Here is a 144,179-nt window from a genome sequence, read left to right as displayed (position 1 = left end):
GCGTGGTCACGGTATAAAGAAGACTAGACGCGTCACTAAGAAACGCCCAGTCGCAAAAAGCAGAGGAAGAAGCCGGACGAAACGTGTAAAAAGATCTACAACTTTGAAAAGACGAAGCAACACTATCTTCTAAATCATGTCGCTGATTCATGCAATGTCAGACGAATGTATCAAATCCGAACTGGATATTTTTACACTTCCTTTAACGCAAACAGCTATTGAGAAAAACACTTATGTGGAAATCCCACCCATGTCAGCGATTAATGATGCTTCCCCGATTGAATTTTTCATCGCAGGGACTGGTGAAGATTACACAGATCTGAATAACACATTGTTATATACCCGTGTGAAAATAACTCTGCCAAACGGAGATGACGTACCACAAGGAGCTCCGGTGTCTTTGATTAACTATCCTGGAGCCTGCATTTTCTCGCAGGTGGACGTGTCCCTAGGAGATCGACTAGTGTCGCAGTCATCCAGCACGTATCCGTACAGGTGCATTCTGGAAATGCTTATTAATTATGGAAAAGATACCCTAGAGAATAACTTTTCAGCCGGACTGTTTTACAAAGATACAGCTGGTCATATGGATTCTACAGACCCAGCTGGCGCTAATGCAGGTTTAACAAAAAGAGCTGCGTTTACAGACGGGAGTAACGTTGTGGAGCTATTGGCTCCAATACACAGCGACATATTCTTTCAGCCGAAATTACTATTGAACGGCGTAGATATTCGTATTCGTTTAACTAGAGCAAAAGACGAATTCTGTCTTATGTGCGGGGACGCGATCGATTACAAAGTAAAAATAATCTCCGCTTCTCTCTTTATCAAGAGGGTGTCAGTTTCACCCTCCCTCCGCTTGGGGCACGCTCAAGCTTTACTGTCGGCCACAGCCAAGTATCCTTTTGACAGGGTATGTGTGAAAAACTTTTCTATACCAGCAGGAGCACGCGTCTCAAACCATGAAAATCTGTTCCTTGGGACTTTACCAAAATCCATCATTATAGCAATGACGGATAATGATGCTTTTACTGGCACATACGATAAAAACCCATTCGCGTTTAAACATTTTAATCTTGAATATTTAAATCTCACCTCAGACGGTGGACATGTCCCAAATCGTCCTTTTCAGCCACAATTTAATTTAGGAAATGCAGTACGAGAATATTATCAACTGGTTACCGCCACGGGGAGACATCTGAAGAACCAGTCTTTGGCCATAGACAGGGAAGATTTTCTCAACGGCTACACACTGTTTGCCTATAACCTTACTCCGGATGAAGAGTGTTCGCAGCATGTTTCGCTAATTACAGGGGTGCAAACAGCGCGCTTTTCGGCGCCTCCCGCTTTTTTCACGTCAGTTTGGGTGACTTGTGTGAATCGTGCAGATCCGAAGAGTTTTTTTTTAAGGAGGGGGGGGGGGGGGGGTTGAGAGGGTCTGATTATAATTTAACCAACAGTAATTCTGGATTGCGTCCACCAACAAGTAAATAGGAAATAAGCGAATCAGAACACTGCTCGCCAAACCAGCAGTATGTGCGCAAGCGTGAACCACTAGTGTTTCTGTCTCACTCTGGAAGTCTGGATCTGCCACTACATCACATTTCTCTCTGCGTGGCGTGGAGTGTCCGTTTTTATGTCGGCTCTCATGTTAACTGGTTAGAGCTTGTGTTAGAGCACAATGCCTGCGTGACACACACACTTCTCGAGCCGCGCCGAAACCGCGTGCTAGAAATAGAACCGCAACCGACGCCTATTTTTCACGCGACACGCAAGAGTGTTGGAAGTTTTCAGACAAAATAGAAGGCGCAAATACATATTAATAAATTACATTTTGATGCTTGAAAGTCTCTCGGTTTTTGACAAATGCATATATAATTGTAATTTAAAAAATAGGCCTAATTATCGATTTTCAAATATTGCCCCTGTCAATAGGCCTACAGAACGAAATATTCTGTAGCATATTTTGCCGTCAATACTGCCGACGTTGTCTTTGCTGTATCAGGCTATACATATTATGTTTAACATCCAAATGTAGATGGTCTGTCGGCGCACAGAGCCACGCAGTCGCAGACAGCACGTGAAGTTCGTGAACACCGAATTCCCTTTTCTTTCTTATCTATTTGTGTTTGAACAGACATGTGCACGAAAAAATAAGCCAGTGTCCGTCTCAACGAGTTTCCCCGTAAACGCAGTCAAAATAAAACGGATGCGTGTCATTACCGGTATTAGATACGTGCATTCGTCTTAAAGGGACAGCACCCAATATACCTGCAGCTGTTTGTGTCACCAAAGTTAATCAAACAACAAAAGAGAAAGAGAAAAATCACGTTTTGTCAAAAGATAAACTGTATTAATACTTAATACAGTTAATTTACCTGAAAAACATAAAGCACTGCTTTATTTCTCTTGTATTTGTGTTTTATTGTATTTATATTTGTATTTTGTTTAATAGTATCTATGCAAATGCACTAGGCCTACCCTACACAATTACCCTGTAAGTGAAAAATTCATTGTTCCTGTGTTTTGTTCATTTGAACTTATTGATTTCATTTAACTGTGTATTGACCATGTGCTCCTGTGGGGGTTTTTCTTTTCTAACAGCTGAAAAAGGGACAGGAAGACTGGATAATAAAATATCTTGCACCTGGACACGAGAAAGGGTCCAGGCAGGAGAATACAGGGGTCATTTAGCAATAAACGTGGGGTCCCCTGCCCTCCCCTTAGGGGAAGCAGGAGGTAATCTAGCAGGAGGCAATTTAGGTCATAAATGAAGGCCTTTTGAACTATCAAGAATCAAAGAACAGTATAGTCTGCTCAGGGGGGGAAATAAGAAACTAGTCCAAACCAGTTGAAAATAGAAGGTGTCTTTTCTGTAAAATTCCACTAAACAGAAAGGTGTGGTCAAGATGCAGGGGACCTGTATAAAATGTCTCAGTTTTATGATGTCTTCAGGATTGTCTGTTTTTCATGGCTGGGTGGCTGCAGTCTGTGAAAAGAATCCTCAGAGAATAAAGCCTTTTTCTTCTTTATTACAATTTTGCCTTTTGAGTGTTGTCTTACACCTGTGATGCTGTTTTTCCCAGTGAGATAAAAATTGCTATTACAGCTGGTGTCAGAAGTGGGATCCTGTGCGGACGCTTCTTCTCCTGGTCCTGAGAACGGATTTGACGGGAAAGTGCACGACCTCGGCAGCAACAGGCGGCCGTCTCATACCTCGACGGTTTGAGATAGAAACTCAACAGATTACGAGAGAGAGAGGCAAAACCCCGCACTCAGGACCATTGGAGGAAGCTCCCACCAGGACTATAAAGAATCCGCGGATTGCGGGAGAAACAGAAAAAGCATCTCTGGGTAAGACACGGCAAATTGTTTTATTGAAGTTAAGTGTAATTTGATAATTGTGGGTGAACATGAACCATGTTGGCTGAGTTCTGCTTTTGGTACGAGCGAGGTGATTGGTGATTCAGTTAATCACAAATTGATTTTGAGGGAGAAATCGATCTGACAGATTCAGACCGGTTTCTGCCACGCTTGGCTCGTTAGTGGACGGGGATCCACCGTGATTCAGATAATCACAAATTGCTGAGTGATTGTGTTCTGCTCAAAATTTATGTAAACCTTAGATAAAATTTTACCAGAGAATTAATCAATTAAGTGGACGGAAGGGCCACATCAAATCCATATTGAAATTAATCGAATAAAACAGAGTTAATTAAGCGCAAAGCGCACGTGAGAAAACTTTGAGTAGAACGTAATTACCAATTGAAACCCGACCGATCTTGGGGTGACGAAAAGATCGGGTCTGTCGAAGACGTTTGACAGATACTGTAAGACACGTGTCGAACTGTGAAATCCAAAAGGGAAACTCAGCCAAAATGGGATCATCAAGCAGTAAAACAGATAATTTTTATACACCAATTTTCTGTCAGATGAGAAATAATTATGGTGGTAAATGTATGACTGACATACAGAAACTGATCAAATATCATGATTTCCCTGAAGCGGGAACATTGAGTAAAATAAGACTTAATGTCGTGAAAGAGTCAGTGGAAAAGAACGCAGGAAAACAGAGAAGCTGTTGTATGCGTGTCAAGCATATTTGTGTGGATTGCGAAACGACTATATTGTGTTGGGTAGAAGAAGCTGATAGACGGGAACGAAAACAAATACAAAAAGAATTAGCATTTAGTGCTGAGAATGTTGTGTGTGTAAAAACAGTTCCATTGGAACAGAATGCTACTAATGAACCGAATGTATGTGCTTTTCCACATGTGTCCGAGGTGGCAACAGCTCCGCCACCAGCGTACAACACAAATCACTATCCCGTGGCAGAGATTTCGGCCCTAAAGGTCGATCTTGATCTGGACCGCTCTCCATTACCCCAGAGAACCGCAGAACAACTGGCACAGGACAGAGCGCGAATCGAACTGGAGGAAGCCAACCGAAGAGCAGCGCAAGCAGAGGCAGCGCGAGCAGAGGCAGAGGCAAGAGCAGCGCAAGCAGAGGCGGAGACCGCAGAGCGAGTTGCACAAATGGTAACAGCAAGGCTTCAGGGACAGCTACCAACACCGCCAGTACAGCAGGGGGAGGCAGACTCCTCACCACAGGCCGCGGCAAGCAGCGAAGACGACGGAGAGGGGGAAGTTTCCGGGAAGACAGTTCCGGACACCCCGAAAGACGATAGACCGGGGACAAGCGGTCTGCCAAGGCTCACAAGATCACAAATGAAGCAAGAAAAGGTCAGTTTCACAGCGGCAAAGGTTAAAGTGTCGAATGTGACTGCTCCGATGGTTGAAGTTGCGGGCACGGACGGCCCAATGCTAGTTTTCAGAGCATGGACTATGTCAGACATGAAGGATGCAATGGCACATCTGCCAGATCCGCGAGACGCGGGCGAGAACTTTGCCAGCGAACTGCTCGCAGTGTGTAGGGAATTCAGCCCCACCACACAAGAACTGAAACGATTGCTAACGATAAGAATGGGCGCTGCGAACTGGGGCAAAGTGGCTGGCAAGCTGACAAAAACAGACGTTAGAAGAGTGCACGCCGACTGGGACCATGTCAGCAACGAACCGTACAGGAACGAAGTGGAAAACTTCTCAAAGCACATCATAGAAGCTTTCCCTGCGCGTGTGGACACCGAAAAAATCACGTGCTGCGTCCAGGAAAAGAACGAGACGGTGAGAAGCTATTATTTCAGACTTTTTGAGACATTTGCAAAGTACAGTGGCATAACTGAACCAGGCGACAGGGGAACAAAGGCAAGCACGTGGGAGAAACATCTGATGGGCTATTTCCTACAAGGTCTGAAACCCGAGATCAGGAGGGGAGCGAAAACCAGCTACGTAGGCTGGGAAGACGGTCGTCTGAACAGAATGCTGCAACACGCCATTCACGCCGAAAGAGACATCGAAGAAAGGAGCGGGAGGAAAAATCCCGTCACAATGGTAGTTGTGCAGCAACAACAATCACAACAACCCAATAAGCCTGAAAGTTCCGGTTCAAACCACGCTAATCGAAAAGGACAGAGAAGAAGAGCTGCTGGGGGAAGATGGAGCTGTTACATTTGTGCAACGAATGACCACATGATCAGAGACTGTACAAAATGTAGATTCTGCAAGAAGGAAGGGCATTGGAGCACCGCGTGTCCGGTCATGAATGCTGATTGAAACGAGGGGGCTGGAGAGCGGGACGGAGAGAGTTCGATTCTTGGTGGCGGATCTCTGGCTACAGCAAAGGGAAGTGAAAATATTCTTACTAACACATGCACACACGACGCAAACACAAACACATACACTGATTCTTTTTCTGCTTCTTGCAATGAAGAAACTGCTTGCAAACCACTTTGTGTGTCTGATGAAACTGTGAACAAAGCTGTGAATGATGAGTGTATGAGATTGTACAAAAGCGCAGGGTTTTCTGAAATGCCTATTTATCCATTACGGGTCAAAGGGGTAGTTATTGAGTTCTTAGTCGATTCTGGAGCGAGCCTGTCAACATTACGACCATGTGATTTACCATGCATTCCGAATTTAACCGGAAAAGTGTTTGAGAGCACTTCAGCCTCAGGCCATTTGATTTCTGACCGGTTAACCGAGCCGTTAGAGTGCGAAACGGAGGGTGGACGCTTTTTCAAACACGAGTTTGTTTGGTCACCCGGCTGTCCCGCACCTCTGATGGCTCGTGATCTAATGTGTAAATTAAATTTGTCTCTCTGTGCTGATCAGTATGGAATTAGCATCGAGGAGACACCACAAATTACTTGCACTAAATTTGAGCCGAAGTGGGCTTATGTCTGGCAGGTTACAGATATTGATGGGGCAGAAAAGATTTTGAAATTGGCAAAGAATCGTACAAACCCAGTCAATACAGAGTTTATGACAAATGAGAAAATGCATTGTACTTCACATGTGGTGGCAGAGCGTGATTCAAATTTTGAGAAAATGTGGTTTAATGCTGTGCAGAATGAGAGTGTGAAATTTGACAGGATTTTCTGGACGGAGAATGTGTGTGCGTTGTCTGCAGTGTTGTCTGACAGTCAGAAGGCTTGCTATCTGATGACAGAGAACACTGCATGCCACTTATCTGTCTCGAAGGCCATAAGCCAGCAATGGAGAGATATAGGGCTGTTTGTGAAAGAGTGTTTATCTGCCACAGACTGGGTGAAAGTTGACACACACACAGCAGAGAGCAAGAGTGTGGGGGCATTTAAGTCAAACTGTGATTTTAAACTTGAGGTCAAAAGAGACATGATTGCTATTGGGAAAAATGTGACAGCACAGGGGGGTATTTCTGCTTCAGAAATCGATATTTCTTTGGCACAAATACCACCAAACCTGTGGGCAAAAACCAAATATGACGTAGGCCTCATTAAGGGATGTGAACCAGCAGTGCCGGCCCGTGGGGTTGTGGGGCCCTAGGCAAGATCATGAAAATTGGCCCCACTGGAGTAAAAAACTCTCATAACAATTTTATGAAGGAAGAGAAAGCACATGATACGACAATTTCAATATTTAAGTTTGTAAATGTGTATTAAGTGTAGCATTCAAAAATGAAAAAAATATTTACATGAAACTCAAATAAATGAAATAAAATGTATAAATTGTACATAAATTATAATATATATATATATATATATATATATATATATATATATATATTAAAAAAAATTAGGCTATAGATTGCTCAATATATAAGTTTATAAAAGTGTAACATTCAACGTACATATGAAAAAACACTAAGAAACTAAGAGATTTTTAGCATAGCCCTAGCCTAGTACATAAAAGACAGAAAGCACACATAAAAAATAAAGCATAAAATAAAGCATAAATTAAAGGTATTTTTGTAAATGCAGTAGTAATTATGCATGACTAGAAATGCAGTAGGCTACTACATTTGTACTTTTTACTGATGATCACAATAATAAAAATGTTTTGTATTATTTTTAAATGTTTAAATATTAATTTGGAAAGAGGGAGAAACCTGTTTTTAGCGGGAAGGGAGAATGGATGGGGTGGGTTAGGACTGCATGATAATAATGGAACTGATAATCACAATTATTTTGCTCAAAATTATAATAGTGATTATTAATGACCATTATTCTCAGTTGAGAAATTGCAGAAAAAGAGACAGTTAATATAAATTAATTGCATAAATAGTATATTAAAAGGGGTAAAACGGCCATTTTGAGGTCTGAGATGGTCCACCTTAATTTAAAAAAACTACGATAACTTCATCAGAGAATTAAAATCTATACAAAATGCATGGGTAGATAATTCTTAACACGCTGAATGTGGCCCAATTTTTCCATGTCTGTCTGTCTGCGACTGCGATCATGGGCATTGTTACATTTATTAGTAAAACTAATAATACAGCAATAAATAACGCACTATTTATAGAAGTCAGAAGAACACACCTTTACTTTGAGCTTGTCTTTATTCCTCAACCACTTTCCTCTTCCTTTTTTCAGCTCCAGAAAGATGGCGTTTGGATGCCATTTCTACCACAGTTTAACATATTATTATTTATTCAATTAACTAAAAATAGCATTGCTGTATGACTACGACTCTGACGAGACTTCGTGACGTTATGACAGACAAGAGGCAATCCAAATGTGAAGTCGATATTACCATAGAGATTATAATATTTGGTATTTTATTTTTGACAGCACATTTTCTGTCATGCAAAATGCCTCATATAGGCCTAAGAAATTAAGCATTACTAAAGGGTAAGAGCACCACAAAAAAAAAATGTCTCTTGTTTCTAAAACGTGAGCATTTTGGAGAGAAGTGTGGTGGAATCCGTGGGTGTGAATACTGTGATAATTACGGTACTCGAGGTCTCCCACTATGTCTCGGGCGGTATTATGCAAATTAGCATGTGACGAGCTACTGTGTATATTTCTTATGTTTTTGTATTTTATTCGTTCTATTGTTATGTATTTATTATCTTTTTCGGAAATTTGTCATGTTTGAACTACACAGAGCTATCCTTTTTATATATGTTGTAGGTCTGGGTAATTTATTAGATACTCACCGTCTCTGTGAACTGTATCATGATTAGTCAGGTCCATGCAATGCGTCCGGCTTTTCTGACTGCGAAAGTCGAGATGCACGCACCTGAGTGAATTCTCAATATTATGCTCAATTAACGATTTATAAAATATAGTATTTGTTAGATATAGGGGCCCCCTCTGGCAAGGCGGGGCCCTAGGCGACCGCCTATGTCGCCTAATGGACGGGCCGGCTCTGGAACCAGTTGTGATAACACCAAAATCTGATTTCAGACCATGTAAAGCGCAATATCCCTTGAAACGTGAGGCAATAGAGGGCATAAAACCAGTGTTTGATGCTCTGCTGAAGGAGGGAGTAATTAGACCTTGCAATGATTCACCTGTCAGAACCCCCATTTTTCCTGTAAAGAAAACACAGAACCCAGGTGAACCATTGCAATGGAGATTTGTTCAGGACCTCCAGGCGGTGAATTCAGCAATCATCGCTCGCGCCCCCCGGGTACCCAATCCTTATACCATTCTAACTCAGATTCCAGAAAATGCAACATACTTTACTGTGGTAGATTTGGCTAATGCTTTCTTTAGCGTTCCAGTTGATGAGAAAAGCCAGTTTTGGTTTGCATTTGATTTCAATGGCAGGGGGTACACATTTACGAGATTATGTCAGGGTTTTTGTGAGGCCCCAACTTTATACAATGAAGCGCTCAGAAGAAGTATTGAGAATTTGACTTTGTCAGAAGGAACAGCACTGTTGTCATATGTTGATGACCTTTTGATTTGTTCAGTGAATGAAGCTGTGTGCAGGGCTGACAGTGTGTCTCTCCTCAAGCATCTCGAGAGGGAGGGCCACAAGGCCAGCCTTTCCAAGCTGCAGTTTGTAAAACAGGAAGTGACCTTCTTGGGGCATGTTATCAGACCGAATAGCAAAGCATTGTCACAGAAAAGGGTGCAGGGCATAAAAGAAGCCCCAAAACCTGTAACAAAAAAACAGATGTTGTCATTTTTGGGGATGTGTGCTTACTGCCGAACATTTATCCCCAATTATGCCATTTTAGAACAGCCCCTACGAGCCCTTACAACAGGGAAGGGGTTGAGGTCATGTGACAGACTTGTTTGGACAAGTGAAGCTGAGATAGCATTTGATAACATGAAAAGACAGTTGTGTATGGCTCCTTCGTTAGGCCTTCCGGTCGTTGACCGTCCGTTCACGCAAATGGTCGATGAGAGAAATGGCTTTATGGCTTCTGTGCTCCTGCAAAAACACGGTGATCGTTCCAGACCTGTAGCCTATTTTTCCAGCAAACTAGACCCTGTAGCGGCAGGGCTGCCACACTGCCTCCGGGCAGTGGCGGCAGCTGAGCTGGCCGTGATGGCTTCAAGAGAGTTTGTGGGCTATGCTGATTTGACCTTAGAGGTCCCGCATGCGGTGTCTTTGATTTTGCAGGAGCAGAGAACATCACACTTGTTTACAGCCCGATGGCTGAGGTATCATACGATTTTGCTTGATATGCCAAATATCACTGTCAAAAGATGTACAAGATTGAATCCGGCGACTCTTTTGCCCACACAACAGGACGGCGAAGAGCATCATTGTTTGTCGGCCCTCGAGCAGGTGTGCACACCACGTCCAGATTTGTTAGACATTCCGCTTGAAAATTGTGACAATGTCCTCTTTGTGGATGGATCTGCGTCGAAAAATCCACAAACAGGACAGAATAACGTAGGTTATGCGGTAACGACTGAATTTGAAACTGTAAAATCTGGCAGACTGCCATCTCATTACTCCGCACAGGCAGCTGAGTTAGTTGCCCTGACTGAAGCATGCAGACTAATGACTGGTAAATGCGTGACGATTTACACAGACTCGCGTTATGCTTTTGGGGTCACACACGACTTTGGCGCTTTGTGGAAACACAGAGAATTTTTGAAGTCAGACGGCCGACCCATACTGAATGCTACTTTGGTGTCTGACCTTTTGGAGGCTATTCTGCTTCCAGACAAGATTGCCGTTTGCAAATGCGCAGCGCACACTAACGATAAGACTTCTATCTCAACAGGCAACGCCAGAGCAGATATGGCGGCAAAAACAGCGGCAACGACCCAGACTGAAGTAGAGACCAGCGCCGCCACCTGCGTATCAATTGACATTAACCTTCATAACAACATTTCTCCTTGTTTACAGAGCATGCAGTCTTTTTCCACAGGAGCTGAGAAAAACAAATGGAAGGCGGCAGGCTGCCGCCTTGTGGATGATGTATGGACATCTGTTGGGGGGAAGCCGTGCCTGCCAAGCCACTTTTTCCAGCATTATTCTAGATTGACACATGGGAAAGATCATGTGTCAAAGGCGGGGATGATTATGCAAATAAGAGAATTGTGGTTTACCAAAGGGTTCACAATATATGCTGAAAATTTTTGCAAAAAATGTGTGATTTGTACCGCATACAACATTGCACGGGGCATCAAAACACCGCTGGCAAGCCAGCCAGCCCCAGACGGGCCATTTGAATATTTGATGGTCGATTTCATTGAACTGACCCCTTGTGGAAAACAGAAATATTGTCTGGTTTTTGTTGATATGTTTTCAAAGTGGGTGGAAATTTTTCCCACCTCAAAACAGGATGCTGCGGCAGTGGCGAAAGCGCTGCTAACCGAGATCCTGCCCCGATGGGGCGTGCCAAAGAAGATAAGCTCAGATAACGGGCGTCATTTCGTCAATGAGACGATCAAACAGGTGGGTCAGTTCTTGGGAATCGATCTGAGAACACACTGTGCATATCACGCTGCCAGCGGAGGTGCGGTTGAACGTGAGAACCAGACGGTGAAGACCAAACTGGCAAAATGTTGCGAAGAAACGGGATTGTCATGGGTGAAGGCACTACCCATTGTACTGATGTACATGAGAATGAGAAAGAGAGTAAAAACGAATTTGAGCCCATTTGAAATTCTATTTGGTAGACCACCATTCATGGGTATAGTGGGGGAAAAAAGGCGGCTTCCATCAACAGATGTGTGTGAGAATGAAATGTTGAATTACTGCAAAGAAATGTCGTGTCTGCTATCTGCTGTTTCTGTGCAGGTAAAGGCAGCTCAGAGCAAGGTGGCAGAGACGTTCCTGCACAACGTCAGACCAGGTGATTACGTGGTGATCCGCGACCTCAGGAGGAATGGACCTCATATCACCGTATGCCAAAAAAGAACTGGTCAGGGTGTTGCTATCCAGCTTTAATGAATGTGGGTACTTCTGTGTACTTGCCAAACAAAGTGGGTAAAAGAGAAAAAAGAGATATTAACATTTTGCCTGATGCTTTGCCAAATAGTTATGCAGGATATACATTGGCAGACCCGTGGACAACACCAGGGGCAAACATAGGTTGGTCAATTTTCCTGGGGGTGGGAACAACTGTAGCAATCAACAAGATCAATGGGTTAGCATGGACGGTACTAGCAATAGCCAATAGCACAGAAAATGCCTTTACCCTAATAAACGATGAGATGAAATTAGTTCGCGAAGCCGTCATTCAAAATAGATTGGTTTTGGACACTCTCACGGCAGAGAGGGGTGGAGTTTGTAAAATGTTGGGAGTATCGTGTTGTTTTAACATTCCTGATTACAGTGACAACTTAACCAATATCATCGAGCACATGAGAGAAGCTGTAAAGGAGCCGCCTCAGGCTGCTGGTAGTGAGTGGATGGAGTGGCTGATGTCCGCATGGTCTGGGTGGGTTTTCAGAATAATTCAAACTGTCGTGCCAATTGTGGGTATGGGATTATTAATTCTGTTTTGTTTACCATGCATTATGAAGTGTGTTTCCAGCTCAGTGCAGAGATTAATCAAGGCGGGGACAGCAGCGCCAGTTCAAGCAGTGAAACTGACTCTGTATCCAATAACTGATGGGGAGCAGTGTGATGATTATGACAGTGATGAAGTGTATGCCGACATGGTTTAAATGTGTTTTCCTTTTGCCTTTCTGGGATCATGAAAGGGGATTTTCTAAACCTTGATTGTTTAGGGTTTGATATCATTGATTGACAGTTCTATTTACTGTGTTTTCTTTTATTATTATTACTGTTTCTTGTTTTATTTTTTATTTTTTTTTTTATTTTTTTTTCATTGTAAGAGTGATGATGTGTTCAGAAGGTTTAAAGCAGCGGCCACCCGTGTTACGAGGGGGCGTACAAGTGTAAGGGTTTGAAATGAGGGATTTCCTTTAATGTATTTTGTTTTTAAACCTTTTTTCTCTATTTTAAAACTGTGAAATCAGATACAGGGTAGATGAAGTTTTTCCATAATATTATTTTTTCCTTCATATAGGGTGACCGAGGGTCCGACCTGGTGTTGGGGTTGCGATAACAGTGTTTATCCAACTAGCCCGGCCTCATATGAATCTTTACTTGCTTGCTAAACAATTGAGGGCCTATCCCTTACAAAAAAAAAAAAAAAAGCCTAAACTTTTCCATCTCAGATTTTTCTACAAGCTTCAAGTAAAATGATCAGGTATATGAAAGTCAGTAATGAGGAGTATAACTGTGATGTAAAGAGAAACTTGAAGTTGTTGTATTCTTGGGAATTCAATAGTAAAATGGATTTGATTAATTTTAGAAAGTAGAAATGAATTTTTATTATTTTGTTGGTTATCAGAGAATGATAAACAGGGGGGAATTGTAAGTGAAAAATTCATTGTTCCTGTGTTTTGTTCATTTGAACTTATTGATTTCATTTAACTGTGTATTGACCATGTGCTTCTGTGGGGGTTTTTCTTTTCTAACAGCTGAAAAAGGGACAGGAAGACTGGATAATAAAATATCTTGCACCTGGACACGAGAAAGGGTCCAGGCAGGAGAATACAGGGGTCATTTAGCAATAAACGTGGGGTCCCCTGCCCTCCCCTTAGGGGAAGCAGGAGGTAATCTAGCAGGAGGCAATTTAGGTCATAAATGAAGGCCTTTTGAACTATCAAGAATCAAAGAACAGTATAGTCTGCTCAGGGGGGGAAATAAGAAACTAGTCCAAACCAGTTGAAAATAGAAGGTGTCTTTTCTGTAAAATTCCACTAAACAGAAAGGTGTGGTCAAGATGCAGGGGACCTGTATAAAATGTCTCAGTTTTATGATGTCTTCAGGATTGTCTGTTTTTCATGGCTGGGTGGCTGCAGTCTGTGAAAAGAATCCTCAGAGAATAAAGCCTTTTTCTTCTTTATTACAATTTTGCCTTTTGAGTGTTGTCTTACACCTGTGATGCTGTTTTTCCCAGTGAGATAAAAATTGCTATTACAACCCCAATCATCCTAGAATTATTAATTCTTTACAAAAAGAGCTATTCAAATCATCAGGTGAAATTGTTTTCAGGAAGTAGCAGTAAAGCAAGAAGAAGAAGTGCAAGATAGTTTTTCTAAATTTCATTTGACTCTATGTGCCTATAGGGGTGGGTTGGGGATGGTGGCAATGTAGTATCTGGATATTTGCCGCGGGACGAGGGCTTCGATTACCTCTCTCTTTTTTGACCATACATGTGTTTGCACCCCTGTAATTAGGTCTGGAAATATTAGGTTAGAAGCCCGTTTTAGAGAGCCTCTACAAAACACAGTAAACATTTTAATTTATGCAATCTACGATTCTCTACTTGAAATATCAAATCGAAGACAGGTGTTGGCAGAACACTACTGAAGGGTTTGAAATGAACACTGTGGAGTTAACGGAAATTATGGATAACATCGCGTGTAATATAAATTTTTTAGGAGTACTCGCTAGCGATCATTTTCCAAAAGAACCGCTGACAGATCTCCCGGCTCTATTAATTTGTAATACGGATCGATCGGACGAACCGGGACGCCACTGGTTAGCTATGTATATGGATCGAAACGGGGTCGGATGCTTTTTTGACAGCTTTGGGAATCCTCCGGATTCAGATTTTTTTCCTCCATCCATTCTCGACTTTCTAAAAAACAATTCTACACGAGTTCATCATTCTACCAGACAAGTCCAAGATTTTACATCAGTCACCTGTGGACAACATTGTGTATTTTTTCTGTATCATATTTCACGGGGTGTTGAGTATGAGGATATAATGAATTTTTACCATAACGATAATCTATTAAGAAATGATACTATGGTGTCTCTTTTCGTGAAAAAATTGAAACCCCGGGTCTGTGGTAGTAAAAGATTTAAATGTATCCAGTGTGTACAGTCTGGTAAAATGTTCCAGTCTTATTAATTCCTGTGTAACTAATAAACGACTCGTAAACAGATGAATAAATTTGTTTTCTTTTATTTGACATCAAAAACAATAACACATAAATGTTATAAACAACATGCTGTACAATAACATACAAATTCTCACACATGATAATATTCTGTAAAAAAACAACAACCAACAACAACAAAAAAAAAACATAGGTATCCCATTACATATAATTGTTAAAAATCCATCCATTCTTTTTCATCTACACTGGCTGGGTTAAATACTTTTTCATCAGAATCGTGTGCGTGTGTGTGTGTGTGTCGTTTTTTCAAAGACTTAGTAGGTACAGTACCAAAGTCATCCGCGTGTGTTTTTCTTTTAAACGATTCAATCATCCGTCTTACATTATGATTGGTTACAGTCGAATGAGGAATCTTTAATGCCACAAATGCATCCAGAAAGTCATACCACCCTACAGGGCGACGATTGTCATGTATCGTCTGTGGTGAAGTTAGACTTTTTACCAGATCAAATATATGGGACCCTGGAATGATTCTCCCTTTATAAACAAATTCTCCATCAACTGTCCATGAAGACACGTGTTTGTCTTTCGACATTTTATCCATAATATATTTTACATTTTTTAACCTTTTCTGAGGAATATTGGTTAAAACTTCTGAGAGGATTGGGTCATCACCGACGTCATCATTCCTAACATCGGGGGTGTGGGAGGGGGGAGGTGTCTCGTGTTCCGGTAATGTAAGAGTTAGAGTGTTACTTTCCATATCACCGTGTTTTACCACACTTAAGAATCGTTGTAAAACATTAGTGTAGAGCTTGGATTTTTCGTAAGTGTTCAAATCATGCCTCTGCAGTATATCTCTAATAGATGAATCCAAGTCATTCTCCACAGCCGTATGAATATTTTCACGAAGCGGTGCAGTCCTTAGTCTATCCAGCTGATGTTTTGGCACGAGATACAATTTCTCGGCATGTTGCATTTTTCTCTTCAGATTCAGTTTCTAGTTATGAGACTGGTTATGAAAGGAAGCGCTACACTGAGAAGGGGAAGCAGAAAACCCCCTTTTTGATTAATCATACGTCTCTTCCTGCTGATATTAATCTTTTTATTAGCAACGTACTTTATCTCCTTTTTCCTTCTTTTTAAAGACCCGTGCTGTTTCACAGTTAGGGGGATCTTGCCATGAAGAATATTGAGAGCCACTTCACATAGAGCCAATATTAACTCATCGGGTGAAGATTGCAGAATAACATGTCGCTGCTTGGGTGAGCTCTTGTATAATAACTTTAAGAGGTAGAGATTTCTGGAAAGCCTCGTGCTCATTGTTACTTCTGGACGTACACCACCGGATAGTCTGACAGTAAATCCGTTCTGAGCCGAAATTTTTCAGGGGTATGTGGTTTATAATCTATTAACAAGTAGCTGTAAGGACGTTCAGTTGCATCCTGGTACGCTTCAATAAAAAACTTTGTATTCCCTGGGTACATCTGCCGTCCCAAAATACCAATCTGCTGCTTATTGCGAGGGTTTTTAAATATTATTAAATAATTTGTATTAAGACCTATTGTTCTGGTAGATTTACCCTGGAAAAACAGATTCTGTATTAATAGCAAACAGCTAATCTTATTGTGATGTATGTATTGTGTAAAAATCTTCTCGACTTCTCCGTTAGAAGCAGCTTGACTCATAACATCGTCCAAGATAAGGAGCGATCTTTTACCAGGAGGGAATAATGAGTCATCATCCAATTTCTGTGGTATGCCTTCAATGAATTTAATATCAAAAGCATGTAACATTTGATCATACATTGGCTGCCAGGATGTATACACATACACAAAATTGTCAAATTTAACAGAACACATTTTGTCTGAATTATACATTAGAGTCTTCACAAAAAAAGTCTTCCCACAATTACTTGGACCGGCAACGACAGCCGAGAATGGGTGCTGCATTCTGCAGTCAAAAACATCTGTTTCACACATTTTCAAAATATTGTTAAAACCCGTAAGGTAAGGTAGTATAATCTGGTTGGAGTACTCGCTTATTGTACACAAGTCTGAAACTTTTCACGATTGATCTATTGTGCAATGTGAATCCCCTCTTATTACGTGTAATGGTCTCTGTGCGGGGAAACAGCTGCATCGTGTCACGTGATTCCACATAGGCACGCACTAGCCCTATCAGACTATGCAATGTGACTATTTGGGCATTCTCTGCATTGAGTGTAATACCCTTCGCTTTGAGACACGTATAGCCTTTTGCTGTCTGATACCCATAAGATTTTGGTCCTGACGAGGCATACTCTGTTATGAAATCATCTGGAACTAATTCGCTCGTGAGCTGTCCGAGATAAGAACCTGTTTCAGGCATCCATTCGCCGTTTTTTGATACAAAGATCACGCTGTCTGTATCGGCATAAATCACACGTTCGTCTAATTTGTCCAAAAGATTATACAGCTCGAGTCGTGCGTAAGCAGTGGTGAAAGCACCAATAAAAACGTTAACGTCCCGTGTGGGGCACGGGTCACGTTCTGCATATGACCACTGAATCAAAGCCACTGAATCAGATACAAACGAAAAGTGTTTTATAATCCGTCCAGCACCACCAAAAAGACATTGTGTGAATTCTTCGGGCTCTGTCAAAAGCTCTGTGGTAGGTAAATGGGTACGCAAAGAGAAACGGCCCCATAAGGTATTCAAGATGAGCTTAGCAATGGATCTTTTTGCCGAATTATGCATTATTTTAGTGATGTCTAGCTGAACGCCCTGCTTATCGAGATAATCGTCAACGTACGTTTGTTTGTCATCCTCTGTCACTACATGCGAGGGGAAGCCAGATGCCTCCTGTTTGAATTTTAGGAATGTTTTGACATAATCGGTAAACAGACTGTCAGAGCTTTGTGGAAAATGCCACACCTCGTGAATTTTAACCACCTGATAACCGTGCTGAATAGCTCGATGTAATTCAACGCTGACCCATGTAGCTGTAATACATCTCTCAACCTCTGTGTGGCAGCATTGAGGGTCCTGAATCTGATTCTCTGCACAAGTCCTGCACAAAGGGAACATTAATTTACCTGAGCATCTGTAAGGTAGAACAGGGTGAAATAGCTTACGTGGTGGTAGCACTGTCACTTTGACGAGACCAAAATAATTCTCTATCCCTTCAAAGTCCTTGAAGATAATTTTAGGATGGCCGATAGGATACGTTTTACTCGACTGAACGAATGGGTATAGCGATGTGAAATCATAATAATCCACTCGTTCATCATCAGCTGTTTTGTGGTACAATTTATACGCGTTTGTGCGTCCACCAAATAATGCATCCCGAGGTCTCAGCCTCTCAGGTGCCTCGTAAGATGACATGAACTGAATGACATCAGGATCTGTTTGTTTTGCTAGATCCCATTCACATTCCCAGATAGTAATCACTCGTAAGGAGTACACTTTACGAAGTGTTTCTATCTTTCATCCAACTGCCTTCTGAGAGTACCAAAAGACACTTTTGATAAAGGCTGAATTTCTTCTGCCTTAAATCGACAATTGTGTCCATGGTAAAAACAACCTAGGAATTCCAAGGCTGTCTTCGTCCCATCACCAGACTCATAATACCCATCAACGTGATAAGGTCCGAAGGATTGCTCTCCGTGATTTAAGGCATGCTGTACATCAATGTTTTGGGTATTTTTAATATATTCGAGCCATTGAATGGATGCGTTTGAAAACGTCTTGTGTTGATTAACATACGCGTGACTGTGTGTAAGTGCCACTGTATCTCGACTCAAAAAAATTGTTTTGAATACTTTCATGCATGTTCCTGCCAATGTCACAGATTTAAACGGATCAATGTTTGTACATTCGAGGAATTCTTCACGATATTTTATACACGCCTGTCGTAAGATAACCACGTCATTCCTACAGTAAAAAGCTAGCTCCTTTTTAAAGTCAAAGACACTGCCTGACACACCTGCGTACCATGTGTCAAATCTGACACGCTCGGTTTCACTCATTGTCTCATAACCGTAAAACTCTTTTGCCGGATAGGGACCCACATAATTTGCATTCTCCAATCTGTTGAAATGATGCGGGAAAAATCCCTTTTCGCTCACGCTTAAGTTTAACGCTGCCGGTACCTTGCCTAGCGAAAAAGGGATAAATTGAAAACTGTCTATAAATCGCTGTCTAAACGCTGTGTCATACATATGCAATATTCTACATCCCTGCATAATAATCTTTGGACTTATTCCTTCGTTGCTAAGATACTCTAACAGGATGTAGGAATCAAATCCCGATGCGTTGTGAGCTACAAATGTGTCATCACTGTATTTCGGCCGCCTGAAGTGTTTAATCAGACGTGCCACACAATCTGTTCCTCCAGCTTCAAACGTCTCACCTGTCTGTGTCATTGCGCATACAAAATTAGCCACATGTTTATCATTCTGATACATTGTCTCAAAGTCATAATAAATGTATTTTTCATCATTTTTTTCAGACTTTAGAGGTTGGATGTAGCATTCGTGACTACCTTCACTTGTCAAAATCTCGTTGCAATGTACGCAGCACTCTGGAGAGCACTTGTGCGGTTTGATTTTATCAGCAGATCTTGCAACCCTATACAATCGTTGGCATTTAGTGCAGTATTTTAAAGTGTCACACTGCGATTTCTCAGTAGATGTACGCTCTTGTTTATGTGTTTCGTAGCAGAAGGTGTTTCTGCAGTATCTGAGGCAGTCTGGACATTGTCTATAGGATGTCGTACGTGTACGGCATTCGGAGGTGTTACAGATATTACAAACATATTTGCATTTATGGAGTCTCTTGTCGTTATGACCCTTGAGACAAAATTCACACACATAACTTGTGCCTAAGAAACCTTTCAAATTTTTTATCAAATAATAATGTTCTTCATGAATATATAAATTTACGGTCTTTGGATGTATTCCATCCATGTTTTTGTAGACATTGTTCTACAATTTTTACATTTAAATTTCTTTCGAAAATGTTCAGATCATGAAATCCTATTTTATCATACGGCATAAAACCACAGGCTGTGTGTATGTCTTTTGCTGTTTTTTGCAACTGCTGATCTGTGAATTCAGGGTTAAAAAAATATGCCAGACAATAACTAAGACACATATTATCGTTCAGATTCGTTGGACAAAATAAATGCATTTTATTTCGTTTTATAACTTCACTGATGGCAATGTCTGTGATTCTCCTACGTGCACCTGCTTGTCTGTCCATAGCTACCGAAACTCTTAGAGATAAAGAGTTGTCTGTTGACACGTCTCTGTTGCTTTGTGCAGCGCGTTCAATTTGATCAATGAATAATGATGCGTCGTGGTTGCTCTCAGGCGTTAATACTGTATTTATAGATGTGGGTAAGCTAGAACCATTTAGTGCTATATTTATATACCCCGTATCACCAGCCGTCAGTTGAGAAAAATGCACAATCTCATCTAAAATATTGTGTAGATGAATATTAAAATCTGCCAAGTCGTTTGTATCTATTTCACGGAGATTCAGTGTCCTATGGATTTCTAGTCCGTTGAAACGTGGTCGAGGAGTTATTACAAAGTTGCCTACACGTCCTCCTTCAGTCGTCAACGTATGAATTTCGTCCTGACTAAGACCCATATTAGGGAGTTGGTGATTATAATTCGTAAACCCATTACCGGACTGTACGTTTTCATCATCATCACCTTCAGACGTTTCTAACCACGTTCGTTGTTCGGCTATAATATTTTGTAATCTTTCGGATGTGGATAGTTCACTTGTGTTTAGCATCCCTAGTTGTTCACGTATTAAAAGACGCAATTGCTCATTAGTACTGTGACGCCTTGATCTTACATGTTCTACGTCTTCATCTGAGTCTGACTGCATATCAGTGTAACATCTTTTAGATGACATTTTGGGGGTTATATTATTTTTTATTTAAAAATGTGTTACTAGTAGACTACAAACGAATACTCCAACACCACTACCATTCATAAACAATATTATTGATGGCTAATGACTACGGATAACAACAACAACCTGTAGCAGTAATACAAAATAACAATGACGGTCAAATGAATAAAAAATTATAACAATCATATGAATTAAAAAAAATAATCAATTACCAAATATGAAAACTAGAGATTGTAAGCTTTCAAATGATATATAGTTTGTCAAGATTAGTTTAGGTTTAGTATAGGGTATTAGGCTATACTGTTTTAAATGTGTAACAGATTTGGGCCCGCCGGCGGGCCGGTAACACTTAAGGGGTTCGCTAATGACTACGGATAACAACTGTAGGAATAATACAAATAACAACAACAAAACGTAACAGAAATAAAAAATAGTGTATTCTACATTAAAAACTACACATATTCATAACACATATTCATAACTTTCAAGTGAAAACGCTAAAATAACAGTCAAATTAATAAAAAATAGTGTATCCTACATTAAAAACCACATATTCATAACGTTAAAGTGAAAACGCTAAAATAATAATCAAATGAATAAAAAGAAATCAGTAATTATGAGATGTAACATAACTTCTCATGAATGCTTCATGTCTTTCCATTAATAATCTGGATAACATTCAGACGTTCATTTAAAAAAGAGTTAATGCATTGTTACCGTTATTAACTGTTGTCCAGGACGCATTTCTCCATTCTCCTCTCGTGTTTAAAAGATCGTTACAAAGTTCTCCGTTTACATCCTGACAAATCCCCAAAACGTTTGATTCACCCGGTGAAATATTCCTCTCGCTGTGTTTGATACTCCACAAAGAAACGTGTTCACCCAATAATATTCCTCACAAAGAATAATGGTCTGATACTCCTTAAAAGATCCCGTGAAACATTGGTTAATCCAGTAAATATTCCTCACGTGAGTTTCCTTAAAAGATCCAATGAAACAGGGTTAATCCAAATAAAATGTTCCTCTAGCTGTGTTTGATACTCCTTAAAAGATGCAACGAAACCTGTGATTCACCCAATATCCCTCGCGAAGAATAATGATCTGATACTCCTTAAAAGATCCAGTGAAACGTATGGTTTATCCAATAAATGCTCCTCACGAAGAATCTGATACTCCTTAAAAGATCCAGTGAAACGTAAAGTTTATCCAGTAAATATTCCTCGCGAGTTTGATAATCCTTAAAAGATCCAGTGAAACGTGGTTAATCCAGTATTCCACTCGCTGAGTTTGACACTCCACAAAGACCCAATGTGTTGTGATTAATCCAATATTCCGTTCACTGATGCGCGTCGTTCCTCTGCACTTAAACAGGAGCTGAAGTCCGAGCCACGATCCACAGTAAGTTTAGTAAATTTTAGATACGAGAGTTTAAACAGACCGCGTTATCCTGTCAACCTTGGCATACGGGGATCCCCGGTGATGTCATCGTCAGCGTCACCAAATGCATCCAATGAAATCCTGTGTGTATGCGTGTGTGTTGGTGAGGAGGCGGGGCCTCCGCGCCTCTCAACACAGATGGAATTTGACCATTCCAAGACAGAATGGACAGCCGTCGGTCGATCGTCTTTTCTTGAAGCTGCGCGAGGAAATAATTTTGTTCACTTTTTTCTTTTTTTGAGTGTATAGATGTTTTACGTGTCGCTCCACACCTGATGGGTCTTGGTAATCTGGTGGATAGAGTACAATCCTCTGTATATTTTTGTGTATTTTTACAATTTATTTGAAATATTCGACGGATAAATAGTTAGGTAAATGTTTATCATAACTCACCGTAACCTCTCCTCTTGTGTTTAAAAGAACGTTACGAAGTCCTCTGTTTACATCCTGACAAATTCTCAAAAACGTATGGTTCACCCAATAAATATTCCTCTCGCTGAGTTTGATACTCCACAAAGATGCAACGAAAAGTGGTTAATCCTCTCGATAGTTTGATACTCCACAAAGATCCAATGTGTTGTAAGATCGTGGCAGTTTGTTTGGCTCCGTGGTGAGTTTACATTCAGAAAGTTCCGCTGTTTGTGAGGAGAGACTTGAGTGGCTGTTTTGGGTAACACCAGGAGTGATGTCATCGTGAGCGTCACCCGAGGCCTCCAATGAGACATAAGTAAATCAGTGTGTGTGTGTGTGTGTGTGTTAGAGATGTGTTGAAAGTCTTTGGGCTGAAAGTTAAAATAACTTCTCCTGTGAGGCTATGCATTGCATGGGTTTATTTATATAGTAGCCTACATTTCGTACACTATGACAATTCAAACTGATTTAGATAGAAAGGAATTAAAAAGAGATAAATGATAGTTATCTATACATATACATAGTATAAACTTCTCATTTGACAAAAACACCGGATAAACTTATTTTGCATAGATATACAACCTTAATTTAAACCATCACCTCACAACCTCTCAGCTTTGAGGGGTGTGTTTAGTGGGAGAGGCCATGAGGAGACAGGGGCGGAGTCTACGTCTGGGTCCTGTGCAGTGGTAGATTTTGTCAGTCTTGACTCCTTTCTCCCGTGTTCGGACGTGTTTCATTGAGCTCCCAGGATATTACTTTACACAAAGTTGGATAACCTTTGTTCTTCTTTCAACAAACGGAATTGTAAAAACGTAAGTCAGTTTTTAAATGTACGTATGTGTTTATGCGTTTGATATGTTTTAATATTTGTTTAATGTCTTAATACTAATACATTTTGATAGCTTTAAGATAATGCAATTTAAACTTTTTCATTAATGTTTTAACATTTTACAAATGTATGAACGCTAAAGACGTGTTTTATACACCTTTAAACACTATGTACTTGTGAAAGTACAACTTTTCTTCAAATGTATTAGAAAATAGAACTATTTGCATGATATAATTTTAATACATGTTGTTTTAACGTTTTAATGTGGATCGTGGGAAAATTTTCCCACGGTCACATGACCTGTCCGGAGGTGGGAGGGAGGGGGTAGAAAGGGGCGTGGCAAGCGTGGGAATATTCCCACGGTCAAAAAGGGGGTGGGGCAAGCGTGGGAATATTCCCACGGTCAAAAAGGGGGCGGGGCAAGCGTGGGAATATTCCCACGGTCAAAAAAGGGGCGGGGCTTAAGGGCAATAAATCACTCAAAGTGACATATAGTGCCCTTAAGCCCTATAAGGAAAAAAATACACTATGGAAGTCAATGGGACCCAGAAACTGTCTGGTTACTGACATTCTTCTAAATATCTTCCTTTCTGTTCAGCAGAAGAAAGAAGAAACACCTTCAAACTGTACCTCTCTTTAACTCCTGCAACTGCTTCTACTACTACTAAAAGTAGTATTTTACTACTATATATATATTTTATATTATCTATGTTTGTTCGTTGGTATTTATGTTGGCTCGTTGAATGTATATAGGCCTATTGTTATATTGGAATAATTCTGTAGTGCTAGGGACCTGTCAACTTGTGTAAAAGTTGAATGAGAACAAAGATGAACAAAAATCGTATGGGTTTGGAATGACATGCGGGTGAGCAATTAATGACAATTTTGGGTGAACTATCCTGCTGAAATTCTGCATCAACAGGTTGTTTTCTTACCACGACTAATTAAACGTCCCACTGGCTCATAAAAAATCCATCCGTCACCTGGCTGGAGGTAATTTTTTACTGCAGCATGAATTTTGGATCTCTCTTTAGTGGAGAATGGTGGCCATGATAATTTGTCACCATGAAGCCAGTTTTGGGGGACTATTTCAGTGCCACCATTTTTAAATTGAACAATGCACCATTGCTGCTTGTTTTCCATTTTGATACCTTGAGAAAAGAAAGCAAAGATGGCAAATGAAAAGATAGAAGATAAAATCCAAGAATGTACTGCACTCAATGTAGCCTACTCTAACTGTCCAACTCATCCACACCATAAACCATATTTTCCATAAGTGTTGTAAAATATTTATCATAAATGTTTTTTACTCAGTACATGAACAACAATTCTGGAAAATATGATTTATTAAAATAAAAATGCCAACGATTGTAAATTTACCATATTAACAACATAAAAGACCAATAATCACAAATGACAAAATAACAGGGTATTACCAACAGCAAAGCAACAATAAACCTCTACCTCACTTCATATGAAGCATAGGCATTGCAATGAAGCCATTTTTATCAGGATAGAGGACACATTTATTTTGGATGTATGCCAGTCTGCTTACACCAAGATTGTCATGCATCTGCCAGACCTTGTAACACCCTATAAATGAAGACATGCAGGGATATGAAAAGTATGACTCCTGATGTTTGAAATTTTGATGCAGTACAAATATCTGTTCTTCCACCTTAACTATATTTTTAACAAGAGCAATTGCATCTCCGACCTGTATGCAGTTATCTCCTTCCTGTGTGGATAATGTAAATTTATATGTAGTGACTTTTTTGTATTGTTCAGCTAAGCTAAACTGAGGAGGCAATGGGCCATCAAAATGGGGGCTATGTAAAGTGCACTCTTTGAATGGGACTGGGATGTGCACACATGGGATTTCAGATATTCTTTTTACTACCTGCTGCAATGGTAAATGTGGCTTACGTAACATATGCTTGATCTGTCCTAGATAATTCTCAAAAGGAAAACCAGACACATTATCCAGAGGCCCAAAACGCCTGTACTCATCTGCAAGGTGTATTACTTGGTGTATGGTGAACACAATTTCATTCCTGCCATAAAGCTCTCCAAAATGGTTCACAAAGGAGACAAGCATTTTATGAGACAAGTCAACCATGGCATCAGAGGTGCCAGGAGAGAGAAGAAAACACATCCCAACGGAAAACAACATGAAATTATCATACAGCTCACTTGGAATGCTGTTTCTGAGTACAATGGGCCCTGTATACAACATGAATGTGCGAAGCTCAGTGGCTTTCCATCGATCAATCTCTGTCAGTGACCTGGGCTTACGGTTAAATTCAACAGGTGTGTAGGGACGGAGCATCATAAGTTTTGTTGAAATTTCATTTATGGTTTGAGTGGATAATCGTGTGGCCAGTGAACGTCCTCTTGTCCATATATACAGTAGCTTCCTAGTGACACCTAAACAGCAAAGGTGCATGTAGTCTAATGGAAACATTGAGACCATTTTTACAATGCCACTTAAAGGAGAAAGCTTCTGTCTTAAGTGATGTTCATCATCAAGCATTGCATCAAAGTCTTCATCAGTTCGTGGTTTTGAATTTGTTTCAGGGTATGTCATCTTGTTTTTCCACTCCCCTACTTGGCAGCATTTGTCACACCCAGCATAACCATTGTGAGCCTTTGTATTCTTAACAAATGCACGAGCAGGTGCATCACACACAAATGAAGAGACAATGACTTGAAACTTTCTACCGTTGTAAATTATGCCATTAGTCAGCAAGTGTGTCAAATCTTTAACAAAAATGCTTAAGTATTCAAACACACTTTTTGGCTTGCTAATTCCACAAAACAGACCAACAATAAACGGGGACATACTGTAATCACAATTGATTAAAGCTAGAATTGGCCAAAACTGAACCTTGGAGCTTCTAAAAAGAGGAAGCCCGTCAATATTGAATTGAAGCTTTAGTGAATGCAAATTTGCTGGCAAGGTCAAACATTTCAAACGGGACAGCAGTCCCTTTGCCAAGCCAAAGTGGTAGTATTCTCCTCCCTCCATTTTGGTAGTAGGCACATCAACTTGACTCCTAAGGACTGTCCTTGCATCTTTTGGGAGTTGGGGGTGAAAAACCCTCAGAATACTCAGAAGTGCTGTTAACGAAACAAGTGACACAGAGAAAGTTGTGGCCCAATATCTCAAACTCCGTAAGAGAAAATCATCTGTTGGAGTATCATTGCCTTCACTTTCACAATCATCATCTGACTCACTAGCTACTGAATTGTGAGGACTGTCAACTAGAAATGAATCTAAACCCGTGCAATTAATGATCTGGGATCCTGGCATTTCAGCAAACTCATCAGAAACGGGACCAGCAAACTCTGAGTTATCACATACATAACCAGACTCCTCGACAACCAAAACAGAATGCTCGCTCACAATAGGATCTTCAATAACATCTTGTTTCTGTCTGACAGTCTCCTGAAACTCCCGCAAAATGTCAGACTCTGCTGACTGTACTATTCTTCTCAAGTGTCGCCTCTTAGACCAACGAGAGGACATTCTGCAAATGGTGCGTTGTCTAGTAAAAAAATGGCAGGCTTACTACAAAGAGACTTTTTGTCTGGAAGAGAAATCAGCTTTGGAACACTGTAAAAGAAGAAAAAAAAGATCATTAAAAAAATACATACGAGTGGTGTTTCGAACACTTTGAAACAGTGAATCATTTTGCGAAGCAAATAGTTAAATTGCTTCGAAGCTTTGTTTCTCATCAGGCTTGTTGGACTTGAAGCGTCTCTGCACAGACCGATCGGTGTATGACATCAAAGTACAGCAAGAGTGATTAGAGAGCAGAGGGGTGTACTGTACTTTCTGTACTTTGATGTCATACACTGATATCATTGATGACGTGTAGTGAAAACCCTCTATTACATTGTACAAACGTAACTTACATCGTCTCCTTTTACAAGATAAAAATACTGGTAGCCCTTTTAAAGGGGTAGTTCACCCAAAAATGAAAATTCTGTCATCATTTACTCTCCCTCAAGTTGTTCCAAACCTGTATGACTTTCTTTCTTCTGCTGAACACAAAAGAAGATATTTTGAAGTAAGTCGGTAACCAAACGACTGATGGACCCCATTGACTTCCATAGTAGGAAAAAAAAAATACTATGGATGTCAATGGGGACCAGCAACTGTTTAATTACCAACCTTCTTTAAAATATCTTCTTTTGTGTTCATCAGAAGAAAGAAAGTCATACAGGTTTGGAACAACTTGAGGGAGAGTAAATGATGACAGAATTTTCATTTTTGGGTGAACTAGCCCTTTAATGGATTAGTTAGTAATTTACTCAGCCTGATGTTATCCAAGATATCCATGTCTTTCTTTCTTCAGTCAAAAAGAAATTAAGGTTAATTAATAAAACATCATTATATGGAAAAAAATCCTGGAATATTTTCCTCAAAAACCTTAATTTCTTTTCGACTGAAGAAAGGATGTGGGTGAGTAAATTATCAGGAAATTTTTATTTGAAAGTGAACTAATCCTTTTATTTAGCACTGCTAACACTTATTTGAAAATTTCATACAAACAAATATTTTTACCTTGGTATTTTATTTGTTTATTTAAAGATGTATCTAACACGTTAATGGCAAAATCAAAGTAATGAATGACAATTTTACACTTTGGAACATTATTTCTCCAATATTGTGACATTTTATTTTCACAAATGTATTTGAAATATTAAAGTAACGTTAGACAGTTTAACGTTACTTGCATTTATCATGTTCTGTGTCCTACAAAACAATGCAATTGTTTTGACCAACTAAACAATTAAATTACTCTTCAAATATATTTTTTCCAAATGTGGTTTCTGTAATTTTACTGTCGTTTTCTTTCACGCGGATGTAAGTTCAAGTGTCTGTTTTTTTTAAATACGCTTGTTTTTAGTTAGTTACGTGATCCACAACTTTCCCGAACTCTGACCTTTCCCATGATCGCTATGGCAACGTAGAACAACGCGTCCTCGCGTTCACGCGCACGCACATTAAAACATGGGAGCGGAGATTTTATTTTATTTTATTTTATTTATCCTTTATTTTACCAGGATAGTCCCATTGAGATATAAAATCTCTTCTTCCAGGGAGTCCTGGCCAAAATGGCAGCACAGAAAGTTTCACATAAACAACATACAAACATAAAACTCAGAATCTTTCATAAAATTTTGTCCAGCACTCAAAATAACAACACAAGCTACTTAACCAAACATACACACGTTTCCCTTAAATTGGTCAATAAGAGATTTTTAAAAACTTTTAAAGAGGGGAGTGCTTCTATCATTATTATACTCTGCAGCTCATTCCATAACCAGGGAGCATAGGAAGAGAAGGCAGTTTTACCAAGCTCTGAACGTACTCTAGGAACCTTTAAAAGCAATTTAGCACTAGCTCTAGTGCTATAAGTACAGGTATAATACGATAAAAGACGACAGATATAAATTGGTAGTTTTCCTAACAATGCCTTAGCAATAAACATCAACATGTGTATTTTTCTCCTTTGAAACAAAGATGAGTTGCAATGGAAACGGCGCAGCACCGCACTACTGCAACTGTCAGCAAAACGTACTCGGTTACTAACGTAACCTCGGTTCTCTCTAGAAGAGGGAACGAGTACTGCGTTGAAAACGCTACGGGAAAAGTCTCTTTTCACGAAACACTGAAGCAAAAATTATCCTTTAATTTTTCATATATGTAAAACGCGTTGCGGCAGCAGCAGACAGCTGAAGCAAGACGGCTTGTCTGCTCATTGGCTGCTCTGCGGCAACTGCATAAGCCTATCGAGCGCAGGCTGATGCAACATCAGACCAATGAGGGCGCTTTGCGCCCTCCTCGCCACTTCCCGCCGAGACGGGCGTGGCTTACCTCTATAAAAGGAGCTCGAGAAGGCTGATTCACTTGATTTTGATCGCCGAAGCGAACCAGAGTGAACCAAACGCACGGCAAGGGAACGCAGTACTCGTTCCCTCTTCTAGAGAGAACCGAGGTTACGTTAGTAACCGAGTACGTTCTCTTACGAGAGTTCTCTCGTACTGCGTTGAAAACGCTACGGGAACCCCTTGCAAAACGCCGTGCGTGCTGGGATAAGAACACTGATCACCGGAAGCTATTTCAGGCATACAGTGCATAATCACCAGATAGACTCACACAGAGTCAGGGAATAAAAGGGGGGAGCCTTAATTCCCTATATTGTAGCGTCCGCAGGCTTAACATGACCTCACAGGGAGAGTCTAAAGACAGGAGGGGTTTCCTCCGTCCTTACATAGACATGTCCACAGACGCGAATATGACATCACATAGCCAGGGTAGGGAGCCTGCACTAATGTGGGAAAACGTGGGTCTTACACAGTTCTGCCCAGTATAGTCGGTAGCGCATTGCGCCTGTAATTAGATTACACCGACAAAGCTTAGCCTGTAAGGCGGGAACCTCTAGGTTATAAAACCTGATAAATGTAGACGGAGAGGCCCAGCCTGCCGCCGTACATATATCCTGTAAGGAAATCCCGCTGGACCAAGCCGACGAGGAGGCAACGCCTCTCGTAGAGTGCGCTCTAACTCCCAACGGGCATTGAATGCCCTTGGCAGTATAAGCCAGCGCTATGGCGTCAACTATCCATCTGGATAGACTTTGTTTCGAAACAGCCGTTCCTTTGGAACGTCCGCTGAACGAGACAAAGAGCTGCTCTGTCTGTCTAAAGGCAGCAGAGCGGGACATATAAGTTCTTAAAGCCCTAACAGGGCAAAGAAAACTCGAGTCCCCTTCCTCACTCGACGCCGGCAGGGCAGCCAGGGAAATGACCTGAGCCCGAAAAGGCGTGTTGAGGGATTTCGGCACATAGCCGTGCTCAGGTTTGAGTATGACTTTAGAGTCATTAGGACCAAACTCCAAGCACGTCGGGCTCACGGAGAGCGCGTGCAGATCGCCTATGCGCTTCACTGAAGCGAGAGTCATCAAAAACACTGTTTTGAAAGACAAATGTTTGAGGCTGATTGACTGGATAGGCTCGAAAGGGGCACCTTTCATGGCCGCCAGGACCGTAGAAAGGTCCCACATAGGGACTGACGGAGGTCTGGGTGGATTCAGTCTCCTAGCTCCCCTGAGGAAGCGGATGACTAAATCATTCCTTCCTAGTGACTGACCCAGCGTTGAACCGAAGAACGCTGAAATAGCCGCCACATACACTTTGAGCGTGGAAGGGGATCTGCCCTTATCCAACAGCTCTTGTAGGAAGGAGAGAACCTCCGTTACCTCACATTCGAGGGGTGAAAGGCTCCGAGCTGTACACCAGCCGGAGAAAACCGACCACTTTGAAGCGTAGAGTCGCCTGGTCGACGGCGCTCTAGCCTCCGTGATGGTATTCATGACTCCCTCTGCGAGACCAACGGGTATCCGTTGAGCGCCCACACATGAAGGGACCACAGTTCCGGGTGTGGGTGCCAGATCGAGCCCCTGGCCTGCGAGAGGAGATCTCTCCTCAACGGCACTGGCCATGGAGCGATGTCTGCTAACTGCATCAGAACTGGGAACCATGCCTGGTTCTTCCAGAACGGTGCTACAAGCAGCACTGGGCATTTCGTTTTCCTGACCCGTTCCAACACCTGAGGCAGGAGGGAGACGGGGGGAAAAGCATATAGCGGGCAGCGCGGCCACTTTTGGGACAGCGCGCTGTCGGTCTTTGAAAAGAATGCGGGGCAGTGAGCGTTTTCGCGGGACGCGAATAGGTCCACCTCCGCTATGCCGAATCTCTCCCACAACAGCCAGACTGTTTGTGGGTGTAGAGACCATTCGCCCGTAGGAACGTTGTTCCTGGACAGTCTGTCCGGGCCCACATTCAGCAGCCCGGGCACATGTACTGCTCTCAGCGAGCGTAGGTTGTGCTGAGCCCATAGCAGGAGGCGTTTCGCCAGCCTGTACAGGGGTATGGAATTCAGACCGCCCTGGCGATTTATGTAGGACACCACTGCCATGTTGTCCGAACGGACTATGACGTGTTGGTCCTTGATGTGGGGACAAAAACGCGTCAGCGCGTTGTGCACTGCCAGCATTTCTAGGCAGTTTATGTGTTGGAGCTTTTCCCGTTCCGACCATAGGCCGAAGGACGGTCTGCCCTCGAGCAGCGCTCCCCATCCCGAGGTGGATGCGTCCGTAGACACCATCCTCACCCTCGAGGAAGTCCCCAGGCTTACACCTGATTGGTACCAGTCGTTCGCCATCCAAGGCACCAGGGCTGTGACACAGTCCTGATCGACCTTGAGGCGTAATGACCGGACACCCACGCTCTGCGCGGAACCCGCGCTTTCAACCAGAACTGCAGCGGGCGTATGCGGAGCAAGCCCAGCCGGAGAACTGACGATGCTGAGGCCATGAGACCCAGCATCCTTTGAAATTTTCTGAGCGGGGTGAAAGCGCCGCGGCGGAAAGACATCGCCGCGCGTTGAATGTTCAGCACGCGCTGTTGCGACAGCCGCGCTGTCATAGACTGTGAGTCCAGAACTATACCCAGAAACGGAATCGTTTGGCTGGGGTTCAGTGAACTCTTCGCCCAATTGACCGTGATACCAAGATTCTCGAGGTGATCGAGTAAAATGGCTCTGTGCTCTATGAGCTGAGATCGTGATTGGGCTATGATCAACCAGTCGTCCAAATAGTTCAGCACTCGCATGCCTCTGAGTCTGAGAGGAGCGAGCGCTGCGTCCATGCATTTCGTAAATGTACGAGGTGCCAGGGACAAGCCGAAAGGCAGGACTGTATACTGGTATGTCTGACCCTCGAAGGCGAATCTCAAGAATCGCCTGTGATGTGACGCTATCTGTATTTGAAAATACGCGTCCTTCAGATCTATCGACATGAACCAGTCTTCTCGGCGAACATGCGCGAGAATTTTGCTGGTTGTGAGCATTTTGAAACGGCGTTTCACTAATACTCTATTCAGTCGTCTTAGATCCAGAATGGGTCTGATACCGCCGTCCTTTTTGGGGACTAGAAAGTATCTGCTGTATATCCCCTGTTCGCTTTGAACTCGGGGAACAGCTCTATCGCCCCTTTGCTTATCAGTTTTGATATTTCGGCGCGAAGTAGGTGTGCTACATTCAGCGGAACCGAAGTTTCGACGCGCGCTGTGAAGCGCGGAGAGCGTTGACAAAACTGTAGCGAGAAGCCTCTCTTTATAATGCCTAAAGACCCAATCCGAAACCCCTGGAAGCGCTGCCCATGCATCTGCATGGTTGGCTAAGGGCCGGATACAGAGCGCGCTCTGTTCGCCGTGCGACAGAGGTGCTATGGGGCTCACAAACATAGGCGTTATGCCTGCGGCATTTGAGGCGGGGGGCGCGCTTAATACAGCGGGCGGAGCGCTCGCCCTCGACCTTACAACAGTGTTTGGCTGAGTGAGGGGGGGCTGCGCGAGTCCCGTGGGACTCATGTGTGCGAGTAGATGTGGGCTGTGAGCGGGCACATTTACTGCTTGGGGCGCGCTGCTTGTGTAAGCAGCGCGCGCGCACACAGGTCTCGTTTTTACAGAGAGCCTGTGATCTGTTAGACATAGTGTTCGTGGGCACTGAGTAGTGGGCACTTTTACTATGTGGGGAGCGCAATCGACCTGAGTCGATTTTATTTGCGCGAGCCCTAAGTGCAGGGCTGTGCTTATGTGTAGGGATGTGCACTGAGAAGTGGGCATCGACACTACATTTATAGCACCATCGGCCGTGGCTGGGACACCAGAAATACCGTGAGTAAGTGTGGGCGCGGGAGAGCGGGCACAGTTACTGCAATGAGTGCACTGTCTGTCTGAGCAGAGTGAATGCACACAGGTTTCGTCTTCACAGAAACCACAAGGCATGCAGAACATAGTGTTTGTGGGCACTAGGCAGTGGGCACGTTCACTATGTTGCGTGCGTGATCGACCCGAGTCGAATATATGAGCGCGGGCCCTGTGTGAAGGGCTGTGCTAGTGTGTAGGAATGGGCACTAGCAGTGGGCATCTTCTCTACACATATAGCATCATTGGCCGTGCTCGTGGGCAGCAAAAAACACGTCTGCAGTTGCCTCTCGGGGAACAAACAGAGTGATTTGCATTCGGCGGCATAAATATTTTCAGCCGGCCGGCCTGGGGTTTGAGCCTCCGATCCCCCGCGCGCAAGTCTAAGAATCTACCACTGGACCACAGTGAAGATACATTGACCAAGTCAGCGCGAGTATTATCCACACTGGCGTTTGCTTGTCAGGCATGCACCACGTGCTTGTGGGCAGCAAAAAACACGTCTGCAGTTGCCTCTCGGGGAACAAACAGAGTGATTTGCATTCGGCGGCATAAATATTTTCTGCCGGCCGGCCTGAGGTTCGAACCTCCGATCGCCCGCGTGCAAGTCTAAGAATCTACCACTGGACCACAGTGAAGATACATAGACAAAGGCAGCGCGAGTATTATCCATACTGGCGTTTGCTTGCAGGCCTGTGCCACGTGCTTGTGGGCAGCAAAAAACACGTCTGCAGTTGCCTCTCGGGGAACAGACAGAGTGATTTGCATTTTCAGACGCCTGCAAAATGCCAGAATGTGAGAAGAGTGGAAATCGCTCAGTTTCAGCGGGGCTGAAAACACTCCATTCTCCTTTCGCCAGTGACGCGCGGGAACCGTAGAAACGGTGTTCGGTTGCAGGCAAGCGGGTACTACGCGCTCGCAGGCTGCAAAATGCATCTCTGCAGTCGCCTTCAGGGGACTTACAGAGCAAAGCATTGGCGGCATAAATATATATGCTGCTAGACCGGGATTCGAACCCCGGTCTCCCGCGTGAAGAATCTATAATTCCACCACAGAGCCACAGGGGGATACAGGCTTTGAAAGCGGCGTCAAGATGTATTCTTCGGCGTTTGCTGGCAGGCAAGCGTGTAACAGACTCACTTGCTGCAATAATATTTCCAGTCGCCGAACAGGGAACTGAGAAATGTGAGAGAAAAGAGTTCAGACCGACCAACGGTGGGACTAAGAACACTCTTTTCTCCTTCGCCGGTGAATGACGCGTGCAGAGGCAGGGTAGCTTTTCTTGTAACGCAAAGAAAAACTAATCCCGCCCTCCGCTTCCAGGAAGGGCAGCCTCGGAAGGATGCCCGGTGAGTCCTCAGAGTCACCGTAGGCAATTGGCTCGGAGTGAAGGCGTTCGCCGTCAGCGAGCGCGAGCGCTGCATGAGAAGGCATCTTGAAAAAGACGCAGCTCTTTTAGGGGTGTGTGTTGCAAAGCAAACACAAACACACAAACACAAGAACAAGAATGTAAAGGATATGGCGTCGGAAAGCGCAGCAGGTACGGCGGTAGAAGGCGGCGTTGGCCAGCGGCTTCAAGGGCTCGTCCCGCTGAAGTGCTTGCATCAGACGACGCGTGCTTCCTCGTGATCCAGCGATGCGTGCGCTTCGCTGAAGAGATTAAAATCAAGTGAATCAGCCTTCTCGAGCTCCTTTTATAGAGGTAAGCCACGCCCGTCTCGGCGGGAAGTGGCGAGGAGGGCGCGAAGCGCCCTCATTGGTCTGATGTTGCATCAGCCTGCGCTCGATAGGCTTATGCAGCTGCCGCAGAGCAGCCAATGAGCAGACAAGCCGTCTTGCTTCAGCTGTCTGCTGCTGCCGCAACGCGTTTTACATATATGAAAAATTAAAGGATAATTTTTGCTTCAGTGTTTCGTGAAAAGAGACTTTTCCCGTAGCGTTTTCAACGCAGTACGAGAGAACTCTCGTAAGAGAACTCCATCTCTCGCTGTTTTCACTGCTTTCAGGTGAGTTTAGCCACTAAAATCACACAAATAATACACAATTGTTCTTGACACTTCTCTTACTTGTAATTGACACGCTTCTGTTGAATATTTACTTTATAGAAATAATTTAGTGTCTTCAAAAAAGTCCGTTAGCATCTCAACCATTTTCAGAAGAGGTAACTTAACGTTAGCTGCTAACTTAGTTAGGCTAACTCCATAGCTTGAGCTATTGTTTATGAAAGTTTGGGCCTTTAATCACATCTTATGTATAGATGAGAGGTTTTGATAGTTTTGTAAAGATTTTGCTTGGAAGTGAGCTAATTTATTTAACATAAATGTACTGTTAATTGGTGACGTCTCATACATGGAGTGCTAAAATTAGCTGAAACAGCTTAATGGTTAACACAAATATTGATACAAATTGTTCTGTGATTTCAGCAGCAACAAAATAATTCTTCTACAACAGAGGGAAGCTCCACGACTTCAGCATTTCTGAAAAAAGCTGCAGCCAGAGATGTGGGAAACAGGTGAGGAAGCTCATTAAATAACTATCCATTTTCATATCCGGAGAAGATTGTTGTCACCTTGTTACTACACTTCTGGTGTTACGGTCAAAAATGACTGGCCTACAAAAAATAGCTTATAAATCACTTGTTATGCTATATTATCACCCAATTTTGGATTCAATATTTTTGTCAACTTGTTCTCTTTCACCAAGGACTGGTTTCATATCTCTATTTGCATCTGATTAATCGTAGGCCTCATTTAACTGAGAGTAGGCATTTATGAATAATTTTGGAAATATTAAATAAAATATGAAAAAAATCTGCACTGTTGATCAAACTAGTCTACTTTAATGTTTCACAAGGAAGTTTGTGTGTATCAATGTCAGATGGATGAATGAATTTTAGATGCAGTTCAGGGTAGGATCAAGCTTCGCTCTGTGAAAAAGAATGTGTGTAATACTCAGTTTGTGTGTTTTAACGTGTGTGTGTTTGGGTAGCGCATGTATGCATTTGGGTAGTGTTTGTATGCATGTATCGACACATGCACAGGTCCAAGGGCTCGATGTTTGCAAGCACACATGCATATGTGTACATGAACATAATGAACATGTTCATATTTTACTTATTATTTCCAAAGTTATTCATAAATGCCTACTCTCAGATAAATGAGGCCTACGATTAATCAGATGCAAATAGAAATATAAAACCAGTCCTAATTGAAAGAAAACAAGTTGACAAAAAGATTGAATCCAATATTGGGTGATAATATAGTTTTTAGTAAACCTAAAAACAAAAATTCTGTTAGCCTTATTAAGAAATCATTGTCTGTTCTTTCTCTTTTCTGCATTTCACCTCTGCTGTAGCTTCTGTCCTTTTAATAAACCTGTCATTGTATAATAATATTGTTGGCTCTGTGACAAATGGTTTGTTGTGTTCCTAGATCCTTCCATGCAGATGCCCTGCACCGTAGCAGAGTTGAGCTGATCATCATCTCTAAGGCGCTATCACCCATAAGACTAGTGAGTAAAACCAAGCCAAAGACAAATTTCCACTTGTGGACAATAAAGGAACTAAACTAAAACTTCAAACATACACTAATGTTGTTGGTAAAAAAAAAAAAAAGATGTGTTTTGAAAGAAGTCTCTTATGCTCACCAAGACTGCATTTATTTAATTAAAAATACAGTAAAAACAATAATATTGTGAAATAATATTAAAACATTTAAATAACTGTTTTCTATGGAGAAGCATCACATCATCCTTCAGAAATCATTCTAATATGATGATTTGATGAAACATTTATGATTTATTATCGATGTTGAAATCAGTTGTGCTGCTTCATATTTTTCATTTTCAGGATTATTTGATGAATAGAAAGGAAAAAAAGCATTTGTTTGAAACAACAATCTTTACTCTCTCTGGTCAATTTAATGCATCCTTGCTGAATAAAAATATGACTTTCTTTAAAAAAAAAAAATTCTATTGCACCCAAACTTTTCAATAGTAGTGTAAACTACCATTTATATATGTTGGGTCTATTTAACAATTAATCCTTGAGAGAGAAAAAAGAAAATGGATTAAACTGTTACACTGGTTTACACAGAAAGATTAATCAGCACTGTTTTCAACATTGATAATACTCAGAAATGTTTAGGACGTTTGCATTGTGAGAATGTATAGTATTCAAATATAAAAATGCTGACTCGTTAGGTCATGTTTTCTCATTAAAATCAGACAATTTCCTATTAATTCAATAGAATGTAAGGGAATAACTCTAGAATAACCTTCCTGATAATGTTTGGGGCCCAGAAACATGATCCTAATTTAAATCTAGATTAAAGACACATCTCTGTAGCCAAGCATTCAATTTACACATCTCATAATCTTGCACTACAGTTAATATGTGATGAAATAGTAAAAAGTGCACATGATCATCTTTTGTCTGAGATAATATGAACAGCAGCTATGCTCTTCCTCCTGTTGCTTCCCTGTTTCTATCTCAGGATGCTCAGCAAGTTCACTAGAGATTAAAGCAGCTCCAGTGTGGATCCAGCCTCACTTGTGAAGTCTTCTAATGACACCAACACTCACCAAGACTTCAGATGGTGGCAACTATAGATGGACACAAAACTGCAAGATATTATCCTTATATTGCATTGGCCCGGTTTCACACATAGGGCTTAGATTAAGCCAGGATTAGGCCTTAGTTAAATTAGGATATTTAAGTAGCTTTTTAAAAATGTACTTTAGGGAAAAAAAAATAAGAAAAAAAAAATTACTGGTGTGCATCTTGAGACAAAACAATGGCACTGAAATATTTTAAGATATGTCAGTGCAAGTTGCTTCCAGTTAAAGGAGAACTCCGGTCAATTTTAACATTGAGCTCATTTTTTTGTAAATTTGGAGTGCTGTCAATACAGAGAACAACGACAAAAATCGGTGTTGCCTACACCATGTTATCCTCTTTTTAAGATGTGCACCCTGTTGACTTCACTGGGGCAATATTTAAACCTGCTTTTAGCCTCTTAACATCCTTGATGTGTCACATGACCTGTGCACTTGTAATGACACATCAAGGATGTTAAGAGGCTAAAAGCAGGTTTAAATATTGCCCCATTGAAGTCAACAGGGTGCAAATTTTAAAAAGAGGATAACACGGTGTAGGCAACACCGATTTTTGTCGTTGTTCTCTGTATTGACAGCACTCCAAATTTACAAAAAAATTACAAAATTAAAATTAATCGGAGTACTCCTTTAAGACAGTTCAAACATGCATTTTAGTCTGGGACTATCTTAAGCCTTTTCTGTGTAACCGAGATAGGTAAGGGAAGGTTTGCATGACAGTTTTGCTGACAAATAAACAGGAATATCTCAGTACACGTAACTCAGAAAAAGAGTAAACATTGTTCTAACATATTACCAACATTGTAAGAATAGTGGGTTGAAAATCTGCAAACTTACCCTTTAAAAATGTTGAAGGATCGCAATTAGGACTTTAAACTCATGACTTGTATTATCTTATGGACATTACTTTGTTGCCAGAAGATGCTCTCCCAGTGAGTAGCTGTCGCCTTTGGCTGATTAATGGATATTTTGCGATTGTATAACCTGCTATGAAACGATTTGTATTGTGAAAAGCACTATATGGTTTTACTATGGTACAACTGTACCAACCATGTTATTATTTTTTCAAACCATGGTTCAACTAGTAATATTGCTGTAAAATGATGGTAATCATGACTATAACCATGTTTTTAAACCTTGGTTGTTGTGAAACCATGGTTAATTTTGTTAGCAACTATGGTTTTACTGCAAATGTTGTGGTAAAACCATGGTTAATTTTCATAAGGGTGCAAATTATCCTATAATGTACTTGACTAATAGTCACATTGGATAAAATAATCTGATAAATGTAATGCAAATGTATCCATTTCATCTGTTCACTGAAAGTGTGTTTAATAAAAAATAAATTTGCAACTGCTATTGAGACTGGTGTACATTGCTTATTTTTTATTTAGGCAATTGGTCGATGGAAAAATTTATTAAAATTAAGATACAATTTATACAAAACGAAATTCACTTTTTAAAAAAGGCTTTCTACAAAACAAACTTAATGAAGAAAATTAAGTTTAATCATGTCTGACTCACTCTCTGTCTCCCGATGCATCCTATTATGGTGTTCACTTTTCATAATCAACATAGATGGAAAAATAACATAATATTTGAACATATATGAAACTAAATGCTCTTATTTAATGGCTACAACAAATAGGCCTACATACTCTCTATTTGTAAAATTTTTACAAGTTTGTACAAAGTTAATTTTCGAATTAATTTTCAAATGATTGAAAACAAACATACCACTTAAAAAAATATAGTACTGCGGTTTTTCCTAAACAAGAAGCACTTTATCTGCGTAGTAGAGGGTCCGTTTGGAAACAGCTCCCATTCATAAAATCCTTCAGTTTTCGCGTGTTGTTTGTGCACCTGACAACGGTACACGTTGAGCCACAAGGAGCCATTGCTTAATCTGTCAGCATTACTACTTGTCAGTAATCAGTTTCACCCGTTTGTACCGCGACGCGAGCATCCCTTGTGTGCTAGCTTCTAGGGCTGTAGTCAAGACCACCTTTGTCGAGTCCAAGACAAGTCCAAGACCAGGACTAGTCGAGTCCAAGTCAAGACCGAGTCCAAAGAGGTTCGAGTCCGAGTCAAGACCGAGTCCAAAAAGGTTCGAGTCCGAGTCAAGACCGAGTCCAGGACAGGGAAAAAAAAGTCTGCTAAAAAATATAGGCTAGCCTATAGAAATTAAATAATTATGTAATAATGAATAATTTTAATTTTATTTAAAATAATTGACTAATTCAAAGAACAACAACAAAATTATAATTATACAGGCCTAAAGGAGCACTACACATTCGTTTCGACTGTCTGATCAGCCTTACATTCTGTTCCTGTCAATCATACACGCGATGTCAACCAATTAAACTGCATGAGGGAGGACCGACCGAGACAACTCACAGACACACACACACACACACACACACACACACACACACAAGAGATGCGGATAAACCGCGGATCGGGCGGATGACGTGACGAAAAATAATATTTTAATTAAATTCGGGCGGGTGGCGGCTGAAGCAATCAAATGAAAAAAGTTAGCCAATAAGCAAACCTGCAAGTTATGAGCTGGGTTATTTTGTTTCGATATTAGCTATATTTTAAAACAGCCAGTCATTGCGCCAACCACTCGTGGAGGCAAAGACAGAAAGGTAAGAAAAAAAGTCGGAAAACTTTGCCCATTAATTAGATGTGCAAGGCAAGCAGGCTAGTTTTCGGGGTGTTATGAACAATTAAAAATATGAATATTCACGTTGCACTAGCGGTGGACTTTCAGCGAGTTTATTTAAACATTTATTTTTTAAAGAGCCGTTTGTGAGTCAAAAGAGCCGGCTCTTTCAGTGAGCTGAGTGAAACGAGCCGGCTCACGAAAAAGAGCCGAAATGCCCATAGTTATTAGGTGGCCAGTGTTTCACTTTCCCTCCAATAATACAATTATTTTAATATCGCGGCGACGTATGTGTGATTACTGGGAACATCATAAAGAAACCTGGACTCGGTCGAGACCAAAAGCCATATTTGGCAAGACCAGTGGCCGAGACCGAGACAAGTCCGAGTCCGAATACCAGCGAGTCCGAGACAAGTCCGAGACCATAGAAAAGCGGTCTCGAGTCCGGACTCGAGTCCAAGACCGGACTCGAGTACTACAGCCCTGCTAGCTTCATTAAGCGTTAGGCTAAACCGGAACTGAGATACCGTCAACAGGAAGTATTGAGTGTCATGGCGACGCCCAATAAGACTCGCGGAATTGTGACTTTTTTTTTTTTTTTTGCCGCCTTTTTTGACTTAAAGGTTAGTTCGCCCTAGAATGAAAATTAACAGTTTACCCACTGTTGGTTTTACCCATGACGTTTGGCAAAAGAAAAATTTAAATTCAGTAACGTCATGATTGACACCTGTGATTGACAGGTTCTCTGAGCGAAATAGTCACTGAAGCACCAACGGACTTTTTTTCGGGATCTTTGGATGACTGAGCTGATTGTATTTACTTTATTTTAACAAGCCTCTTGGCATACTGCAATCAACAGACATCAAAATTGGAGCAGAACGGAGAAACGGAGCAGATATAGGCCACTTAAAAAAAGTGCAGGGAGAGAAGACGGGAGTGAGGGCGGGAGGGATTGATTTCGCGGCTTTAATTCCTGCTCACTACTGGGCAGACTCAAGTCACAAGTCAACGCTGGCAGCTTGGCGCCGTCCATCTTATTTACAATTACTTTTGTAAATTATATTTGACCAAAATAAATGGGACGTCTCGTCTTTGACCCTATTACAGCTGTCATTCCTTTATATTTTTACCCCTTTTAGGAAGTCGTGGAAACGCTATATCATCATGGATAATAAATAAATAAAAAATAGCTAGCTATTTGGAATACAAAAATTATATTAGCCGTCGTGCCCGTCGTCTCCCATTTGCGTGACATGAGCTCCCGCTTCTTTGCGCCTTTTTTGACTTAAAGGTTAGTTCGCCCTAGAATGAAAATTAACAATTTACCCAGTGTTGGTTTTACCCACGATGACGTTTGGTAAAAGACAGATTGAAATTCAATAAGTTATATTATTAGGGAAAATCCCGGCCGTTGGTTTGTGTTCATGTTACTAAATTTAACATAGCAGTTCATTCCGACTCACCCAGGAAAAGCAAACAAGTTGTAAGAAATACAGATAAATAAAAATGAGAATGAAAGATTAGAGATTTAAGATTAACTTACCTCTAAAAATCACTCTCTCGTTGCCCGAATGCTTCGTCCGTCTGTCTGTTTCGCGGTTGAAATCTGTTAATATGCCGCCCTTGAAATCTGTTATGCCGCGCGCTTTGATCTGATTGGCGGTTTGGCAACCAATGATAGGATTGTCTAGGCAACCAGTGGAGAGATTTAAGATGACCAAAAATCAACATTGATTCAATGTTTGTCTTTTCAACACTGAAAAACATTGAATTATCAACATTGATTCAATATTATTTTAACATTGAATTTTCAACATTGTTCCAATATTATTTTAGCATTGATTTTTCAACATTGATCCAATATTATTTAGCATCGAAATTTCAACCTCAACCAAAATGATGATTCTGATGTAATTTCAACATTTAATCAATGTCACCTTGCTATCTGGGTGGTGAGTTACACTTTTATTTCATCTGGGTGAAATGTTCATGAAATTCTCATTATGTGCTCATATAAGTGAAATATAAATGAGAAATCTGTTTGAGATATTTTATTAATGTATTTTTCTTTATGACCACATGTGGTGATCGAATGCTAGCATGTATGTAAAACGTGATCGCCATTTTGATACTGTTACAAACAATGGTATGTGATGTGTATGTTATGGAGAAAACTAACAAGTATTTTTTTTGTGACCTTGTATTCAAGGTCAGGTTTTTTCTTTTCCTTGTTTTCTTTTTGTTATCTTTCCTGATTATTTCATCATCCTGAGTGCTGGCTGTGAATCGATGCTTTCTGGATTGGAGTTCCTGGATTCCTGGTTTTCGTTCTAACTCTCGTGTTCACGGAGGGAGTCAGGACTGGCGAGCCGCACGGGCCTAACAACGAGTCGTGATTGCGTGAAACTGAGTATCGTTGCCGATTTGGATGGTAGGAAATTGAACTAACAGCTCTTAGTCTTTTCACCGTTCATTCGCAAGGATTTCAGTCAAAAGGAGAGACTGAGTAACCCGTTTAACGTTTTCAGCCGTATTCACAAGGTTGTGAATATAACTTGACACTGTGAAACCGAACTTGTTTTGAAACCAGAGGTTAAATCCCTGTGAAGGGAATTTAATGTGAATTTTTTGGGTTTATTTGTTTTTTCTCTCTTTTTGGTATTAACTGTGTTGCTTGATCGAATGTGATTGCTTTTATTTATTTTATTTTACTTTTCTATATTTTGTTTTGTAAATTAGAAGCAAGGTATCAAACGAGGAATTTAACTCTAATTGATTATATTCTAACTTAAGATTTTCAGCCATAAGGTGAATTCAGCATTATTGGTGGTGACTAAATTTGAATTTATTTTTTTTTTATTTTATTTTTTTTATTCATAGAAACAATCAAATTCGAGTGAAACCTAAAAGGGAACAAACAAAAGGTTAATGTATTAATTTACATAAACAGTGTTTAAAAGACATGTGATTATACTTACCTTTTGAGTCATTTAGGGTATAGGGTAAAAAGAGGTGCTATTAGAATTTATTTATTTATTTTTTGTTTGAAGAAGTGCAAATTGTATTTATTTTTTTCTCTCTTTCCTGTGTTTTCTTATTTTTTTATATTTATTTTTTCTCTTATACATTCCAGTTGAGTTGTTTTTTTTTCAACACAAACATAATACAATCAGTTAAATATTCTACCTTGTGTGAGTGACTCATTATTGTTGTGACATCCTTATTCTCTGCAGGCGAATTTAGTCTTCTGATCTGACTGGTCCATACTCAGACATGGTGTCTGTACCAAATTGAGTGAAGGGTTACAAAAGACTGCATGTATCGGATTTGTGCGAAGTGCTGTTACAATGAGATAGAGGTGGCAGTACCTCAGGAGGAAGTACCTGTTACATGGCAGCAGTGGTCACGAGAGACAAAATCGGATGGACAGAAGACATTTATACATTTTTCTAAGGCAACTCAAAGTGGAACATGGTCTAACCTATTCGAGCTGTTCAGCCAGAAACTTGATTCTCTGGCAAAGCATCACTTCAGTTGGTTGCACCAAGCCAAAGAGTTCAGAGCATTAAAAGAAACCCTGACAGAGGATGAAGTTTGCCTTCATGTAGACTTCTCAGAAAATTTTTCATGCTAGCTGAACAGCGAAGTCCAAGCTTTTCATTTCGGAGGAAGCAGGAAACAGGCCACAGTTCACACATGTGTGGCCTATACAGCACGTGGATGTCAGTCATATGCCACCATCTCTTCATCCCTTCGGCATGATGAACGTGCTATATGGGCCCACTTAGAACCGGTGCTGAAGGATGTGAGAGAGAGGTGCAATCCTCCACCAACAACTTTACATATCATGAGTGATGGGCCTGTCTCTCAGTACAGGAATAAAAAAAAACTTTTATCTCCTTAGTACAGTACCATTTCTCTCTGGCATCAAGCGCGTGACATGGAACTTTGCCGAAAAGTCCCATGGCAAAGGGGCTCCTGATGGAGTTGGTGGGGCTGTGAAACGCGTTGCAGTCTCCACTGTTCAAGGAGGAGCAGATGTGCAGACCCCAGAGCATCTGTACAAGCTGTTAAAGGAAAAGGAGTCAAGCATCAAGCACTACTGGATCTCTGATGAAGACATTGAGAGATATGACGAGGCTCTTCCAGACAGTGTTCTAGCTGCGAAAGGAACACTAAAAATCCATCAGGTGACCACTGCTCAACCTGGCAAAATCCAGCACAGGGAGATCTCCTGTTTCTGTAGCAGACCAGACATCTGCCAGTGTCACAATCCCTCAGAAGTGGACTTCCAGAATACTACTAAGGTCCCTCCCACAAGTCCCCAAGCCAAAGAAAACCCCAAAGATCTGAATGGGAAATTTGTACTTGTGAAGTATGATGGCCAACCTTTTGTGGGGCAAGTCCTCAAGGTGGTGTTCAATGAGATTGAGGTGAGCTGCATGCAGAAGTCAGGAGGGAAGAATGTGTTCATTTGGCCTCACCCTCTTGACATTGTATTTTATTACATCACAGATGTGCTGGAAGTGATTTCTAAGCCAGAGCGCCTCAGTACACGCCATTCAAAGCTGAAAAGTACAGATTGGGACAGTTTGTGCTTTCTGAAAGCATGATTTTGAATTATATTTGAAAAGAGTTGTTTTTTATCTTGACTTACTGTTACTACTGAATCTATTGAACAGTAGATTGAATTCTGCCCTTAATGGTTCTGGGCCCAAAATTTGCACTAATTTATTGATTCATGATATGACATTTTATAAAAGATGTTCTCTTTTTTTAAATGTGTTCCCGGAGATGTTTTAAATTTCTATATTTATATTCAATTTTTTTTTTTTTTATCTTGACTTACTGTTATTACTGAATTTAATTGCATGAGCAGTAGATTGAATTCTGCCCTTAATGTTTCTGGGCCCAATATTTGCACTAATTCACTGTTCCATAAGATGTTCTCATTTATTAAATGTGTTCCTTGAGGTTTCAAAGTTATATTTTTTAAGAAGCGATGATCAAATGTTATCATAACATGTTAATGAAATTTAATTATATGATTGAGTTAGAGTATAAATTGTTCAGAGGATTAAAATAAAAAAGCCAATTGAAACCTGAATAAAATTAATTGACATATATTTTTATTTTGTGAATATCAATCATTATTGATCACAACATCAGGTGGTGGGACCGGTCATTGTCAGGTGGTGCAACCAGCAAATTTACATTTAAATGTATCAATTCCCACTGCAATTGCAAAATGAAGTAAGAAATCAAGCATAGCGTTAGTTCTGGCAGGTCACGTTAGTCAAGCTCGCATCAGCTGACCCTCAGCTGATCCACATCTACCTATAGGAATACGAGGCCTATCACCATACGTTTATAAGCTCCTTCAGTATTATCAGCAGGTATCGCATTTCTCAGGAGCAAATTACCCTCCTCCATCCCCAGCTCCTCCTCTCGCCCAGTCAGGATTTGACATTCTGATTCCCCTTGAATCAGAATAATTATCGAATAATGTTGTACTTTAAAATCTTGAATTAAATATATTTGCAAATTTTCATGTTGGTTCTGTTCTGTTTACCCCAAGGGGGATTATTGCTGCTCTCCCTGCTCTTATCCATGCTAGGCTGCATGGATGCGCAGGGAGTTCTCGCCCAGAACAGAACCATTCCGCCAATCCAAACTGTATGCTAATTGTCAATCATATTTGACAGTAGTGGTCCTGACAGAAATACAACTGTAAACCTTTATATAAGGTATTACAAATCATTTTTACAGTTAAAAACAAAACATAAAAAGTCCTTATAGAAAAATGGGTGTTTGAACACACAGAAAAGCAGCCTTTTATATGATTTGGAATAAAAGGGCAATAAATAAAGAAATAGGGAATTTACCTTGTGATATGCATTTTAGACACTACAATGATTCATATTTACAAGTCTCAGTAGTGCTAAGTACATTAAATGTATATTATTTTAAATTAATATATGGTCGCACCACCTGACATTTTCTGGGTGGTAAAATCAGAAATCTTGTTTAATAATGAATTAATGCTGCCTAAAATGCTGTAAAACCAATATAAATCAGTACCATACATTTTTTTTGGACATAAAAATGCATTTTAAAACCGTTTTGCTTAAAAAAAAAAAAAATTCTTCTTGAAAATCTTATTTGTCATTGACCCATGATGGATACCTACACATTTTTGAGTTTGCAGATGCTGACGCTTCCATTCACCTTCCCTCCATCCTCCCCACCACCACCACCAGGACCAGGATGGTCCCTTCCCATACCTCACAAGGGCAGGATATGCAGAGTCCGGACCCTCAGATTGCGAGTTACGGACGGGGCCTACGCCAAACAACTTTATTGCTTGCTGGGCTGTTAATGTATAGTTGTCACAATATTTATTCTCCCAAGTCTTTATAGATCAAAAGGTTATTGTTCAGTCTCACGTAAGGAAACCACACAAGGAAATGTGATCATAAATAGACTGGGAGAACAGAGTAAACTTTCTGATTCTTTCATTTTCATTGAGGGACAAACATTTAGTGAAAGATCAAACACTATCATTTTTAGTTTATAGACTTTAAATACATGTATTTAATTTAATGAATGCATATATGAAAATAAACATTTGGTTTATACACACCACTGTAATTAAAATGTAAATTTAAAGAAAAAGATTGTCACCCATAATCTCAGCTTAAAGAAATGTATCCCTCTAAATTGTAATGTAGACATGCATTTTCTGTAAAGCTGCTTTGAAACAATGTGTATTGTGAAAGATGCTATAGCCTACAAATAAATGTGTGTGAATTGAATAAATAATTTTGACCATAAGAACTGAAGCATGTGTAAGAAATTGTAGAAATTGTAGCTCTTTCTCCTATAGTAGGGTTACTGGAGGAGCATTGACAATCTTTGAGGTTCTTGCTGGAACTTATGGGATCCTTTAAGCACTTTGTATTTAGTTCAGAGGTTCTGGAGTCACCTTTTCATTACCATGAGACCTCGAAGTGCTTTGGGGGAAAATAGAGGAACCTGAATGCGATAAAAGGGTTATTGGAAGATCTTTTAACATTTAAGTGGTTCCTGGAAGATCTCTTATGTTAAAGCCAGCATCTGGAGGAACCCAATGGTTCAGTGAGGCCAGAATAAGATTATTATTATCCTATTATTATTATTACAGGCTAGTTTGATTCAGTATACATATCCAGGTGAAAAAGACGTACTATTAAATGCATTAAAAATGTACTTGAGTGTTTTTAGTAGAGCTACAATACAAATATACTTTAATGCATTTTAATATATTTAACAGTAGCCTACGTCTTTTTCACTTGGGTATCTTACATTTATTTAGTATAGGCCTATTTTATTAAGTAATTTAAACCTTAAACAACAACTCTAAATAATAATAATATTAATAATATGAAGAAGAAGAACCAGGAGAGAAGTTTTATTCTGTCACGAAACTGCTGCTATTCCTCTGCTGTCGTTGCTTCAGTGATCCTCGCGCGCAACAAAGATCAGCTGATCGACGTCATCGGGTTTGAAAGTAACGGCTCCGTCCTTTCAACAAAGCTTCCGCCGTTTGTTTGGCTCTCCGTTACAAGGTTTGTAAACTCACCAAATAAATATAAATACAGAGTCTACTTACTATATATTCAAACACATATATAAACTAAATGTATTATACATTACTACAGTTTTACAGTGTCTCTGAATTATAACTTCAAGTTTAGTCTTTTTCGACAAAAAAGGAAAAAGCTAGGATATTATATGGCTTCAGAATACTTACAACACAACCCATAACACACAAGTTGTGAACTCGTTGATTATTTTTAGGATCTTTTCTGGGACATTTTTGGAGCTTAACCATTTTTACATAAATTGTTGCATTGAATTGAACTAGACAAGTGTACATAAGAATGGTTTCATGAATGATTTACACAATTTTTTTCTGCTTGTGTTTCATGCAGTGAAAGCGAGCGGTGACGGGGGCTGCATTATGCCTGAGATCTGCTTTTGGGTTCCACAGACAGAAAGTCAAACAGGTTTGGAATGTCACAAGGCTGAGGAAATTATTTAAATTTCACAACTATCACTTTAATAACCTTACTAACAGTAAATTTTGTACTTTGCAGGGATCTCGGTAAGCTGAAATACAAGATTGAACAAGAATAACAATCCTCCTGTAGACCTGAAAATCACTGAAGTGCCTGGACCATCCACCAGAAAAGAGGAAAAACAAACGGGAAACGAATCTGCTGCATCTTTTCACTTTTCTAACTCTTTAAGTACCTCACACCATCTTGGTCCCATAGTGACATTTTTGACCACAAACGAAATTGCTGACCATGTAAATTCTTATTGAAATGACTGGAATTCACCAGTGAACATTCACAGAACAACAGATCACTTTACTGCACCTTAATACTGTTTCCGGGACAAAGCCTCTACTTCTACTTCCTCTATCTTGTTTCATGAGAATACTCAACAACCATTTATGAACACTGTTGATTCAAGTCACACATTTAAGCTTTTCAAAAGCCATAGTGTACATTACAGTCTCCAGTCTAACGGCATCACAGACTTCAACATTTTATCATTCAAAATAGCTGAATAACTAACCATCTGAGATTTCGGTATAGAGATAAAGGTTAGGATCATAATTTTCAGGAATATTACAGCACAATGAGTGCATATTGGCACTGTTTGTTTGTTTTTGGCATCTGATAGAGCTTTTGGACTTGGAAACAGTGATGTCAGATTTACCATCGGACTGAAACACAAATGTTTTAAAGTTAAGTAAAGATGGACATTTTTAATTAGTCAAAATGTAATTTTTTACGTTTATTTATTTCATGGAACATGTGTTTCCATGCATTTTGTTGAGATGTATTTTCTTGTTTATCTATTGTATATACATGGTTGATTATTCATGTTGCTCATGTATTATACGATTTGTTTGTGTATTCATTGATATTAATCTATAGTTAGCTTTTTTTCCCATGTGCATGGAAGTGTATGTATAAAAATGAATATCAAATATGTAAGAAACAATTCTTATTTTGTATTTGGTTCAATTTGTTTATTATAATAGAAGTCAAATGTAACCATAGTAACAACATGAAATTAAATATTTAAAAAAAATGAAATTTGGTTCCTGGAGGCACCCAAAGTGGTTCCACACAGTGCCTAATATAAGAGTTCCTCAGGAAACGTACTCGGTTACCTAATGTAACCTCGGTTCTCTCTAGAAGAGGGAACGAGTATTGCGTAAGTTGCTTACGCTACGGGAAAGTCTTCTTTCTTCGAGATCTGAAGCCAAAAATTATCCTTAATTTTGTATTCATTGTCAACGCAGTGCGGCAGCCGGCAGACCAAGGCAGGCTGTATAAGCGTGCTTATTGGCTGCTCGGCGGCAACTGCTTAAGCCTATCAGTGAGCCTTGTGAAACGTGGCCTCCAATGAGGGCGCTTCGCGCCCTCCACACCCTTCTAACCGTCAAGATGGGTGTGGCCAGAGTGTATATAACGAAGGCTCACAGGCTGAATATCTGGTTTTCGTAGTCTGAAGCGCAAAAGCTCGTGGCGCGACACGGCAGGTTACGCAATACTCGTTCCCTCTTCTAGAGAGAACCGAGGTTACATTAGGTAACCGAGTACGTTCTCTTACGAGAGGTTCTCTCGTATTGCGCAAGTTGCTTACGCTACGGGAACCCATTGTCAACGCCGTGCACTCCGAGCATCCAGCACTTGAAACCCAGGGAGACCGGGGAAAACATTCTGCTGGAACAGGTGGCCGCTCGGAGAGACGGGCCAACACAGTACAAAGCACTTCACTCAGTGTATAAAATAGAGCGGCGCCGCCGGTCTATAAGTATATATCAGTGCAAAACAGTGGGGCCGGCAGCGCGAGCCCACACAGTACATAAGCACACATTAGGGGAAGAAAAGAGCGACATCATCGGTCTTTTACGAAGAGAATAACCCCCCGCGCAGCAGAGTGGAAGACGGGCGGCCAGCAGCGCGGGCCAGCACCGGTAAACAGCGCGTAACGGGGAATGAGAAACAGAGCGGACCAGCCGGTCTGAGTATAAAACACTTCACCCTAAGTAACATGCCAGAAATATCGTCAGCATGCGAACGTAGTCTGCACATGAGCGACTGGGCAGAGCATACATGTCACTTATACTGACAGCAATTTAGCCTGTAAGGCGGGAACTTCCAGGTTATAAAACCTCACGAATGTCGATGGGGAGGCCCAGCCCGCCGCCATACAAATATCGTGGATAGAAATTCCGCTGGACCAGGCCCACGAAGAGGCCATGCTTCTAGTAGAGTGGGCTCTGATACCCAGAGGGCACTGCAGGTGTTTGGAGGCATAAGCTGCTGCAATCGCGTCCACTATCCACCTGGACAGCCTCTGTTTCGAGGCGGCGAGACCCTTGGTGCGCCCGCCGAAGGAAACAAAGAGCTGCTCGGAACGCCTGAAAGCGGCGGAGCGCGTGATGTAAACTCTCAGCGCCCTGACAGGGCATAGGAGGTTATCACTGTCCCCATTATCGGATGCTGGCAGAGCCGAAAGGGAAATAATTTGTGCCCTAAAAGGGGTTCCAATCGCTTTGGGGATGTAACCGTGTCTCGGTCTGAGAATGACTTTCGAGTCGTTCGGTCCGAACTCAAGACATGCAGGGCTAACAGATAGCGCGTGCAAATCCCCCACGCGTTTTACTGAAGACAGAGCTATCAGAAAAACGGTTTTGAGCGACAGGTACTTTAAATCCACAGATTCAAGCGGTTCAAAGGGAAAAGCCTTCAGGGCCTCCAGGACCAAGGACAGATCCCAAATAGGAACCGAGGGGGGCCGAGGGGGATTCATCCGTCTGGCTCCTCTGAGGAAGCGGATAATAAGCTCGTTCCTTCCTAATGTCTGGCCGCGCGTCGTCTCAGCGAACGCTGCAATAGGCACATACACTTTGAGTGTGGAAGGGGACCTGCCCTTGTCCAACAGCTCTTGTAGGAAGGAGAGCACCCGTGGGACCCCACATGCACGTGTATCTAAGCTCTTAGTAGCGCACCATTTAGAAAACACCGACCACTTAGACGCATAGAGCCGTCTCGTGGAGGGGGCTCTAAACTGCGTGATCGTGTTCACGACCCCTTCTGGCAGGTCAACGGGTATCCGTTGATTACCCATGCATGCAGAGACCATCGTTCTGGATGGGGATGCCAGATCGATCCACCGGCTTGAGAGAGGAGATCCTTTCTCACCGGGATCGGCCATGGGGGTGAGTGTGACAGCCTCACCAGCTCTGGGTACCAGGTTTGGTTCTCCCAACGCGGGGCTATAAGAAGCACTGGGTGGTGCGTTTCCCTGATCCTCGCAATGACCTGTGGCAACAGGGAGATCGGGGGAAAAGCGTACAGCGGGAGGCTGGGCCATGTCTGAGACAGCGCATCCTCGCTTTTCGAGAAAAATTTCGGGCAGTGAGCGTTGTCTCTTGACGCAAAGAGATCGACCTCCGCTCTGCCGAATAGGCGCCAGAGAAACTGGACTGATCGGGGGAAAAGCGTACAGCGGGAGGCAGGGCCATGTCTGGGACAGCGCATCCTCGCTTTTCGAGAAAAATTTCGGGCAGTGAGCGTTGTCTCTTGACGCAAAGAGATCGACCTCCGCTCTGCCGAATAGGCGCCAGAGAAACTGGACTGTCTGGGGGTGCAGGGACCATTCTCCCGGGGGAATGATGTCTCTGGACAGTCTGTCTGGACCGACATTCAGGTGGCCCGGCACGTGCGCGGCTCTCAGCGAGCGCAACGAGTGGTGAGCCCACACGAGAAGGCGTTCTGTCAGCTTGCACAGGTTTCTGGATCTGACGCCGCCCTGTCGGTTCACATAGGATACCACTGACATGTTGTCCGAGCGGACTAGCACATGGTGATCCTGTATAAATGGGAGGAAGCGCTTGAGCGCGTTCTCGACCGCTATCATTTTCAAACAGTTTATGTGGAGGCATTTCTCCTGGTCTGACCACAGGCCAAAGACCGGTTTGCCCTCGAAAAGAGCGCCCCAACCTGAGGTGGAAGCGTCCGTCGAGATAACTTTGCGGTGCGAGATGGCTCCCATTGTCACTCCCCGCTGGTACCAGTCGGCCGCTAACCAGGGCTTCAGTGCTGAAACGCAGCTCTGAGTCACTCTGATTCGAATGCCGCCGGAAGCCCAGGCTCTGTGAGGCACTCGGGCATTCAGCCAGCGTTGTAGCGGGCGCATACGTAACAGACCCAGCTGAAGCACTGCTGCAGCTGAAGCCATACAACCCAGCATCCTCTGAAATGTCTTGAGAGGTGCGGTGCTGCCCGGCTGGAAAGACGCGGCCAGGCGTCGAATGCAGCGCACGCGCTGTGTCGACAGGCGGGCCATCATTGCCACAGTGTCCAGATCCAAACCCAGAAAAGAGGTTGATTGACTGGGCACTAATGAGCTCTTGGTCCAGTTGACCGTGAGCCCCAGGCTGTCCAGGTGGCTTAGAAGCACTGTTCTGTGGGCGATGAGTTCGGCCTCTGACTGTGCTAGAATTAGCCAATCGTCCAAGTAGTTCAGAATTCGCATTCCCCGACCCCTCAGGGGAGCGAGAGCCGTGTCCATGCACTTCGTAAATGTACGGGGTGCCAGCGACAGGCCGAAGGGGCGGCGGGCGAACTGCAGAGTATAGCCCTGTTTTACTGTGCTTAGCACCCATTCTGACGCGCCTGGAATAGCTTCCCACGCTTTCGCGTGTGCAGCCAGGGGCAGAATGGCCTCCGAGCTCTGATTGCCGCGCGTCGCGGGCTCGAGAGCTCGAAACGGAGGCGCGCGCGCGCTCTTGGTGCTTAGATACGGCGGCTCGCATGCAGCGATAGCTGGCCGTTTTACACACAGTATCCCAGTGGCTTTGGACGGGGAACATACAGTGTGAGGCGCGACGCGCGAGGGCGGCGTCGGGGCGAAATGTTTGTTAGTATGTGTGAGCGCTCGAGGGCGGGCACAGGACTTACATTTAAAACATGACCGGTCGTGAGAGGCCGTGTGACAGAGCGGGCAGTGAGTAGGTGTGGGCACGGGGAGATGGACACGTGACCTACTTTTAACACTCGAGCGGCTTCTGCCTGCTTTATGAGAGTGGGCTATGTGAGAGACACGGGATTTATAGTGCTTGTGTGCAGGGGTGAACACGGAAACGTGGGCACATTCACTGCATTTGAAACACATACGGCGTGAGCCGTGCAACCAGACATTATGCTCATTTGAGATTTCTCTGGGTCGCCGTGAGAACGGTGGTTGCGCGCAGGCGAGCGGGTAGATATACCGGCTCGTTGGCTGCGAGGTAAACATCTGCAGTAGCCATGGCAATGGGGACTGACAGAGCGTGAAGCTTTGACGGTGGTCCAACCGCAGCGGGACTTAACCGTCTTTTCTTCCCTCGTGTATAGAGGCTCAATAATAATCGAGCACCATGAGTAGGAGGGGTGCGAGAGGCGGGTTCGCTTTCTGTATGTAAGAAAAGCTGGCCGCGAGCTCGGAGAAGCGAACAGCATAAATTTTATCTGTTGCGAGAGCCGGGATCAAACACGGGTCTCTGGTGCGAAAGCCTATAATTCTGCCACTGTACCACAGGGGAGAACACAATAGATTCTAGTTAGCGCGAGCATATAAGTGAGCGACCTCAAGTTTGTTTGCAGGCGTGCGTGTAATAAAAACAGGCTCGTTTGCTGCAATAGTAATATTTCCAGCCGCCTGAACTTAAGAGCGGACTGAGAAATGTGTGAGAATTGGCGGTTTGTCCGGCCACAGCGGGACGAAAACACTCTCTCTCCTCTTTTCGCCGGTGAGTGAGGCGCGCGCGCTGAACGTTGCTCGTGACCGTCCGCTCTGTCATCCCTTGTGAACGGCGCAATCTGCGCGGCCCAACAAGGGGGAGAGCGGGTTCGCTTTCTGTAAATAAGAAAAGCTTGCCGCGAGCTTGGAGAAGCGAACAGCATACATTTTTATCTGCCGCGAGAGCCGGGATCGAACCCGGATCCCTGGCGCAAAAGCCTAAGATTCTGCCACTGAGCCACAGGGGAGAATACATTAGCTTTTGGTTAGAGCGAGCATATAAGAGCGTCATGTCTTGCGACGGCGTTTGCTTGCAGGCGTGCGTGTATTTATAACAGGCTCGTATACTGCAATATGAACAATTCCAGTCGCCTGAACTCAAGAGGGGACTGAGAAATGTGTGAGGAATGGAGGTAGGTCCGGCCAGGGCGGGACGAAAACACTCTGTTCTCCTTTCGCCGGTGAGTGACGCGCGAGGACGGAGTAGCTTTCTTGTAACGTAAAGAGAGCTCCAGGACCGTCCGCTTCTGCCATCCCTTGTGAGCGGCGCAGTAGCCCAGTCATTAAAAACGATTTAGTTTCATATTCATGTTTAAATAAAACAATATATATTTTTTAATTTCATGTTGATTATAGGCCTATGAAAAGTGAAAAGCATGAATAAGATGATCCCGAAAATATCGGGAGACAAATGCAGTGGGCAGACATTTTGACCTCATTAAGTTTGTTTTTGTAGAATGCCTTTCTTTAAAGTTTCGGTTTGTATTAATTGTATCTTAATTTTAATCAATGTTTCATCAACCATTTTCCTGGATTTAATAAATAAGAGGTAGGCTAAATATAGCATGCAGGCAATAGGATATAAGGACACGGAGGCGCGGGCGCGCTCGTCTCTTAAATGAACCGAAACTCGGTGTATAAGCTACTTGCCCCACAGACCAGAGAAATATATATATATATATATATATATATATATGCTAAAGCATGAAATGTGTACTTTTAAACAAAACAATTCAAAACAAAAGAAAACAGACTGTTCTCTGCTTATGTAATCTGTGAAATGTGCATTTCTCTCTGCGCGTTCACTTAATATTATTCTTACTGCGAAGATCGAGTCATCATCGTCAACTAAATCTTTGACACAGACAACACTTGTTTTTTAATAAACAATTGAAATGTCTCCTTGATATATTTGACATACTAATAATCATTACTTTTGCCGGTTCTTTGTGACAGCTTTTAGGTGCGTTCTTGACAGTGCCCTTACACATGAATGCGTCACCAGCGCTCAATAGGCCTAGTTAATATTATTCTTTGGTGTTCAGTTTATTCAGGTTTTCGAATTATTTAATATATGTATACATTAATATATGTATTATATTATACATTTAATAATGTAGGCTATTTATTTTTTATTTTTTTTTATTTTATCAAAATCTCTCTTTTTTTTTTCTCTCGACACCTCTTTAACTCTTCTGGAAAACTGTCAGTGAAGTCCCGATATGAAAATTTGTTTAAATTCATACCTACGTTACCCGTGACCAAAAATGTACTTTTTTTTTACATTGAATCTTGAAAAAAAATTATAGACCGACCTACCGACCCTTTTTTTTTGGCTGTTACGGCAAACCAAAATATTTTTAAGGATGGCCTTAAGGCCAATTTATACTTCTGCGTCGAGTGTACGCCATATTGTACGTCGTAGGCTACGCACGTAGGTGACGCCGTCGTGAGCATTTATACTTCTGCGTTAAGTCTGTGTTGCTCTGCATTTACACCACGAGACGCTAGTTGGCGGGGGCGGGTTTTAATGTCCCACTGTGTTTAGATTCCTTGCAGCTGTTTTGTGTTTAGGCTACTAAGCGTCTGAAAGAGAGTGGATCATGTTGGAGTTGGAGCTTATCGAAGTGGAAAAACAGTTAATTTTAGTTAAATTACTATAACTAAAAGGCAGAAATGAGAGAAGGCGTCGGAGGAGATGGTACGTGCGACCTGTGAACCTGTTGACGGTTGAACCAAATTTAAAAATGACGGGCAGTGCAGAAGAACACACCGGAAATGTGTGGGAGGAAATGCGATGCTACCAAGTCGACCAATCACAGATCTTGTGGTCCGCGTCGTTGCGACGTGTAGTTAAATTTTTGAGGAGGTGCGCGTCAGGGTACGGCGTAGGGTACGACGTATGATACGCGTCTATGCGTATACGCCGTACCTACTACGCGCACCCGACGCAGATGTATAAATCGGCCTTTAGCCACGACCAGTTGTAGCAATAAAATATATGTTCTTACAGCCGCCTATTCACCTTATTCCGCCCCGCCCACTTTTAATACTTCGTGCTTCCGCATTTTGTTATCCGACTTCCGCTAAACTGACACGGCACATCCGGTAGCTAGTTCAGTAGTTATAAGATTGTTTATAGTTAGCCAAAACTTTAGCAAAATGACAAATATACGTTAATACCGTAAATGTTTTAAATTGGGAGCACGGAGAAAACTTCATACGATGATCAGTTGGTCTCATATTGTCTCATCCATCGTCATTGTTAACGTGGCCAGAGGTGTCACAGTGTCTGGTTGTGTTCCACGTGTATCCACTAGATGTCCTTCTTTTCCCCACGGTGTCATGCACATGAACTTCATCTCCCACAATTCCTGTCTGTGTATCAAACCCAGGTGTTAGTAATTGTAATCACCAGCTGTCTCTCGTTTTCCCCTCGTCATGCATGTATTTAATGCCCTGTTTGTCTTGTGTTCTTTGTGGATCAATGTTGTATGTCACGCTGCTTCTGTTCTCGTGTTTTCCTGCCTTGCCTGGTTATTGTTTTGTATTGATTTCCTGGATATTGAACCCTGCCTGTCTTGACTTCGTTTTTGGATTACCCTATTAAAACTCATCTTGCTGCATTTTGGATCCCGTCTGCTTTCATCCTTGTGCGGTTCGTGACAGATTGATCCACCCCAAGAAGATCCAAGCAGTATGAGTTCCCGTCGCCATTTCTCCACTGCAAGAGGTGAGCGGAGACAACCACCACCAGAACCGTCTTTCAGTGAGTCCCAACCCAGGATGAACATTTTTGAGTGTTTTGCTCTGTGGGCTCGGAAAACAGACGAAAGGTTCATCGTCAAACTCCCTGAGCCTCAACCCACAGAGAGTTTTGTGTCGGACCACGCCCCCCGCCATGAAGAGTCCTTCAAGGGGACCCGCTTGGCCAAGTTCCGTGGAACTCGGGGAGGTCGTAGAGGAGGCGGGGAGGGTCGGGAGGAGGTCCAGTCCCATCACTCGGTCTGGCCACCTTTCGATGCCGAAATTCCTCCGCCACGGGCTCCACCCAGTCAAGAGTCGTCCACTCGCCATCAGAGACGGCAGAGGAGGAGGAAGTTTCCCGGTCCTGACCTCGATCCCGAGACAGTGTCCGTGATCCCGAAGCCCGTTCAGCCGGCGGTCATCCCAAGGCCCGTGCAACCAGCCAAGGTTCCGAAGCCCGTGCACGTGCAGCCGGCTGTCATCCCAAAGCCCGTGCACGTGCAGCCGGCTGTCATCCCGAAGCCCGTGCAGCTGGCTGTCATCCCAAAGCCCATGCAGCCAGCTGTCCCTAAAGACATCCTGGAACGGCCCGTCATCTCTGCAGTTATGGTGAGGAAGGCCGTATGTCTTTATTATGGGATAAAGGTAGTGCAGGCATGGAGGAGGCACGCTAGTTCAGAGAAAGCTTCATCGCTGCCCAGTTCAGAGAAAGCTTCATCGCTGCCCAGTTCAGAGAAAGCTTCATCGCTGCCCAGTTCAGAGAAAGCTTCATCGCTGCCCAGTTCAGAGAAAACCTCATCGCTGCCCAGCCCAGAGCGTGCACCGCCCAGCCCAGAGCGTGCACCGCCGCTGCCCAGCCCAATGCGTGCACCGCCGCTGCCCAGCCCAGAGCGTGCACCGCCCAGCCCAGAGCGTGCACCGCCGCTGCCCAGCCCAATGCGTGCACCGCCGCTGCCCAGCCCAGAGCGTGCACCGCCGCTGCCCAGCCCAGAGCGTGCACCGCCGCTGCCCAGCCCAGAGCGTGCACCGCCGCTGCCCAGCCCAGAGCGTGCACCGCCGCTGCCCAGCCCAGAGCGTGCACCGCCGCTGCCCAGCCCAGAGCGTGCACCGCCGCTGCCCAGCCCAGAGCGTGCACCGCCGCTGCCCAGCCCAGAGCGTGCACCGCCGCTGCCCAGCCCAGAGCGTGCACCGCCGCTGCCCAGCCCAGAGCGTGCACCGCCGCTGCCCAGCCCAGAGCGTGCACCGCCGCTGCCCAGCCCAGAGCGTGCACCGCCGCTGCCCAGCCCAGAGCGTGCACCGCCGCTGCCCAGCCCAGAGCGTGCACCGCCGCTGCCCAGCCCAGAGCGTGCACCGCCGCTGCCCAGCCCAGAGCGTGCACCGCCGCTGCCCAGCCCAGAGCGTGCACCGCCGCTGCCCAGCCCAGAGCGTGCACCGCCGCTGCCCAGCCCAGAGCGTGCACCGCCGCTGCCCAGCCCAGAGCGTGCACCGCCGCTGCCCAGCCCAGAGCGTGCACCGCCGCTGCCCAGCCCAGAGCGTGCACCGCCGCTGCCCAGCCCAGAGCGTGCACCGCCGCTGCCCAGCCCAGAGCGTGCACCGCCGCTGCCCAGCCCAGAGCGTGCACCGCCGCTGCCCAGCCCAGAGCGTGCACCGCCGCTGCCCAGCCCAGAGCGTGCACCGCCGCTGCCCAGCCCAGAGCGTGCACCGCCGCTGCCCAGCCCAGAGCGTCACCGCTCAAGCCGCCAGACCAGACACCGCTCAAGCTCCAGAACCCAGCTCAGAGCCTGCACCTCACCGTCGTAGGCGACAGAGGAGGAGGAGAAATGTCCCCGATTTCCCCAATGTCCCGGATGTCGCCGCTGCTGCTGCGGAGGAGTCTGTTCTTGAGACCGCTGCTGCTGCGGAGGAGGAAGCTGTCCCTAAGGCCGCTACGGAGGAGGAAGCTGTCCCTGGGACTGCTGCCTGGGAGGAAGCTGTCCCTGAGGTCTGCCCAGCTGATCCAGAGCCGGAGCCAGAGACCTGCCCAGCTGATCCAGAGCCGGAACCAGAGACCTGCCCAGCTGATCCAGAGCCGGGGCCAGAGACCTGCCCAGCTGATCCAGAGCCGGTGGTGCCAGTTCCAGTGCCTGAGCCGGTGGTGCCAGTTCCAGTGCCTGAGCCGGTGGTGCCAGTTCCAGTGCCTGAGTCGGTGGTGCCAGTTCCAGTGCCTGAGCCGGTGGTGCCAGTTCCAGTGCCAGTTCCAGTGCCTGAGCCGTTGGTGCCAGTTCCAGTGCCAGAGCCGGTGGTGCCAGTTCCTGTGCCTGAGCCGGTGGTGCCAGTTCCTGTGCCTGAGCCGGTGGTGTCTGTTCCAGTTCCTGAGCCGGTGTCTGTTTCTGTGCCCTGGCCGCCCGAGGGGTCGTCTCCGCCTTGGCCGCCCGAGGGAAAGTCTCCGCCCTGGCCGCCCGAGGGAAAGTCTCCGCCCTGGCCGCCCGAGGGAAAGTCTCCGCCCTGGCCGCCAGATGAACTTTTCGCGTTGCCCCGGCCACCCGATGGTCCGTTCCCCTTGCCCCGACCGCCTGATGAACTGTTCCCCTTGCCTCGACCGCCTGATGAACTGTTCCCCTTGCCTCGACCGCCTGATGAACTATTTGTTTCCCCGTTCTACGGTCCATGTTTCCCTGGTCCTCATGGAGTCTGTTGCCCCTTGTGTCTGTTTCCCCGCACGGACCTGGCCCCCCATCCCTCCCCCTGGTCCTCCACCGGGCCACCTCCCTCCTGAGCTTTTGTTTTGTTCCTTGTCCTGTCTTGTAGTGTCTGGGAGCCACTCCGTTGAAGGGGGGTAGTCACAGTGTCTGGTTGTGTTCCACGTGTATCCACTAGATGTCCTCCTTTTCCCCACGGTGTCATGCACATGAACTTCATCTCCCACAATTCCTGTCTGTGTATCACACCCAGGTGTTAGTAATTGTAATCACCAGCTGTCTCTCGTTTTCCCCTCGTCATGCATGTATTTAATGCCCTGTTTGTCTTGTGTTCTTTGTGGATCAATGTTGTATGTCACGCCGCTTCTGTTCTCGTGTTTTCCTGCCTTGCCTGTTTATTGTTTTGTATTGATTTCCTGGATATTGAACCCTGCCTGTCTTGACTTCGTTTTTGGATTACCCTATTAAAACTCTTTTTTTTGGATCCCGTCTGCTTTCATCCTTGTGCGGTTCGTGACAAGAGGTAACCTATGGGGATATTTAACTACTTCGTCCTGTCAGAAGGAGTTGATGGAGCAGCAATGAAAAATTATTTGTAAATAAGAAGGAATGAGAATATTTAAGGTTAAGGATAGGAGATTAGGAAATTGGTTAAATATGAATGATTAAACAAGTTGTATAAAATCAGTTGTAAGAAGTGTTTGATGTTTTCAGGAAGCTAGAAACACCTTCTACTGACCTTCATGTAGATACATTTCACCATTTCAATTTCATAAGTAATAAACCAAGATGGTATTCATTTGCAAACTTGTCCGTGACGTATTCTTTCTAACTAGAAGACTTCATTCCTTTAAGTTTTAAGGGGAATCTACAGAGCTCACATTATATGGTTTTATAATAAATGACTGGCAGGTAACATCTGGTCACATTGTAAAGGTTTATACAAATAACTATTCATAACAGGTCAAATCTGTTCTACAAGATTCACAAGAAGGACAAGTTTCACCTTCCTTTCATAGAGGAGATCGGTAATGGTGAAGCCTCTGTCTGCCATTACTTCATCGCCTGGACGAAGTTATTAAGAGCACGATATTGAAGAAAAATGCGATATGCGATAACTCATTAAACAATGCGATATGCGATACGATAATGCTTAAAGTGTATAAAATTAACTTAAAATAGATTTAAAATTATATAACCTACATACATGTTTCACATTCTTTTTGTGACAAGAAAACATCCCTTCAACTTGTGAAAGTGAACAGCAGTGTTTTACTGTAGCATAAGAAGTGTTATTTAACATCAGTGTAAACCACGGGGTTCAGGTTATCCTACATTAGGTCTATTGAACAACAGAAACTGAATAATCAAATGTAAAAAATAAAACACTGCTCACTTTTTACTGTATGAATTAAATATATATACTGATTCTTATTAAAGATAAAGTTATGCATATTTCGATATACACATTTGTAATATTTTGATATATTGTGCAGCCCTACATGTTGTTTGGAAATTGCTCTCTGAAACACTTCTCCTCCATGATGTCAAGCCAATGCTTACATGGACTGAGAAACACCAAACCTTTCAGCAAGATCACCCTGCAATAAATTAAGACGCAGCTTCATCAGAGCCATCAAGAGCTGATCCCAAGTGTGTCGCTGAAAGCTGTTGGTGTATGAACTGGTAAGGTGCTCGGCAACTGAATGGAATGCATCCAATGTCGACCCTGTGTAGAGCTGACAAAGGTGGTCGTTTCTCAGCAGAGTTATGTACTATGGCAATGGCTCAACGCATTGTGTTCCCATTTCAGATGTAGGTGGCTTCAGGTTGAGTTGAGATATTGGAGCGTAGTTGTGGTCAGAGACAGATGGATCCTCCCATTGTTTCAGCATCACAGGTCTGGGGCATGTGGCTGTGATCATCCTCACAGTTGTCCACTGCAACACTGACGCTCATCAATGCATCTGTGGAAATAATATAACCATAAACATTCATACATTAGTAATTAAAATAGATCATGAGAATTAATTTATGATGGCACTCATACTTAGAACAGTGTGAAAAAGAGAGATGCATTAAAAACGAGAGAGTATACACACAATCTCCTAACTCTACATATGTCAATATCAATATCTGAATGAGAGATGTAGCTAGCTTGCCTCCTTACAGGAATAATGTGAGCTAATGTAAGACTACGGGTAATGTCCCATAATATATTGTACTATCGTGAATATTCATTCATTCATTCTTTATTTCAGACCCAATTAGGTCCATATCACAAAGTAAACGAAATATAAGAAATATGACATATAGGTGGCCAATGGTAATCATGCAAGATTCGTTGTATTTTGTTAACTCGTTACTAATCTTAAATGTATTCATACAACAGACTTCACAAATCTAACGTCAGGCTAACAAGCATATAGATAGGAGAGTTAGGTAACAACAGTTAGGTAACGTTAAGTTAGCTTACCTGAATCTGACAACCTGTTCAGCACCCGGCGGGACTTCTTCTTTACCAGAACATCGTAGCCGAGCCTGTTCGTTCATCAGTCTGCTCTCCGTCCATAAAATGGTACGAACACACATAAGATCGCTTGGGTGGGCACTTCAACTTTAGCGCCTTCCACCATTGCTCCTCCTCGTACACCACAACACTCCGATCGCTTTAGCCTAACTTACATTGTGTTCGTAACACCATTGGTTAAATTGTTCTATCCTCTTAAACCAATTGTTATGGCAGCCCCGTTCTGAGCATATAATACTTTACATATTTTACCGTCACAACTATAGAAACTAGCGTAGGTCCTTTCAGCCGGAAGTGGAAGTCCCTTTCAGCCGGAAGTAAGATGACAAAATGAGCGTAATGGCGTCGCCCTTGTTGCCGTGGAAAATAAGGTGAATACGGGACCAACACGCTACTTCCTTAGCAGCAAGGCATGCAGTAATGGCGGCGCTGCTTTACTTCCGTGTTTCGCCGGATTTGTGTATATCTTACCGGCAATTTTATAAAAGCCTTCTTTTATGGACATGGTCGATAAATGTCCGGGAACAATATGAATGAATTCATGTAGTCCTGCAGAGCGAGGACCACCTTGCGAATGGTTGGACAAACCGTGTTTTCCCCTAGCTTCTCTGCGTCACCCACTGTGCAAGTATGTACTAATTGCAAAAAAACGCAACACAATATTTGCGGTACAGTAAGTGCATGAATTCGACGTGTTAAATTCTTTATGTGCTGCTCAAGAATTTCGCAAAGATAAGACATTCCTTCCGCGGAAAATCTGTATCTTTCATACAAGTAACTATCAGGAAAGGCAAGGGAATTTTGTCTGGCTAAAAACTCTTTCTCTATGAAGTGCTTGTCAAACAATTTGCGCTGAGATGTCCACCGGATTTGGAAGAAAAGGTGAAGTCATTGCATCGGACACGGGGAATAAGTCAGGTCACCTATATGTTTCTTTGCTCTCAGCTGATTGGTCAAACTTCAGTCTGAGATCTTGAATCCAGAACATAACCTGCCCCGGAGCAGGTTAGCCGTGCAGCGTAAGATACCATGGCAACGAACACCGATTAAAGCCGAGCTACTTTCATAGTACCTAAAACCCAGGGTTGGCGGAAACTAAACTGGAACATAGCTGGCTAGCCACCTAAACCGGCTTCATGGTACAGGCCCCAGGATGAGCATCGAAGAACCAAACAATCCAAGATCATGCCAAATCGTCAACAATCAAATCCTGTTAACTGAGTTAGCGACGTACGAAGAACGGGCCCCTGGACTATCAGTTGTTTAATCCTGCAGGGAAAGTTTTATCATCATATTGCTGACAGTAAAACAGTGATTTTCCTTTCCATTTCTTTTAAAGTGTCTGAAATGAGAGATCATCTGTGTTTACAGTAACAGCTCCATCTGGTCATTCATGACTCCGTCATAACAGTGAACTCATGTCACACACACACACACACACACACACACACACACACACACACACACACACACACACAACATGACATGGAACACTCAGCAATTTCTCAACACTTAGGTCACTTTATTAAAGAAAAACTCTTAACACAATGAGACTATGGATAATTTATCACTGCTTTGGCATAAAATACAATGACTACATCTTTCAAATGACAGATTATTTTCTCACTCAGACAGATTTGAACTTTTGCACCCGTGAAATGAAAATGAAAGTCTAGATGTTCCCTATGAAAGTCTAGATGTTCCCTATGAAAGTCTAGATGTTCCCTTTCGTCTTTGGGACTGAGAACTCGATGTCTGTTTCTCACAGTCTGAAACATGGACTCATCTGACCACAGCACACACACTTCCCCTGTTTCAGAGCCTCTGAGAAGAGCTCGAGCCCAGAGAACTCACCAGCATCTCTGCTCTGAACAGATGTAGAGCTTTCTCAAGTCAAGTCATCTTCATTTATATAGCGCTATTAACAATGTAGATTGTTTCAAAGCAGCTTTACAGAGATAAGCGTATAATTTAGGGTAACAGAGATTGTTTTGGCTTTATAAAGCCAAAATGCAAATTTTGGTCAATGGTATCTTGCAGAAATGCAAATATTTATGACTCTTGAACTTCAGTATCAGACAGTGAACATTCCTACAGTAGTCATAAACATTCACCTCTGCAACCTGCAACTTCTAGAATAATTATTATTTTCCATAGATACAAGAGATTGTATTGAACACCTTTTTAAATTAAACACAAATTGAATTTACAGCAGAAATACCTTGATATAATATAATTTGAGATTGAAACCTCTTATTTGAAGGTCTAGCTTTATTTTATTTTGTTTATTTTTTTATTTATTTTTCCCAAAGCTGCCCTCAAATGGCGAACGTAAAATATTCACCTTAAAATGAAAAATCGAAAGTGTGTTACCTTTATATTCAATAGTTGTTTATCAAAAACATTTATTTCAGTGTAGATTATTTTTAATTGTCAGACTGAATAATTAAATTTTTGAAGTAAACCTAGGTATGCCTTAAAATAATAATATCTAATCAGTTCAAAATAGCATGTTCTTCATAAATAAAAATCCTTTAAACTATTGTATCTGACTATTGAATTGTTATCAAATATATTAAACGTAGCCTAAAGTTTTTAAAATAAAAAAATAAACATTAATGTGACATTAGATTAAGATGATCTGCCATGCACACGTGACACTGAACAAACTGGAAAGTGATAGATTAAAATTTCGGGGCGGGACCAATTTAAAAGCTTTAAAAGTTGGGTAAAGGCTGAATGAAATTTAAACTTTGCTTTTCATGAACATCGAAGATGTCCCAGAGCAAAGGTAGGCTTAAAAGGGGATGGTATATAAGTTTAAATTATTAAATATATAAATAATTTAGTATAGAGCTGTATTTATTAGCAGTAAGCTATGTTTGTTCATTAATTGTTAGCAAGTATTTAACATTAATTGTTAAATTTTAGACGTGATGTATTTCAAACAGAGATGCAGTAATGCCAATGTTTTTATTTGCATATATAACTTTTTTTTTTTTTTAACCGCATTTAGTCATTTATGTATATATACATACCCATTATTTAAAGAGTTAAAACCTGATGATCTACGTTATCCCAGCATGCATGCAAAATAGAGCTTCTGATTCATTTTCTCGTAAAACGTATTTTACTACTATTATTATTTTTAGGTTTTAAATTACATTTAAATCTCATGTTTTTAATGTTACCCTTTTGAATTTGTCATTTGAAGGTATAGTTTTAAAAAAAGTGTGTGTGTGTGTGTGTGTGTGTGTTCTATAACCTAATTAACAGTACTGGTCCGTTCTATTTAAAGGAATTAAATAAAGGACAACTAACGGAATTCAAGAGATAAAGAAAAAGTAATATATATATATATATATATAATAAAAAGTAGAATAATTAGAATTTACTGTAATCAGTTTGAGCAAATGTTTATTTTAAAATATGCATAAACCCTAGTGAAAAAAGTATACTAAGTGTATACTTGCAGTATACTTCAAATGTGTAGGTAATCATTGATTAGTTAACTTGAAGTGTGGTATTTTGAAACAACTAATTTTGTATATTTTAGTAGTAATTAAATTGTAGTAAAGCATAAATCAAATCAAATCAAGTATATTTGTATAGCGCTTTTCACAATACAGATTGTATCAAAGCAGCTTCACAGTATTAAATCAAAATAACACAACAAGGTTTGTTTCTAGTGGAAAAAATATCCCCGTTTGGTAATGCTGATCAATAGTATTATTGATTGATTGTATTAAATTAAATTAAATTTCCCCAAATATCCCCAACTGAGCAAGCCAAAGGCAACAGTGGCAAGGAACCGAAAAACTCCATCAAGTGACCTAATGGAGAAAAAAAAAACCTTGGGAGAACCCAGGCTCAGTCGGGGCCAGTTCTCCTCTGGCATTTATGAACTAGAGGTCGGATTTAACAAGATTAAAAATATTATATGAATGCCTGACTGAAGCGTCTTTAATCTAGTTTTAAAGGAGAACTCCGGTCAATTTTAACATTGAGCTCATTTTTTTGTAAATTTGGAGTGCTGTCAGTACAGAGAACAACGACAAAAATCGGTGTTGCCTACACCGTGTTATCCTCTTTTTAAAATTTGCACCCTGTTGACTTCAATGGGGCAAGTTTTAAACCTGCTTTTAGCCTCTTAACATCCTTGATGTGTCATTACAAGTGCACAGGTCATGTGAGTGATTCCTTCAGAGTGAACACGGTGAATCTGACTGCAGTAGATGTGAAAGAAATGGATAAAAATGATGTTATTTAAGCCAGCGCTCATACCTGTGTTTACATCCTGTTTTCGGTCGAAGTCCAAAGTAGTCGATTGTCGAGTTCACGCGCGTGATCATAGGTAACTAAACCTATGCGCGTGAACTCGACAATCGATTACTTTAATATAGTATCTTGTTGTGTGCATTGCAAAATAAATACATGAGTATATTAAAAAAGTATAACAGCAGATATAATCTCTTGAACAAAATACATAATAACAAAGATCAGTGAAATGCAATGGCAGAGCTATATTTATACTTTTTTGCAGAACATTTCTGTTATACCTGTATTACTTAAGAGTACACTATAATATTACATCACTCAATAAATAAGCATCACAATGCAATTTTCTGAAAAAATAAAAAAAAGTTACAGAAAAACAATGTGCAGAAGTGAATAATGCATTAGTTACAAACTCAGGCCTCAAACGGCTGAACCAGAGACACAGAAGAGTGTGAGTGTCACATCTTCATCTTCACGTGGACGATCACTTCTCTGAGTTCGACTCATTTTCCACAACTGAGGGCTTGTGGTTCAGACTCTGTAGAGTTGAAGACTGCTTTATCACAGGGTCTGTGAAGGGAAGAAGAACTTATATAAAATCAACCAATGAGTAACATTTCTGTATCCATGTTTGGATATATGTATAATAATTTGCATAGAAATGCATTAGAATTCCGTTGACTTCAGTTTACCTTTCAAAGCTTTGGCTATATCCTCCTCAAGCTGGACACGAGTGTGTCTGTCGTCACTATACAGAACTCTATGAGTTACACTGAACATGAGATTAGAAGAAGCCCAACACCACTTACAGTGAGCAGAGTTCAGTCAAAAACTCACAGATATAGATATTAGCAGTAATAAAGCAACCTGTGAGTATTAGAGGGCATGTTGTGTATTGATAATTGTGGTTTATTTAAACTAAGGGTATTCCATGAGCGTGTCTATTGTGCTCATGCTAACATGCTCTCTCTTCACCTCTGTTGCAGAGGGAATTAGAAGTTGTGCAAAATACTGTATGCCAGGACAACTAGGACTTGCAGCTTTACCAAAAAAACAATTAAATAAACAGATTTTTACATGAAAGACTCAAAGAAGCACAAATTAGACACCTGAAATGGACACGTTGCTAACATTTTCCTAACTGTCAATCACCTTTCAACAGGCCTCAAAAATCTCTATAACAGAGTTGATATGAGATTAAACCTTCCTCACTCGTCTCTGCACTCAGTTTTCAGTTTTTCTTCTATAGAAGCTGGTCTGAAAAACAAATATTAATATGAAAAAAGATATATATATATATATATACACACACACACACACACATAAGGCAGGCAAATTATGATGAATGATTTCTTTTCTTTTTAAGAATGACAGTATGCCGTCGGCGCCGATGGCCTCATGGTCAGTGCGCCGACATGTAGCGCCCGAGTTCGAGTCCTGGCTCGTGGACCTTTCCTGATCCCATCCCCCATCTCTCTCCCACCTCGCTTCCTGTCAACTCTCTGCTGTCCTGTCCCAATAAAAGGCAAAAAAAAGAGAAAAATAATGACAGTACGCTGAGTACAATGTACTTGGTAGATGATAATCTAAACCCTTCAGACTCAGCAGTTTCAGATGTATGCCCTCTTATAAACATCCCTTTTAACAATGTAATCTTTGTACTTATTTGTAATTAGACGTTTATATTAGAACCAGAAAGTAATCAAAAAGGCAGTAAGGTTTTCAAGCTTGAACAAATATAAACACCAATCAAACATTCAATTTTAAAACTTTTCAAAGATCATTTGCATCATAACAATGAAGCCAAATTGTTCAAGAAATCAGAAATAAATACACAGCTTCATTATGCAAATAAAAATAAAATTAATGTAATGTTGTATATGTTATAATAACTAATTCAGTTTTTTTGCAGATGCATTGGACAGTTTTATAGTTGTTTTAAGACAGACAAATGTCTCCACATAGATTTTAAACACATTTATCAAAGACTTTAGACTTTGACTATACACCAGTGCTGAAGTTTCTAGAATTCAGTATCAGCATCATGTTACAGCGGTTAACGTCAGTATTCCACGTGCAAGTCATATTAGCAAATACATAGCAGACCTATCCACCTAGAAAAAAAATATTTATTTATGCAAAAGCTAAAACTTACCAGTAACTTCTGAGGGCAGATCTTCATCTCTTCGCGTCTGCTTCGACTTCGACTTGAAAAGCTTGGCTCTGATTGGTCAAATTGAATGTAGCTGAACTGAAAAAGACGTGCTGTACACTGTCAAAAATACGACTGGCAAAGACAAGTGACGTTAATGCAGGGCCGTAGGAGCAATTTTGAACCTGGGGGGGACAGTAAATGCTAGGGGGGTCCGGGGGAATTTTTTATATATAAGTGCTTATAAACATTTAAGTGCTTATATATATAAAGCTCTTAAATGTTCAAAATATGTTATCAGTATTTATTTCAGTATGTAGAAGTAGATGTAGCCTGATATATGTTGTCAGTGCCGAGAATTTTCGTGTGACTAAATACATAGATTTGCCTATTTGAACAACGTGTACATTAAAGGGGACCTATTATGCAAAATTCACTTTTGCATGCTGTTTGGACATAAATGTGTGTTGGCAGTGTGTGTACACAACCACCCAATAGTGATAAAAATCTACTCCTTTTTTATTAATTCCCATAAATCATCAGCAGTGTCTCCCAACGACCTGTTTTCAGAATGCTGTTTTAGTGACGTCACTAAGCACAGGCCCCGCCCACGAGTGTTGACAGACACTGCCGTTTCAACATAGCGGTGTTCACAGCTTCTGCACTGACGAGAATTCTCGTCAGTGCAGCAGCTGTGAACTCGATCAGGGCGGGGCTATGTAGATATCATAGATATATTGCAACATATTCATATTAAATCATTGTCCATGCCCAGCAGACTAAACAACAGATATTAAACTAATATATTACATACTGAAATAAATACTGATAACATATTTTGAACATTTAAGTGCTTTTTTTGTTATGGGAAAAAGAGCAAGAGAGACAGTCAGGGAACCCCACACAGACTCCCTGTAATGATGCTAAGTCATTAACACAGTGTTGCTCTCCTTCTTCACTGGGACTGGGAGGGGTGCAGACTGAGTTATGGGGAGACTGGGGTGCTGCTGACTTGTCTGTTGTTTAGTTAGATATCATCTAATATAGTCAGTTGATGCGCCAGAAACAAAGAGACCACAATGTTGTGTAAGGCCCGCTATATTGGTCCAATCTGCCGGTTCGCCAATACACAGGGAAGGTATCACGTGTTCTGTCCTCACTCATGCAAAGTATTGGTTGGTTAAATTTGTAATACATTAATCATATATATTTACTCGTTAATTCATCTGACTCCATAAATGAAAGGGTTTTAATGATATCTGTGGATCATTAATCATGAGTGAATGTTTGACTATTCCTTTTAACTCTTCAATGAAAATAATATCAAAGTCAGTTAGAATAATCAAATGTAACAATTTATTATGTCAGGTAAATGTATCAATTTCATAATCAATTCAAAGATAATCGATACAAAACATCAAATGCTCTGGAATAGAGAGAAGATGCAAACCCAACTTTAAGAAATACGTGAGGCTAAGAGATCTCTCTCTCAGCCTCACGGGCCAATCTGAAGTGCAGAAAAGGCCCCGATCTCCCTGCTGCACTTTATTAAATAGTCAGACCTCTTTCACATGGAAACATGTGCTAACAAAAGAAATTTGCATTCAGAGGTAGCACCATTTGTCTAGAGGCCAACCCCTCCTTGTATGCTAGTTATCCATAAACCTTCAAGAACCTTATTACCTTTTGTTTTATTTACTTGGAAATAGGACATTTGTACCAGTCGCACTGTGACATTTTAAATGATACCAAACATGAAAATACTCTGTGATTATCATTCACATTAAACTATACATTTTCTTGAGTGACTCCAGGTGAATCATCTGAGCCTGAGAGAGTGGGGGTTAAGGGAGAGGGAAGGAGATGTAGACTCGGATGACTCGGAGGTGAGACTTTCGTCTCGATGGTGCATGAGGGCCATTTCAAATCGTAATCTCCAGAGAGGTCCTTTTGTCCTCTCAGGGCCTGGTCACCCCCGAAACAGACTGTCCGGAATTTCCTAATTTATCAATTCTTACAGTTGCATAGTAAAATAAAATCTGGTTTTCAACAAAGGAAAGAGAGAAAAGAGAGAGAGGAAAGATAAAAGAAAGGGTGTCAATCTGTAACCCAGTTTTTCCCCAGGAAAGGTGGGTAGCCTTTAGTCTGTGAGTGATATTAACCTGTTGTCAATAGTGAAATTAGCTAGCTAGCTGCAGGCTAGTGTTAGCCTACATTATCAACATTTAATCAGTGCAGGGAAACGTTTAACAAGATATTCATATTAAATCATTGTCCACGCCCATTTTAGCAGACTAAACAACAGCAGCACCCCAGTCTCCCCATAACTACCCCTCCCAGTCCCAGTGAAGAAGGTGAGCAACACTGTGTTAATGACTTAGCATCACTCCAGGGAGTCTGTGTGGGGTTCCCTGTCTCTCTTGCTCTTTTTCCCATAACAAAAAAAGAAAATGAAATCTTTATTAATGACAGAAATCAAACACAAATTATTTTCTCACATAATGACCATTATGACAAAAAAAACATCCTTCTGTCTGTACTGGATGCAGTTAGAAACCAGTAGTGGCTTACCTCAACCTGCACAGACAATATTAAAATAATCCAGTTTGATGCGTTCATTTAGACAGAATTTTGTCCGTTAAATGACATCTATAGATACAGACTTTATTATTCCCATCATTCCAAACCTAAAAACCTAATGATTTAGTGATCGGTTGATCTGTTTTGTAGCGCTATAATAACCCTGATGTGGAACCTGGTCCGAAACAGCAGACTTGTAGGCTATTAATAGTGGATACATAGAAGCAGATGACAAATACGTTATAACCGTAATTAAACTAAACTATATCTGTTCTATCTCCATACAGCACTCTGATTCTGTAGGCATTATTGTCCGACTCCGGGTCGAAATGAACACCGCTACTGAGAGTTTCTGATATGAAGCTCCGCCCCCTGTGCCGTGCAGCAGCAGCTCATTTGCATTTAAAGGGCACACACTAAAAAAGCGTGTTTTTCTGAGCCCCAAAAAATGACAATTTAAACATGCTGTAAAAAATGATCTGTTGGGTATTTTGAGCTAAAACTTCACATCTTCACTTCACATACACACCCTGGGGACATCAGAGACTTATTTTACATCTTATGAAAAGGGGCATAATAGGTCCCCTTTAATGGTCCAGTAGCGATCTCGGGACCAGACCCGCGCAGTAGCGATCTCGGGACCAGACCCGCGCAGTAGCGATCTCGGGACCAGACCCGCGCAGTAGCGATCTCGGGACCAGTCCAGCGCAGTGGCGATCTCGGGACCAGACCCGCGCAGTGGCGATCTCGGGACCAGACCCGCGCAGTGGCGATCTCGGGACCAGACCCGCGCAGTAGCGATCTCGGGACCAGACCCGCGCAGTAGCGATCTCGGGACCAGTCCAGCGCAGTAGCGATCTCGGGACCAGACCCGCGCAGTAGCGATCTCGGGACCAGTCCAGCGCAGTGGCGATCTCGGGACCAGACCCGCGCAGTGGCGATCTCGGGACCAGACCTGTGCAGTAGCGATCTCGGGACCAGTCCAGCGCAGTGGCGATCTCGGGACCAGACCCGCGCAGTGGCGATCTCGCGCATAGGTTTAGTTACCTATTATCACGCGCGTGAACTCGACAATCGACTACTTTGGACTTCAACCGAAAACAGGATGTAAATACAGGTATGTGCGCTGGCTGAATTAACATCACTTTTATTAATATCTTTCACATCTACTGCAGTCAGATTCACCCGTGTTCACTCTGAAGGAATCACTCACATGACCTGTGCACTTGTAATGACACATCAAGGATGTTAAGAGGCTAAAAGCAGGTTTAAAACTTGCCCCATTGAAGTCAACAGGGTGCAAATTTTAAAAAGAGGATAACATGGTATAGGCAACACCGATTTTTGTCGTTGTTCTCTGTACTGACAGCACTCCAAATTTACAAAAAAAACGAGCTCAATGTTAAAATTGACCGGAGTTCTCCTTTAATAAAATTGAACACTTGAACATTGTGTGTGTGTGTGTGTGTGTGTGTGTTGACTCTGTTGTTACTCTGTCATAGTAATTGACCATAATAAATTGAACTTGAACACTTGAACATTCCATTTGTGTAAGCATGGTTGTTATTGTCAGTCTATAGTATTGGCCATAATAAAATGTAATGTTTCATTGTTGTTACAACTAACCCAGAGTCATGTAGCCATGAACTAGCTCACCTTATAGCTAACAGGCAAAACATTAGCACTAACAACTTGCATGGAAAATATCTACACAGACACACAATAAACATAATAAAAGTTTGATGAGTTTAACTACAAAGCAGAAATTCCCATAACAAAAACAAAAAAAGTAAAAAAAGTAACTTTCTTATCTCAAAATAGTTTTTTCCACTCTAACATGTGCTGTGTCTGCCACAGGGCTCTACTTTATCACATGTGGAATAAGAACTAAACTGAGGATGTGCAAAATGAATCATGTGATTTGTAACTAGTTCCTGATTGGACAGATTGGAATTGTTACAATTGACCCGTGTTACAACCATCCCCGGTCTCCCTACCTTAAGAGTCTTCGTAGTGCGCTAAGAGACAACGTTATCGGGAAACGCATTTTTTTAACTATTTTTTAAATAGACTGGAACATGTTATTCTGATGTATGTTATCAGAATCAGAATCAGAATGAGCTTTATTCGCCAAGTGTGCACAAACTTTTTTTTGTTTTTTTTTGCACAGATTTTTTTGTGGTTTTTACAGGAGCTCTTGGTACATACATACATATATGACATTAGAACAGGCATTTAAATGAGAACATAAATAAATAGAATAAACAATAATAATAGTTCTAGTATACATCTGAAACAGAAGACTTATGTACAGATTTGTGCATTGTGTGTACAGCTCTATAAATAAAATTTGTATAAGTATTTACACACAAAAAAAAACCCTCTTGCTTCTCTCTCAAGTACTGAATGAATTATACAGCAGGTGTTAATTGCTGTTTTAGCTCACACAGCTCTTTCAATACAAGTCAATGGAGTTGGACAAAAACTACGATAAAACCTGTTGGAAAGCATCTTTTGCAGCGATTTTTGTGTGAGCATATCAGTGAACACCCCTGACCACTCGGTGAGCTTCAGGTCTTTGTAAACGAAAGTTTAATGCGTTTTAGGAAGGATTGTCCCAGTGCACCTATACAACCAGTCTAGAGGTTTTGGGGAAAGCGAAATAAACCTAAAATTCTCGGGACAGCAGCATGAGTGCAAATTTTAATCTTAACCGTTCTATTTCATCAGAAACGATCTGTAAACAGGGCTTTAAGTGTAAAATGCCGAACTTACCCTTTAACTGGTGGGGAAATATCCGAACGTATGACTTACAGAAGGTACAATTAACTAAGAACGTTTCGGGAAACACGTATTAACGATAAGGTACAGCTTAAGGTATAACTTAGGAACAACGTAGCGTTAAAGCAGGGCTCAGTAGTTTCGGGATTTCTTCGCTGTATTCTCGCTTTTTGCTCGCAGGTTTCTCTCTAGAGCTCCCCCCACAGTTTTGGAATAGATATTTGACAACACTGTTGTAAAAACTCATTGGCGATTCTCAGACCCCATGGCTAGTAGATCAACGACATCAAAGCAGATAAAATACCCTTTAAAATACCTTTTCCCCTGTCTAAAGTTGTCTAAAGTTGAATTTAGAGATTTGCATTCGCAGAACGTGACTTAACGCATAGACAGTGATATTAAAATAAATAAATGATAACTGTAAACACCATACACCATACAAATTAAAAATAGCCTCCTATGTAAAGTTAAGCGTTTTCCTCACATAGAAAACTGGTCGAAAACGCTTAAAGCTACACTGTGTAGGATTTACTCCCATCTAGCGGTGAAATTGTATATGACTACCAACTGAATATTACTTTCTAGCTCCTCCCATTCCAAAGGCGTTTTAACTCCTACGGTGGCCGTATTATTTCAAATCTGCCGGCAGTCGCGAGTAATCTCCCTCTCACATTCGTCACTGTGCCACTGCGTGTAAAAACGCGAAAGGCGAAGCTTGTATGTCCCTCTTTGGCCAATGTAGTTTCAAGATGGAGGGGCAACATGGCGACCGGCATTTGAACCCCTCACCCGTATGTACTTTCAATGGCAGATTATAAACTTACGAGAATACTTTGTTACTTGAAAGAAGTAATTATACATTAATGAGCACATATATTTTTGAAAGAACCAAGTGTTTTTTGCTAAGAATCAGCTAAAATAGTTACACAGTGTAGCTTTAAAAGGTCCCTGCGATTAAAATACAGAAAGCGATCAAAGAACAATCCCTTTCCAATCGCCTAAGCTGTCAATCACACAGCGAGAGTTTCTGGACACTTGCCAAAACTCGTTATGAAATCAATGATGCTGTTACGCTGCACAACGAAGCTCTTACTGTATTTACCTCATGTTTGCATTGCATTGTGAAAGCATTAGTGAGAGTGCAGAAACTGTTGCGATAAGATTCGCGCTATCAACAGGCTGTTATCTGCTCAGTGCTCATCACTGCAACCTTTTATGTGATAGGAATAGATCTAAATACTTAAACTTCTCACGATTTGATAATCTCGATATCTGTAATTAAAAACGTATAATAGCTGTAATAATAAATAATTATACTTATAATTTATAAATAATAAACAATAAATGTTGTTACTTTCTATCCATCAAATAATCCTGAAAAACACAAAAATATGAAGCAGCACAACTGTTTTCAACTGGTAATAATCGTAAATGTTTCTTGAGCGTCAAATCATCATATTAGAGTGATTTCTGAAGGATCATATGAAGCTCTGATGCTGAAAATTCAGCTTTGATCACAGGAATTAATTACATTTTACAATATATTCACATAGAAAACGGTTATTTAAAATTTGTTATATTTCACAATATTATTGTTTTTAATGCTGTCTTGGTGAACATAAGAGACTTCTTTCAAAACATTTTTTTTTTTACCAGCACAATAGGTGGGTTTCAGTCACGTGATTGTGATGACGCGCGAAGGCGGGGCGATTTCAGATGGAGGGCAGGAAGTAAACACGGAGAATACGTCTATGGAGGAAACCGTTGCGGAGTGTCTGTATTGAACCTTTAGCCGATTTTTTTGACCGTCCGTTTACACGTTTTTTCAACTCTGACCCATATCTGATTCATGTGTTTACACTTGCCATACTATCTGAAACATCGCGCATGCTTAAAGGGTTAAATTCTCTTGCACAGATGGGCGGACGTGAAATATGCTTGATCCTAGCTCTGCGATGTATGCGAAGTTCGCCTAACATCATCATGATTATGAGGCGGAGGAGGACGAAAAGTGCCATCATTGCACATATGCTTCAGTTATTGTGTGTGAGAGAGATCAGGACTGGTGGGAGCATATTGTGTTTAAAATATTGGCTTTAACCGCGGAGACGTTGATGCCTCAGATAATCCGATCTGCCTGTTTACATGACAGTCGCACTGGCACAAATCCGATTTATTTCCACATATGAATGAGGCCTGAAACCGATCTGGAAATATCCGAATGCATGCGTTTTTTTTCCTGTTTACAGTGTCATAGAACACATCGGATCTGTGTCACATATGAGCAAAAAATCGGAATTGGGTCACGTTTCACTGACAGTAAATGAGCATTTAACGACAACCTAATGCTATATAAACACAGACACAAAAAACACGTTGGCTAGCTAACATACCTCCGACGAAGTGGTCGTTGCAGACACAGACATTAACAGACTCTGCTCCTCCCGACCGCAGACGTAACTTACGTTAAAAATCCACTTTTTACGGTGTTGTTCTGTGAGATTTTTACATTTCTCACCTTTATGAGTGACAATCTTCAGTACTCTATAAAAACCCTGTCCCTTTTCTCGATTAGAACGATTGGAGCAGCCGTAAACTACACAAAACTTGGCATTTTTCAGACGGCAGATCCTCAGCTATTTCACTTCCTGCCCTCCATCTGAATTTCGCGCTCTCGCGATGCAGCAGCGTGACGTCACGTGAAACCAACCTATTAGTGTATGTTTGACATTAGTTTATGTTTGAAGTTTTACTTACTAATCATATGGTTCATAGCGCCGTAGAGATGATGATCCGCCCAACTCTGCTACGGTGGAGGCCAGGGCATCAACACTGAAGGATCTAGGAACACAACATTTGTCACAGAGCCAACAATATTATTATATAATGCCAGGTTTATTACAAGTAAAGAAGCTACAGCAGAGGTGAAATGCAGAAAAGAGAAAGAATATAAAGAACATCCAGAAAATTATTTCTTAATTAGGATAACAGAATTTGTTTTGGGGTTTACTTATTCATTTAATATTGCTCATAACAGTGTAATTTACGTTTGGATGTCAAAACCTTCTTAAAATAAATTAAGCAAATAACAATATTAAATTTGAGAAATAAAAAAAAATAGGAAAGTAACAGATGCATGGTGAAAAATATTGTGACAAAATGGATACGAAGTTATTAAATGAGCTTCTTCGGTACACCTGTCCCCGAGGGGCAATTATTTGTACGGCCAGCAGATAAACACAAGGACACAACACACATCAATACAGCATAATATAGAATACTCACAGTCTCTAAAACACACTAGTAAAGAAATACATTAAAACAGTTTTGACAAATTGTTTAAAATCGAGATAGAAGTCGGGATAAGAGAGTTTCTGAATGTATTTGACCTGCACCTGGGCATGGAGCAGTAACGTGCGGTGAAATCTTGTCATGGGTAGGCTGTGACCTATCAATGTGGCATATATGTTTATATATTCATTCAGTTAATGTAGCAACCCAAGTTCATATCAGGCATCATCACATCGCTGCCTGCATACAGCAAAGTCAGTCATATGTGAGGCTAATACACAATCAAATCTACACAAATCTACACACATCTATCTTATGACTTATACAACAAACAAATGTTTTGTGCGGGACACAGTAACGTTAAGAGAGGGAGGCGGCGCGGTGTCAGCGAACCGACAAGCAGCCTAGTCACTATTGTAGTTTGTATTAATGCCATGGTTCAACAAATAATGTAAAGGTTAAATAATAATTCACTTAGACTTTATAAGAAGCAATTGCGACTTTATTTCACACAATTCTGACTTTATATCTTGCAATTCTGACTTTATAACATGCAATTGCGACTTTATTTCACGCAATTCTGAGAAATAATGACAGAATTGCGAGATGTAAACTCGCAATTGTGAGATAATAAGTCGCAATTATCTTTTAAAATGTTTTATTCTGTGGCGGAAACAAGCTTCCATACCTCCTGGCCTCTTCCTCCCATCCATCCTCCCTGACGCATTATGGTAGGGCCGGCCCAGCTATCGGTAGGCGCCGGCGGTGCCGCGGTAGCCTACTCCTGAGAAAACGTTTTGGAAAAGACGGGCTATGGACCCAACCAACTCTATAGGAGGGGAGGGGAGAACTCCCTCACATGGTACAACCTATGCAGAGGCTGCGCGCTGCGGTGTCAGAATGCGGAACGTCCGAACGTGTGTAGCCTAATGTAACTAACGTGACAAGTGTGAAAAAAGAAAATCCTCGACCGGCCCAAAAGTGAAGCGGCCCACCGGGAATTCTCCCGATTACCCAGCCCGGGCCTGTTGACAGCCAACGCTAGGCGCCGCTAGATCGGGAAGCGCGGATTGAGTGAGAGCGAGTGGATCACGTGACATGAAGCAAGCTCGGTCTCTGCCTCAATGTTGATAATTCAAGATAGCATGAGAACTGACTGCGCATGCGCAAACCTACGTAAACTACGTTCTATGGACCAAAGAGGCACTGCTAACCTCTGCCTCAATGGCCATGGCCTTGCATTTCCTGCATGAAACAATGGTTTTAGGAGCAAACAATGGCAAAATGAGTATATTATATGTGTATTCCTGAAAATTTTTGTTACAAAAATTAATATTTGGAATAAAATAAATGCAATTAATAATGTGGTGAATTAATAAAGTTCTTGGAATTAATAAATGTAATGTCAACATTTCCTTTGGTGAGGCACTGCCTACCCTGCCTACCCTGACCGCACGTCCCTGGCATGGAGTACCTGCGGCCTGAGGGAAGAAGCTTAAACTGGCAGGACAAAGGATGACTAGGGTCAGCTGCAATAGATAGTGCCTTCTTTGCCACTGTGTTGGAGAGTTGGGGGAGTTAATGCCTGCAATCTTGCTACATGTCCTAACAATACTCTCTAATCGTTTTTGTTTTTTGTAGACAAGGAACCAAACCAGCAGATAAAACAGAAGGATAAAACAGACTCAATAAAACATTCTCATCAAAGTGGGGTCAATGTTAAAATTCCTCAGTCTACGGTAGAAATACATTCGCTGCTGGGCTTTGGCACAAACAGCATCAGTGTGTGATTCAAAACATAGCTTACCATCAATTATTGTGCCATGGTACTTGTATTCTTGTACTATCTCAATAGGTTGGCCATGATAGTGAGGGGAAGAGGGGGGCTCTGTTTCCTAAAATCAATAATTAATTCTTTAGTTTTGGATTTCCTACCTGTATTTCCTACTTCTCCGGCAGCAGCTTCTTCAGAAATGTTGAAGTTGTGGAGCTTTCCCTCTGCTATGGGTAATTTTGTTGCTGCTGAAATCACAGAACATTTTTTTTATCAATATTTGTTTACCACTGAGCTAGTTTCAACCAATTGACCGTTCGCAAAGACCCGCCCCCCTTAGTTACTGTCGCTATGTCCGACAAGCTACGCCGTTCTCATGCCACACCATGTTCTCATGCAGTGAAAAATACATCGCGGAGTAGAGAGGAGACTGACAACACGCTGACAGACAGGACAGAGCAGGTTACGTTTGATATTAAACATATTAAACAAAGTCTCACCTTTCAAATTTGGTCATTTTTAAAAAGAAATTTTAACAATAAATACCGTTTTGTTGCTCTTTAATGTGCCGTGACAGATCGCTGTAGAGCATCAGTTAAAGCTGCTCGTGAACCGATCATCTCTTCCTTCTAGTTAATTTATAGCCTCAAATAAACATGAACAAACACAAAAAGGAATGTTGTTTTAACCACAGAAAGGCGTCAGTACACTCCGTTTTTCAAGTTCAAATCCTCCTATGTTAATCTACTAACTCTCCTGACTGCTTTGTCGGACAAAATGGCGGATGGCGAAGTATGATTGGTCAGATCACCTGTCAATCAAGCTCCCTGCGAAGGGTCAATTGTCTCACTAAATGTAAGTGACGTCACTGATTACATACGTTTATGTTTACTTTGTGTAAAATAAATTAGCTCACTTCCAAGGAAAACCTTTACAAAACCTCTCATATACACATAAGAGGCGATTAAAAGCCCAAACTTTCATAAACAAAAGCTCAACCGAGTTAAGTTAACTTTGTTAACGGTTGAGATGCTAACGGACTTTTTTCATATACACAAAACCATGTCTATAAAAGTAAATATTCAACAGAAGCGTATTAATTACAAGTAAGAGAAGTGTGAAGAACAGTTGTGTGTATTATTCCTGTGATTTTGGAGACTAATATCACCTGAAAGCAGTGAAAACAACAGCGAGAGAGGGAGTTTTCCTGCTTACCAGTCGCAGTGGTCCCGCGCCGTTTCCATGGCAACTCTGCGCCGCGGCCCCTCCAGTGTTTGAAAGCGACTTGAAAGTTCACGCGCACGGCCATTGATTAAACCACGTCAAAATCATGCAGCATTTACAAACATCAAGAATTAGAACATTACTTTAATGTTCTCATTAATCTCATTAATATTAAATTATGAATTTTAAAACTGATTTTGGAGATCTATGACTCATTCATAGGTGCAATATGGCCTATGCCCACACTGTACTGCAGTCACTCACAATAATAATAAAAATAAAATAAAAACTTTTGGCTTAGTTATTATTCATTAGTTATTTTTATTTTTGCTAAAGTATAGGCCTACTCCTGGTAAGTGTTAATTCCTTTTATCCCCGGGCTTAAAGTAAAAAGATGTCTGTGAAAAATAGTAGCCTAGTAGACTATAATTTAATTAAATGCATTTATGGTGAGATTACTATATTTTCATGTCAGTCTGTGTTCATTTTGGGTTTTGACCACGAACCATATGCGCTGTCACTTTAATTCAGCGCGTGCAGCACAGGAGAGACGCAGATCGATAGTGCTGAGCATGTCTGAGACGGAGAGCTTATAAGGCCTATTGTGCAGCCTACAGCTCTACTATACATGTTCAAAAATGTATTTTATATTTCAGTAAAAACATATTTTTAAAGGTTTCATTTTATTTAATTCATACAGGGTTCCCACGGGTCCTTGAAATCCTTGAAAGTTTGTGAATCTGAAAAAAATATTTCAAGGCCCTGGAAAGTTTTTGAAAATAAACATACATAGATACAGGTCCTTGAAAGTGCTTGAATTTATTTTGTGCAAGACGTTTTCTGGAAAAAAATCCATATTATTCCTGTGTTATTTTGCCAACACTTTGTGGCCTATGCATTCTAGCTTGCTTGATTAACGTTAATTATGCGCATTTACATGTTACGTAAAGTGTTTCCCACGTGAGGTACTTTGTGTTGTACGTTGCCATGACGTTCAAGTGCACAAAATTACTACGATGGTACCTCAACGTTTGTTGTTGAACACCACATATGTGTCCCCATAAGTCCTTGAATTTGAGGGTATTGGACCTGGAAAGTCCTTGAAAGGTCCTTGAATCTGAAGTTAACCAAGGTGTGGGAACCCTGTTCATAATTTAATTTATACAAAAACAAAACAAAAAAAACATTTTTGTACAGCAGAGCTGGCGCCGTCCCTTTAAAAACGAAATATAGGCCTACTGTTGTTGAGCATGTCTGAGATGCACGCAGAGGTTTAAATTGTGCAGCATACCGCGCTACATGTCTAAAACACCAGCCATTTCTCATATTTTTATCACATAATTTATCAAAATGGTTAATTATAAAACACATTTCATTATTTGGACCCGCGCAAACATAAACGCGACATCGGCCTCCCATATAGTGGGCCGACCTAAGGCCGACGTAACGGAGCTGGGAAATAGAGCACTGACTGTGACAGAGATCTGCCTACGCCTGGCCGACGCCTTTGCGATGTTATAGGGAGGGAGGCCGACGCTCGATGTTGGGCCGATGTCGGCCAGACGTACGTGTGTGCTATCTGGGGAGTATCCGCAACGGATTGAAGCGCGCGTCCGAGTGAAGACAGTGCGGCGTGTGCGCGAGCCACACGAGAAAACACTTTATCCGAGCCACTGATCGCAGCGGCAATGAGCACTTTGATTGATTTTAAAGTCCGCGTGAACCGGAAGTTGCAAACGACTTTTCTCCAGTGTTGTGACGTATTTCCCAGTGAAACGGAATATTGAACAGAGGGCAGGGTTTTACTCTAGCGCTCCTCCTCTCCATCTCTCCCTCATAACAGACTAACGGTTTGAGGGGAGTGGTTAAGCGTTTCCCAACCCAAGCAGTCAAACCTACGTCATCAGAGAAGGGACGCCATTCCAGTGACATGATGGGTTTTAACTTCATTCAGGAGATTTGGGTAACTGCACAACTGACAGATGACTTTGAGCGCACCACAACGGTGTGTGTGTAACCATAGCGACAAAACGACCACCCTGCCGCCCCTGCACTTAAGCGTTCCTACATTATGTCACAACATACGGGCATTTGCCGACCCGGCACCATTTCTGTGGGCATGCTGTGGGCAGAACATTAGAAGAAGCTGAAACGAGTTAATTTCGTGATAAAAAGTGAAAATGGTCATCTCCTGCTGGGTCAATGGATGTTCAAATCGTGCCGCAGGTTCAGTTAAATTTGGATTTTACAGTATACCCGTCATTAGACTTCATGAATGTGAGAAGTCAGAACAACGACGGAGGTTATGGCTGGCGAGGATAATCAGGAAAGAAACTTGAATGATGTCACGTATTCAAAATGACGAGGTATTAAAAACATACAAAAACAACATTGTTTCCACTGTTCGATCTCGCCCGCGCTCTCTCTCTCTCTCTCTCTCTCTCTCTCACACACACACACTCACACACACACTCCATCATTGCAATCTCAGATTATGTCCCTACAGAACCCGCGTACAAAGTAGTTCCGCATTACATTACATTAATTTGCACGTGAGTTTTATTTATTTTTATACCGTGTATATATTCATTCTACTTTTCCATTGATTGCACTTGAGCAAACGTCACCAACCCAACCCTCGGCAAACTGATTGTACGCCTCCAGTGATTTCCACATTCCAGGCTCGGAATTGCTCACGTGTAAAAACTCCTAGCCAATACCAGATAATGGTAACGTTACACATGATAATACTGTATCTGAGGCAAAGCTGCATAATCAGTGCTTATGCTTCCTTCGTTAGCGCATACATCCACACCATTTATGACTGAAATTTTCGCATTGTACCTCTCTCTGTCTTGTGTTAATAGTCTCTTTATAATCTCTGTCTCTTTGTCTCTTCATGATTTTCGTAACATTATAAACAAAGGAATATTCGAAATTTGCTTGTAAAACTTTGTAAACACAGCAAAGATGGCGTCTCCGGTGAGGTCACGTGACATTAATTGGCCTGTGGGAACTATGTATACGACAATTCACCATGACGTCACAACAGTAATAGATGTTCTTCCGGGTGGCAAAAGCTGAGCGCTAGTAAATTGCTTGGAAGGGAGACGCACCGTCGACAGTAAAAATGTAATAAAAATAAAAAATTTAATTAAATATAATGTATTTTTTATCATAATAACAACTGTTTAATGATATAAGTAAAAAAGATAATAAATATGTAATATAGTAGGCCTACACATAATTAGCAAAATACTCTCTCTCTAGCTCTTTTTTCTAGCCAAAATAACGTGCTATAGCCTATCATAGTCATTAAATGGCTTTCCTGAGGTAATGTGACATAATTGTTCTCCAGCTGTTATATCGACCTTTGTGCGGTTGAAAAACACTGATTGGTCGATATTATGTATGAGGAATATACATTTCGGTAAGTTGCGTGAGAAAATGAATGTGTGGCGTGAGAGAGTGTGAAAAGTGACAATTGCGTGAGTCTCACGGTGAATGCGTGAGAGTGGGCAGCCCTCTTTTACTTCAGGCAGTGACTGGCAATGAGTCTCTTCATCAAAAGAGACAAGTTTACTAATACTAGTCTCGAATTTCCCAGACGGAAGATAAATGCTCTGCTGTGATTTTGTAGATGGACCGTTTTGAGAATACACGAAGCAGAGCTGAAGGGCAAGCAGGGTTGGCAGCAGAAATGTGGGGGGGTTGGGGGGATTGGGGGGAGGATATGTAATACAAATCTTAACTAGAATCACATTATAATGAGGTTCCCAAATGTCACACGCCATGCAAACTTGAAGCTGGGTAAAAACAACACTATGTTTTCTATTAAATAGAGCTCATTGACCATAAGAACCAATCAAACCAATCACAACCATTCAACGGCTCTGGAACTAATCAGGACTAGTCACGTGTAATATGCTATTGTTTGAATTTAAACAAGAACAAACTTTTTTAAACATCTTTGGAAAATGTATCTATGATGCATTTCAAATAATATGATGTTGAAATCCTTGTGGGAATTTCAGTTGTACACAGCGTATCACATAATGGAGGTCCGTGTACTTTCATTTGGAATGGAATAACGAGAAATGAAAACCAGCTCGTTTATTCGTTTTTTAGTTTAGTTTAAAAAATGAAAAATTAGATTTTGGCTCGATAATTTTTGGTTTGTGGTTTACAAGTCGGTTAATGGGTTAGATATTTCATTTGCACACGTGGGCGGCGCTGAAACGCCCCTTTCATCTGATTGGTCGAAACGCTCCGCCTTCAGTAAGCTATGAGCTTTTCTTTCTGTCAGGCAGAATAAGAGTCAGCACGAGTGCGGCACTGACAAATGCACTTTAATAAAATAATGTCTGAAACCAACACTCACAATATTTGAAGCAGAAATATGTTGCTGGTCACGTAATTTGTGCTGCTGTGACTTGCAAGCGGACCCAATAATGTGAGCCACACTAACACAGCCATTTTAAAATCAATTGTTAACTTTACAGGAAGCCAATGTACAGTCACTGAAATGGGAGAAATGTGATGAGATGTTATGAGAGTGTGGATTACGGTCTCCAAATCTTTCAGAGGTAGAAACTGTTGTAATTTTGCAACCGATCTCAGATGGAAGAAACTGCCCTTTACCACTGTGCTGATCTGTTTCTCAAAGTTTAGTGACAAATCAAATGTAACCCCAAGATTCCTCACATGAGGTCGAACACTGGCAGCAATAGAATCTACATTAAAAAGAGATGAAGACCTGGAGGGGCAAAAAAAAATTTCACTTTTGCTTTCATTTAATTGCACAAAAAAGTGCAAGTCGCTTTCTGTTGAGCCTTGGCTGTGAAACCAGGGGAAAGCATTTTATCAACCTTGTTTTAATCATGGAAAACTTTTATTTGCTCATCCTGCAATGTTTTTCAGTATCTTGTCATAGTATCTTGTCATAGTCTGTCAGTGTTACCACTTACATTTATACAGTAGTAAAATGAATTCCTATTATATGACATTATTTTGATATATAATACATTACATAATTTTACAATACATGGGATACAAATACTTTTACATTTAAGATTAGTTAAATGGCATTTATTGTCAGCCAAGTTTCAAGAAAACAACAAAATTCATTCATAAATAAAATAACCAATGAACAGAATAAGAACAATAAATGAGGTAAATAATCATAGCGCAGCATGTGTAAGACTAGTTTCCTAGTTAAATATTGGACATGAATGCCCTCGTATTTACCACTAGGAGCCTCGGAGATAATTTTGATGTGGAGTGTCCATATTGAGCAGACCACAGTCTTTAACATGGCTGAGGGGAGAACAATTGATGTGACTGCTATTCTTTATTAGTTTTTCTACAACAGCTAAATCGCCTTGTCTTGTCAAACATAGTGCATAGGCTATTTACATACTGTACTTTAATAATAATTTTAAGCATATTGCATGGTCCCAGAGATACACCCGCTTGAAGTTTCAACTTTGACCAGGTGTCACTCCAACAAATAAGCCGAGTTGGGGCTCCATACTCCGGGCGTGGGGGGAGGGCCGTAGGGAACAACGTCAGTTTAATGTCATAATCATTTCATTATGACGGTGTAGACAACTTCCTTGATTATAACAGAACTTCATGAGACTGCATCATCGCGATGAACTAAGATGAGTGACAGCTTTAGTGATTATAAATGGACCACTCTTTGCACGCTTTCTAGGCGATATATAATCCATTCAGAATTTGAATAAATCTTTTGTTTGTTTTTTTCATGCTTGACCAGCAACCATGTACACGCTGCCAAGTTTTAGGAGCAACATCCACTAATTCATGTATTTGAGTAATTATTATTGTCATGTATGTGTTTCTCCTTCCTCAGAAAATAATACTCTGTGTGGACCAGTGCCACCCTGGCCCTTATGTAGTCTCACCAATGATTTATAGGTTGTTTTGTTTGAAACCACTAAGAGATCTGGGGCCGTTTTACATAACTTCATATCTTCAGTCTTAAAATAAGCTATGATTGAAATAGAATTTAAACTAGTAAGGATGTTTTCGTAATCCAGTCCCAGAAAGAGAAGATATACAATATAGATCACATTCTGTTCTCACACCACAGTTACGCCATTTTATTTTCTTTGAAAATTCCTTGTACTTCTCTGAACATCCTCCATCAATAAAGCAAGAGAAGCTGCACTGACAAAAAACACTGTCTCCGTCCCTGAAACCCTGTGGAGATGTAAATCTCCTGCTAGACAAAAGTATTGATGCCTCACGTTACTGTCTGTGTTTGTCACAATGATCCAGTTTGTTTTCTGTGAGAAACAGTTTCATCTTTAGTGACTTTGTTCACCGTAGTTCACTCATCAATTCAGAATTGGATTGTTTTCTTAAGATGGACATTATTGTCACACATGGGCTGATAAAAGACTTATTTTTTCACATTTCATCTCATTGCTGTTAAAGCTGATGAATATTGGTTGGCTTATGTGGAATAAAAATGCTTTTAGTTTTAGATTTTCTTTAAAGCGTTGATCAGTTTCTGATCTCGATGGACACTCGATGGCTCTGTATGTTGTAAGATCTGCTGGATGTGTTTCTGGAGTTTCTCTGGTCAGCTGGATGGACGTCAGTCCAGTGTTAATGTGTTTCTCATATCAGGATACTGTGGGCTGGAGAATGAAGGGAACACCTGCTACTTGAATGCAGTTCTTCAGACGCTCTTCATGACGAAGAGATTCAAGCAACATGTCCAGAGGTAAAGAAACATCTTTCACTTCCAGCAGTGGAAACAACATGACAAACAGCCGATCAATAAACACTCAGTGTCTTCTGTAGTTTGGGTTCATCTGATGGACACTTGGCTGGAGAGTTGAAGAAGTTGTTCAGTGAATTAGAAACACAACAGAACACTGCAGTTTCAGCAGCTGGAGTCTTGAAGAGCCTCGGCATTACAGGTGGTTGGTCTCTTTATTGCTGTTTCCAGCATTCAGTCAATGTTTCTGCTGATGAAAGTTACTCAGTATAAGTGTTTGATTATTATTTGCTCTCTCTCCATCAAACCCAAAGTTGGTATACAACAAGATGCAGCAGAACATCTACATTCGATCATTGAAAAGACTCCTGGATCCTCTAAGGTAACTAGTTTCTTCTGAATCTATTCAATGACTTTCATAAGGACCATCTATCATCTCACAGCAGTTCAGCTCTGGAAGTGTTTCTCCAAAGAAAGTTCAGGTGATTTCCAGAGATATTATTGCCTCATATTTGGTCTTGATGATCTGCTTCTTCATTGTCTTTACACACTTGCTTCACACGGATCCTTGACTATCATTTGTTGGCATGAGACACAATTAAAGGTTTATCAGCAGTCTAATGTGCTGGATACTGTGGATCATCACTAAAGTCTGATTTCTTCACATCTTTGTAGCTTTTTAAGGGCACTATGAAGACCCCAAAAACATGCAGGTCATGCAGACACAATCCAGAAGAAACCCCGGATGAGGATTTTCTCTCATTGCCAGTGTCTCTTCAGAACTCTCCGGACGTGGTAATCATATCTTTGCTCATCTGAATATGTCTGATCAAATATATCTGATTAACTAATGCTTACTGTCAGTGGTTTATACTTTTGACTGAGAGATTCGTCATTCCCATGATGAAGCTAATAGTGAAAGTTAGATTCATATTCTAAATATTATCTCATTTGTTCTTAATTGCATGTCTTAGCAGAAAACAACAAAGTTTGGTAAAATGAACCTTTAATTCAACAACATATAAAAATAACATTTAATTTAGTTATTTTGAACACTTCATAATGTCCAGTAAACGACCAAAAGCTTTTTCTTATCCAAACAGCGCTCTTTAACCCTCTGAGGTGTGTTCTGGGCCCTGGAGGTGCTCTGACATTTGTGCTTATTTCTATTTCTGAAAGTGTATTACACTTTCATGTCTAAAGTCTGATTACGCTGTATTCAGCACAAACTCTGCTACAATAATATGTGAGCAGCATGTATGTAAAAGTATGTAGTTTTGACAAAATTGTGTTTATGCGTGGTTGGTGGAAAAAAGTCACTGAAATGAGGCCATAAAACGTCTCGGGTTACGACTGCAACACTTTGGGGAACGCCCTTAGCGTAACGCATCTGAAGTATGAATGAAACTAATCCAATCCTTATTGGTGCTCATATCATGACATAATGTGACAAAGGGACGCCGGCACACAACAGAGTTAGCTTCTGCGTAGGGCTGGGCGATATGGCCAAAAAAAAATATCACGATAATCAGTCGATATCGATAATTATCACGATAAAAGTCAAATCTTTATTTCTTTCAAGTTTAAAGGCAGATTTTTGCTCCTAAGTGAAAGTTGTAGAAACCAGAGTCACTATCATGGCAATGTAACTTTATGGTTTCTATGGTATTTGTATGAAAAACAGTAGCCTAAATACATTATTAAATACTGTAATTATATTCCATTAGTCCTTTAATACATTGTCTACATTAATAATATAATACAATTCAATATGTATATCCCACATTTCATGGTGCAGTTAATATTACTAGACTAACGTTACAGCAAATCCATGGTAAATGGTGGGAATTTGTAGACGGAAAAGCCTTCTGACTGTATCGTTGCGCGCAGTGTTTCTCCTGTTTGTCAGCGCTGTTTCATCTGTCTTTAAACTGGTTTAAATCACTGAGACATGTGTGTTCCTCGCTGAATTCAAGCGCTTCTCACTGGATCTCGTGACCGAGACCGATCAGAATAAACGCATCTGCTCTAGTGAGCTCGCGCTGCGCTGCCGTTTGGACTTTGAGCCGAGCGGATAAATGGTCCGTGTGGCGCGCGGTTTAAATGAGTTTCGTTCTGCTTTTGGCGCAAACATTATCGAACATTTATTGACCTCTTGATATCGTTTTATCGAGAAAAATTATATTGCGGTAATTATCGTTATCGTTTTATCGCCCAGCCCTACTTCTGCGATGAAGCAAGTCACTCCGAGGCAGGGGAAGGCGTGGTGGACGCAGTTCTCGCTCCCTTTTTCAGGGAACAAGGGTTACAGTCGTAATCCGAGACGTTCCCTTTCGAGGAAACTTGAACTGCGTTTGGGGAACAAGTACCCACTATGCCACAGCGAGCCCTGCCTGTCCCAGTGTGAAGCTGCGCATTGGCACACTTAGGACGAGAGCACTAGAGTGTCTGGCATAGAAGGAATGTCCAGGCTATAGAATCTGATGAAAGTATGAGGGGTGGCCCATCCTGGCATCACACACTTCTTGGATCGGGGCCCCTGAAAGGAGGGCAGTAGAGGATGCCATGCCTCTGGTTGAATGAGCCCTCACGGCCAAAGGTGAAGACAAGCTGTGCACCTGATAGGCCATAGAGACGACTGAACGACCCAGTTACTGATGGTCTGTTTGGCCCCTTCTTGGGCGACCCGAAGCACACCAGCGACTGGTCTGACTTCCGCCATGAAGAGAGCTCTGACAGGGCAGAGCAAATCAAGTCTTTCTTCATCCAGCGTCACGTGAGGTGGAGGATGAAAAGCCTGCAGAACCGTAGGCCGTGCCACATCAGATGGCATTTTAGGCACATAGCCCGGCCTGGGATGCAAGATAGCCTTAATGTCGCCTGGAGCAAACTCCAGGCACCCATGAGATATAGAGATCGCATGAAGGTCTCTTACTCTCCTCAGAGAAGTAATGGCTAATAAAAAAAGCTACCTTGAGGGAAAGGATCTTGGCCTCAGCCGACTCCAGAGGTTTGAAGAGGGCCTCGACCAGCCCTACTAGAACCACTGCCAGGCAGGAGCGTTTCTAAGTTTTAAAAACACCAGGGGCTGAGCCCAAAACATCAGGGGCTGGGGTGGGTAACAAGATAACATGATTCGATACAGAGAATAATGTATATTTTAGGCCTATATGCAGGGGGCAGACTGATTAAAAAAATCAGTCCTGGCACTGTAGCCACACCAGGCCATATTACCACACAGACACACACATTCAAATGTGAGGTAGTTAGGGGGGTTCGGGGGCATGCTCCCCCGAGAAGATTTTGATTTCTCAGACCTACATATGTGAATTTTAAGGTGTTTGAAGGCCAACATTTTTTGATAACAATAGCTTTAAAAGCCTGTCAGTGGGCAGTAGCATAAATTATTTGTCAAGATAACAGATTCTTAAACATGAGAATGAGGATAAATGTTGAAATGAATGATTCACACTAGAAAATGGAAATGCAAAATGTTTCTGCTTATTGTTGACAATACACAATCACATATTCCAAACAGGAATGGCCTTAAATGAGAAATCTTTCAAGGATTATTTTGCTTAGATGTAAACTTTTTAGCATTAGATTGGTTTCAGCAACTTGTTTCTTTCTTGAGTTAATCAATGTTTTTGGCACTATTAAATCAGTTCAATTAAATTTCAATTGTTCACTCATAAAGACAGTCACTTGTCACCACCTACTGGCTTAATGATGCAAGTTGTGCAAACACAGACAAGCAGAGTGATAGAAACTGTGAAAAGGCTGATGCTGGTGAAATATTCGAACACATTCGAGGACCTTATATATATAGGCTACATATCAGAGTTAAATAGGAATACATTGTAATAATGTTAATCAAGCAGACTAAATCACACGACTGCGCAGCAATATTTAAGCACATTATACAAAGGAAATAATACAGATCTAGACAAATTGGGTTGCTTATAGTTAAAAGAATGTAATGAACGATCATTAAGGCTAGATGTAGGCCTATTTTTCACATTTTTGGTCACGAAATATTTAGTCAGTTTTGATGACTTTGCAATATTGATAAAATGTTAGAATATTAATAATGAAAATTGAGTAGGGCTATGCCAAAATGTGTAACATTTATGTACATTTACATTTTACATTTAGTCATTTAGCAGACGCTTTTATCCAAAGCGACTTACAAATTAGGACTAAATTAAGCGAGTCATCATGAAGAGGCAAAAACAACAACAACGCAAGAAGTGCTCAGAATACGAAGTTCAGGCATTATTCAGAGTAGCATAAGCATGATAAGTGATGTTTCAAAGGGAAAGGAATTTTTTATTTTTTTTTTTTTTTTTTTTATGTGGTTAAGTGCTCACGGAAGAGAAGGGTTTTCAGCTGTCTCTTGAAGGTTGTCAGGGATTCTGCATTCCGGATGAGGGTGGGGAGAGCGTTCCACCAGCAGGGAACTGTGAATGAGAATGTTCTGGAAAGTGATTTTGTGGCTTTCTGTGATGGAACCACGAGACGTCGCTCGTTGACCGATCGTAGGCTTCTGGTAGGGATGTAGACTCGTAGGAGTGAGTGAAAGTAGGAGGAGCTGAGCCTGTGATAGATCTGTAAGCGAGCGTCAATGTCTTGAACTTGATGTGAGCAGCGAGAGGTAGCCAGTGCAGAGAGATGAACAGAGGAGTGACGTGGGCCCTCTTGGGCTCGTTGAAGACAAGACGAGCTGCAGCATTCTGGATCATCTGTAGGGGTTTAGTTGCACATGATGGAAGTCCAGCCAGAAGAGCATTGCAGTAGTCAAGCCTAGAAATGACCAGGGCCTGGACGAGAAGTTGTGTTGCATGCTCAGTTAGGAAAGGCCTGATCTTCCTGATGTTGTGCAGTGCAAACCTGCATGATCGAGCTGTCTTTGAAATGTGGTCTGTGAAGGTCAGCTGGTCATCAAACGTTACTCCAAGATTTCTCACCGACTTTGATGGGGTGATTGATGATGACTCTAGCTGGATAGTGAAGTCGTGCTGTAGAGACGGATTGGCAGGGAGGACGAGAAGCTCAGTCTTTGCCAGGTTGAGCTGCAGGTGATGTTCCTTCATCCATGTCGAGATGTCCGCCAGACAGCTTGAGATTTGTGCAGCTACTGTGGGATCATCTGGTTGAAACGAGAGGAAGAGCTGTGTGTCATCAGCATAGCAGTGGTAGGAGAAGCCGTGTGCCTGTATGATGTGTCCCAGTGATGTAGTGTAGATGGAGAAGAGGAGGGGACCAAGAACTGAACCCTGGGGAACCCCTGTGGTCAGCTGATGTGCTCTGGATACCTCGCCTCTCCATGCAACCCTGAAGGACCGACCTGTGAGATAGGACTCAAACCAGTGGAGAGGAGTTCCTGTGATGCCCAGTGATGAGAGGCTGGACATAAGGATCTGATGATTCACAGTGTCAAAGGCAGCAGACAGATCCAGGAGAATGAGGACTGAAGATTTGGAGGCAGCTTTTGCGATCCGTAGGGCTTCTGTGACCGACAGTAATGCAGTCTCAGTTGAGTGCCCTTTCTTGAAGCCGGATTGGTTGACATCCAGCTGGTTGTTCAGAGACAAGAAGGATGTTACTTGGTTGAAAACAGCTCTTTCAAGTGTTTTCGCAATGAATGGTAGGAGAGAGATAGGTCTGTAATTCTCTACAGATGATGTGTTTAGTGTTGGTTTTTTAAGCAGTGGAGTAACCCGAGCCTGCTGGAATGCGGTAGGGAAAGTGCCAGTCTGGAGGGATGAGTTGGTGATGTGTGTGAGTGATGGTAGAAGTGTGGGAGAGATGGCTTGTAGAAGGTGTGAGGGGATGGGGTCTAGAGGGCAGGTGGTAGGATGACTGGAGAGGAGGAGTTTAGATGCTTCTTCCTCGGTTAGCGGAGAGAAGGAGGAGAGAGGGTTGGCTATGGAAGGGGTCGGTCTGGGTTCCTGTGTGTGTGGAGCTGAGAACTGACTGCTGATAGTTGTTGTTTTGTTGGTGAAGAAGTTAGCAAAATCATCAGCAGTTAAAGAGGAGGCGGGTGGAGGTGGAGGTGGAGGTGGACAGAGGAGAGAGTTGAATGTCTTGAAGGACCAACCCGATTTACAGATCCAGCAGCAGGCCAGTGACAGAGGACGAAGCTAACACCCGGAGCTTCACCCGCGCTTGTTATGAGAAATGGAGGTGGCTGGCTTTATTTGCTTGTTATGCTGTTCAATTCATTGCATTTTGATGTTCATGTCATGTATTTGTACTCAATATATAATCTAACTGGACATATTTGTTCTGTTACAGTTAGTAACTGAAGTGTAGATCACATTTGTACAATTATATGAAAAAAAGATGATTGAAATAACTCTAAAATTTCAACTTTTATCTTTTTCAGGTTTGATTCTAATCATAATGTAACATTATTTGAAAAAACAAAATTTCAGTACAAAAAAAAAAACAAATTTCATTGTTAGAATTGTGATTTCATAATATTTAGATATGAATCCAACTGGAAAATCTTTCAGTTAGTCAAATAGCATATAGTGGAGCTCTATAGCCATCTAGTAGCTAAAATGATAATTTTTTACTTTTAAAACTACATTTTACAAAATATGGGCAAAAAGTTTACACTAAACCATGTAACATTATCCATGTTATCCCCATGAATGAAAGTTAGAAATATGGGTCTTTTATAAAGTGAATTTTACATAAAATGCTGTTTTTTTGTAAAAAGCCTATTCAAATATTTATATATTTAAAGAAATTTAAAATATATCATAAATCTTCCATAAACTGCACAAATGTTGAGTAAAAACATTACACAGTGTAAAATTACATTTGTTTAAAAAAAAAAAAAAATATATATATATATATATTATTCTGTTACAAAATTAAATGTTATTGTCTGGGGACCCCAAAGTCGTCCCAAATGTAGATAAGCAGAGTGTTAAATACCCCCCACCCCCCTGACTTAAAGGAACACACAGACTTTTTGGGACTTTAGCTTATTCACTGTATCCCCCAGAGTTAGCTAAGTTCACATTCACACATACCCTTCTCATCTCCGTGCGTGCCGTAACTCTGTCTGACGCACCCACCGCTAGCCTAGCTTAGCACAAAGACTGGAGGTAAACAGCTCCAGATAGCATACTGCTCCAATAAGTGACAAAATAACGGCAACATTTTCCTGAAATGTATTACCTCAGCCGTGAACATGATTCATGAATTCCATACATCTCTGGATCTCTCCCATCGTACCACTCTCCTTCATAGCGTCATCAAGCTTCGCCTTTGTTATTGTTTTAAAAATGCGACCGCTGGCAGCAAAAATTTACATATTGTACCTTTAACTTGCTGTACGACAGACAGGCACCATTTGCAAACACCATAGAACCTGTTGGTTGATTTCATGGAAACAGACACCAGTGATTTTACCAAGAGATTAGAGGTCGACTGATTCATCGGTTTTGCCAACTGTTTCATTGCTTCACAAAGCCTCGATCTGCCCACCACTACTGGTGGAACTATCGTTATCGGCAAAAATACATACCGATAGTTTTTCCTGGTTGCATCCGTTGCTGGAGCGACTGAGAAGCGCGCGCTGTCATCCAGGGGTGTCAAACTCAGTTCCTGGAGGGCCACAACCCTGCAGAGTTTAGCTTCAACCCTAATTAAACACACCTGATCCAGCTAATCAAGGTCTTCAGGATTACTAGAAACTTCCAGGCAGGTGTTTTTGGAGCTGGTTGGAGATAAACTCTGCAGGACAGTGGCCCTCCAGGACTGGAGTTTACGCAGTAAGAGAGAGCTGAGAAGGGTCTGCTGGCATGATGCAGTACAAGAGCGGCCTCTAGAGGTGTAATAAAACTATCGCTGATGCCTCGTGTTGTTTATTTCGACACGTGATGCTGTGTGCTGCACTGAGAGCACACGCTGTGTGGAGAGCGCTGACATCAGATGCGCGTTTAAAGCACCGACAGCTAAAAGGTAGCCTATGTATACAGTACATTTTGTCATATCATTATAAAGTGATTAATTTGTTGACTAAATGCTGCATTAGTAGAGAAAGAACAGCACAACAGTATGTTTGTTTGCCTTCGAGGCTGAGAGGCCGCTACATTAGTAGTACCTCAAGCGGTTAAAACACTGACAAAAATAAACGTAAGTCCGACCCGAATGTTTAATGTCACAATTGTTACCTCTATTTGCATTAGTTTATATCCAGCTGGTCACTTTTGTGCATTTAATATGCAGAGAAGTTGCATATTTAAAGCAAGAGACTTAAGATAGCAAACTGATATGTTCATACAGCTGACAGAAACATATAAACAAATCAGAAAAGCATTCGATTTTGGTTATTTTTTCATCATCACTTTAACACGTGTTTTGTTATTTTGATTAGATAATCATCAAGTGTTTATAAAATAGAAGCAAAAGTGTGAGACTATACATTTAATATTTATGTCATTTCAGCAGTGGCGGTTCTAGAGGGGGGCCAGGGGGGGCCAGTGCCCCTGTGACAACAAGCTTGGACCCCCTTGTGGCCCCCCTAAATGTGAAGTGTGAAATAATTTTTACAAAACTATTTTTTGCTATCGTTGTTTTTCACATCCGTTATTAGACAGTGGCAACATGGAACACAAATGTAACGTACCCTAGAGGGACTGCTTAAATCGGATCTGCAGGTTTTTTTCTATTCAGAAGTTGGTGGACGTTTTGCGCGAATATTATAGTTAAAGCAAAGAAGGAAATATAGAGGTGAGTAAAGTTATTAATATGTTGTATTTGTATTAAATGGATTACAGAAGTGTAACGTTAGATCAGCTAATCTTAACCTGGCCGTTTGTTAGTTTGTGGCAGTTTTAAAGGATAAAAATGATCAACAAACTCATGGTGCTGAGTATTTTTACTCAAACAGGGATGCAAACAGCGCGCTTTTCTGCGCCTCTTTTTCACGTCAGTTTGGGTGACTTGGGTCTGATTATAATTTCACAAAGTCATCTGAAGCCATTCCATAGCTTAATGTGAGGGACAGAAGTCTATTTACATCATTAAATTAAAGTTTATGGAAACTCGTTTTCCCTCATCTGTCAATCATTCTCCATTCAGTATTCAAACAGCGCGCGCGCCTCGTCCGGTTACAGCAGGATGCATGGTAAAACTCTCTCCAATATGATATATTCACATTATAATGCTTGATCTGTAGATAAAAGGCTGTGGATTTGCATAAAATGACTTTATTTTGTGTATTTGTATTTTATGTTTGTTGCTGTTTTAAAACGACTCGCTACCGTGTGCCTGTTCACACCACAAGGACTAAATCGGCATCAAACGCACAATAACTGGAATTTAAAACTTCACTATGTGAAGAAACAAATTATCAATAAACTGTTGGACAGATATAGGCTACACTAGGATTTGTGCGCTCGACATTTCTTCGCTTTGTGCCGTGAACTTTTAAATGCGCACTTGTGCAGCGCAGCGCTGAACACTGTGACTCCACGTTGCTTTGAGCACATCATGCTGCACCCGCGATGCGCATACGCGCTTTGTGCGCTCTGTTTTGAAGCGTTTCATATTATCATGGTTTTTCCTATATTTTTTATACCTAGCCTGCACAATACATTTAAAATAAGCATAATTTAATTGTATATTATATTGTATGCACTAAAGCTGGTGAAAACCTATCTCAGGTCCACAATGTCAGATGACAGATTAAGCAATTTAGGCGTTCTAAGTATTGAGTCAAGGAGGGCAAAGGCCTTAAATCTAGATGAATTTGCTGAATTTTTTTGCAAAAAAACACAAAAATCGTAGAATACAGTTAATGTGACTGATTCTGAATATGTAATGCAAATCTAAAAAATATAATGGAAATGCAAATACATTGTTGAATGATTGTAAACATGGTATTTTGCCTGTTAATGCCTACAGTGCAGTGCAGAAAATGATATGACAACAATAAGGTATAAATGTAACTGGCCCCTCTAACAGTACAACTGGCCCCAGCTTGACCCCCCCAGTTGAAATGGTCTAGAACCGCCACTGCATTTCAGTGCTCTGGCGTTGTAGATATTGAAGCATGACTGTTTGGATTTATATGAAATGATAACACTTACAATAAAATTCCATATGTAACATTAACTAAGGTTAATAACTTCTGTATAAGGATTGTTCATTTTTTTGTTAATTAACATGTACTAATACATTTTTAAATTAAGGTTTTTATTTGTTAACCATAGATTAATGCACTATCAAACTAACATGAATGATGAAGGTGCAATTGTATTGCTCAAATATTATACCGATCAAATTTTGTTACTTTTTTATTCATTAAGTTGGCTTGAAAAAGAACAGTTTAACAGTTACATTTTGAATGTAAGTGGTTTTATTTGTTATTTAGAGTATTACTTTTTGTTTCAGTTTGAATGAATGTCTTTTATTGGCTTCAATATTTATTCATATTATACATTTATTTCATTTAGCATGTTTTCATGGTTCAATACAGTTTTATTATTTTTATAATAAAGTTCAGCACTGTTTTACTTGGAGTGTTATGTTTGTTTTTATCCAGTATCAATTTTAAAAACTATCGGTTGATTAATCGGTTATCGGCAAGTATGGCCCAACCTAGCTATCGTTATCGGTAAAATCCACTATCGGTCGACCTCTGCAAGAGATCTCTTATTTATTTATTTTATATAAGACATAGGAGGAAGAGACAATGGACCAAACAGATGTCTTCATTCAGCAGCCTTTCCATCTCTTCCTGATTTTCGGACAAAAGAGCTCAGTCTTTATACTACTGGACCAAGGGAAAAAAACTACATCACCAGAGGAACATATACATTACCAGAGGAACATGTGGTTTCCATTAATGTTGGAGTGTATATCCTTATTCTATGCTTGTGGAAAACACTGCATATACATTTCAGTCTCTCCAGCACACAAAGTCTCAGAGTCTCCCAAAGTGTCTCTCTCCCACATCTTCACAAAATACAATGATTACAAATGATTATGAATGTATATAAAACATAAAACAGATACATAATACTACTGATTATGAATATTGATCAAAAGCATGCGCGTAATTTGCACGGGGGTTACGGGGGTCATGACCCCCTCAAAAATCAGATCCAGCTAATATAACCCCCTCAATATCATCACATCATTCAGATTAAAATAAATATGAAATATTCCGAATTAATACTTTTGTTCGTTTTCTTTATTAATTTCATTTGCCAGCAAGAAAGATAGTATCATATTTAAAAAAAATCTGTAATGTACCCCCGCCCACCGCACCGACTACTTGGTATTACCCAACCCGCTTTCTCTACCAAGTTTGTTTAACTATTTTGCGCAGTCGCTGGGATGAATGGTTGGAGAGCATGCTAACGGATGGAAAGATGAAAAGGACACTGAAAGGCAGCCAGACAACGATTTTTCATTGTTGGTCAACACCAGACAAAAAGAGGAAAAATCCTGACCAAACGGAGGTACCCCCTATATTAGCTCAGCGTTTCTCAAAGTGTGGGGCGCGGGCGCGGACCACTGGTGGGGAATAGAGCCATGACAAGTGGGGCGCGACAAACAGGATTTGTGCCCAACTTTTTAATTCCTTTATTTATTGACCATACACTCAAAACAAAACAAAGACACGTTTAAATGTAAGCCTTACTTAACCTTTACACACGTAATTTTAAAAGTTTTTCAAGGCGACCGTTATTGATCGTAGTATCACTTTATGGTTACCATGGAGACGCGTCATTCATTGCTTGTCACACCGCAGCCACAATAGCGCTGAATGACTGATGATCTGCTTTTATTTCCTTTTTTATTCAACATTTCACAAATTTGTTAGCTATAGCAGGATATACAGTGTGTGCAGAATTATTAGGCATGTTGATTTTCTGATCATATTTTATTTCCAGGAACATTTTGCCAATTCCAAACCATATTAATCTTAATAACTACTATTAATTTTGTATTTAATCATGTATAAGTGATATATAATTGTTCATGAAGGCTGGAAATGAAAAATGTCTTATTTTCAGGTGTGCAGAATTATTAGGCAAGTTTTCTTTTACAGATAAAATAAGCCAAAAAAGAGATTTAACAAAGACTGAAAAGTCAAAAATATTAAATCCCCATGAGAAGAATGCAATACTAATGCAATACTAGAGATTGCAGTTAAGGCATGACCATTGGACAGTGAAATGCTCATTGGGTCAGCAGGGTCAGACAAATACAGGTGGAGAAGAAAAAACACATGTTAACTGCAAAAGAATGAAGAATTAAGGTGAAGAATTAAGTGTGAAACCATCAGGAACCCTTTAGTCTTCAGCGCCATCATTTTCCAGAACTGCAACCTACCTGGAGTCTCCAGAAGAGCAAGGTGTCAGGGTCTCAGAGACTTGGGTTAGGCAAAGAATCCTAAAAAATGACCCCCTCTTAATAAGAATCACAAGCTGAAGAGTAGTAAAATACATGAAGACTGTTTTTTTATAGGCTTTATAGACAGACAGATTGAGAGTGACTCTTGAAGGACCAGCACCACGTCCTCTTCTACCACTGTTTGAAGAATTCATCTTCCAGAATACGTTTTAATACGTTTTGTGAGTTTATTTTTAGTCCATCTCCTACCCTGAAGTCCGTTTTGCAGAGATGGACTAAAAATTAACTCCCAAAACGTATTAAAACGTATTCTGGAAGATGAATTCTTCAAACAGTGGTAGAAGAGGATCTGGTGCTGGTCCTTCAAGAGTCTCTCTCAATCTGTCTGTCTATAAAGCCTATAAAAAAACAGTCTTCATGTATTTTACTACTCTTCAGCTTGTGATTCTTATTAAGAGGGGGTCATTTTTTAGGATTCTTTGCCTAACCCAAGTCTCTGAGACCCTGACACCTTGCTCTTCTGGAGACTCCAGGTAGGTTGCAGTTCTGGAAAATGGTGGCGCTGAAGACTAAAGGGTTCCCGATGGTTTTCACACTTAATTCTTCACCTTAATTCTTCATTCTTTTGCAGTTAACATGTGTCTTTTCTTCTCCACCTGTATTTGTCTGACCCTGCTGACCCAATGAGCATTTCACTGTCCAATGGTCATGCCTTAACTGTAATCTCTAGTATTGCATTAGTTTTGCATTCTTCTCATGGGCATTTAATATTTTTGACTTTTCAGTCTTTGTTAAATCTCTTTTTTGGCTTATTTTATCTGTAAAAGAAAACTTGCCTAATAATTCTGCACACCTGAAAATAAGACATTTTTCATTTCCAGCCTTCATGAACAATTATATATCACTTATACATGATTAAATACAAAATTAATAGTAGTTATTAAGATTAATATGGTTTGGAATTGGCAAAATGTTCCTGGAAATAAAATATGATCAGAAAATCAACGTGCCTAATAATTCTGCACACACTGTATATGATATTCCGATTGTCAAATATGTGCAAGTGGATGTGTTTTGTTGTTCAAACACCTTTATAACGATCGCGTTAGTTGAGCTGTATGCGCAACGTATTTTAGGTAACGTTATCTTATTAAAATACCTAAAAAAAAAATACGTACATTATTAGGAATTTACCACCTCCGGCTCAATTTGATATTATTATTATTTAATTTTTTTATTATTATTATTATTTAGTTCTTTTTGCATGGAGTTTGCAAAGTGACAAAATGAATCAAAGCACAACTAAGTTAGCTGCTAACGTTAGTCCACACTTGTATTTTCCCAGTTTCTGAATTTGATGTTATCAGAGGCTAAATGCAAACACACATTTTTTTTTTTTTATCTACTTTTGAGTCTTATTTCATGCAAAGTGATAATATAATTGCACTTTCATTTTCTCTATTTGAAAGTTTTTAATGCTGTTATTTGATGTAAAGTTTTTAAAATGTGATGTTAATAAAATACATTTTAAGAGTTAAACTTAAAGCCTATTTTATTAACATTTTGTTGGGGTGATTGGGGACAGGTGGGGCTCGGAACCCTTTCCTACCTCCGAAGTGGGGAATGGCAGAGAAAGTTTGAGAAACACTTAATTTAACTACTGTGTCATTATGGCATACATAGTCAAGTGAACAGCTGCATTTACATTAAGTAGCCTAAATCAGTAAAAGTATCACAATGTATTTCTAATACAGGAATAATACAAATTAGCATGTTACCTTTTACACAAGAAAATTATTCAATAAATAAATAAATTAATAAATATGCCGCGAGTTTAACCCCCCCAATGGTAGACCCAAAGTTACGCCCTTGATCAAAAGTAATAATAATAATACTAAAAACAATATTAAATGATGAGATTTGAGTCAAAATACAAAGTTCTGTCATGAAACTCTGGATAATGATGGGCTAATAGGTCCTTAACTCAGTCTGCTTGCAATCACATCATTCTCTGTAGAGAATTGGTTCCTGGTGTATTCCTTTCACATTCAAATACTTGCTTTCAGACACCTTCCATCTTCCCCAGCACCACCTGTGTAGATTTGCTACTGGTAATGAATGTATGTATCATATAATTCATGTATATAACAGCAGCATGTCTTATTTGCTCACAGCTACTTGTCCTTGCTCATTACTTGCTCAGCAGCACCAATAACCAACAGCAGATCTGTTCCGCCTAGACTAAACGTGTCAAGATAATCATATCCATTGCAATGCAAAACAGAAATACATACAGTATAATGTCAATTTCCATTTTGTTTATTCATTGTAAAAGTCAGGGAAAATGACATATTTAGAGCTTCTCATCCAATCAACATGTATCTTTGCTCTGTTGCTAATCAAAGGTATCAGTATCTACTATAGAGTTCTATTGAAACACGGCTTCAGTGGGACTCTGATGAATAAATGTCTGTATTTAAATGCATATTCATGTACAAGCACATCACATGAATTTAATAAACAGTGTAACTGTGCTTTATCTTATTTATTTATTTTTAATATTTCTTCCAATGTAGGAAAATGCTATAAAGGAAAATGTTGATCAAATGTGTGGAGAGTATCAGCTGCATTGTTTTCATTGTGAAAACACGACAGTCTGGGAAAAGGCAAGTATATTTCCTACATGTAATATCTGTTATAATGTGAGATAAATTGTGAAATATAGTGTGAATTTGATCCACATTTAAGTAAATCAGTTTAAAAAAAATAAAAAAAATAATAATATTTATATATATAGTATTTTCTAAGCTGAAATACTGAAAAGTTATAAAAACTGAGTCAAAAACGTATTTTTCTCTTTGATTTGTTACAAGGTTCTCTGGTAGACAGGATGTAGTTGTGACATGCTTTGGTTTGGTATTAGACTAGTTAGTAATAATGTTTGCATTTAATTGTTTAATGCTGTATTTGCTTCATACATATTTTGAAGAAAGAAAGCACAACTTACAACTTAACTTATTCTTATTAAACTCTTCCAGTGAATTATGATCTAAATTGTTTTCCCAACAGAAAAGTGTGATGATCAGCCTTCCAGAAATACTGATTATTCAGTTAAGGAGGTTTGAGATCACCTCATATGGCTACAGAAAAAATGACCAGAATGTGATCATTTGTCCTCATATTGAGGTACTGCTATTGTGTCAAGAAATGTTTCAGGTGAGAATGTATTTGTTTAAATCTCAAATCTGTGATGCATTTATAAAGACAGCACCTATTTGAAAATTTGATCTGCCTTTTTCGGAGTTGTGAGATCCAGGCGATCCCCGGGCGCTCATGTACCCCGCCTGGAACAGCCTTTCCTCGGCTAGTCCTTCTGAAGATCGCCGCTAGCTCTGATGTCTCTGTAGTGGTTAAACATGAGATATAATTTGTCTTGTGTATATCTAACGGGCGATCTTTGGTATCATGAATCTATCATTTGTTGCAAATCGTTTTGGCTGAGGACAAAGTGAAGTTTCATAACTGTATACAATTAGGCTATTTAACTTTACCGTTGTAGTCTACTAGAGTACATGTACTCTGATAATCTTCACTGTAATAAAATGAAATATTTATTTATATTTATATATGATCGTCAGGGCTGGACTGGCCATCGGGCATACCGGGCATTTTCCCGGTGGGCCGACTTGCTTTTTGGGCCGATACATCTCATACTCATACATAATTTTTATTATTATTATTATTATATATATATTTTTTTTTAACGGCCCATAAAACTCGTACATCGGCGGCCCATTCGTTTTGTTTTGCTTAATTGGCGGCGCTGGGTTTGTGCTGGTGTAATGCATTGGTCAAAAACTGACAGACCAGGGGCCTCATGTATCAATCTTGCGTACTCCAGCTCTCATGCTCACGGTCGTATGTACTAACAGTGAAATTAACGCGAGAATGTGCGTTCCTCCACGCCAATTTCATGTCTGGCGTACGTACATTTCTCATTGTTTTTGTCCGATGGCGACTCTTACAGGCAATGAAGTGAAGTTGCAAAACATTACACAACAAATTGTTCTACAAGTCTATCGCACCATAGATATCATATATAAACGCTAGATGTCTTAGTGCGCAGTCACTTCCGGCATCACCGTTCGGCCATCTTGTCACAGTGCTCTGTGCATTAAGGTGAATGATCAGCACGCACACAAATCCTCTTATCTCGCTGAAATCTTGACGGATTTACAAACGGTTTGGTTTCTTACAAACGTTATTAACGTGGCTATAATTCCGAATGCTTAAACATGTATGTTATAATTATTCATATGTATGCAGTGTATGTATGCAGTGTCATAACTACATCTCTGACGTTTATAACAAATCAAACCGTTTGAAAATCGGTAGAAAATTGAGCAAGTTATGGTTATTTAAAAGTACATGCACCATTGAAGTAGTGAGCGAGTACACTGTGGCAAGATGGCCGCCACGTGCGGACGTCGACCTCCATTGGCCAGCAGCGCGCACGAGACATCTAGCCTTTATATATGATATCTATGTATCGCACCACCACCTGTGGGAAGCATTGCTATTAATTTGCAATTTATAAAATAATTGACATACAGTATATTGTCACACGAGCCTTATGGGAATATTCTATAAATTATGCAATTAAGTAAGAACACATAAAAGCATATGCAAATTGATACAACCCTTAGTCTATGGCAATGACAGCTTTGGTTTAATGTCCACCTTTATATCAGACCATTTCTTTTTAAGCTAATTTAGGGTGTGTACAGTTGACATGTGTACAGTTGAGACACCTTAAATAACTTGCGTTCGCAGCAAGCACAAGTTGTGATTTTTGCTGTGCATGTGCGTATTAGTGTCCTCTTTGATCGTGGGAAATTGAACAACGGATGCATCTCCGATCCGAAGATATCGGAAAAGTTTATGACATAAAAGATATGACGTTCATTTCACCATGCACTCTCCACAATGAATAGCTTATTATCCTTATGTGACTGTTAAACGTAACTGGTCTCACCACAAACGTTATTCTGTGCCCTAAAAACTGGCATATTTCATGGTATTGTGTCATGCAAGGTAAATGCAAAATCTAGAGAAATGTGCGAGGTGGCCAGCGGAGGATAGTTGAGACACACATGTACCAACTGTACCCCGATAGAGTTCTATTAGGAAACACACTGTTTAGTTGTTCAGTGTTATGATAACAGGTTAAAGGTCGTAATTAGCCAGCATAGGACGCAAATGAAAATAAAATTTGATATTTGTGATATTTAAACTGTGTATTATTAATAAATATTGTTACATATCTTGTTCCTGCTTTATACATTTTAACCAGTGCTAATTTAAATAAAATGAATGAATATAAATGGATGAATAAACAAAAATGTTGCCCAATTGTTTTTTTGTTTTTTTTATATTTACAATGAATGGTTAGTTACCTTCACATCATTAAAAATGCGTGTCTCAACTGTACCATGCACTGTCTCAACTGTACCACATATGGGTACAGTTGAGACAAAGTTGAGACAAAAAGCACCTTATTTTTATGAGCTAATTGTGGAAAATATAAACTACTTGTGGGTATTATTGATTGATAATATCTTAGTCTACAAGCTAATCAAATGTCATGTGGCGTGTCATGTGGAAATTCACTTCTTTTCTGTGTTTGTGTGAAAAATCAAAACGCAAAAAGTGTCTCAACTGTACTCAGTCTACGCTACAGTGCGACTTTCAGATCCCACCGCATTGACAGCATCAGCCAAACTCTCCCACTCATATTTTTTCCTTTTGTTATTAATTCTGGAGGACAAAGTTCCAAATACATTTTTTTTTTTTTCGTTTCTACCTCCGATAGTAGCACCTCCAATTCACTTTCTGTAAAGTTTAGTTTCTTGCCGCCATTTTCTTACTGCTTTCTTTTGCCGAAGTGGACTCATTACCATATTTAAATTAATTGAATTAAGGGAGGAGACTGGGTGGGGCGTTGTGCTCGTGCATGTGCGCTCAATTTTACGTTAACTGGGATGTACAAAGAGAATATGCGTGGGATCCTTCGTACGCAGAGATTCATACATCAGGGTTTTTTTGTGCGTACGCACATTTACAGCTTTGTCCGTATGCAATGTTTTAGTATGAATTCTACGCAAGTCTTTGTACATGAGGCCCCTGCCCATTAAAACACGTAGATCAGCGGCCCATTGGTTCTTTTCTTGATTGACACTGGGCTGGCCCAATCACAACTTGTCAGTGTCAGTGTGTATCTGTCAAAATAGTCAGCGAGATGGAGAAGAAACGCAAGGAATGTGCAGAGAAATAGCGTGAAAAAATAGAACCAGGCCCTTAAAACAGACACTGTAAAATGTGTCAAAATATATGTGACTTCATCAGCTCCTGTGGCACATGATGATAGTGAGGAGGATCAGGAGAGAGATGAGAAAGTGTAAAGCCTGCGGTAAGCAGAACTACTTTCAAAACACTTAGGCCATGTCATGAGTGCAGGAACCCATAACCCAGTTACAGATTATTTCCACATCTGCATAGTTGACGATTACCGCAATTCACTAGAAATGTAATGAGAAGGTGTTTGTAAACCATGTTTTCCGCCAAAATAAAAGATCATGTGCTTCTCTCTTTCAAGTATAGAAATTGGTACAAAACTAATTATGAAAGTTTTAGTGCATTTGTTTTACAAAATATGACTATTACTGTCATTGGATTAATATTATAACTATTATTATGTAGTAGTTTAATGACACTGTAACTAAAAGAGGTTTGAATTTTTCTTCGTTTAATTTGCACACTGAATATGCCCCCAAACCCCCCTAGAAGAACCAGGGTCCACCCACCACAGTTTTAACAAAAATCCTGTAAGAAACACGGGTATTGCTATGCCAATGCAGCTTATAGCTTGTTTTAGGATTCACCACTGTGGAGTATAGTTCAACTGTATTAATGAATGTCAAATTTTTACTTATTTCATCTGTTAACTCTCACTCGTTCCTATACTTACTCATTAGTGGTTTTAAGGAATAGGAGTTGGTATGCATATATTTAAGGGCGTGCAAAGATGGGTGTTGTTTATGATCACATAATAGCCGCGTTTCCACTGTCGGGCCAGTGCGAGCCAGGGCTTTAAATGGGCCGTGTCGGGCTAATAGCACCGGGCCTGTGTTTCCACTGTCGGGCCAGTGCGAGCCAGGGCTTTAAATGGGCCGTGTCGGGCTAATAGCACCGGGCCTGTGTTTCCACTGTCGGGCCAGTGCGAGCCAGGGCTTTAAATGGGCCGTGTCGGGCTAATAGCACCGGGCCTGTGTTTCCACTGTCGGGCCAGAAGCTCCACAGCGCTTCACTAAAACACGCCCGTAACACACCTCTCTGGAACAACGTCACAATAACCCATCATTTCACCAACAAATGGAAGTTTTATCAGAAAACTAGCACGGCCCGGCCCTGGCCCGACAGTGGAAACGCGGCTATAGTGGGCCAGTCTGGGCCAAAATGCCCGGACCGATTTTTTGTCCCAGTCCAGCCCTGATGATCGTATATTGCCTGAACCATTAATATGTTTCATATTTTTAAAATGTAAATGAAAAGAGGCAGGGTTGAGTTTTATATTTAGTTTTGTTATAAATATTGTGAGATCCTTTTCACAGTTTCTAGAACTATTTGTGGAAATACCCAGATTTTGGCGTGTTCGCACCGCAGGAACTAGGAATGATTTTAGTTTTAGGAACTAATTTACTCCTAATTCAGAGTCGGGACTGAACCAGCACTATATATCCGTGATGGTAGTGTTCACTGATTGGCCGAACGCACGCAAAACACCAGCACACGCCATTTAAAAAAGCTGTGTGAATACACAGATTATAGCCTATATATTTACTCCAGAAACTAACTCTATGAACATGGAAAACAGTGATAGATGAGCCTCTTAACCTTTACGCTGAGGAGAACATCCATTGCGACTTTGAAGGGACCAAACCAAACATGAATTTCGCTCAGCAACACTGGACATCAACCACACGGCATACGCTAATATCCTTTCATTTACTGTCTATCTATGTATAACAGTTATATATAATAACGTATTAGACAGGACTGTTAGATCGTAAACTAATGAACACAGAGAATGCGAGCTCTATGAGCTCAGGCTCTGCCGTTCTCAGCGCCATCAAAATAAGTCACAACAAGAAGCGCGGCTTACGTCCCTTCAGAGTTCCTACTGGCGGTGCGAATGCCACCAGGAAAACGTTCCTAGGGGAACCCTAAAACTACCCAGTGCGAAAGCCCCTAATGTTGCCTAAAATATAACTGGAGTAGACAGAGCGAGCTCAGTGACGTTATCAAGAACGCTGCTTTACCATTTGGAAAATTACTGGACTTTTGTCCTCCCACCCTTGGGAGTTTGTTCTCTTAAGTCAAACTTGGCAAATCCAAACTACCAATGACGCAAGTAAGAACTTTACAAACTTGGTATTGAGAAATGCCCAGAGTAAGCTACTTAACTGGAGCAGAAACATGTGGGTTATTATTCAGAAACCATGGAAACTAATAATGAACAAGAACACAGGTAAAACGGAACCAATGGAACTGTATACGAAAACAATGAAAAATACGCAAATTAAAACAAAACACAATGAAATGAAACAGACTCGTAACACTATGATTCCCAATTCATTATATAATAGAAGGAGAGGGATTGTGAATCCATCCTCTTCAGCAGTTACTGAGACCTGTCTGACTTTATAATTAAACCCCCATTACAGTTTTTTGACCAAAGCAGACAATAAAAAAGCTGTAATATTACATAAAATTTGACACAGTTGCATTATTTTTGACTGAGTTCCTCCTGTTGTATTGCAGGTTTCCTCCCACACGTATGAACTCTATGCCATTATAAACCATTATGGCCAATATCATGGTGGACACTATGATGCAGACATCAAATGTGAAGATGGAATCTGGCGTCGATTTAATGACTGCAGTGTATCAAAGGTATTTATAAATTATATATATATAAGTTATGAACAAGCTTTGTTTTGTCAAGTATCCAGTCAAGTTTTAGTCTGTCATATTTCTTAACCCCTGAAGTGCTTTTTTTTTAATAGACATGAAAATGCACATTCCGAACTTAAATGGTTATAATTCAAGAATGCTTTGGAATATAGATGTAAGATTGGTCTTATTTTGAAGAAGACATTTGGCAGAAGTGAAATAAATTAAGAGAGTGAAACAGAAAAAAAAGTTATAGAAGTTTGAGTTTATGAAAATGTACAATGTAAAAATTTTATATAAAATATATATTTTCAAAACATATTGGACTCTAAAAATGCAAGAAAATCAAAGCCAAATTGTAGGTTGATCTAAAAAAATGAGCTTTCAGTAAGATTTTGTTTGGGCGCAGTTACCGCAGTATCAAACTTTTTCACTAGGTGACAACCAGACTCTGCCCATATAAGGGCGCCTTCATTACCATATATGTTTTAAGTGATCTGAACCAAATATTTCCATAATTTTCATACAATTTATGAAGTTGATGCTATACACATCCTATTCAGAAGTATTATGGGATATATAGCAGATTTTTATATGAATTTAACCTCTAATAAACACATAAAAAGAACAGGTATGTGCGTTATAGTTCGCTGCCACATTACAAATGGTGAATCTATTATTTTTTCTTAATATTTACCTAAAATGTTTATTTATCTTAATATTTAAAACATTTTCAGACCTTTTTTTCTAAAAACATTTAATGGATGTTATCTTTTGGACTCTTGGCATGAAAACAAACTGAGGTTTCTACTATTCTTTCATGATTTTTCACATTCATCACTATTTCAAAATAAAAGTCTGAACATGCCTTAGGAGTATGAACATATTCTTGTTGCAAATTGATTGTTAGGTCTCCTGTAATTTATTTTGAAAATCAGTATATAATTACTCACATCTTATTTTATAATTTTCCTTAAAGAGTCCCTTGAACGGCGTCTTCAGAAACGTGAGCTCCACACACGGGTATCAGTTTTATTTCTGATCACAGCAGCTTTAGAGACTTTTGTTCATGATAGATATTAATGTTTCTGTGAGTTCATATCTGAGCGGATCTTAAAGTGTGTGTTTCTCCACAGGAGTTCAGAAGCCTATTTACTCATGTACAGACAGTGAGCAGTGTGAGTATCACAGTATTTCATGATTTCAGTGAGAGAAGGTCAGTGACCGCATGATGATCTGCAATGTTCTGTCAGTAACTCAATCATAGTTATACGCCGTCATGACTGCACAGATGAAGAGCTCACAGTTACTGTGTAAACATGGGAAACACAGTAACTAAGAGATGTCAGTTGTGACAGTCAGCATTGTGGTTGTACATATGGCTTTTTATTTTTTATTACTTGTTATTAGGGATGTGCTGATATTATTATATTATTATTATATTTCTTGTCGAGGTGAAAAGCTGTCTCACAATACAAGCATGATGGTGTTGAGTTTGTGGCAAAACCTTTTACTGTCCTTGCGTTATATCATTCTGTCTTTTAGTCAAGTGAGCTTTATTGTCATTCTGCTATAGAGACATTCAGTGGAATGAAATGTCATGCCTCGCAGGACCACGGTGCTACATATTTAACAAATATAAACATAAACAGTAGAAGTATAACTTAAACAAGTATAAACCTACATATACATGTAGCTACCTACTGAACGTAATCTAACATACATACTTATTAGGGGTGTAACGATACGCGTATTCGTACCGAACGGTTCGTTGGACCATTTTTTCTGCCGACAAAAATTTCGTTATTTCAAATGAAAGCGCGTCGCGGGTGGCAAGCGCGGCGCGACCACAAATTATCAAATGGCAAATGCAATAAGGAACGACACTGAGCTACAGCTACTCTCTTATTGTGTTTGTGTGGACCGTTATCAGTTTTGACCTGTGAAGCCATAGGCGGAAATCGCGGGGGGTCGGGGGGGTCAGGACCCCCCCTATCTGAGGGTTGTCCCCTCCTAAAAATATAATTTAAATATGTGTATTGTAAATAATATAATGATATATACTTAAAATAATTGTTTAAGTAGTAAAACAATAAGAATGCAAACGGGGCAACAACAAAAAAACGTTTTAACATTTTGAGTCCCCCTCCCTTGCCTCACAGTGCTTTGGTCCACTGCCTGCTCCTCATCACAAACATAGTGGGAGAGAACAAGGTTTTTCAGTTGTGAAACTCCCGTAAGTCAAGGCTATTTTATTCACTTTAAACCTCGGATGAAGTGATTATTTTTTCTTTAATACAGATTATGCTGCGTCATTAATAAATCATGACAATTTTTTTATGATAACCAATGTACTTTTGTCACCGATGTAGTCCGCCTCGCTATGTTGGCGATTATAACCTTGTTTTATACAATCTGTGCGTTTACCGCGATTGTTTAAAACCGTTCCCTCACACACACCCATAAAGTGTACGCATACACTGTGTGTAGTCTTGTAGATTAACTGTTAGACAAGTGCGGGTGCGCATTTAGATTTTCATGCTTTCACTGTGTGATTTAGTCAGTTTATATAATTTAATATAGTTAATCTAATATAATATCACACAAAGAGTGCAGTTTTCTCCAGATATTAACATGATAATAAATGTGATTTAATAAATTGATAAATGAAAAGTTTACTTTCAGACACCATATTGCCTGTTTTAACTCTATTTTGCCAACGAAAATATTTGAAAACTAAGCCACAGCGCTGTATTTGCGTCTCTGAGAAACACACGAGGTATTTCCTTACTGTATTATGAATCAGCTTTTTGAACGAATCAGTTGAATCTCAATGACTCACTCATTAACAATGAATTGCTGCCACCTACTGGCGGTTTTAATTTCACATTTAAAGTATCTTTTCATGTTTTAAATCATTTTATATATCAATATTCAACGTTTTATGTTTTAAACAAAACATTATGTCTGTGTAAAAGCATCTAAATGCCATTTCAAATGCAGCTTCTGTGTTTCCTCTCCATTGCAAAGATTTTGTTGATACCATTTAATTTGATTGGTAACAGCCCTATTGTGTCTTATTATTATAATTAAATTTAATTAAATGTATGAAATTGACACAAAAGATGATGCATGCATATAATTAGGTTTAAAAATACATTTATAAAGGTAAAAATGCCAATGAAGGTAAAAATCTATTGAAACTTATTGGAAAAATGATTTCTGTCACTGCTGTGAACTGACCGCCACACAGAATATGAAGAATATCAAAAACTTTAGGAGTCGGCTGTCCACGGCAGTCCTAAACATGCCAAGTTACCAGCACAATAACACACTCAGCAAAATATTGTCTAATTATCGTTATCAATAAAATCCATTAAAATATAGAGATCATTTTTTGTCAATTTCGCACACCAATGAAGAATATTTTGGTCAATTTAGTCAGCTTTTTCAATGGATAAGAAGGATAATGGCACGGTCTCCATGCTAGCTACACTAATAATAGTAGTAAGGCTTTCCTTTGTGTACTACACACATATCCATAGAAAGTACAATTTTGCCTGTATTATTGGTGTCCCCTTCAAAAATTGCTCTTGAGGAATTTTATGTTAATTGTCCCCCCCAACATTTAGATGAAATTTACGCCCCTGTGTGAAGCGAGACTCGCGAGCCCTTTGCGCGAGCCTGATCAAGCAACACCACACAGCGCTGGTGGCAAGAGACCAGACCAGTAAAGAAAGCATTTGAATTTCAAATGCTTTTTGAAATCGCCACTGAAGTAATAACATCGCTGCGAGATCTAGTGAGAAACATGCACATTTCTCTGTTATTAACGGATCAAACAGCGCTGATGTGGAAACCAGGAAGAAACATTGTGCCATGAATGAACTGGCCGGTGTCCACAGATCAGCAACATTCACCGTGGATTTGCTGTAGTAACACACTAACTGCAAGGTATGGAAGTTTGTCAGGAATAGTGGGCTATAATGCTTTCAAGTAACATTACGTCGGTTTTATTTTGACATTATGAATACAATTATTGCTGCCCTCAAATGTTAATCTGAACTAAAATAAACCTTTGTTTATAACTAGCCTACTACTACAATATTACATTTCATTTTGTCCAAGGAGCTGTTTTGTTTTATATGCTCATAAGAAGAGTCAAGTATAGCTCCATTATTGTTCAGTAAAAAAAGCAACAAAAAAAACAAAAAAAAAAAATCATAATTTATGATGTTAGTTTCATTAAATAAAATAATAATAATAAAAAAAAATTCAAGGAAATTTCTCTGGCATTTATTTATTTTTGCTGTATGGAAAACGTACCAAACCGAACCGTGACACAAGTGTATCGTATCGAACCGAACCGTGAATTTTGTGAACCGTTACACCCCTAATACTTATATATACAGTTTTGTTCAAAATAATAGCAGTCCAACATCCCTAACCAGATCAATCACTGTCTTCGGTATAAATTATATTTCCACATGGCAAAAAATGACTAGTAGGTGTATTAGAGTAATAGAAAAACAACAGACCCAACAGTCATGACATGCATGCTGCTGATTCTGTGTAAATGAATCATTGAAAGGGGCACATTATAAAATAATAGCAGTGTGGAGTTCAATTAGTGAGGTTATTCATTCTGTGAAAAAACTATTGTCAATAAGTGTCCCTTATTTAGGGACGAAGGTAGTACTGTACTGTACATGGGGGTTATTGTGCATTTCACTCTGAAAATCTGAATAAAATGGGCTGTTCCAGACATTGTTCAGAAGAACAGTGTACTTTGATGAAGTTGATTGGAGAGGGGAAATATATAAAGAAGTGCAGAAAATGCTAGGCTGCTCCGCTAAAATGATATCAAATCCTTTAAATTGGCAACAAAAAACCAGAAAGACGTGGAAGATAACGGAAAATTACCATTCGAATGAATCGAAGAATAGCCAAATGGCAAAGACTCAGCCAATGATCAGCTCCAGGGGTGATCAAAGAAGATCTAGAGTTATCCGTGAGTACTGGAACAATTAGATGACGCCTCTGTGAAGCCAAGCTATCGGCAAGATGTCCCCGCAAAGTCCCATTGTTGAAAAAACGACAGGTGCTGAAGAGTGTACAATTTGCCAAAGAACACATTGACTGGCCTAAAGAGAAATGGCGTGACGTTTTGTGGACTGATGAAAGCAAGATTGTTCTTTTTGGGTCTAGGGGCCGGAGACCGTTTGTCAGACGACCCCTAAACACTGAATTCAAGTCACAGTACACTGTGAAGAGTGAGGCATGGTGGCACAAGCAGACACTGCTATTTTTTTGAACAGACTAATATTCCTTTTTCTTCACTTTCTATGAAGTAATAACAAATTTGATACATTTTTCTTCATGTTTTGATTTCGACTAGAATGTGCAATGTTCCGAATGCATCTGCGTGTAGGGCTCCAGACTAACTTTTTTCATTAGGATTGTTACTCCCCTCGAGTTTAACAAAGGCTCAAGTCGTTCCTGGGTTTTAACGGGCATTTATTTGGTGACATAATCTTCAAACATGTCTTTACATGTTCCTTTATATTGCCATATTGCCATATTGCCGTCAGAACTGGTATAAATAAAGTACAGAAAAAACAAATTAGCAGTAAATTGTAGACATATTTTGTAGACAATACTAAACGAAATCACATAGAAATAAAGTAATAAAGCATACATTTATGTCATGTAAAATAATATCGCAATTGGCTTGTTACAAACAAAGTATCATGTAATACAAATAAATGGCAAAGAAAGAAAATATACCTCATTGGCCGCATGATCCCGAGAGGGTAAACTTAGATGAGGAATACATCTTCAAACTTCACATACACAACTTATATGAAACTTTAAATCTTCCTGGGGCTTTTAGACAGCAGGCTCGCAAACCGAAGCACATTTCTCTCTCTCTGCTCTTAGCAAGTGCACCCATTTAGCGTCCCCATAACAACAAATTATAATTTCCATGTGGAACAAAAAATAAGTTCCCCCTTTTTTCACAAGGTTTTTAACAAAAGGAAAATAAACATGAAATTATTATGTATTGACCATGATACATTATCATATGATTTTTAACCCTTTTGTATTTTAACTGTGAACCATATTGAACTGAAATATATGTATGTTTTCTTTGATGGCAGCTACACTCCCACCAAATCACTTGTGATTTCAACCAATAAACTATGTGTGAGCGATTACTGTAAGTTAAAGTTGTGTTAGTCAGCTTCAAGTAATGTGACTGTCTTGTGGATAGGTCTCTCCAGATAGACTGGTTTACTGAGTCTCTTTCCTTGATCATCTAATGCTGAGTCGCTGATCAGTAACTGGACCTTCCGTACACATCCATCTTCAGCTGGATACACAGTGGCAACTTTAGCCAGCTTCCATTCATTTCTGGGTGCTGTAGCGTCTTGTACAATTACTATGTCATTGACTTCCGCATTTCTCCTTGTCTTGTGCCATTTCTGTCTTTGTTGTAAACTCAATAGGTACTCCCTTTTCCATCTGTGCCAAAATTCATTGGCAAGGTATTGGACTCTACGCCATCTCTTGCGGAGGTAGAGGTCTTCCTTTACAAAGTTTCCAGGTGGAGGCAAGATTATTGAGGATTTCATTGTCAGAAGTAGGTTGGGTGTAAGAGGCTGGGGACCTGTTGGGTCACTGAGTAAGTGTGCTGTCATAGGTCGGCTGTTGATGATTGCCATCACTTCATAAAGATACGTTCGTAAGGATGAACTGTCGAGTGTTCGGGATGATTGATCCAGAATGGAAGTTAACACACTTCTGATTGTCCGTATTTGCCTTTCCCAAACTCCGCCCATATGACTAGCAGAGGGAGGGTTCATGACAAACTCACAGCCTAGTTTTTTAAGGCATTCTTGATCCATTTCCTTTACTGCTTCCAGGAATTCACGTCTTGCTCCAACAAAATTGGTGCCTTGATCTGATTGGAGTTGACGAACGTTTCCACGTAGGGCAATGAAGGCACGAAGTGAATTGATGAATGCATCAGTTGATAGATCATCAAGTAACTCTATGTGCACTGCACGAGAGCACAAGCATGTGAACAATAGTCCATAACGTTTCATCTCTTTTCGGCCTTCTTTAATATAAAATGGACCAAAACAATCCATCCCACAATAAATGAAGGGAGGAGTTGACTCCATTCTCTCACGCGGCAGGTCTGCCATTCTCTGTTCTTCTGTGTGACGTCTAAACCTTCTGCACTTGACGCAGTGGTAGATGACTGATGAAACAGCTTGACTACATCCGAGGATCCAGATGCCATTTGATCTCAACTCATTTATGGTCATGCCACGCCCCTGATGTTGCACTTGTCTGTGATAGTGATCGATCAGTAACCTTGCTATGTGGCTGTTTTTTGGTAGAATGACTGGATGTTTAATGTGGGGATGCATGGCAGCATGCTCTAATCGACCTCCCACTCTAAGAATGCCCCTGTGGTCCAAGAAGGGATTGAGTCGGTACAGCCTACTGGTTTTGTCTTTGGTCATCTCCCTTTGTGACTCAAGATCATTGATCTCTTTGGAGAAGACTTCCCTTTGTACAATGAGCATGATGGTAAGTTCTGCATCCTGTCTTTCCTCGAGACTTGTGGCTTCATTGGTTCTCTGTATTTTTCCCCTAAACTCCTTGAGAAATCTTTGGAGTCTGGCGATTGCTTTCACTAGTCTTGTCCAGCTTGAAAACTTAAGAAAGCGATTAGTGAGCGAATCTGTTGTAGTTGAGGTCTGGTGCACAATGACCCTGCGCACTTCTGGATCTTTGACATCAAGTTCTCTCACCTTAACCTCACCGCTTGGAAGCTCTTCCTGCCAGAGAAAATCTGGACCACTAAACCAATTGGAAGCGATGAGCTCTTTTGCCTTAACCCCTCGTGACGCATGGTCAGCAGGATTGTCTTCTGACGTCACGTATTTCCACTGGGTTGGGTTTGTACTTTCCTTGATGCGCTGTATGCGGTTAGCTACGTAGATATGAAACCGTTTTGCATCATTGGTGATGTATCCTAAGACGACGTTTGAATCTGTCCAGAAGAACTCTTGGGCATCTTCAAGCTCCAATTCTCCTCTGAGCATGTCACTTGTGCGTACTGCTACAACTGCAGCGGACAACTCGAGTCTTGGCACCGTGGTTACCTTTGTGGGGGATACTCTGGCCTTGGCCATGACTAGGATGCAGTGTATCTGTCCTGTTATGCTGATTGCTCTTAGATAAGTACAGACTCCATACCCCGTGACACTTGCGTCTGAAAAATGGTGGATTTCATACTTGTGAACTGGTTTGAAATCTACTGGTAGGTAGCATCGCTCAATCTTGACATTGGCTAAGTTCTGCAGATCCAAAAGCCAGGACTCCCACCGTGCCCTTAACTCATTTGACAGTGGCTCATCCCAGTCGATCTTCTCATGACACATTTGTTGAAGTATTTGTTTCCCGAGTAGGACAAAAGGTGCCACAAAGCCAAGTGGATCGAAGATAGAGGCAACTGTGGACAAAACTCCTCTTCTGGAGAGAGGGCGCTCATTCACGACTACTCGAAACTGGAAATGGTCTGAAGAGACACACCATTTGACGCCTAGAGCTCTCTCAATCTGTTGTTCGCCAAGAGCTAGGTCTTGTTTAATAACTGTCTCTGCACAGTCTTCCTTTGGGAGGGATGCCAATACTTGTTGGCTGTTTGATATGAACTTATGAAGTCGCAACTTGCCTGTGTTGCAGAGTTGTCTTACTTCATTTACCAACTGGATAGCCTCTTCTTCTGAGTGGACACTTATTAGGCCATCATCCACATAAAAGTTTCTCTCAATGAAACGGATTGTGGTTTCACTGAAATGACCTTGCCCTTGAGCTGCGATATACTTGAGGCCGTAGTTTGCGCAGCCGGGTGATGAGGCGGCTCCAAACAGATGGACACACATACGGTAGACGGAAGGGTTTGAGTAGAAGCTCCCGTTGTCCCACCACAGAAAGCGGAAGTAGTCTTGATCTTCTGGCTTGACATGGAATTGATGAAACATGCGTTCTATGTCGCACATTACCGCTACTTGACCCTTACGAAACCGACATAGAACACCTACCAGGCTGTTGGTCAACTCTGGCCCAGTGAGCAGAAAGTCATTTAATGACACACCTTCGTACTTTGCCGAGCAGTCGAACACGACTCTTATTTTTCTAGGTTTCTGGGGGTGGTAGACCCCATGGTGAGGGATGTACCAGGAAGGGCTTTTGTCCAGTTCGTCAGGTGGAACCTTTTCCGCATCTCCACGTGTTATTGTTTCATTCATGAATGTTGTGTAGTCTTTGTGGTATTGCTTGTCTTTCTCAAATCTTTTCTTTAGACATTTGAGTCTGTGTTCAGCACAGATTTTATTGTTTGGCAGATTTGGTCTGTCCTTCTTAAAGGGCAAGGGCAACTCGCAGTGACCATTTGCTTTCATTTTCACTCCTTCCTCCATTATGGAAATGAAACGCAGATCCTCTTGGGAGAAATGAGAGTCCTCCACGTGGCGTTCATTGAAATCGGACTCCAGTACTTTGATCACATCTAGTGGTGTGACTAGCTCTTTGACTTGTGTACGACAGACGTACATGACTTCATTTGTTAAGGGGGTTGGTGACTGAACAGAAGGTGTCACTTCGTGGACAATGACTCTGTGGCTGCTTCCTATAGCGTCACCATAATCCACACAAGGATCAGTACCGCCTACTATAGTCCAACCAAGGTCTGTTCTTTGAGCGAATGGTTCATTGTCCTTACCTGACACCACTTCTCTGGGTATCAGAGCTTGCGAACAATTGTACCCTATAAGCAGGCCGACATCACACTCTATCATGGGAGCGATCTCTTCAGCAAGGTGCTCTAGGTGAGGCCATGCTCTTGCTATCTTAGGTGTTGGAATATGACTTAGATTGGCAGGGATAAAGTCTCTTGTGTATGTCATTGGGAGGGGAATTCTCTTGGATGTGTAGAAGCCTCTGACTTGTAGCCCAAATAGCTTTTGACTTGGAATGACTGTGTCCCTGGATGACAGTGTAGAAAGTTTCAACTGCACTTGTTTCTTTTCTGTGACTAGAACGTCCGCCTTTTCTTGAAGAACGAATGTGGTGTCGCTCTGACTGTCCAGAAGGGCATAGACAAGAACCTCGTGTTCTGGATCGCTTGTTGTGGATAACCAAACTGGAATGATTGTGGATGTGAGATCATTCTTAGCGTTTTGTACAACACGATTGGATATTGCCTCGTTTGGTGTTTCTGTACTTGGTTGTTTGGTTTCCCTTGTGTCCTTTTGTTCCTTGTCAGAATCCTTTGTCCTTTTGACTTCCTTGTCACGTTCCTGATGTAAACATGTTGGATGTTTTCCTTTGCATGTGTTACAAACACTTCTCATTTCACATTTCTTTGAATGATGTCCAGGGCTGAGACATCCAAAGCACAAGCCCTTTGTTTGTACAAACTTGACTCGCTCAGTAATTGACTTGTCCATGAACTTTCGACAAACATGAATTCCATGGTTTGGCCTTTCACAGAAGATACACCTCTTAGTGTCTGGTTTCTCTTCTGAACTGCTTGCTAGCACCTTGGCACCAACACTTCGGGTCTTTAGGGTCTTTGTTTTCTCACAGTCACTTGTCTTTAGTGCATAAAGCGACGTTACTGGATTGCACGCTATCTTGGCCTCTCTTGTGACGAAGTCGACAAAGTTGCTGAATGTTGGAAATGACCCGGTTTGTTCTTGTGTCTCAATGACTTTTCTATTCCAGCTTGCTGTTAACCAATCAGGAAGCTTGCTGAGCATTTTCTGGTTTTCACTGCAGTCGTTGAGAACTTCAAGATTCTTAATCTGGAACATTGCTGCTTCACAGCCTCTGAGAAAGTCTGAGAACTCTCGTAGTTCAGCACTGTCCTTTGGTCCTATCCTTGGCCATGATATGAGCTTATCCCTGAAGGCTTTGGCGATTACAAATGAACTTCCATACCTTTCCTCCAGAATGTCCCATGCTGCAAAATACGCTGTGTCCGTCCCCAACAGAAAATAGCCCTCAATTGCTTTCCTTGCTGGCCCACCAACATACTTGCGGAGGTAGTAGAGCTTTTCATTTACTGGAATGTTCTTCCTGTCTATCAGGGTTTGAAAAGACATTTTCCAATCTTTGTATTTGAGTGGGTCTCCAATGAAGACTGAAGGTTCTGGTACTGGTAAACGGCTTATATTGATTGACTCTGCTAACGCTCTGGCTAATGCAGTAGTGCTATCTTCTTGTGTAACATTGGTTGCATGTTGCCGGCTTGTGGCCTCTCGTGACACAGTGTGTTGTTGCGGGTTAGCAGTGGGTTGTGCAAGATGAAATTCAGGCAAACTAACCTGGTAAGGTGCAGCTTTCTTTGTCTTGGACTTACTGTGTAGAAGGTCTGATATTTCTTCATCTGAAGTTGATTCTTGTTCATAGACTTCCAGACGTGCTTTGGCAGCTTTCATTTTCTTGACGGTTTCTAAGCGTTCTATCTGCCTGCGCTTTTCTTCTAATGTCTTTTGTTTTTCAGCATTTTCTGCTTCTTGTTGTGCAAGTCTTTTTCTGTTTTCAGCTTCAAGATTTTCAAGCTCCCTTTGCTCACGCTCCATTTCTTGCATCACTTTCAAGGTTGCTTCTGTTGCTGCCAGTTCTGCTGCTGCTTCTTGTTTCTTCACAGATGACTTACTTGAATGGCTTGAACGTGTGATTACACTACTCGAGCGTTTGGACCCGTGAGATGCTGCTGATTGGAACACCGAGCCAGCCTCACTCCAGTGAGTTGACCTTTTAGCTGGGCATTTACCACTTTCCTTTTCTTTAAGAATCTCTGTTGCTTGTTCTATTATCCTTACAGAAACAGCATGACATGTGTCTACTCGGCGACGGGTATCACTGTCAGGAGTGTCGTAACTGCGCAACTCGTGATAGGATTGCTTTACTTCTCCTGAAGCATTTTGGACCCTTACGATGTGATCCTGTAAGCTTGCAGTGCTAGATACATCAAGTGCTCCCTTAGCTTGTTTGGAAATCACTTTCCATTTGTCATAATTGGTCTTAAAGCGACACTGAAGCTTATTCATTCTTTCTTCATGTAAAGCTTGGCCCTTTTCAGTAAGCTTTCTGGTTCTTTGGCTTTTTCTCAAAGCATCTTCTTCAGCTGCTTGACTTGTATTTGCCTCTTGCTGTGGACTTGAGTCTACAATTTCTTCATCAGGGCTTGCTTGCTCCTGCAACTTCACAGCTTCGCTTCCTTGGACTTCAGGCTCAGACATTTCACTACTTGAGCTTATGTATGTATTGACTTAAGGTCAGATTACTTGTGAGTTTGTAAGGTTACCTAAATTATTGTAATGAACTATGGGATATAATACTCTTTAACTGTAAATATGAACTCTGTTAGAATTAACTTAAAAATGTGTTATAAACACCTAAATGCAAATTATGAACTGTTCTCACCTTGTATGAAATAAAGAAATGGCCTTCAATGTCAAAGAAAACCAATATGACTTACCCTTTAAAAATGCCTTAGTGCACCTTTAACTTAGCAAATAACTTGTGATTAAACTTGCAATTAGTTTATAATAATCACCTTACAAAGAAATAGACATACACTTAAACTTGAATTGCAAACATATAGGCTACACTTCAACCCCTTTTAGCATTTTAGAGTCCCTTTAAAGTTAGCAGGATTAAACTACTTCTTAACATTTAACTTGTTTAAATGTGTTACTTCTTTGTAGCTTGACCCCACACACTTCTGGACTCCAATTGCCACTTGTCAGGTTTTCCGTGCACGCAGTCCGTGTAGTCTTTGATGCTCGTGTGCGTAGTTAACGATGTAACGAGCTGCTCGTTAATGGCTCCGTTGCAACAGGCACCGCTCTTCTCCTCCAGCACGAAGCAGGATGAGTTCTGACTGTTACTCCCCTCGAGTTTAACAAAGGCTCAAGTCGTTCCTGGGTTTTAACGGGCATTTATTTGGTGACATAATCTTCAAACATGTCTTTACATGTTCCTTTATATTGCCATATTGCCATATTGCCGTCAGAACTGGTATAAATAAAGTACAGAAAAAACAAATTAGCAGTAAATTGTAGACATATTTTGTAGACAATACTAAACGAAATCACATAGAAATAAAGTAATAAAGCATACATTTATGTCATGTAAAATAATATCGCAATTGGCTTGTTACAAACAAAGTATCATGTAATACAAATAAATGGCAAAGAAAGAAAATATACCTCATTGGCCGCATGATCCCGAGAGGGTAAACTTAGATGAGGAATACATCTTCAAACTTCACATACACAACTTATATGAAACTTTAAATCTTCCTGGGGCTTTTAGACAGCAGGCTCGCAAACCGAAGCACATTTCTCTCTCTCTGCTCTTAGCAAGTGCACCCATTTAGCGTCCCCATAACAACAAATTATAATTTCCATGTGGAACAAAAAATAAGTTCCCCCTTTTTTCACAAGGTTTTTAACAAAAGGAAAATAAACATGAAATTATTATGTATTGACCATGATACATTATCATATGATTTTTAACCCTTTTGTATTTTAACTGTGAACCATATTGAACTGAAATATATGTATGTTTTCTTTGATGGCAGCTACAAGGATCACAGTGGCCCCTAACTGAACAACTGAACACCGTACAACGGAAGATTTTGGGGCACACACCGTAAATCAACATGCAAACCAAATATTCACATTTCTATTCATTTCCACTGTATTACTACATACTGTAAGGCCCGATATATTGGTCCAATCTCGGTTCGCCAATACACGGGGAAGGTTATCACGTGTTCTGTCCTCACTCATGCAAAGTATTGGTTGGTTAAATTTGTAATACATTAATCATATGTATTTACTCGTTAATTCATCTGATTTTGGTGTAAGCAGTAATTAAAATAAATGAAAAAAACGACAAACAATCTTCCGGATATAGCAGAAGCATTTAATCACTATTTTATTGATTCTGTGGCTAACATAGCGAACTGTTTTACACCAGAGAACATATACACTCCATCAATATACAAAAGTCAATTAGTTTTTAGTTTAATTAACATCACAGAATCAGAGGTATCACAGACCATTAAATCACTCAGACCATCAAAATGTAAAGATATTTTTGATATGGATACGGTAATGCTCAAGGCACTAAGTATATCAATCATATCCCCCATCACCAAAATAATCAACATGTCTATTTCACAAAATATCTTCCCAAGCGTGTGAAAACCAGCTGTTGTTGCTCCAGTTTTCAAAAGTGGAGATCCTCATTCCATGTCAAACTACAGACCCATCAGTATATTGCCTACAGTGTCTAAGATTGCAGAGAAACTAATAGCAAAACAAATTATTAACCATCTAAATTCCACACCCTTTGCCCTCCACCCTATGAAGTTCGGCTTCAGAGCCAATTACTCCACCGAGACTGCGACTTGCTTCTGTACTGAACGCATCAGGGCTCTGTTGGACCGAGGTGGGGTTGTTGGTGCGGTGTTCCTGGATCTCAGGAAGGCTTTTGATACTGTTAATTATACAATTATGCTGGCAAAACTATGCAGTTATAACTTATTTCGACTGTATTTTTTAACATAATAGGATTTCGTACTAAATGCATTGTACAATTTTATTTTTTAATATATGTAATTTTACTCTCTTTTAGGGTGACTTGACATCTGTCCGGGACTGCAGATGAAAAATAGCCTTCTGGCTAACTCTGGCATATTGGCAGAAATGTTTTTTAATATGCACTGATAAATAAATAAATAAATAAATAAATAAATAAACAAACAAACAAACAAGAGTGCACCAGATTGGGCCAGGACTGGACGAGCTAGACGACTTCCTGTAAAAGTCCTGGTGGAGGAGTAAGGAAGAGGGTGCCTTGTTATTCTTGTTTTTTCTTTTTCTTTTTTACTTTACTATTATTGGGTTTAACAATTTGACACTGTTTTTGATAGAGAGGGAGGTAGCCACACTGTGTAGTTTATTTTGGGGGTAAAATTAGAATTGTTTCTTTGACTTTTATAAAGGACCCCTTCCTGAGTGTTTCCTTTTTTACACTTATAATCCTACTGAGAATATTTTTACATATAATCACACTAACTGTCACAAATATGAATATGTGAATGAGAGGGGACGATACAAGGTTTGAAGCAGGTCATTGCCTGTGGTACGAGGTAATGCAACCAGATATAAAGGGAAAAGATAAGAATGTTTTTAATATTTTTATCACTTACTAATCATTTTACTCTTATAACAGAGTTCTTTTAATATTCTAAAGTTTTTATGAATCATAAGTGAAGTACATGCATTAGACTACTGGGAGATATTTCCACCGGGTAAAAAGAGAAATGAATTACAAGCGCGGTCGCCAATTGCCGGACCAGCAAGGGCAGACTCAACTGGTGGTTTAAAAACCCGCTGTCTGCTCCAACACCAGATAGCACTCCAGGCCACCGGAAGCGCCTGTGCAGTTCCTCTGGCACCGTGGGATAATCCTAACTTCAAGTCTATAACACTGAGATATGTTGATTATGCTGAAAACAATCTTAATTTTAAGTCTATAACACTGAGATATGTTGATTATGCTGAAAAATCAAATGTTTGAAGTAATCTATCCCTTCAAGACTGATAATAGAAAAGGAAGGTGGGATCTTTTACTCCACTCTAGTCGAGTGGGGGCGGAGATGTTTGGTCTCACTATTCCTCCAGGGTGTACCTTCGTGAGTGGGCTTATTGATAAGAGAGATGGATGGCCATAATTGATAGATAACAGAGAGAGGCTTATTCATGTAGATACATTCTGGGACAGAAATGAAGGTAGGACTAGGATTAGTCCCAAAGGGGGGATATGTTGGAGAATTTTCCCTTGATTCATGTCTAAGTATGATGTAATGAAAATGACAAGCATGAACAAATAGGTCTGAAAAAGGATGAGAGAATGGAAAATAACCAGTATGCATAAGTAACCCAAAGTGTCAAAATACTGTATGAAACAAAAGCACCATTATGTGAGGTTTGACCAATAGAGAAGACATGTCTAACTGTGCCAAGGTCACCAGGCGTGACAGAGGGGAAGAGATGGGTTTGAGGGTAACCATTGGAGACTTGATGATATGAAAAAGGTATAAAAAATGAATGCTGGATATTATAACTTCAGATGACCAGCAGGCTTCTCCTTTATTGTTTGTACAATAAAGTAAATTCTTCTGACCTGGAACCTCGACTCTGAGAAACTTCTTTGAGACCTGAACCAAAAACAACTTTGAATTTGCCACAACAGTATCAGAGTCACTCAGAGCTGTGTTTCAGCTCTGGAGCCCTGGATAGCGGCCGAATGGTACCAGCCGGGAGTGACAATGGGAGCTGTCTCGTACCGGATGGTTATCTTGACAGATGCCTCCAACCTCTCCAGACCGGTCTTTGGCCAGTGGTCAGACCGGGAGAAACGCCTTCACATAAACTGTCTGGAGATGATGGCGGTCGAGAATGTGCTGAGGCACTTCCTCCCACACCTACGAGGCCACCATGTGCTGGTTAGCACGGACAATATGTCTGTGGTGTCCTACGTGAACCGCCAGGGTGGTGTCAGATCCAGAAATCTCAATGCTCTGGTGGAACGCCTCCTCGTTTGGGCTCAGCACTCTCTGCGTTCGCTGAGAGCCGCACATGTGCCTGGCCACCTGAACGTCGGTCCAGACAGACTGTCCACGGACAATGTTACAATTTACATTTTCCCTTACTTTATTTACATGTGTCAGGTTACGTGTTTCTTCCAGTGGCTCCATTCACAGTCGTTGCTGCTCAACACAAACTCAGTCTCTGCATGTGATGTTTGTTTGGGTTTTCAATAATGTGCATTTGGGAATGCATATAAAGTCTGATGTGCTTTGTGTTTTTTATAGCGAAGTGTTGCACTGTTATCAGCCATCTGTGAAGTGTCTCATTAGCTCAGTCAACAAACTCTATCTCTGACTCAAGCTCTAAAATTTCAACAACAACAACAAAAAAAAGTTTAATCCTATAAGCCCTGAAGGCATTTTTAGAGTTGTTTTTTTTTCTGAGTGACATACTAAAAAATAAAGACTCATAACTCCGAAACTATAGCAAGGAGAGTCAAAAGGTAGGTATCGTTTGATATAAAACGTTAAAAATGTATTACATATGGACATTCTCCTTCTAAGAAACTGCTGATAAAAAAGTGTGCTCAAGGGACATTTTACATACCAATATTAAAGTTGAAGGGTATGTTTACACAACAACGATGTACTAAAAATGGAAATGTTTTTTTCTTTGTACAGATGAAAACGTTATCAAAACGAACCCCGTTCACACAGATCCAAAAACTAAAAACTCTGTATTGTGCATGCCAGGCCAACAGTTAGTGATGTCTCTTAGTAAAGAAAGTCTACGTGCCTGCGCACATACGCATTCTTTTACTGGGAACTCGCACCAAACGTGCATGCCTATATATTAAACATACAATACACATGCGCATGTTGCCACCGTTTTCACAGATTCACATTTTTGTACTTTACACAGAGACAATGACGGTATCATTTTCAAAAACTTACGCTTTGAAACCCCTTTTCAAAAGTTTGTGTTTCCAGGCCCCAAAACGCTGTGGTGTAAATGAACTGCCAAAACGCAAAGGGTGTCGTGTAAACGGCCCGAGTGTGCATTTGACTTAAACGTTGATTGACTGATTTAATAATGCGCTAAAGTGCAATAACAATCACTAGGCCATTATTGCCGCCCTCTGCAGGCATTTGTTACAATACATAATGTACAGAAGTTGATTTGTTAAAATACATAATCTAATATACATAATACAAACAGTGTTATTCAATAAAACAAAATTACTTGCTTTTGATACTTCATCAGAAGTTGTTATATGTGTATTTTAAGTCATTCTAAAGGCTTTAAAGGCTAACATTTTAAACAATTCCCTACTGACAGAGAGCAACATTGACCTAATATCAACCGATTTGCAGCGTATTCGTTTGAACATGAATAGTTTAAGATAAATGTATATTAATTGATACTTAGACTGTTATCTGAAATGTTTATGGTCTTTTCGGGCACGATAAGTGATATATAGAACTGGTTAAGAACACTGCACTGCCAGCACTAACTGAAAATATTTCAATTCAAACACTTTATTTGGTAAGTAGAGTAACGCACATTGAATAAATAAAAAAGCATAATGTGCAGAATGTACATATTAAATATAATGTGCTACAGCCAGGTACCTAAAAAACAAGTCCAAACTATGCATAAGATTGAATAAATAAATATAAATGTATACATGTATATAACTGTGTGCAATTAAAAATATAAATAAGAGGGAGAAAAGTCATGGCATGGTAGACAAGGGGTCAGAGATGGTTGGGAATTTAAAAGCTGCTCCACTTTAACCCTCATGCAATGTTCGATACCCCAAAAATCATACTATGAAAAAAAAACATATACAATCAGGTACAAATAATTAACTTTTAATATCAATAGTTTTCACTCATTACAAAGAATAAATATCTGAATTTATTATTTATACAAATGTTTTTAACCACTATTTTTAAGCCCCTCCCTGTAACCTGTGGTACACTTGCATTATACATTTATAACCATAATATCTTAGTCTAAACCTAAAGTAATCTTGACAAACTATATAGCATTTGAAAGCATTCAAGACTCTGTCATTTCTTTTGAAAATCAGTCTCCAAATATGAAATCGAGAGCAATAGATAAATAGCAATAGATTCTTCATTTGTGATGTGGTGCCAAACTATAACGCATGCTCTATTTGTTTCTGTATGTTTTTTATATGTGTTTTAGAGATTAAATTAAAATTAAATATTAACATTACTACCCAAACTAATTCTGATTAGGATGTCTACTTCATAACTTTTTTTTTTGAAAAGTATGGAAATATATGGTTCAGATCACTCAAACCATATATGGAAATCGAAGAGACCTTATATGGTCACCTATGGTGTCTGGTCATCTAGTGGAAAAGTGTGGTTCTGCGCACAAAAAAAATCGTACTGGAAGTTTTTTTGAGATATCAACCTAATATTTGGCACATAACTTGTTCAGATATTTAGCTTTGATTTTCTTGAAGTTTTAGAGTTTTTCCTAAACCTAAACTTATATAACTTTTACAACTTTTTTTTTTTACTTCTACAATAATCTGTGAAGTGTTCCCTTTAAAAAGATACCAAACTAAAGTCTGTGCTCTGAAGTATTTAACATTTGTAACAATTTAAGTTGGGAAAAGTCATTTTCAAATCTATGCTCAAAAACTGGGACAGACAGTTAACATGTAAAACTACTTTTATTTTCACAAACTAAGAAAATAAAAGTTGTGAAACTCAGCAAGACGCTGTAGCTTCAGGACGAGAGTTGAAGAGCTCTGACACAGCAAAGAAGTGTTTTGTATTTTTGGGTCCAGATGCTTTTGAATAGCTGGCTATGACGGTCACATTGACCCACGAATAGCAAGACCGCAATGAGACAAAGTCACAAACTTTAATTATGCGTTCCAAACGAATACTCTTTTGAAGGCTGATAGAATAGAACACGCAGACTATAATGTAGAGACACTTTCAGTGTAGGAGTAGTAGAACATGACGCACTGGAAAAAGGAAGCAAATGCAGGCGATCTCAAGAATGTATGTTTATTAAACACTTAAACACAGAAGTTCAGACTCAGGCAGATGGTGAGGGTCAGACGGCTGAAGCAGGGTGGCGCAGGGACTAGATGGTCGCGATGAATCCGGCGGTGAAACGGTGTGAAGGTGAAGACAGGATCCAGACACGAAGAACACACAGCACAGGACTCCAGGAAGAAACCAACTCACGGGAAACAGGAAACACAGCACAAACATCGACCAACGATCTGACAATGAGAGAAGAATTCAGTGGGTCTTTAAAGGAACTGGAGATGAGTGGCAGCTGGCGCCGAGCTGATTACAGATGAGATGATTGACTGATAATTGATCCCGTGACACCCACACACACACGCACATGGCACACAGACAACAATCACAAATGCACAAGACAAGCAGGAAGCAGCGCACTCATGAACCGTGACAGTACCCCCCCTCCTAGGGACGCCTCCTGGCGTCCCCAGACTCCCTTACCTGTCGATGGAATTCATCAATAAGGGAGTGATCTAGTATGTCTCTCGCAGGAACCCAACTTCTCGCCTCCGGACCGTAACCTTCCCAGTCCACCAAATACTGGAATCCTCGTCCCCTCCGCCTGGTGTCCAGAATACGGTTAACCGAATACGTCGGTTCCCCATCTACAAGACGCGGCGGTGGGGGAACCGGTACAGGCGGGTTAATTGCTGATCGAAACACAGGCTTAATTTTGGAGACATGGAACACGGGGTGTATCCTCCTGTACGCTGGAGGAAGGTTGAGGCGGACTGCCACCGGACTAATAATCTTGGTGACAGTGAACGGGCCAATGAATTTGGGTGCTAACTTATTCGAGACGGAACGGAGAGGAATGTTCTTAGTAGAAAGCCACACTTTTTGACCGACGACGTAAACGGGAGGCTTAGACCGGTGGCGATCGGCGTTAGCCTTAGTGCGCGCCCCCACCTGGAGTAGAGTCTCACGGGCTCTAGTCCAGGTGCGGTGGCACCTCTGGACAAAAGCGTGTGCGGAGGGAACCGCGACTTCGGATTCCAGACTGGGAAAAACAGGTGGCTGGTATCCTACACTACCTTCAAACGGAGAAAGGCCCGTGGATGACACTGGTAACGTATTGTGGGCGTACTCCACCATAGACAGTTGTTGACACCAGGAAGTCGGATTCTTGGAAACCAAACACCGTAACATTCTCTCTAAATCCTGGTTGGCTCTCTCGGTCTGGCCATTGCTCTGAGGGTGAAACCCAGAGGACAGACTAACAGTCGCGCCCAGTAATTTACAGAACTCTTGCCAGAATTTGGACACAAACTGGGGACCCCTGTCAGAGACCACGTCAATCGGAAGGCCATGTAAACGAAAGACGTGGTCTATGACGGCAACCGCTGTCTCCTTGGCTGACGGCAATTTGGGCAAGGGAATGAAATGAGCCGCCTTCGAGAACCGGTCCACCACGGTCAAAACAACCGTGTTGCCCTGGGAGGGCGGGAGGGCGGTAATACAATCTAGAGCGATGTGGGACCAGGGTCTCGAAGGGACTGGCAGCGGTTGGAGTAACCCATCTGCCGCGCGATTGGAAGTCTTACCAGTGGCACATACCGAGCAAGCCAATACAAAATCGTGAATGTCGCGGGCCATCCGTGGCCACCAGAATCGCTGCTTAACCAAAAACCTTGTGCGATTGATTCCTGGGTGACAGGCTATGTTGGAACAATGACCCCACTGAATAACCTCAGACCGTAGTTCCTCCGGCACGAATAAACGGTTCGGTGGGCACCCGACCGGGGGCGTTACCCCTTCTAAGGTCTTCTTGACCTTCGATTCGACCTCCCATACGAGTGTGGAGACAAATAGACTCTCCGGTAAAATGCACTCGGGAGTAACCAGGCGTTCGGAACGATCAAAAAGACGCGATAAAGAATCGGGTTTAATATTCTTGGAACCCGGGCGGTACGAGAGAGAAAAATCAAAACGACCGAAAAAAAGTGCCCACCGAGCCTGCCTGGAGTTTAACCTTTTAGCAGTACGAATGTATTCCAGATTCTTATGATCGGTCCAGACAATAAAAGGTACCCCCGACCCTTCCAACCAGTGGCGCCACTCCTCCAACGCTAGTTTGACGGCCAACAACTCTCTGTTACCAATGTCATAATTACGTTCGGCAGGAGACAGACGGTGTGAAAAATACGCGCAAGGATGCATCCTCTCGTCCGTGGGGGAACGCTGGGACAACACTGCTCCTACCCCCACCTCTGACGCGTCGACCTCCACCACGAACTGACGTGAGGAATCAGGGGCAATGAGAATTGGGGCCGAAACAAAGCGGTCCTTGAGTTTGGCAAACGCGGAGCCAGCCGCGTCTGTCCACCTGAATGTAGTTCGGGAGGAGGTCAAGGCGGTCAGAGGTGCGGCTAGTTGGCTGAAATTACGGATGAAACGTCTGTAGAAGTTGGCGAATCCCAGAAACCTCTGCAGGGCCTTGCGGGAATCTGGAATTGGCCACTCTATCACAGCCTTAACCTTGTCAGGGTCCATGCGAATCCCCTCGGACGAGATAACGTACCCCAAAAATTGAACCGACCGTGCGTGGAATTCGCATTTCTCCGCCTTGACAAAAAGCCCATTCTCTAGCAACCGCTGAAGCACTCGTCGGACATGCTGCACGTGTTCCTGGAGAGATGAAGAAAAAATCAATATGTCATCCAGGTAAACATATATGAACTGATCTACCATATCTCGCAGCACGTCGTTGACGAGTGCCTGGAAGACCGCTGGACTGTTGGAAAGCCCGAAGGGCATAACCAAATATTCAAAGTGTCCCCGGGGGGTATTAAAGGCGGTCTTCCATTCATCACCCTCCCTGATGCGGACCAAATGATAAGCATTGCGTAAATCCAGTTTCGTGAAGAGAGTCGCTCCCTGCAACCTCTCGAAGGCTGAAGACATCAACGGCAAAGGATAAGTATTCTTTACCGTGATGTTGTTCAGTCCCCGGTAATCAATGCAAGGTCGCAGGGATCCGTCCTTCTTCCCCACGAAAAAGAACCCCGCCCCTGCAGGAGAAGAGGAAGGGCGAATGAACTTGGTTGCCAGAGAATCAGAAATATATTTCTCCATGGCCTCCCTTTCTGGAGCAGAAAGTGAATACAACTTGCCCTTAGGCGGGGATTTACCTGGCAGTAGATCTATAGCACAGTCGTAGGGACGATGAGGAGGAAGAAGAGAAGCAGCTCGAGACTTACTAAACACCTCCTTCAGGTCGTGGTACTCCTCGGGCACGGTTGACAAGTCCGCTGCTTTCTCCTGTAAGACAGACACGGAAACAGACGAACAGGCAGACAAAAGACAAGACTTATGACATTCAGTGCTCCACTCATTGATAGTTCTGTGTTGCCAGTCTATTTTGGGATTGTGTTGAGAGAGCCAGGGGTGTCCAAGTACTATGGGGGCCAGGGGGGAGTCCATGATGTAGAAGGTGATGGTTTCAGTGTGGTTTCCGGAGGTGGTGAGTGTGAGGGGAGCAGTGGACAGGGTGATAACGGGGAGGTCTTGGCCGTTGAGTGCGTGGACAGAGATGCGTTGGGTGAGTGGTTGTAGAGGAATGTGGTGTTTGATGGCGAAGTGATGATCCAGAAAATTACCTTCGGCCCCTGAGTCCAAGAGTGCATGACAGTGGTGTTGGTGATGCGACCATCTAAGTCTAACCGGGAGGAGAGTAGATGTCGCTGATGGTGTTCCTGAGGTCTTAGCAGCGGAGATCCCACCCGACAGTAGCCTCATAGTTACTGCCGGGCTGGGCCTTTTAACGGACACGCCTCCTGGCGTCCCCAGACTCCCTTACCTGTCGATGGAATTCATCAATAAGGGAGTGATCTAGTATGTCTCTCGCAGGAACCCAACTTCTCGCCTCCGGACCGTAACCTTCCCAGTCCACCAAATACTGGAATCCTCGTCCCCTCCGCCTGGTGTCCAGAATACGGTTAACCGAATACGTCGGTTCCCCATCTACAAGACGCGGCGGTGGGGGAACCGGTACAGGCGGGTTAATTGCTGATCGAAACACAGGCTTAATTTTGGAGACATGGAACACGGGGTGTATCCTCCTGTACGCTGGAGGAAGGTTGAGGCGGACTGCCACCGGACTAATAATCTTGGTGACAGTGAACGGGCCAATGAATTTGGGTGCTAACTTATTCGAGACGGAACGGAGAGGAATGTTCTTAGTAGAAAGCCACACTTTTTGACCGACGACGTAAACGGGAGGCTTAGACCGGTGGCGATCGGCGTTAGCCTTAGTGCGCGCCCCCACCTGGAGTAGAGTCTCACGGGCTCTAGTCCAGGTGCGGTGGCACCTCTGGACAAAAGCGTGTGCGGAGGGAACCGCGACTTCGGATTCCAGACTGGGAAAAACAGGTGGCTGGTATCCTACACTACCTTCAAACGGAGAAAGGCCCGTGGATGACACTGGTAACGTATTGTGGGCGTACTCCACCATAGACAGTTGTTGACACCAGGAAGTCGGATTCTTGGAAACCAAACACCGTAACATTCTCTCTAAATCCTGGTTGGCTCTCTCGGTCTGGCCATTGCTCTGAGGGTGAAACCCAGAGGACAGACTAACAGTCGCGCCCAGTAATTTACAGAACTCTTGCCAGAATTTGGACACAAACTGGGGACCCCTGTCAGAGACCACGTCAATCGGAAGGCCATGTAAACGAAAGACGTGGTCTATGACGGCAACCGCTGTCTCCTTGGCTGACGGCAATTTGGGCAAGGGAATGAAATGAGCCGCCTTCGAGAACCGGTCCACCACGGTCAAAACAACCGTGTTGCCCTGGGAGGGCGGGAGGGCGGTAATAAAATCTAGAGCGATGTGGGACCAGGGTCTCGAAGGGACTGGCAGCGGTTGGAGTAACCCATCTGCCGCGCGATTGGAAGTCTTACCAGTGGCACATACCGAGCAAGCCAATACAAAATCGTGAATGTCGCGGGCCATCCGTGGCCACCAGAATCGCTGCTTAACCAAAAACCTCGTGCGATTGATTCCTGGGTGACAGGCTATGTTGGAACAATGACCCCACTGAATAACCTCAGACCGTAGTTCCTCCGGCACGAATAAACGGTTCGGTGGGCACCCGACCGGGGGCGTTACCCCTTCTAAGGTCTTCTTGACCTTCGATTCGACCTCCCATACGAGTGTGGAGACAAATAGACTCTCCGGTAAAATGCACTCGGGAGTAACCAGGCGTTCGGAACGATCAAAAAGACGCGATAAAGAATCGGGTTTAATATTCTTGGAACCCGGGCGGTACGAGAGAGAAAAATCAAAACGACCGAAAAAAAGTGCCCACCGAGCCTGCCTGGAGTTTAACCTTTTAGCAGTACGAATGTATTCCAGATTCTTATGATCGGTCCAGACAATAAAAGGTACCCCCGACCCTTCCAACCAGTGGCGCCACTCCTCCAACGCTAGTTTGACGGCCAACAACTCTCTGTTACCAATGTCATAATTACGTTCGGCAGGAGACAGACGGTGTGAAAAATACGCGCAAGGATGCATCCTCTCGTCCGTGGGGGAACGCTGGGACAACACTGCTCCTACCCCCACCTCTGACGCGTCGACCTCCACCACGAACTGACGTGAGGAATCAGGGGCAATGAGAATTGGGGCCGAAACAAAGCGGTCCTTGAGTTTGGCAAATGCGGAGCCAGCCGCGTCTGTCCACCTGAACGTAGTTCGGGAGGAGGTCAAGGCGGTCAGAGGTGCGGCTAGTTGGCTGAAATTACGGATGAAACGTCTGTAGAAGTTGGCGAATCCCAGAAACCTCTGCAGGGCCTTGCGGGAATCTGGAATTGGCCACTCTATCACAGCCTTAACCTTGTCAGGGTCCATGCGAATCCCCTCGGACGAGATAACGTACCCCAAAAATTGAACCGACCGTGCGTGGAATTCGCATTTCTCCGCCTTGACAAAAAGCCCATTCTCTAGCAACCGCTGAAGCACTCGTCGGACGTGCTGCACGTGTTCCTGGAGAGATGAAGAAAAAATCAATATGTCATCCAGGTAAACATATATGAACTGATCTACCATATCTCGCAGCACGTCGTTGACGAGTGCCTGGAAGACCGCTGGACTGTTGGAAAGCCCGAAGGGCATAACCAAATATTCAAAGTGTCCCCGGGGGGTATTAAAGGCGGTCTTCCATTCATCACCCTCCCTGATGCGGACCAAATGATAAGCATTGCGTAAATCCAGTTTCGTGAAGAGAGTCGCTCCCTGCAACCTCTCGAAGGCTGAAGACATCAACGGCAAAGGATAAGTATTCTTTACCGTGATGTTGTTCAGTCCCCGGTAATCAATGCAAGGTCGCAGGGATCCGTCCTTCTTCCCCACGAAAAAGAACCCCGCCCCTGCAGGAGAAGAGGAAGGGCGAATGAACTTGGTTGCCAGAGAATCAGAAATATATTTCTCCATGGCCTCCCTTTCTGGAGCAGAAAGTGAATACAACTTGCCCTTAGGCGGGGATTTACCTGGCAGTAGATCTATAGCACAGTCGTAGGGACGATGAGGAGGAAGAAGAGAAGCAGCTCGAGACTTACTAAACACCTCCTTCAGGTCGTGGTACTCCTCGGGCACGGTTGACAAGTCCGCTGCTTTCTCCTGTAAGACAGACACGGAAACAGACGAACAGGCAGACAAAAGACAAGACTTATGACATTCAGTGCTCCACTCATTGATAGTTCTGTGTTGCCAGTCTATTTTGGGATTGTGTTGAGAGAGCCAGGGGTGTCCAAGTACTATGGGGGCCAGGGGGGAGTCCATGATGTAGAAGGTGATGGTTTCAGTGTGGTTTCCGGAGGTGGTGAGTGTGAGGGGAGCAGTGGACAGGGTGATAACGGGGAGGTCTTGGCCGTTGAGTGCGTGGACAGAGATGCGTTGGGTGAGTGGTTGTAGAGGAATGTGGTGTTTGATGGCGAAGTGATGATCCAGAAAATTACCTTCGGCCCCTGAGTCCAAGAGTGCATGACAGTGGTGTTGGTGATGCGACCATCTAAGTCTAACCGGGAGGAGAGTAGATGTCGCTGATGGTGTTCCTGAGGTCTTAGCAGCGGAGATCCCACCCGACAGTAGCCTCATAGTTACTGCCGGGCTGGGCCTTTTAACGGACACGCCTCCTGGCGTCCCCAGACTCCCTTACCTGTCGATGGAATTCATCAATAAGGGAGTGATCTAGTATGTCTCTCGCAGGAACCCAACTTCTCGCCTCCGGACCGTAACCTTCCCAGTCCACCAAATACTGGAATCCTCGTCCCCTCCGCCTGGTGTCCAGAATACGGTTAACCGAATACGTCGGTTCCCCATCTACAAGACGCGGCGGTGGGGGAACCGGTACAGGCGGGTTAATTGCTGATCGAAACACAGGCTTAATTTTGGAGACATGGAACACGGGGTGTATCCTCCTGTACGCTGGAGGAAGGTTGAGGCGGACTGCCACCGGACTAATAATCTTGGTGACAGTGAACGGGCCAATGAATTTGGGTGCTAACTTATTCGAGACGGAACGGAGAGGAATGTTCTTAGTAGAAAGCCACACTTTTTGACCGACGACGTAAACGGGAGGCTTAGACCGGTGGCGATCGGCGTTAGCCTTAGTGCGCGCCCCCACCTGGAGTAGAGTCTCACGGGCTCTAGTCCAGGTGCGGTGGCACCTCTGGACAAAAGCGTGTGCGGAGGGAACCGCGACTTCGGATTCCAGACTGGGAAAAACAGGTGGCTGGTATCCTACACTACCTTCAAACGGAGAAAGGCCCGTGGATGACACTGGTAACGTATTGTGGGCGTACTCCACCATAGACAGTTGTTGACACCAGGAAGTCGGATTCTTGGAAACCAAACACCGTAACATTCTCTCTAAATCCTGGTTGGCTCTCTCGGTCTGGCCATTGCTCTGAGGGTGAAACCCAGAGGACAGACTAACAGTCGCGCCCAGTAATTTACAGAACTCTTGCCAGAATTTGGACACAAACTGGGGACCCCTGTCAGAGACCACGTCAATCGGAAGGCCATGTAAACGAAAGACGTGGTCTATGACGGCAACCGCTGTCTCCTTGGCTGACGGCAATTTGGGCAAGGGAATGAAATGAGCCGCCTTCGAGAACCGGTCCACCACGGTCAAAACAACCGTGTTGCCCTGGGAGGGCGGGAGGGCGGTAATAAAATCTAGAGCGATGTGGGACCAGGGTCTCGAAGGGACTGGCAGCGGTTGGAGTAACCCATCTGCCGCGCGATTGGAAGTCTTACCAGTGGCACATACCGAGCAAGCCAATACAAAATCGTGAATGTCGCGGGCCATCCGTGGCCACCAGAATCGCTGCTTAACCAAAAACCTCGTGCGATTGATTCCTGGGTGACAGGCTATGTTGGAACAATGACCCCACTGAATAACCTCAGACCGTAGTTCCTCCGGCACGAATAAACGGTTCGGTGGGCACCCGACCGGGGGCGTTACCCCTTCTAAGGTCTTCTTGACCTTCGATTCGACCTCCCATACGAGTGTGGAGACAAATAGACTCTCCGGTAAAATGCACTCGGGAGTAACCAGGCGTTCGGAACGATCAAAAAGACGCGATAAAGAATCGGGTTTAATATTCTTGGAACCCGGGCGGTACGAGAGAGAAAAATCAAAACGACCGAAAAAAAGTGCCCACCGAGCCTGCCTGGAGTTTAACCTTTTAGCAGTACGAATGTATTCCAGATTCTTATGATCGGTCCAGACAATAAAAGGTACCCCCGACCCTTCCAACCAGTGGCGCCACTCCTCCAACGCTAGTTTGACGGCCAACAACTCTCTGTTACCAATGTCATAATTACGTTCGGCAGGAGACAGACGGTGTGAAAAATACGCGCAAGGATGCATCCTCTCGTCCGTGGGGGAACGCTGGGACAACACTGCTCCTACCCCCACCTCTGACGCGTCGACCTCCACCACGAACTGACGTGAGGAATCAGGGGCAATGAGAATTGGGGCCGAAACAAAGCGGTCCTTGAGTTTGGCAAATGCGGAGCCAGCCGCGTCTGTCCACCTGAACGTAGTTCGGGAGGAGGTCAAGGCGGTCAGAGGTGCGGCTAGTTGGCTGAAATTACGGATGAAACGTCTGTAGAAGTTGGCGAATCCCAGAAACCTCTGCAGGGCCTTGCGGGAATCTGGAATTGGCCACTCTATCACAGCCTTAACCTTGTCAGGGTCCATGCGAATCCCCTCGGACGAGATAACGTACCCCAAAAATTGAACCGACCGTGCGTGGAATTCGCATTTCTCCGCCTTGACAAAAAGCCCATTCTCTAGCAACCGCTGAAGCACTCGTCGGACGTGCTGCACGTGTTCCTGGAGAGATGAAGAAAAAATCAATATGTCATCCAGGTAAACATATATGAACTGATCTACCATATCTCGCAGCACGTCGTTGACGAGTGCCTGGAAGACCGCTGGACTGTTGGAAAGCCCGAAGGGCATAACCAAATATTCAAAGTGTCCCCGGGGGGTATTAAAGGCGGTCTTCCATTCATCACCCTCCCTGATGCGGACCAAATGATAAGCATTGCGTAAATCCAGTTTCGTGAAGAGAGTCGCTCCCTGCAACCTCTCGAAGGCTGAAGACATCAACGGCAAAGGATAAGTATTCTTTACCGTGATGTTGTTCAGTCCCCGGTAATCAATGCAAGGTCGCAGGGATCCGTCCTTCTTCCCCACGAAAAAGAACCCCGCCCCTGCAGGAGAAGAGGAAGGGCGAATGAACTTGGTTGCCAGAGAATCAGAAATATATTTCTCCATGGCCTCCCTTTCTGGAGCAGAAAGTGAATACAACTTGCCCTTAGGCGGGGATTTACCTGGCAGTAGATCTATAGCACAGTCGTAGGGACGATGAGGAGGAAGAAGAGAAGCAGCTCGAGACTTACTAAACACCTCCTTCAGGTCGTGGTACTCCTCGGGCACGGTTGACAAGTCCGCTGCTTTCTCCTGTAAGACAGACACGGAAACAGACGAACAGGCAGACAAAAGACAAGACTTATGACATTCAGTGCTCCACTCATTGATAGTTCTGTGTTGCCAGTCTATTTTGGGATTGTGTTGAGAGAGCCAGGGGTGTCCAAGTACTATGGGGGCCAGGGGGGAGTCCATGATGTAGAAGGTGATGGTTTCAGTGTGGTTTCCGGAGGTGGTGAGTGTGAGGGGAGCAGTGGACAGGGTGATAACGGGGAGGTCTTGGCCGTTGAGTGCGTGGACAGAGATGCGTTGGGTGAGTGGTTGTAGAGGAATGTGGTGTTTGATGGCGAAGTGATGATCCAGAAAATTACCTTCGGCCCCTGAGTCCAAGAGTGCATGACAGTGGTGTTGGTGATGCGACCATCTAAGTCTAACCGGGAGGAGAGTAGATGTCGCTGATGGTGTTCCTGAGGTCTTAGCAGCGGAGATCCCACCCGACAGTAGCCTCATAGTTACTGCCGGGCTGGGCCTTTTAACGGACACGCCTCCTGGCGTCCCCAGACTCCCTTACCTGTCGATGGAATTCATCAATAAGGGAGTGATCTAGTATGTCTCTCGCAGGAACCCAACTTCTCGCCTCCGGACCGTAACCTTCCCAGTCCACCAAATACTGGAATCCTCGTCCCCTCCGCCTGGTGTCCAGAATACGGTTAACCGAATACGTCGGTTCCCCATCTACAAGACGCGGCGGTGGGGGAACCGGTACAGGCGGGTTAATTGCTGATCGAAACACAGGCTTAATTTTGGAGACATGGAACACGGGGTGTATCCTCCTGTACGCTGGAGGAAGGTTGAGGCGGACTGCCACCGGACTAATAATCTTGGTGACAGTGAACGGGCCAATGAATTTGGGTGCTAACTTATTCGAGACGGAACGGAGAGGAATGTTCTTAGTAGAAAGCCACACTTTTTGACCGACGACGTAAACGGGAGGCTTAGACCGGTGGCGATCGGCGTTAGCCTTAGTGCGCGCCCCCACCTGGAGTAGAGTCTCACGGGCTCTAGTCCAGGTGCGGTGGCACCTCTGGACAAAAGCGTGTGCGGAGGGAACCGCGACTTCGGATTCCAGACTGGGAAAAACAGGTGGCTGGTATCCTACACTACCTTCAAACGGAGAAAGGCCCGTGGATGACACTGGTAACGTATTGTGGGCGTACTCCACCATAGACAGTTGTTGACACCAGGAAGTCGGATTCTTGGAAACCAAACACCGTAACATTCTCTCTAAATCCTGGTTGGCTCTCTCGGTCTGGCCATTGCTCTGAGGGTGAAACCCAGAGGACAGACTAACAGTCGCGCCCAGTAATTTACAGAACTCTTGCCAGAATTTGGACACAAACTGGGGACCCCTGTCAGAGACCACGTCAATCGGAAGGCCATGTAAACGAAAGACGTGGTCTATGACGGCAACCGCTGTCTCCTTGGCTGACGGCAATTTGGGCAAGGGAATGAAATGAGCCGCCTTCGAGAACCGGTCCACCACGGTCAAAACAACCGTGTTGCCCTGGGAGGGCGGGAGGGCGGTAATAAAATCTAGAGCGATGTGGGACCAGGGTCTCGAAGGGACTGGCAGCGGTTGGAGTAACCCATCTGCCGCGCGATTGGAAGTCTTACCAGTGGCACATACCGAGCAAGCCAATACAAAATCGTGAATGTCGCGGGCCATCCGTGGCCACCAGAATCGCTGCTTAACCAAAAACCTCGTGCGATTGATTCCTGGGTGACAGGCTATGTTGGAACAATGACCCCACTGAATAACCTCAGACCGTAGTTCCTCCGGCACGAATAAACGGTTCGGTGGGCACCCGACCGGGGGCGTTACCCCTTCTAAGGTCTTCTTGACCTTCGATTCGACCTCCCATACGAGTGTGGAGACAAATAGACTCTCCGGTAAAATGCACTCGGGAGTAACCAGGCGTTCGGAACGATCAAAAAGACGCGATAAAGAATCGGGTTTAATATTCTTGGAACCCGGGCGGTACGAGAGAGAAAAATCAAAACGACCGAAAAAAAGTGCCCACCGAGCCTGCCTGGAGTTTAACCTTTTAGCAGTACGAATGTATTCCAGATTCTTATGATCGGTCCAGACAATAAAAGGTACCCCCGACCCTTCCAACCAGTGGCGCCACTCCTCCAACGCTAGTTTGACGGCCAACAACTCTCTGTTACCGATGTCATAATTACGTTCGGCAGGAGACAGACGGTGTGAAAAATACGCGCAAGGATGCATCCTCTCGTCCGTGGGGGAACGCTGGGACAACACTGCTCCTACCCCCACCTCTGACGCGTCGACCTCCACCACGAACTGACGTGAGGAATCAGGGGCAATGAGAATTGGGGCCGAAACAAAGCGGTCCTTGAGTTTGGCAAATGCGGAGCCAGCCGCGTCTGTCCACCTGAACGTAGTTCGGGAGGAGGTCAAGGCGGTCAGAGGTGCGGCTAGTTGGCTGAAATTACGGATGAAACGTCTGTAGAAGTTGGCGAATCCCAGAAACCTCTGCAGGGCCTTGCGGGAATCTGGAATTGGCCACTCTATCACAGCCTTAACCTTGTCAGGGTCCATGCGAATCCCCTCGGACGAGATAACGTACCCCAAAAATTGAACCGACCGTGCGTGGAATTCGCATTTCTCCGCCTTGACAAAAAGCCCATTCTCTAGCAACCGCTGAAGCACTCGTCGGACGTGCTGCACGTGTTCCTGGAGAGATGAAGAAAAAATCAATATGTCATCCAGGTAAACATATATGAACTGATCTACCATATCTCGCAGCACGTCGTTGACGAGTGCCTGGAAGACCGCTGGACTGTTGGAAAGCCCGAAGGGCATAACCAAATATTCAAAGTGTCCCCGGGGGGTATTAAAGGCGGTCTTCCATTCATCACCCTCCCTGATGCGGACCAAATGATAAGCATTGCGTAAATCCAGTTTCGTGAAGAGAGTCGCTCCCTGCAACCTCTCGAAGGCTGAAGACATCAACGGCAAAGGATAAGTATTCTTTACCGTGATGTTGTTCAGTCCCCGGTAATCAATGCAAGGTCGCAGGGATCCGTCCTTCTTCCCCACGAAAAAGAACCCCGCCCCTGCAGGAGAAGAGGAAGGGCGAATGAACTTGGTTGCCAGAGAATCAGAAATATATTTCTCCATCCATGGCCTCCCTTTCTGGAGCAGAAAGTGAATACAACTTGCCCTTAGGCGGGGATTTACCTGGCAGTAGATCTATAGCACAGTCGTAGGGACGATGAGGAGGAAGAAGAGAAGCAGCTCGAGACTTACTAAACACCTCCTTCAGGTCGTGGTACTCCTCGGGCACGGTTGACAAGTCCGCTGCTTTCTCCTGTAAGACAGACACGGAAACAGACGAACAGGCAGACAAAAGACAAGACTTATGACATTCAGTGCTCCACTCATTGATAGTTCTGTGTTGCCAGTCTATTTTGGGATTGTGTTGAGAGAGCCAGGGGTGTCCAAGTACTATGGGGGCCAGGGGGGAGTCCATGATGTAGAAGGTGATGGTTTCAGTGTGGTTTCCGGAGGTGGTGAGTGTGAGGGGAGCAGTGGACAGGGTGATAACGGGGAGGTCTTGGCCGTTGAGTGCGTGGACAGAGATGCGTTGGGTGAGTGGTTGTAGAGGAATGTGGTGTTTGATGGCGAAGTGATGATCCAGAAAATTACCTTCGGCCCCTGAGTCCAAGAGTGCATGACAGTGGTGTTGGTGATGCGACCATCTAAGTCTAACCGGGAGGAGAGTAGATGTCGCTGATGGTGTTCCTGAGGTCTTAGCAGCGGAGATCCCACCCGACAGTAGCCTCATAGTTACTGCCGGGCTGGGCCTTTTAACGGACACGTGTTCAGAAAATGTCCAGATCCTCCACAGTACAAACAAAGGCCCAGGGATCTCCGCCTCTCCTTCTCCTCCCGGGAAAGCCAAGCTCTTCCCACCTGCATGGGTTCGGTGTCGTGGATGGGGCTGACCGCGTCGGTGCCGCTGGACCTCGGGAAGTCGAGGAAGTGGACTGGACGTTCGGTTTGCGCGCGTCGACTCATCCGGCCAAGCCTGGAGTCCACCCGCAAAGCCAGCTCTATCAGACCATGGAGGGTCGTCGGGAGGTCCAGGGCGTAGATCTCCTGATGTACGCGGTCAGCCAGCCCATGCAGGAACATGTCCCACTGCGCCGTGTCGTTCCATTGGCACTCGGCGGCCAGGGTGCGGAACTCAATGGCGTAGTCCGATACAGAGCGATTACCCTGTCTGAGTTCCGCCAGCCTCCTAGCAGCCTCCTTCCCGGCCGCCGCGCGGTCGAAGACTCTCTTCATGGCTTCCGCGAGTGCCTGGAACGACGTGCAGCAAGGGTCTCTATTCGCCCACACCGCCGTGCCCCAAAGGGCCGCCCTCCCAGTCAGGAGAGTGAGGACAAATGCCACCTTAGAAGTTTCCGTGGCAAACGTGCGTGGCTGTAGGGCGAAATGCATCTCACAACGGGTAATGAAAGCACGACAATAATCAGGTTCTCCAGCATACCTCTCAGGAACTGGCATACGAGGCTCGGACTGGGAGGGCGGATCAGCAGGAACGGGGGGCACGAACGGCGTGGGTGGCGCAGTGGGCATGCGCAGATGTTGAATTTGCTGGGTTAGCTCGGACACCTGCACCACCAGTGCCTGTATGGCACGTCCGTTGTTGTTAAGCCCCTCCTCTTGAGCGTCCATTCGTTGAATGCTCGTGCCGATGAAAGCTTCCATCGATATCTGGGTCTCGCCTGCTGCTTCCATCGATTGGTCAGATCGTTCTGTCATGACGCACTGGAAAAAGGAAGCAAATGCAGGCGATCTCAAGAATGTATGTTTATTAAACACTTAAACACAGAAGTTCAGACTCAGGCAGATGGTGAGGGTCAGACGGCTGAAGCAGGGTGGCGCAGGGACTAGATGGTCGCGATGAATCCGGCGGTGAAACGGCGTGAAGGTGAAGACAGGATCCAGACACGAAGAACACACAGCACAGGACTCCAGGAAGAAACCAACTCACGGGAAACAGGAAACACAGCACAAACATCGACCAACGATCTGACAATGAGAGAAGAATTCAGTGGGTCTTTAAAGGAACTGGAGATGAGTGGCAGCTGGCGCCGAGCTGATTACAGATGAGATGATTGACTGATAATTGATCCCGTGACACCCACACACACACGCACATGGCACACAGACAACAATAACAAATGCACGAGACAAGCAGGAAGCAGCGCACTCATGAACCGTGACAGAATGTTCTTACTGACCCCGAAGGAATTGAGCTTCCTTAAAAGAAAAAAATAATCTCCTCCGTGTTGAAGTGCTTATTGGAAAAGGTTACTAGCATATCTTTAAACTTGTTCACATTTAATTCCAAACAGGAGTTGTCACAGGGCCTGAAAGCAGAGACAGTAAAGCCGGTGCACACTGTACGATTTATAGTAATCCTTTTACAATTGTTGCTTGTCAGACTGTATGAACATGATCATCGCTGTAAGCCATGACACACTGTAAGATCTCAGTTGACATTTATGTCAGACTGTACGACAGTGAAGACGCATTAAAAACGGATGTGCACTTGTTTTACATCATTAATTACACGTTCGTTGATGTGAGCCGCATTACACGTGGGATTGAAATGGTGGCTACAAAGAAATCTCTAAAGTTAATTTTGGTCATGGCTTGTCTTGAAAAACGAAGA

The 144,179-nt window shown here is 42.0% G+C and overlaps 1 protein-coding gene across 2 annotated transcripts; it reads left to right on the top strand.

The window, feature by feature from the left end:
* Positions 1–65,194: 65,194 nt before the first annotated feature.
* LOC308684486 (ubiquitin carboxyl-terminal hydrolase 12-A-like) lies at positions 65,195–124,981 on the top strand. Of its 2 annotated transcripts, XM_081355724.1 has the most exons (11): positions 65,195–65,248; positions 87,195–87,291; positions 87,372–87,490; positions 87,603–87,670; positions 87,964–88,083; positions 102,252–102,341; positions 102,745–102,891; positions 108,556–108,687; positions 109,667–109,710; positions 109,824–109,865; positions 123,424–124,981. In XM_081355724.1, the coding sequence occupies exons 1-10, from the start codon at positions 65,233–65,235 to the stop codon at positions 109,858–109,860; spliced, it is 870 nt and encodes a 289-aa protein (XP_081211850.1). In that variant the 5' UTR covers positions 65,195–65,232; the 3' UTR covers positions 109,861–109,865; positions 123,424–124,981. The 2 variants fall into 2 exon arrangements, with proteins under 2 accessions (XP_081211850.1, XP_081211851.1); XM_081355725.1 differs by lacking the exon at positions 109,667–109,710.
* The last annotated feature ends 19,198 nt before the right edge of the window (positions 124,982–144,179 follow it).

Source organism: Scardinius erythrophthalmus, assembly GCF_964197995.2.
Source record: "Scardinius erythrophthalmus genome assembly, chromosome: 24".
Taxonomy (NCBI): Eukaryota; Metazoa; Chordata; class Actinopteri; order Cypriniformes; family Leuciscidae; genus Scardinius; species Scardinius erythrophthalmus.
This window is presented reverse-complemented; position numbering and strand designations above follow the sequence as displayed.

What these genes read in the sequence shown, in the direction of transcription:
- LOC308684486 (XM_081355724.1), top strand. An exon ending in TGTGTCAAGAAATGTTTCAG is followed by an intron (nt 102,892 to 108,555) that starts GTGAGAATGTAT and finishes GTTGTATTGCAG; the next exon opens with GTTTCCTCCCACACGTATGA. An exon ending in AACGTGAGCTCCACACACGG is followed by an intron (nt 109,711 to 109,823) that starts GTATCAGTTTTA and finishes GTTTCTCCACAG; the next exon opens with GAGTTCAGAAGCCTATTTAC.